At 38.6% G+C, this 121896-nt stretch overlaps 3 protein-coding genes and 1 long non-coding RNA gene across 4 annotated transcripts; 2 read left to right on the plus strand and 2 right to left on the minus strand.

Annotated features, from left to right (window-relative positions):
- Nucleotides 1-28825: 28825 nt before the first annotated feature.
- On the plus strand, nt 28826-80715 carry LOC134657010 (calcium release-activated calcium channel protein 1-like). The gene is made up of 7 exons (XM_063512577.1): nt 28826-29006; nt 69584-69828; nt 71465-71660; nt 72923-73076; nt 77862-78128; nt 80001-80102; nt 80564-80715. The coding sequence occupies exons 1-7, from the start codon at nt 28959-28961 to the stop codon at nt 80707-80709; spliced, it is 1158 nt and encodes a 385-aa protein (XP_063368647.1). The 5' UTR covers nt 28826-28958; the 3' UTR covers nt 80710-80715.
- Nucleotides 80716-87580: 6865 nt separating this feature from the next.
- LOC134657208 (uncharacterized) lies at nt 87581-89520 on the minus strand. The gene is made up of 3 exons (XM_063512763.1): nt 89183-89520; nt 88653-88904; nt 87581-87841 (listed from the first exon to the last, which is right to left on the minus strand). The coding sequence occupies exons 1-3, from the start codon at nt 89410-89412 to the stop codon at nt 87673-87675; spliced, it is 651 nt and encodes a 216-aa protein (XP_063368833.1). The 5' UTR covers nt 89413-89520; the 3' UTR covers nt 87581-87672.
- A 567-nt stretch (nt 89521-90087) lies between these two features.
- LOC134656984 (bromodomain-containing protein 1) lies at nt 90088-117760 on the plus strand. The gene is made up of 22 exons (XM_063512549.1): nt 90088-90639; nt 90948-91187; nt 91688-91831; nt 92208-92301; nt 92676-92777; nt 93663-93801; nt 94990-95185; nt 96480-96699; nt 97665-97761; nt 97978-98155; nt 99349-99512; nt 100872-101095; nt 102045-102145; nt 103839-103971; nt 105551-105730; nt 106443-106532; nt 107259-107382; nt 108920-109030; nt 112490-112576; nt 113631-113760; nt 115946-116046; nt 117276-117760. The coding sequence occupies exons 1-22, from the start codon at nt 90187-90189 to the stop codon at nt 117604-117606; spliced, it is 3639 nt and encodes a 1212-aa protein (XP_063368619.1). The 5' UTR covers nt 90088-90186; the 3' UTR covers nt 117607-117760.
- LOC134657017 (uncharacterized) lies at nt 109583-112063 on the minus strand. Its single transcript, XR_010097572.1, has 2 exons — nt 111277-112063; nt 109583-110218 (listed from the first exon to the last, which is right to left on the minus strand). It is a non-coding gene; the product is annotated as an uncharacterized LOC134657017 (long non-coding RNA).
- Nucleotides 117761-121896: the final 4136 nt, after the last annotated feature.

The raw sequence follows: 121896 nt of genomic DNA on the forward strand, positions 1-121896 counted from the left end.
TCAATTCAAGATTTCAGATTTACACTACCAAACGGGGTACCTATAACGTGACAACCTGTTAGCGATATTTCACAGAGTAGTTAAACAGAACATGACGGCAAGTACCTAAGTTTAATTTAATGGGTGACCGTTGACGGTCGGTTAAAAAATTCAAGGCCACCACAAACTCGTTTAACATAGGTCATAGACTAAAATGAAACTATTAGGTAAGTGTTATGGTATTATGTATCGATGAGTCACTAATTTGCTAGTCTTTTTTTCCGTAAGAATAAACTATTTTATTTGCTATCCACGCCTTCGTTGTAAGCGGGGTTATCCGGAGCATAATACTTATTGAATAAATGTATCCTTGGATTAGTAAACACACGTTGTTATCATCAACAAATCAAATTTTAATAGAAATAATTAAGCCTATATTACGGCTAACTCTGCAGTTAATGAATGGATAAGTAAACAAATGGACGATCTATATGCCATAGACCATAGACCATGTTTGACCGGCACGTCGGCAGTTAAATTAAATTGAAACCAAATATACAATTAGTAAATGACGGTACGATAAGATAAGATAAGATTTCTTTATTGTCAAAGCTGGTACATAGGTCTTATAAATATCACAAAAGTCCATCAGCTTGCCCATTTCGGGCGTACAATAATTATAAACTAACCTAGTGCATGCAAAAAACAATAACAATAACATAACATCATAACGATGCATTGTCTATGTACGTAAAATATTCATTTAAATTATAGAAACTTTTTGTTAACAGCCATTTCTTGAGCTTGTTTTTAAATCTAATCCCCTACTCTTACATAACATTAAGATCTCTACTTATTTTGATTATCAATCTATCTATCGTCACCAAGAAGTTTTACAATAATCTTCACAATTAAGAACCCACCTCACTACTCAAAAGCATGATTGCATGATGCATATGCCTTTGTTTAGCAAGGAATGATAAGTTCTACGCACAGCATAGCTGACACTTTTGGCCAATTCGTAGAATGTGTCAATACCTACCTTTGATTCCTTGGATCGGCCAATCAATGTATTATCCACTTGAGGCAGACGGTTCAATGAAATCATAACACTTAATTGTGGTAAATAAACAGTATGTTGTCTCAACTAGACACAGGTGCCAGACTATTTGCTCAGCTAGCCAGGTTTGTTAAGTAGCTAAGTAGCTCAAGTTCATAAAGGTTTCATACTCATCTAAGAGCTTGAGAGCTACACAACTTGTAAATCAATGTTAATAAGATTTTTATCATAAATTTAATTTTTGATTCAATAGTTCTCATTAAACGTCGAGGTCATTCTAGCAAGGTTGCATTGTTTTATCACAGAGTTCCTTCGGTCTCCATCATCAGATCAGCTCAATGGTGCCAAATCATTGCATGCATTGAAATATCGCAATGAAATAAGTGATAATGCTAAATTTCAGGTCAATCGGACATCGAGAACTAGTTCAAAATTAGCTTACAAAAGTTGCAAATGCTAAATTGCTTTAAAATGCTTAATTATAAATCAATAATAATCAATATGAAAGCCGCTAGGCTAGGGATCTCATAATATTGTCTGGGACAAGGTACTAAGTGGCATAGAAATCAAAAGCCTTGACGGTACTGAGAGTACCTAGTGTGTATTCAATGTCAATTAAGTTATCATAGCAATTGTGAGTATGACGAAGTCACGTTTTGTTATTAATGTGTGGGAGTCAATTATATGGGTACTGTTAATTTTTGGCCAAAATCTGTTTATTAACCTGAACCTGAACAAATATGTGTTCAAAAACATCTTCGTTAAAATAGAGAAATTACCTTTACCGATATTTAATTTACCTTTATCTAATGTTGACAACTTTTGTTTGGTTGGAGATATTGTTTTATCAACAAAAAAGATGTTAACAAATTAAAGATATTTGACCATCCATTCACGTTTAGAGGTGCTCTGATACATAACAGCTATTTTCGTTTCTAATTTAATTAGGTACCACTTATACACTAAAGTTGATCATGGGTGGAAATCATTCTTCGGAATCAGACTTAGCAAAATGGGTCACTTTAGTTTCATACAACCAGATTGATTATAATCAAGAATTAAAAGTGCTTAGAGCTAAAATCCGCCCAAAACTTCCCTGTCTAAGAAACGGAATAAGCAAATTGTTATCTCATTACCTCACCTGTTAGCTACAGCCAGGCGTGGCTCACTCCGGGATTTCGTCGCTTTGCTACAGGTAGCTAAAAGTACATCCGTTCCACACCAATTTTGGTGGCTTGCCATAAGCCGCGCGTGGCGCTGTCGGCACCTACCATATCTGTCCCGATCGTAACAGACGCGTTTTGTTAGAGAGTGAATCTTCTGTACCAGGGATGTTGCGAATATCCGCATCCGCAACCGCGGAACTTCCGCATTATTTTCAACATCCGCATCTGCATCCGCATCCGCATAAAATCGATGCGGAGTTTAATGCGGATACGGATGTGGAACAGTGGGCCGATTTTTGAAATTCGACCACTCGATTTCGTGTATTTCGTTCAGTAATATCTCCGCTACTAAGCATTTTAATTCTACTAATAGAATTGAAAACGAGTGGTCAATACCACTAGATTCCCAATTTGCATCGCTCGTATTTAAAAAGCGGCCAAGTGCGAGTCGGACTCGCCCATGAAGGGTTCCGTATTTAGGCGATTTATGACGTATTAAAAAAAAACTACTTACTAGATCTCGTTCAAACCAATTTTCGGTGGAAGTTTACATGGTAAGTAATGTACATCGTATATTTTTTTTAGTTTTATCATTCTCTTATTCTAGAAGTTACAGGGGGGACACACATTTTACCACTTTGGAAGTGTCTCTCGCGCAAACTATTCAGTTTAGAAAAAAATGATATTAGAAACCTCAATATCATTTTTGAAGACCTATCCATAGATACCCCACACGTATGGGTTTGATGAAAAAAAAATTTTTGAGTTTCAGTTCGAAGTATGGGGAACCCCAAAAAATAATTGTTTTTTTTTCTATTTTTGTGTGAAAATCTTAATGCGGTTCACAGAATACATCTACTTACCAAGTTTCAACAGTATAGGTCTTATAGTTTCGGAGAAAAGTGGCTGTGACATACGGACGGACAGACAGACGGACAGACAGACAGACAGACAGACATGACGAATCTATAAGGGTTCCGTTTTTTGCCATTTGGCTACGGAACCCTAAAAATTGCATTTCGCAGTTTTCCACCGATTTTCGAGTGATGAAATCGAGCGACCGAAATTCAAAAATCGGCCCCCAGGCACAGATTATATAATAGTTCTTACGAACAGATACTTATCTCTCAAAGAAAACGCAAATACCTACCGTTGTAATACCTACACTAAAATACAATGGAATGACCTTCAACGCGCCGCCGCGCACCGGCGCAACGCTAGGGTTGCCGACGCTTAGAAATGATTTACTAATATAAGATACCTACCTACTTAGGTAGGTACAAATATAAGTTTTAATTGTCAAACTAACATTAGAACTGGTCATATAAAAGCATAGCGTAAAATAACCATGAGCAAAATAAGTTGCAATAAGTAATTACAATCATGAACCTATAATATTACGGACAGAGTTTCGCTTACAACACAACTGTGATTCCAACATCCACCAGTTTCTAAGTATTTACGCGTGACACACACATATTGACAGCCCACATCCACCAGTTTGCCGTCAGACGGATCGAAACGTCATTGAAGTAAACATGTCGAAGAAAAATATAAAATATGCCGGCATGCGTAGTTAAATCCTGCTAGAATTGTACCGATCGTAAGAAAAAAAGTCACGGAATAACTTTTCATACTTAAGTTTATCAATTAGTACGTAAAATCACGATAATTTGTTGTTTATAAATTATCAAATTGCAAAACAGGAGTGTGACCAGTAACATGAATAGGGTAATTTCCCGAAAGTAGGGTAATTGATACCCTTCTTATTAAATCATTATGTATTAAGAGATCATTTAGGTAAATGGTTAAATTATTGATTGTGCACTTCAAACTAGGTCGGTATGGTAATTTCCCGATACTAAGGAACGTTTGTTTGTTATGTATTATAATTTTTTTGTTGAAAACCAGATATGTTTCAAGTTAAATGTATAAATTAAAAAAAACATGACGAACTCATTTCGTTACGATGCTAAATATCATTAGGTATTGAAAATAATGTTTGCACAAAGTAATTGTGCAATATTGCGCATTTTCAAGAACTATAAAATCAGATACGTACACACCTTTTTTATTGTCTAACGTAAAACTGTCCTAATTTTTTTATTTGAAAACAAGGAGGATATTAAAAATAATTGTTTCACTATTAGGGGAGAATTTGTGTTACATGGTAACACTCGTCTACACGCACACATTTAAACCGTCCGCCATTACAGTGTCACAGTTTGTCTTAGGTGACAGTCCGTCCGTAATATTCTAGGTCCATGATTACAATATTCCGTTTATGCGTTTCATTCCGACGAGTGACTGCGAGACATTTTAAAAGGTCATATCTCCCTGCAGTAAACGCAGTGTTTACGCCGTTTTATAAACCGCGCAATGAATCAATAATTCAATACCACCTAAGTAGCCTGTAGCTTGCAACCACAATTGAAACTATTGTACGGATGGATGTTTTAATAAATAAAATAGAATATTGATTACATGTGTTTATTGGTCAAACACAACTTACAGACTAACTCGATTACATGATTGATACATAGCTTATATAATAAGTGCATAAGTACACATATCATGGCTGTCCTTAAACACCGTCGTCTGTTGATCGCTTGTCTCTCCTTAAAGACCGCCGGAACATGACATGGTGGTTCACTTCTCGCTGAATCATCTTCTTATGACATTTTCGGTAAATTTTGTAAATTCCGTATAGCATCACCACCAATGCAATTAACAATATGATGGCTAGTATAATGTTGGTGCTGGAGGCGTGAAATTTTAACTGTTCCAAATCGGCATTATTGCTGCCCCCTGCTGCGTTTTGCGCTATAATTACTTCCTCTTTTTTTATCCGTCGAAGTCGAGGAGCCCATCTTCAATAGTACGCTGAACAGTTTGTATTTGCGACGATAACCTTGAACACTGTCTATAAAGTGACGCTTTACACTAAATATAATGTTACACTAAATATCGCCCAAAATATAAATTGTTCTAATGATGCTGCAAATCGTCTCAATATCTGATCACTCGTGGTGCACATATTTAGTCCGATCACTGACTTTTAAGGGAAACACGCGCGGCACTCATATATGGTCCGATCACGGCTTTCTAAGGAAACACGCGCGGCGCGTGGCGACTGGCTAAGGGTCGCCATGTACGGATGGATGTTTTAATAAATAAAATAGAATATTGATTACATGTGTTTATTGGTCAAACACAACTTACAGACTAACTCGATTACATGATTGATACATAGCTTATATAATAAGTGCATAAGTACACATATACCACACTATCGTAAAAATAAAACCAATAGTACTTGTATTGAGAATGTCTACATACTTTTCCTATCTATCGGAAGAGCAAAAACGGTATTGTTTATTAGTTTTGTTGTTTCTGCATTAATCCACACTACAAGTAGTGTTATTTGTTCATTGGTTCAAGACATTTCTTTCGCATACATTTTAGCATATTCGAGCGCGCGGCGACGCGACGTGCGTGCGTGAGCGCGCGTGGCAACCAACTGGCTTGCTTTTCTACCGTGAACGGGAACGGATTCGTAGGTATAAAACCGAGCTCGCGCGGAGAGTTCCATAGGCCTGCCCCAGGTCGGTACAGGAACGTCAGGAACGTCTTAGCATCGGCGTAACTGGCGTAAGTGACGACTGCTAGGTAATATTTAGTCATTAGCCAAAAAAAACCTATTAGAAATGAGCAGTCAAGCAAGCGTGAGTGGGACTTAATGTACGGAACCCTTGGAACGCGAGTCCGACTCGCACTTGGCCGGTTTTTTGAAATAAAAATTACTAAAATGTGATATTTGACGTTTTTTATGTATTTATCTTGAGCCTTTAAAAATCCGAATCCGCATCCGCGTCCGCGGATGTCAAAAAATCGGCATCCGCAACATCCCTGTTCTGTACTTAGTACTATTATTTATTCTATGACTGTACGCAAACTTATCATTCATCAAACCTCCGGCCCCCATCACTTTTTGTAGACGCTTCGCTTTATGTCATTGTCGGGCGTCGGGCACAAAAAGCCGTTCCGGCGAGTTATGGCTTTGACCACATTAGGGTTTGCAATCCGGATCCGAAATGTATGAAATTATCCGGATCCGGATCCGCGGATCTTCCCATACATTTCAGATCCGTCGTGCAAACCCTAGGCCACGTCATTAACTTCTCCAAATGAGTAAATTAGCGAATCCTAACGGGCTTATTCGTAGGTAAAATTGGATACTTAGAATATTCGTAAACGTCTGTCAAATCTAAAATCGAGTTGATATCCGTTTAACCTTTTATCTAAGTATGATAAGGATATATCTTGACTCTTTTTTTTGTCATCTGTTTGCATTTTTATCGACACGCATTTTGCCATACAGCACAGCCAAGTATTTAAACAACGATTTTTACAATACACATATGTTAACCCGTGAATGATGCCGGCCGTGCATACCCGTTGGCTAAGTAATGCATTGAAATTGCAATTCGATACGTTGATGCTCGAAACACAGTTCGCTGTGGTATGTGTGCATTAGTGTGCAAATACTTAGAGCGGTATTCATATGATTATTAAGGTTTTCTCGAGGTTCTTAAAAAACAGTTTACAGGTTGTTGAAGAGTTGGGCACGTGCATGGATACCTATGGAGTTGCAGGCGTCAGGCGGTGATTGCCTAATACCATCGTGGTCACCGCCGTGGTCTTTATAAAAATATATAACTTAATAGGCTGCGTCACTTATGCTTGCATGGAAAGAGATGCCACGCGAAAATTTCCGAAAAGTTAGACCAGTTTGAACTCCTGATTTACTTAGCTACAAAAAAATCCTGATATTAAAACGATTCACGTAATAATAAATGCGAGTATGGCCAGGCCTATGGAACTCTCCGCGCAAGCTCGGTTTGATACCTCCGAATCCGTTCCCGTTCACGGTAGAAAAGCAAGCCAGTTGGTTGTCACGCGCGCTCAAGCACGCACGTCGCGTCGCCGCGCGCTCGAATATTATACTAAAATGTATGCACAAGAAATGTCTTCGTCACGAACAAATAACACAACTTGTAGTGTGGATGAATGCAGAAACTACAAAACTAATAAAAAATACAGTTTTTGCTCTTCCGATAGATAGGAAAAGTAGGTAGACATTCTCAATTATTTTTACGATAGCAAGCTACGTAGGTGGTATTGAATTATTGATTCATTGCGCGGTTTATAAAATGGCGTAAATACTGCGTTTACTGCAGGGAGATATGACCTTTTAAAATGTCTCGCAGTCACTCGTCGGAATGAAACGCATATAAACGGAATATTGTAATTACTTATTGCAACTTATCTTGCTCATCTCATGGTTATTTTACGCTATGCTTTTATATGTCCAGTTCTAATGGTAGTTTGACAGTTAAAACTTATATTTGTACCTACCTAAGTAGGTAGGTATCTTCTATAGAATCTATAGTTTAAGCTTCGGCAACCCTAGCGTTGCGTCGGTGCGCGCGGTGCGGGGAGCGACGCGTTGAAGGTCATTCCATTGTATTTTAGTGTAGGTATAAAAACGGTAGGTTTTTGCGCTTTCTTTGAGAGATAAGTATCTGTTCGTAAGAACTATTATATAATCTGTGGTATGGCGCAATTATGAATTACTGCCGTTTTTATTTAGGCTGGATCACGAGGCAAACTCAACTCACGTGTTAACGTTTTCATTTAGCTTGGCTTGTCAATGTAGACAGATGGGGCCGATTCGAACTGATGTTCATTTTATATGATTTTGATATCATTTGCCAGTGCATCTTGCTCTTACTCTACCTCTGTCTATCAATCTACTCTGTGATAAGATTACCATCGTCTCCAAAATACTAGAAATAGCTGAAAACCATGGGGGTTCAATCGATAGTTGATAAGGCGCCATTACACATGTAATAGGTAGCTACTCGTATTATCGTTGGTTTACAGAATAATGATTAAAGTTATGTTTCTAGAAGTATTTACCTATCTAATAATCGTTTGTCCCTATCTGTCATTTTGACTTATCTATTTATAAGAAAGGGATAAAACATAATTTAACTAAATCAGGCCCGTAAAGTTTTATTTGGCCCGGAATGCAGTTATTTTTTAGCCACCCCATAGGAGAGCCATACTTGACGTAACACTTGGCGCGCAAGCTTATTTATGGTTAAATGTAAATTGCGATCACTTTATTGATACTTCCTTACACATATTTTATGCAAATAAATATTTCCTTTTCCTTAGAGTGAGCCAGAAACGGTACATGCCGCAATTGCCGCATTTAAGCCTAGAAACCCAGAATACACTAGTGAAGGGGCTGCATTTTAATAAAAGTTTGTGGGAACGAAGAAAAAATACAAACATTGAATTGGTCCGTTTTAAACTCTAGTGGCCCACCGTCTTTGAATCAATGGTATTAGACACTTAGTCTAGTTTAGACAAAACAAAAGCAACTTTGTTCTATTTAATAGATAATAATGAGTAATCATTTAAATTTGATTGGAGGTAATTTGTACCGTATTAGGACCGTGGAACGTTAGACTTTATTAAGACGGGATACCACCAGTATGCGAAACTGTGCAGCACACGCACTTGTACCGAATGCATATGTGCCGCACAGGCGCACACTGTAGCATCCCGCCTTTAGATGCTTACGATTTGTTTTAAAACAGTTACGTCCAGAAATAAACGTCACTTTCACATACTTGAATTGAAACGAGTATGTAGGTGAAAGTGAGTGTACTTCTACGGTGGCCTACCCGTATATTTCCAGCCTTAACCCATACATGCCCATATATGAATAGGTCGTTGGCGACCCACTGGAAAACTGATTAAAATGAGTAGGAGAGAGAGCCTATAACGTCAATGCAGTTTTGGGCATAGGGCATATACCTAATATGGGTTGACACTGCACTCATACGGACCGTCCGCAATCCGCATATTCCAGGCCTTACTGGGCTATAACCGCAAAAATCGAAGTTCGCAAATTGCGGGCATTTTTCTCTGTCACTCCAATTACGCCTTCATTGGAGTAAATAAGAAAGATCCCCGCAATTTGCGATTTTCGGTTTTCGCGGTAGCCTCTCTGCACTCACATTATGTATAGGTACCTAATAGTTACCTAGTCTAACAGCAGTTGCTTTTAAATCAATGTCTCACACTTTATTGCTTTCACACTTCCGTACCCAGTGCCTTTACCTTGACACACGTAACCACAGACCACTTTGAATTAAACCTTAAATTCTTTAAAATAGAGTAGTTATTGCAATGTAGACGTAGTTGCGATTCAATCCGCCACAAGAGATTTATGCAAAGCGTTAACTTTATTTAACATGGGTTCGATTGCATGTATACTAGTGGGGAAGGTGGATTAAATAGTGGTGCTTTTTTGCCAATTATACTTAAATTTTCCCGGTGCAGATTGGAATAAAACGATTTATAAATGTGTATTATTTTGCCTTCGTGATAGCACCAAAAGTATAGACTTTCAGTACCTACACTTACAGACTTGGAGAAGATGACTGATTATTTATGTATCTAGTAGGAGAAATACTACACCTAAGTTTAGGTGGATGAGGGAATATTCAACGAAAAGATAAGTAGAATATGTTACACTTTATGGTCCTTATATTTTTCCATGCATACTATAGTTTCGCCTATTCATGCCTCACGCTGCGTCTAGAGATGGGTAGGGGTGAGTAAATACTGAGTGAGTAAAAACTCGGTATTACCAATTAGAACAATTTAACCACAATTTTAAGTGTGGTCAAATCGATAACACTGTCGATTGATGACATTCAATAATGTGTTACCAGTCCAGCTCATTGGCACGGAAAAACAAATAACACGCGTGCACAATGGGTCTAATCAGCCTCGAAACCAAAAGTGCTCGTGCCGCATCGCCCGCAGCGTATTAATATTCCACATGTATCATATCATATACGGCTACATTCCCGATACCTGGCACGTTGCTGAAGAACTAATGGTAACCAGGAGAAAGTGACATATGAATGTACGAACTATGATGCTCTAGCTAGCAAATGCCTGGCTCCCGGGACCCGTTTCTCAAAAACTTGTAACTTGTAATACAAGCGGATGTCACTTTTTGACAGCTTTTGTTAGAAAGGGACTTCCACTTGTATTACAAGTTACACCCTTTTGAGAAACGGGACCCCGCTCTTGTGAGATTGCAAACATAGAGCCTACCGCAAACATCGAACGAAATGTATCTGTCTCTCTATCGCTCTTGCAATTCGAGCAATGGCGTCTTGGACTTTTGGTAGTTCAAAGTACCTAGTAAATCAGATCTTATTTTTAACACAAACTTATATCTTGACGAGGCGACTAGCACAGTACGCGATAGGAATACGATATAGACCCATGCGATTATTCTCATATGTTGTTTGGCATGTGACTTCCGTTCAGTGTTTGCAAATGCATAGTGGCGATCAAAACTATGCATACTGTTGTAAACTCTATGCCGTTGCATTAAAGTGGAAAATGTATACATATCATTGACTTTGGCCCTGCATTTAGCTGTGAATTCATAAGAATCATATTCCCCGGATTATACGCAGCTTGATATTACATAACGTAACAAGTTCTCGTATAACTAATGCCATTGGATAACATTACTCTGAAAAAATAATAATTGGCCTAACTGGTTGAATAATTAGAAAAAATAACTGAACTTATGAAATAAAGAAATACATTTGGATCAAATTAAGGTAACCAGAAGGTATTAATCAGAAAGAGTATCAAAAGACCGAAGTTTTATAGAAGTTATAGATAGCTATTATGTATCACATGGATAGCATAACGCTAGGTTCTGACGTGTTTCTTACTAACATACGTCAGAAAAAGACTCATGTCATGTCATGTTAAACCAAAGCGCGGCTATAAAAATTTACTTTCGTATTTTTGAATCACGAGTTGTTGTGTATTATCCAATTACTTACCTATACTTATAGGCCACTGTCACGTACATATACCTTGACAAAAATTATCGTAATACATAATATAATACATACACAATAGAACATAATTATAAAAGAGGAAGCACTTTAATTCACAAACTGAATAGAGTCATCGTTATCTGACAATCGGCGTTATTTTGTAGCATTATACCGGCCGGGAATTACATACAATTTTCTCAAATGTAGTTTCAGTTACCGTATGTTGGAGGCCTTATTCTCGTTGATGTATCGAAACTCAATCGTATTGAAATGAAATAAAATATACGTTATTAAAAATGATCAATAAATCATTATAGTCTATTCCACTAGGAATGTATGGGGCCCAATACAATAAAATAAAGTCTCGTCACAGTGTATGTAGGTACATTTTGTACGTATTGGGCCCCATACATTCCACGACTCTTCTCTTTCCGCAGAGACTCTAATTGTATAAATGTACAACGTCTATGACAAATCCGTGATTCCAATTTGCCAATAGAACGAGTAGAAATGTTGTATGTAAAACTTCTACTGGCTCTAATTTCTTTGTTTACAGTTTCTAAACGACACCTGGTACCAAACAGATAGAGTTTAAACAGAAAGAGAAGAGTCGTGGAATGTATGGAGCCCAATACGTACAAAATGTACCTACATACACTGTGACGAGACTTTATTTTATTTTATTCGGGATGCTTACTGCCTAATATACATAGGTCACCTACACAACATTTACCTGAAAGCACTCGTTCGCTCTAAAACAAAACCGTATGTGTGCGTACGGAACATACTGATGTTTTCATTGAATTGGTATTATATTGGCGTTGAATATTTAGTTTCTGGACATAGCATATCTAAAGCAAAAACTGCAAGCCTGCAATTATACATGTGTAGGTAGTTAGATGATACATCCTCATTCATTACTATAGTAAGTTACTTTTAGTCATGATAAAATATGTGGAAATGGGAAACCATAAGTTTTCCTTTTTTTAATTCAAATATGATGCTGGAGACAAGTTATTTTAGTATTTGATTAAAATCTTTATGGGTGGCTCACGATATATGTGTTTTACATATGTGTGTTTAAAATCTTGCAACTTAAATTTGAACCACTTCCTGTATCTGATTTAGTTGAAATTTGGAGTACATGACAATGACAATATGCTATCATGGAGCTGATCTGATGATGCAGTCGGAAGGTAACCAAAGAAAGCCCTCAATGGAAAAAACACAAACACTTCTAGTTTAGGCTCATAATGCTCATATCATGAGACCTTAGGTCTCGAGAAGTAGATAAAGATGCAAATGAAAAGAAGTATAGTCAGCAATAAAAGTGTGTCACAAAAAATTGGCAATATATCACCTGGACTTATAATACCTATATTTATCATAATAGAAAAGGTCATTAACCTGCTGCAAGATTTTAACCACATTGTATTGTCATAACATGTCATGTCATACATCATGGTGTCATACTTACATCATTTTTTGCAGCATCTTAAGTCAGTTTTAATCATTTATATGCGTAGCAAAAGCAGATATTGTGCTTTAAGAATTTCTCGTAAGACTTATTTTTGAATGAATGAGGGTTTTTATAAATCAATGACCTTGTCCTCGTCGTATCGAATCATCTGGGACCGTTACGAAGGTTCTTTTGAATTATTATAAGACTGAATGGTTGCAGATATACAAGATAGGTACCGTTATACATAGGTTCTTGTTATAGCTGGTCAACCAAATCTTGTCAGTAAAAAAAGGCGCGAAATTCAAATTTTCTATGGGACGATATCCCTTCGCGCCTACATTTTTCAAATTTGCCGCCTTTTTCTACTGACAAGATCTGGTTAACCAAGTACATATATCTAATATTGTATTTTATCAACTTTCTAACTATGTACAATAAGTACCAACTTACTCAGTGTGGTTTAACCCTTATATTTAATGCATAGTGTAGGTATTGCTGTTAATTTTCTATTGGCTACGGAACCCTAAAAATGGCCGTGCCATCAGGTTTCGCGAGATCTATTATAGCTCATAAACCACTAAGTGCCACTTGCACCATTCCACTAGCCCTGGGTTACCGTGGTTACCAGTACAATTTGACACCGAGTTAACGGTTTAACCGCTTAACCTTGGGTTAGTGAGATGGTGCAAGTGGCCCTAATATGAATATACATAGTGTTCGTTAAGACGAAACAGGAGCTGAGAGTTAAATATTTTAGGTAAATATACCCGTCTCGCTAACGGAAGCGGCTCCTAAAACTAGTGCGATAAGGAAATGCGAAAAATCCTGCGTAAAAATCTCAAAAATCGAGGTTTCGTACTCGACTGTTTCCTCCTCCAAAACTTAACCAATCGTAACCAAATTTGGAAATCTAAATGATTATTAAATTATCTGTGTCGGACCGTTTTGCTTTTTTGGCTAATTGATATCAGTTTTGAATAGCATGCCTCTCATTGCGGCATAGTCAATTAGTTCATTTTGGCCATTTTTGAAGGGCTCTAGCAGCGACTTAAAAACAAAAATATCAAAAAAAAGCAAAACGGTCCGACACAGATATTGACAATATTAATCTGTGTTAAAAAAAAATCATTGCTCTAGCTTCAAAACCCACGGAGGAAACAGTCGAGTACGTTTGTATGGAGAAATGACCACTCCTGTTGGCTCTTAAGGCATTTTTGACTGATTTTCAAAGTCGTTTTATGCAACAGGTTTATGGTAATCACATCACGTAGTTAGCCTAGGTCGGCCGATCGTATGCTAATTGATCAATCCGTCGTTCATCTTGTGACGTCACGGTCATACCGTTACCTAATTATAGGTACTTTACATGTCCGCGAACTGCAATCGTACATTCATTAATTTGCTTACTTCATTTATCATAATACTCGTATTCTGGTAAAAAGGTAAACTTTCATACAATTTTGAAATGCTCCTAACTCTTATAATAATTAAAAATTCGATAGAAAATCAAACGTAGGGGCATAGCTGTGGTTGATATACAACAAAATAGTGTCAAAATATTTTCAATAATATTAGTATCTAGAGAGGAAAATGAGGACTATCGTTTGTAATTTGTATGAAAGGGCCATTTCGCGCAAGTCCTTCACTTTCGTCTTAAATATTACATTTCTAAATAAAAACATACCAAACTTCCAATAAACATCTACAAACAATTTTCATATGTGATGGCTACTCTATATTGAAATAAACGGATAATACCACCATAATTCGACGCGAGACGAGAGGCAGTCTCTCGGGAAAAGCTCAGCACCTCGGCAGTTCCTACGTACTCGTACGTGCATAGTGAAGAAGAAAGAAGAAGAAAGAAAGAAAATACATTTATTTAACGCCACAACATATTACATATAGAAATGAAGACATACATGCATAAAAAAACATTGGACGCTAAAATAGGACTCCACTCACCATAATGCCGCGGCAATCCGTGGCGCTGGTTTTCAGTGTAGTGCATACATATGAATATGTAAAACAGTCAGGAAGAAAGCAAATTCATCGAGGACAAAATAATTAACACTAACACTCTTAGCTGATCATTTGTAGGTCTTATATCTTTATAATAAGGTTTATGAGTAGTCCGTTTACTAACAGTCTCGACCATACCGTCAACGCTCACATAAAGCTTGAAACTTCTCAGCCACATGATCGTAAAGTTAGATAGCTATGAGGTAATTTATGATATGTCCTGGTACATTAGATGTGCATACTCATTAATAACCAATAACACGGTGATATTTGCATTTCCTTGACATTATAAAATTTATTATTTTATTTTATCGAACACGAAATTAGGAGAGACTGGAGGGAGCTCAAATATGTTATTTATGAGTGCAGAATCTATCTAAAACAGTAGAGTTAGTACCTATTTTAGCTGTTCAATGTTCATACCTAGGAAGGCTACCGCAGAATCGTCTAAATATTTCTCTATCGCTTCGGGCGATAGAAGAATATTTTATTTGCAAAAAATGGGCATATATTTTCGCTGAATACAACTGTGTTCTCTCTCTAAACATCAAATAATTTGATTAAATATTGTATTTATATTTGTATTTTTGTTATGGTTTTTAGGACATACAGCGAAATTGCGCTTAGGTATACTGATTGTAAGCAATAGGGAACTTTATCTTTCCCTATCTTTACCTATTCCCCGATCTATTCTGAAGAAAAAAAAATACAAAAATAACATCGGCTTTAAGCTTAACATGTAACCCTTTCTCAACATACATTAATAAATTTCATTTCATTTCATTTCATCGGCCCCGTATTTATCCTATATGTATAACTATTTATTATAATATTATTTACTTACAAAGCTTATACATATGTATAGGTATAAAAAACATGCACATACCTACACCTTAAAGGTTAAAGTTATTTCCTTATTCCTCCACTTATTTACCTACATGCATGTATATTGTGTGCTGTAATTTCTATTCAACACACTATTGATTGCTACATAATAAAGCGATTTAAAGTCTATTGAAATGTATTAGTGTCATTACTTTTGTTTCCACATGTATCAATAGGCAATGTAGCCGTGAATTGTATAAAACTGGCCAAGTGCGAGTCGGACTCGCGCACGGAGGGTTCCGCACCATCAACAAAAAATAGAGCAACACAAGCAAAAAAACGGTCACCCATCCAAGTACTGACCCCGCCCGACGTTGCTTAACTTCGGTCAAAAATCACGTTTGTTGTATGGGAGCCCCACTTAAATCTTTATTTTATTCTGTTTTTAGTATTTGTTGTTATAGCGGCAACAGAAATACATCATCTGTGAAAATTTCAACTGTCTAGCTATAGTAGCTATCACGGTTCGTGAGATACAGCCTGGTGACAGACGGACGGACGGACGGACAGCGGAGTCTTAGTAGACGAGGTTGTCATATAAAATCGAAACGTAGTAAATACGAATGCAACGATTTTGTGTTATAAAATCCAAAACCAGTCACCATTTTGTAACAGATGTAGGTTATCTATCTATTTTAAATGAATACATACATCAAATAGTAGTTTATGCAACAGTGATATAATAAGGGTTCTTAAAATTCAAGGGTCGAAGTTACAAAACGAGACGTAGTCGAGTTTTGTAAAAAAAGACCCGAGAATTTTAAGAACCAATTATGAGCTGTTGCATACATTACTTTTTCTATGACAGATGCAGCAAAAAAAAAAAAAAAAGTTATTATTAAAAAAAAAGAGTTATTATTAAAAAAAAAAGAGTTATTATTTAAAAAAAATTAAGTTATTATTTTAAAAAAAAAAGAGTTATTATTGTAAATGAAAACATACCTCTTTCAATCAAGATGATCGGAACTTGTATCATAAGATGACTGCTAGCAGTCATCTTATGAGCCTATAGACAAATCATTCAAATGACATTGCTTTAGATATCACTGTCAGTCATTTAATTGACACATTTAAGTGCTGGAGTAGAAAAAAGTCATTAGTTAAATAGTTAGATCAATGCTTACTTTGATAATAAAACTGTGTAATTAAGTCAGAATAAAACGATGTAATTTAAACAACATATTAATGCATTAAGTCAATAAGTTTTTGGCAAAAATTTCATTTTTGGTACAAGTTTTTATCGCTGACTATATTTTTCTTACGACAGACAACTAATACTCATCGAGACAATTCTAAAAACCCCTAACACAATTAGGTTGCGTTGTTTCATCACAGAGTTCCTATTGCCACCTCCTGTCCCATCATCAGATCAGCTCGATGGTACCATAATATTGCATTGTCACCCGGCTTACATGTGTATGCACTAGTGGCTCTGTGAGCTGTAGACCTCGCGAGCATAGCTTATTGGGACCGTGCACGATGACAGCGCCACACAGCGGTTTGATCAATCAACAATACAAAGATTTTAATTTATTAAAAAAAAAAGTAGTTTAAGTGAAAAAAAAAATACAAAAAGTTATGTCTTACTGGGGATCGAACCCAGACTTTCTGTGTGCAAACAAAAAAGCGGCCAAGTGCGAGTCGGACTCGCCCATGAAGGGTTCCGTATTTAGGCGATTTATGACGAATAAAAAAAAACTACTTACTAGATCTCGTTCAAACCAATTTTCGGTGGAAGTTTACATGGTAATGTACATCATATATTTTTTTTAGTTTTATCATTCTCTTATTTTAGAAGTTACGGGGGGGGGGGGACACACATTTTACCACTTTGGAAGTGTCTCTCGCGCAAACTATTCAGTTTAGAAAAAAATGATATTAGAAACCTCAATATCATTTTTGAAGACCTATCCATAGATACCCCACACGTATGGGTTTGATGAAAAAAAAATTTTTGAGTTTCAGTTCGAAGTATGGGAACCCCAAAAATTTATTGTTTTTTTTCTATTTTTGTGTGAAAATCTTAATGCGGTTCACAGAATACATCTACTTACCAAGTTTCAACAGTATAGTTCTTATAGTTTCCGAGAAAAGTGGCTGTGACATACGGACGGATGGACGGACGGACGGACGGACGGACGGACGGACGGACGGACGGACGGACGGACGGACGGACGGACGGACGGACGGACGGACGGACGGACGGACGGACGGACGGACGGACGGACGGACGGACGGACGGACGGACGGACGGACGGACGGACGGACGGACGGACGGACGGACGGACGGACGGACGGACGGACGGACGGACGGACGGACGGACGGACGGACGGACGGACGGACGGACGGACGGACGGACGGACGGACGGACGGACGGACGGACGGACGGACGGACGGACGGACGGACGGACGGACGGACGGACGGACGGACGGACGGACGGACGGACGGACGGACGGACGGACGGACGGACGGACAGACAGACAGACAGACAGACAGACAGACAGACAGACAGACAGACAGACAGACAGACAGACAGACAGACAGACAGACAGACAGACAGACAGACAGACAGACAGACAGACAGACAGACAGACAGACAGACAGACAGACAGACAGACAGACAGACAGACAGACAGACAGACAGACAGACAGACAGACAGACAGACAGACAGACAGACAGACAGACAGACAGACAGACAGACAGACAGACAGACAGACAGACAGACAGACAGACAGACAGACAGACAGACAGACAGACAGACAGACAGACAGACAGACAGACAGACAGACAGACAGACAGACAGACAGACAGACAGACAGACAGACAGACAGACAGACAGACGAATCTATAAGGGTTCCGTTTTTTGCCATTTGGCTACGGAACCCTAAAAAGCGATTGTTTACAAAATGCGCCATGATAGTTCTTAACTAAGCTGACGAAATTCGGCTACTTATTCTCGAGTACAAACTAAATATTTAAATACCGCCTACCAGCAACCAGCAATACAATTTTTCTGCATTTTTTGCCATTTGCTATGTAAATATGTCTCAAAAAGAAAATACTCTTATGATATCGATACGACTATTTGTTTAAGCGCGAGGTATCACAACTCCTCCATTTTTGAAAATATCCAAAAACGGGATCGACAAAAAAAAATTATTTACTCCTCTGGTCACAAAATTTCACAAGAATCGGTTGAGAATTGTGACCTGTAGAGGAGAACATCCGGACATACAAGAGCAAAATGCCCGAGTCAAAACGTAGACCTTCGCTACGCTTCGCTCAAAAATTTCAGCTCAATCGGAAACCGGGAAGTGGATCAAATTTAACTTGCAAGATTACATTACATACAGGTCGACCTAATAAAAGCGTGTCAAAAAGAAAAAAAGTTTCTTAAAATAAACATTTTCAGAAACTCTAATCCACTACTTACCTACTGTATTATGATATGATTATGAAGATTTTAACAAGCCCTAACCCAATAACTGCATTATTTTATTGAAAGGGTCTAGCCGCAATCCTATAGTGAAACTGCCCCTGGCTAAAGTGTATACCTTTCTTAGGTGCGTTTATTTGTCTTATTATAAGATATCGTTTTACCAAATTTCAAGGCTAGAATCCCCTTGGTTTGGCTAAAAAAAAATTTTTTTTAAATCGTTTTTATTTTTTTGTAGCTAAACTAGTGGTTCGATTGTTTTGAAATTTGGATGTTAATTGCATCTAATATTAGTATATTTCCAAAAAAAAATCAAGGTTGTAACTTGTTTATAAAGGCTTAAAAAAATATTTTTAATTTTTTAAACTTTTTTTTTAATACTTGTGAGATAGCGACAACCTCAATTTTTTGTTATTTAATGCAGAATATACTATTGCATAAAATATATTTTTTGTAAAAAAATCCATTTGGAGCAGCAAGGTAAAAATGTCTTACTAATGCATACAGGCCGTCCTTCTTACGTACTTTAGGGTGGTTCACGTTTGTATGGGAAAAATTCAAACTCTAGCTAGAAGAAGCGGCACCCCCTTATTTGGTTACACTTATTATGCTGATAATGTACTCACAAGTATTAAAAAAAAAAGTTTAAAAAATTAAAAATATTTTTTAAGCCTTTATAAACAAGTTACAACCTTGATTTTTTTTTTGGAAATATACTAATATTAGATGCAATTAACATCCAAATTTCAAAACAATCGAACCACTAGTTTAGCTACAAAAAAATAAAAACGATTTAAAAAAAAATTTTTTTTTAGCCAAACCAAGGGGATTCTAGCCTTGAAATTTGGTAAAACGATATCTTATAATAAGACAAATAAACGCACCTAAGACACACTTTAGCTAGGGGCAGTTTCACTATAGGATTGCGGCTAGACCCTTTTTCAATTAAGTAAGTATATAGGTTATCAACGGCTTGTTAAATTAAAACGAAAAAATTACATCAATGATGATATTGCCGTACTTTGTCATTGCAAATGCCACGCATAGTTATCTTGGTCCGACATATCGTCAACATCTCACAACATCAGAGACGAGCTCACAGTCGAAAATATCTCTTGGAAAAAGCGGCTAAGTGCGAGTCGGACTCGCCCATGAAGGGTTCCTTATTTAAGGGATTTATGACGTATTAAAAAAAAACTACTTACTAGATCTCGTTCAAACCAATTTTCGGTGGAAGTTTGCATGGTAATGTACATCATATATTTTTTTTAGTTTTATCATTCTCTTACACACACACACACACACATTTTACCACTTTGGAAGTGTCTCTCGCGCAAACTATTCAGTTTAGAAAAAAATGATATTAGAAACCTCAATATCATTTTTGAAGACCTATCCATATATCTATGGGGTATCCCCCACACGTATGGGTTTGATGAAAAAAAGGGTTCCGTTTTTTGCCATTTGGCTACGGAACCCTAATAAAAAGCAGCGTCAGCCAGGAGCATGATTCATATTTAACCTTTTGGACGTCAATTACCGATATATCCGCACCATAGGTTCAACGCCAAAGACCGATTAATCAGTCACAGACCACAGAGCAACATAGACCTACGTGCATATGCATAAAGTTCAATTTCAGTTTTGACACTTCGGTGACGTGGCGTCAGCGTGACAGCTTTTGTGTTTGACACGGCGTCGAAAAGGTTAACTATGTACTTGTTACGGTTTTGATCTTATATTGATATAAATTTGAAGATCGCTCACGTTGGTGCAGTGAGCTGCGAAATCGCATGGAGAAATTATGAATGAATTCATTGATAAAGTCGCCATCCACTTCGCTGCACTGCTGATGGTATGTATGTACATACAAAATTAAGTTAATGTCGTGCGTGAGATGCGCGCCAATCACCAAGACGATCGTCATGGTCATGTCAAAACCAGTTCAAAACCATACCAAGTTGTGAAATCTTAACCTGGCTCTCGATAATAGGATCCGTTCGACCGGTTCGCGGCTGGCGACAGTTGACGAGATTATTATTTAATACGAGAATTTGTTAGTGTGTCGAGCAAGACTCGGACTTGCGACTTTTTGAAACATAGATCTTACCAGTTTTTAGGATTTTTAGAATTGCAGGAATTTATACACATTATTATGCACTAAAACGGGATTTAGTCGCTTATATATTAGTCTGAAATTTGACGTTACGACTTGTCTTCGTGGTCTCGAACTCAACAATTTTTTTGGTAGTAATCAGTGATCTATATCTATTATTGGTACCTACGTCTACTAAAGACATAAACTGTCATTAGTCTTAGCCAATTTTTATTATAGCCATTCAAAAACAAGGGTCTTGGTTTGTTAATATGCTATAATAAATATCATTTCTATTTCGATGTAATCCGTTTTCTGTTTTAATCATATTACGCGTTATGTTAGAATTTATATTATGTCATTGCCAAAAGGACTTTGACTCGGGCCAATTTCCACTGTGGTCCATTTGATACTTGCCGATATCAAGGCTACAAACTCGCCATAAAACAACAATATTATACGGTTTTTTATAAAGGGTAACGACCGAACGAACGCACGTTTTTTATCACGCGCTAAAACTTTAACCGGCTTTAACAATATTGATTCTCGTCAAGTGACTGTAACCGCGAATATCGATGTTCGCAAATTGCGGGCATCTTTCTCTGTCACTCTACTACAACTTACGCTTTCATTGGAGTAAGAGAGAAAGATCCCCTCAATTTGCGAGTTTTTGATTTTCGCGGTAGGCCCCCTGATTCTCGTCGGTTGGACGATACCTATTTGAAAGAACGTGGGACTCTTCTGGATGAGACTAACTTAGAACTGAGATAAGTGGTTACACAGTGGGGAAAATATGTTACAGTGTACGCTCTTATGGCTCTACAAATAAGATCATGTCAGATAGTTTTGCGGCCTTCGCTGTGTAACATATTATTGCAGGTGACTGTGTACATACAGAGAGACTTACGCTCAGCAGTGGACGACTAGAGGCTGAACATGATGATGATGAAGATTCTACTAATAAGTATAAAAATTGCTCCCACACAGATTTAGATTCCCCCTTGTTGCCCTTGAAAACTATTATTTATTTGCCTTGTAGGTGCTGTATTTATAATAGGTAGGTACTCTAATGTTTCTCACATATCATTACCGTGGTACACGTGCGAACGACAATATGGACACGAGACCAGCATTCCTATTGAATAACTATGTATGATCATTACGTTATTACATCTCTATACAAAATATACGGATAAGACTCATCATCATCATCATATCAGCCTTTTATCGCCCACTGCTGAGCATAGGCCTCTCTTCGAGTACGTCACTTATCCCGGTCCTGAGCCAATCTCATCCAGAAGTGACCCGCATTCGAATATTGTCCACCCAACGAGCCAACGGACGCCAGGCACTCCTTTCGTCTGTAAGCGGCCACCACTCCGCCTGGCATCACTCAGCCTGGCAACGTGTCCCGCCCAGCTCCATTTAAGTTTGGTAATGACGTATCCTCCGACTTATCCGACGGATAAGACTGTCAACCACAATGTAACAAGAAAAGTGTTGTAAACAGATAGCAATTCGCACATCGATAATTAGCCTGCGGTAACACAAGGAAGACTAATTATCGACAAGGCACTAAGTAACACGGATTAAGCATTTCTTGAGAAGTGCAACCGCATTGCGTGATGTTTGTTGTCAGTTCTATTGTTACTTACAATTCACAATGTATATTTTCGTTCATAATATTTTAACCTTTTAACCGCCATCAATTTTTGATCGAGCGTGCTCGTGTCGCCACCGACAGTAATTTTACCACGCAGAGTAAGGTTGGCATAGTTATGGGAGTTATAAATGTGCTGTAAAAACCAAATCAGATCTTTGTCTTATTTATCAGACTGGCGAAATGAGCTGGATATGTAATGTCTTATATATCAGACTCTGGCGGTTAAAGGGTTAATACGGTCATTTCTTATGAATTTATGTTCAATGTTTATATTTTCACGCGTAGCCAGATTAAGATTTAAGATAGCCACGGTAGCCTTCACATATTAGCTCCGCGTAGAGGACGATCCACAATGAAAAGGTTCATTAAATTTATTTTAAACGAAATTCAATCACGCTTTTCAATTTCAAATGCGTCGTCTCACCATAACTGGCCAAGTCAAGTCTACATTACATCCAACTTATGTCAAAGGAAAAAGGTTGAGAATCGTATAGATATTTTTAAATCACACCGGTGTGAAAACGGTTCCCATAGGAAGTTATGCGTCCGCGTTTCTCTACATGGGTGTGACTCAACCACTTTTCCACCAAGAATAACAGTCGTAACAGGCATTGGAAATATCATTCAACTGTCAACCTTATTCTCGTGTAATAAGTTCCAAATTTAAACTGGTTTCCCAATGGATGTTATGTGAGCTGTGGCAGACCATTGCTGGGCGCTGGTGAGTCGAGTTTTTTTTTAATAGAACTTAACACTATGATATCAAACAAGCGTACGGCGGGTCTGATAGTAAGTGGAAACAGCAGTCTATTCCAGTATTGGCTAAGTGGCATATGTTCAAAGTGCGTGGGGGGGAAGCAAAGAAGCGACATGACGAGAAATGTGAATTTTCGTGGGCCCAAAATTGACATATTTGACCAATAACAGAACCTCGCTCATACGGACGGGGAAAAATCCGGCTGGCAAAATTTTACTCTAAGAGTAAGTCTTATTATTTGAAAGTCCACGCATTTTTACGGAAGGATCGAGAATAATTCCATTAATTATAGCATATTACAGTGATTAACATAATCACGCAAAAAACCGTATCGATTATTTCTCAATACGCGTGATGCAGTCACGTTACTTGATGTGTTGCAACAAGAACAATAGACGCGGTCATTTTAGTTTGCACTTGCAGTTAGCCAGGTTAGCTTACGAAACTTAAGATTCTGTATTTAAGTCTCGTAAGTCCTTGTCCTTGCTGCTCAGTCCTTGGTAAAGGGCCAGTAGGTATCGTGTGTAGCTGGCTAAACATATATCGGTGAATTTAAATACCACACGGAATAATTTCGAAAAATCCTCACATATTTGTATGGGGATTTAAAAAATTCCATTTCCAAAATGAAGGTTTCCTTTATTTCTTGAAATTATTGAGAACATTTCCAAATTTTTGGGAACTTGATGATTGATGACATGATTCCCTTTGTTTATGCTCGACTCGGGCCGGCAGCACTTGCTTTCCGATATGCGCCTAGATCTTTGCGATAACATCGTTTTTCCGTGAGTAAATGCTAATAATAAGCGTAGGAGTTAGGTACCTACCTGAAGTTTTAGCCATATTTTTTATTTAACTTATTTTAGTGATTGACTCAGGTATAGAATTGCCGAAACAGATTTAAAAAAACCAAAACTTTATTAAGATCCTAATAGTATAAAAATACTTGCACCATTCTTGGATTTATATTCAAATTAAAATCTTTAAGTAAGTAAACTAATCTTTTGTAATCCAAAAGGCCTATTATTCCATAGGTGAATTCTTGGACAAATAGTTTGACAGTTTATTATTTCTATTGTTTAATTGCATTGTTATTGTCGTATTTTTCTTTTTATTAATGTACCTACTTATGTTTGTAATCTAATTAGACATTCATCTTGTACCTACACTAACTTTTATTTACCTGATTTTAACACTCACAATATATGACTAGGTAGGTAATACAAATAAATGAATATAAATATGTTGTATTAGTATTGGAGCGCCGTTCTTAACAGTGTATGCGCCGACCACCATAAGGTACCTTTACCTGTGGAACTTCACATATGTATTAACTCTAAACTCATGACTCTAAAGTCAAATAACATTTACTGTATTTAATGTAATTTCTATATAAGTACTTATATCAGAAGCTTCTTTATGACCATGAAAAGTTTCTGACTCCTCTGTTGAAGACACACAAAGATGCCTAATGCCTAAGGATACAGAAGAGCTACCTAGCTGGTAGCTTTCCTCGCACAAAATATCCAAACAAACCAGTGAGGTTTGCTGTATAAATGAATGCTGCCAGGACCTTCAGTATCATCAGTTTCAGTTTAGTTGTTAGATTTAATTAATAATATTTCTTTAACTTAATAAAATCAGTTTCAAAGCTCAGTCCATATTAAACATAAAATCTAAATGTAAAGTATTCAATTTAATGGTATGAACGGATAAACCGCAGATTGACTAGAATAGCGAGGTAAGTTATGACACTATCTGATAACATTCACATATTTTAATAAAAAAAACATTGCTATTCAGATTAGGTTACGAAATAAAATAAAAACTGAAAAACCAGAGGTCACTTACCAGTAACGCTGTAGTATCTCCGTCAATTTATTCCACTTATACACACAACAGAATAAAGTATATGAGATATAAAACAATACACAAATAGACGCGTTAAAATTTTAAATAGCTTTTATCAAAGGCTTTGTTATTGTTTTTATCAATGACGTATAAAAGAGTGGACTCGGCATATTGTTCTATACATGCAATCAGTTATACAAATACCAAGCATTTCGATGCAGAATAAGTAAACATTATGTTGTCACTTTCTAACCAATATATTTTCTCTTATGTGGAAAAGGATAACAATACTTCAGTGCGTTCTCTATGGCAACATTTTTCATTTGATGGTCACGTGACATGCCTACTGTGGCCGGTCCGCCATATTCAGTTCACGTTTTCCATGGTACATGAAGCGTCAAAGTGTTCTGTTATTAAAATAAAATATTGGATATTTGGAAATTTTGCGAATATTTCTGTTTAATAATGTGGTGTAGTGGTTAAGGACAAGAAAGGACATAATGCCTAAGTGCAGTTTTGTTGGATGTGGCTCAAGAAAAAAGGAAAACCGGAAAAGTTTGTCGTTGCACCGGTATGTTTACATTTTAACTGAAATATTTGTTATTTCATAGATGACTGCCTTCTTATGGTGTGTATTTAGTTAATAACTAGCCAATAAATACTATTTGCGATATACTGGAATAAATTAAGGATTTATTTTCGATATTTTCGTACTATAGAAATTAGTACATTTGACAGCTAGTGATGTGCTTTTATATCGAATTTAAGAAAAGTTTGGGGAAGAATCTTAACATGTATTTGAAAGATTTTGTATGTACATTTATATTTTCAATTAATTAGCAAAAATTGGACCAATCTCATTTTACGACGGACGATATCCCTTCGCGCCTACATTTTTCAAATTTGCCGCCTTTTTCTACTGAAAAGATCTGGTTGACCAAGTATATATGTATGTATATACTTAAAACCTGTATCCTGAAAGCGGTTGTACTGAGGGAAAGTAAGTAATCATATATTATATAATATTTTTGTTTTTTCAGGTTACCGAAATCTGAACTGAATGTACGAGAAAAAAATGGTTAGAAACCATTGGAACAGAAAATATAAGGCAAAACACAAACTCTTGCTGATGAAAAGTGTAAGTAATTCAAACTTACCTTCATGTACGTTTCCAATATTATAGAAAAAACAAACGGAAAAAGAATCTTTCTGGAACTACCTGAACAAAGTTGTATTATTCCGAATCAGAAATGAATAAAGAATATTTTTGTGTATGAATGTTGTTTTATTCTACATAGGAAGAATAATCTTCTTATGTTATATTTAACTAATAACGGTACCCTAGTTCACAATACCGCTAATTATAAATGGTCAAGCAGATCTTGTCAGTAAAAAAAGGCGACAAATTTCAAAAATGTAGGCGCGAAGGGATATCGTCCCATAGAAAATTTGAATTTTGCGCCTTTTTCTACCGACAAGACTTGCCTGACCATCTATGCATTTATATTAATAATTAAATTGCAACTTTGTGATATCTGCACTATCGTCTTAATTAATCGTAATTAGTACGATTATGAACTAGAGTAGGTATCGATAATGCAAACGGCCGTCATAAAGACTCATAAGCCAACAAATAGCGTTCTCTCAATTATATGTTATCTTAAGTTACAGGCCAACATCAACATTTTTTCTGCTTTGCGTTAAGGTGGACTGGTAGAGAATATCATAAGACGTATAAACTCCGCCTTTTGTACACTATGTTTTTCTTGTCTTTAAGTGGATCTAATAGGTTTATGTGTTTAAAATGATGACAACTTAGTTTATCGATATCCTTGTCAAATATCAACTTGTCTTCCCAGCACTACAGACCGCCATGTTCAGTTCTCGGCAATATGGCGTCGGCCACACTTTTTTTGTAGGTATGTCGCTTCCATATGATTCTTTTTTCATTGGTTTTTATTCAGCACATTTTCTTGAGCTTGACAGTTGTGTGACATTGACGTTTACATTGAGGAACGTTCATAAATGGTAAATCTGGTATTGGCACGTAAGGCGCCGATCGATAGAATAAGCGAAACGATATACGACAATTTCAAGTATGCATAATATTGTATCGGCAACCATTAGATATAATGTTAGATCATACGTCTGTAACATTTCAAACTAAAAAACTATACTATACTCTTTGCATTTTAATTGCTGTCACTAAACACAGTCGGAACGTTTGGAACGTGTCGCTATTTTAAACGTCAAAACAAAAAGATTGTAACAGATTTCAAAAATGTTTCAAAAGTATTTTAATTTACCTATATTAAAAAACACTGTCGATAATGACGAATTGTAATTTAGTACCTACTTTTATTCGATTTCTATGACCGCCAGTTCATGATCTTACCTACTTCTCCGAATGTGTGGTACCTACCTAAAATATATTGGTACCTACCTACGTACTATCATGTACTATGTAGGTACAGTGTTCTTATTCTTATTAGGTAGGTACCCATATACAATTAACAAAAAATTAAAAGGACCTCCATTTTACCTAAATAGCGAATCATTTAAGGTAGGTAAGTAAGATACCTAATGTATCTGGTTCTAGTTAAATGTATTTTCTTTCTTTTCTAAAAAGAGTTGACAACGCGCATGTGTTACCATTCAAGTTAGACTTCGGCCACAAGGCGTGAATTCTACACAGTCCGCGTAAGGCAAAGGCACGGCGCAGCGTAGGCGCACTGCCCCATGCCTCAAGCGGCATTGCCTGCGCCGCGCCTGCTCCTCGCCTTCACCACGCCTTCTCTGTATAATTTGCGCCTTAGGTACCTACGTATTTTCTATCGAAAACTTGTGTGATAGGTAGTATAAAATTGTAAGTAATCAACTACCTACGAAATTCCGAGTTCTGTGATAAAATCATGAAATGCTATTTTTCTTTTTCAGGTTTACGATTCCAACTTTCCAAGACATTGAAGCGATGATGCGACGGTAGCATTTTGTAAAACACTCAAAATGCTGGACGTATCAGACACAGTAAGTACTTAATCAAACGGCATTGGCTATTAGTGGCACATATGTACCTATACTTATTTGTTTCACTGAAAAATAGGTAAGTACTCCTTATATATCTACAATCCATCTACTTTTTAATCCCTAACCAAACTCATTTCAATACCGTCCTCAGATCATATTACGACGTGTCATTGTCATCTTGGCTAAGCTCCCTAGAATTGTAGGTACACTTAATCAAATGCCCTTAGGTAAGTGTATCTAGTTAGGTTAGGTTTCCTAAACCCACAACCCTCACAAGGTGTTATTTTCTTGCCAATAACGATGACTCACAAGTTGTCGATGACGCTTCATTTGGGGAGTACCCAAAGAAGATATCGATCTACTATTCTATTCCCGACATTCGGACTAGGCCTTGTTCGAGTTGTTCGCGACTTCATGAGTTGGATGTCAGCCAAGCTAGACTGTTTGTACATTTAATCAAATGATCTAAATAACATGTCTGTTTAACATCTAAACCACGTGAAACAAATAGCTTTATCAGTAGACGATTCTTAATGGATACAGTGGAAAGGCGCGAGACGCATGAGTGTGTTTTTGATTGACTGTGTCTAAAGTCGTTATGTCGAACGCGAGGAAGAAGATTAGTCGGCGACAATTGTTGTGCAAGGTTAGTGAACTAATTTTTGCGTGAAATAATAAAGCCCACTTTTGAGGGAAGTTAGGCCTTATTTCAATATTGTTCCTACAGCTTCAAGAAGGTAAGAAGCCTAAACTACCTACATATACATATAATGGCACTGTGGCAGGCGTGTCTCACTCCGCGATTTCGTCGCTTTGCTACAGGTAGCTAAAAGTACATCCGTTCGGCCCCAATTTTGGGGAAAGCCATAAGCCGCGCGTGGCGCTGCCGCCACCTAGCGGCCATATCTGTGCTGATCGTAACAGACGCGTTTTGTTAGAGAGTGAGTCTTCTGTACTTAGTACTATTATTTATTCTGTGACTGTGGACTGTAGACCTCGCGAGCATAACTTAAAACTGAATAAAGGTAAGGCTGCGCCAATTTCGATAAAAAAAAACGATTTAATCATCGAACCTGCTTACAAAATTTCACCAGTCTGTTGAGAATTGCGGCTTTTAGAAGAAAACATCCGGACATACGATAGCATTAATTCCCATGCTGAAATGGAGACCTTAGCTAACGCTCGATAAACTGATTTCGTGTGTTTGAAAACAACCAATAAAACCTTCATCCTCCTTTTGAAAACATTACTGTTTTGTATAAAATTCCATAATTTCTAGAAAGTCGTGATATTTCTAGCTCCTACATCCGTAATTAGTTTAAAAAATAAATTACCGCGGCACTGCACTTAGTTTTCTAATTAACATAATTAGGTACCTATGTATAATATTATGCAAGACATTTACTTTAAGGTGCCGGTGTGTGATCTTGTATAGCAAGTTTTTCTGCCGCAACCAATTTGAAATACAAAACAATACTACAAGTAACTGAACGAATCCAAAAATCCCTAACGGATTCCATGTGGGATGTTTCACATCACATGTTACAATACATACATCTAGATACCATGAATTAATTATTTATTTGGAGCATCGGTAACGACCATCATCACCACGGATTGATTAATCAGATTCTCGCATTTGAATCCGAGAGCCTACCCTCTTTTTTGAACAATAAGTAATCAATTTACCTTCATCAATTTCTGTAACAAGGCGACATATTATTTCCGTCATCTCCTTAATTCATCGCTACCTCAGTCTAAGTGGAGCGTTCGTACAGTAAACATTTCGCGAGGTTTTTTAAACGTTCACGTATGCATGGTATGTGTGAATAGTGATAACGTATTTACTCGGCTTCTATTAGGTACTTGGTGTCTAGTGTTATTGTGGTTTGGACGGAAGAGGAACTCTTACGGTCTAAAGAGGTTAGATAATTTGTATAATTATAATTAGCAGAGAACGCTACGTAATCTTGTAGCAATTTATTTAAGTTAGTATACGTAATACCTATACAAGCAGGATCGAGGATCGACGGCACGGTAAGAAACTTTGTTTATATTTAAATTTTAATTATTAGCTCTAGGTACACAACGGGAATCTGCGTAGCATTTTAATGGTAGCGAATTTAAAATTATAGGTATTGGTTTTCAAATTCTAATAAACTCACAACTGAGGGAATAGGTACATATTAAATATTTGTATTTGATCTTTTAAAGTAGTGACACTTCCATGTAGATACCTATATGTATAAAAATTATATACTCTTGTCAATCATTTCAACTGAAATTGGCATACTGATTCCTTTAACTAAAACAGGGCGGTACTGCGGTAACCAGTAAGCGATGTGCAAAATTATGTACGTTATTAGATACGTTACCGACAAATACATTCATTTCGGAAGGAGTCGCTAAGTGCTACATTTTCCATGAATCCTTATCCTTAGGTACCTTGACTTTTTTTTTTAATAAATGAAATGCTCAGGGTAATTTATTTTTCACCTCAGCAGCTCGAACAAGGGTACTTTGCTACTTAAAAACAGTGAGCAAAATCGCATTTTGCTCACTGAGTGAGACAAAATGAGCAAAATGCGATTTTGCTCACTGTTTTTAAGTAGCAAAGTACCCTTGTTCGAGCTGCTGAGGTGAAAACTTAATTGTTGGTATATCTTAAGAAAACATGAGTGAATAGGTAAGTGATGAAGAAGGAATACATTTTTCGGGTTCTCTAATATGTTCTCACTGCTGAGGCGAAAAGTTTTGTGAACTACACGAGATCAAAGTTATTTACATCTCGTGCGCTTTTGAGTCTCTTACTACGCTCAAGATTCTAAATTAGATTCACTCGCTACGCTTGTGAATCTAGTATAGAATCTTTCGCTTGCACGGGACTCAAAATAAGCACTCGAAGAAATATCAAACTTTGATCTCTTGTTGTACAAATAACTATTTCAATTTTAAGGATCATTGCGTTGCTTTTTCCTCTCCACACACTTCGCATTAATCCTACAGAGGTATTTTAATACTTATGTTAGAAATTGCAGGAAGTAGGAAATATTTTCCAGTGCATTCCATACTTTCCTTTGTATTAATAATTATCGATCGTTTCAATGCCTACTCATTTTCGCTGCTTTCTGCGGGTCTTATCGTAGGAATTGTACCGTGTTTAATACCTAGCAGTGCTTGTAAATACTAGTATGTTTATTTAAAATCGTAAAACGTAATAGTTATTACCTGGAAAATGTTTAAACACAAACAACGGTTTGAACAAATAGGTAGTAAGTAAATAAGTAGATACATAAAATAAATATAGGTACCTACCGTATAACTTGTCATAAACACAAATATATTTAAGTGAACGATCTAGTAGACTGAAATTGATTAAGTATATCCGTTTACATTTTTTTTTTCTTAAATTTTATTTCTTAACCTTTTGAACGCCACATACGGCAATTGACGTCAACGCAAAATCGTGACAACGACGCCAAAGACGGCATTTGCCGTCGATCGTTTTTTGATGAAAATCTACTGAAAAACACCCCACTTTTAGGTTGGCATTATTTACTCACAAAACTAAATTTTACCCCCGCGGCGTCAGTGGCAAGGGAAATGGATGCGCCGTTTGGCGTTCAAAAGGTTAAAAAATACTTCTGGTATTTTCCTAGAATAAGTAAGTAGACGATAGATAACAAAAAACACTTCTATGAAATCAATTACTACACTTATCATAATCATTTGGAGTCTAATTGCCAATGGGTATTTTTAACCACGTAACTATATCGTAAGACTCTGTATAATAGACCTGCAGAATGAATATTAACACTATTTTTTAACCCCGAAAATTCACTATATACACCTCGATTTATACTTAGTTAATTTATCACATCGGTGGCTCGTGTACAGTCGCCATCATATATATCGGAGCGGCCAAGGTGCTCAAAAATATCTGAACACGAACCCTAACGCCTTGACAATAGAGGCATGTTCAGATATTTCTGAGCACCGTGGCCGCTTCGATATATCTGATGGCGACTGTACGTTCTGTAACTGATATAAAGGTATTACGAGCTTCACATATCTTGCTTAATTCAGAATCCTTATACGACGAGTAAGAGTCTCACTGCACTAACTAGAAAAAAAAATTAAGATCCTACGAGGGGTATTCAAAATATTCTCGGTATGAGAATGAAAACAAACAAGTACGAAAAGTTTGATATTTTTATTTTTCAATATACTCCCCCCCTATGTTCATACACTTAAAAGATCGATCAATTATTTTTTTTAATCCCTCGTAAAAATATTTTTTATCTTTCGTGTAAAAATGCTCCTCCACTGCCGCCTTCAATGCTTCATCGTCAGAAAATTTATTTCCACGCAGATCCTTTTTAAGATTGGGGAGCAAAAAGAAGTCGCTGAGGGCTAAGTCCGGACTATACGGTGGGTGAGTAACAGTTTTAAACCCACATTCAACAATAGCTGCCTTGGCAATATGAGCAGTATGGACGGGGGCGTTGTCATGCAGAAGCAGAATACCTTTGGTTAACTTTCCTCGCCTCTTTTCTTTAATTACATCCTTTAATTGACGTAGAATGTTAGCGTAGTACTGTCCTGTGATATTTACACCTTTTTCTTTATAATCGATTAGTAATACTCCTTCACAATCCCAAAATATCGTGGCCATGACCTTGCCAGCTGAAGGGATGACCTTGAACTTCTTGGGATGAGCTGAACCCTTAATGTGCCACTGCATGGACTCTTGTTTACCCTCTGGGTCATAATGATGAACCCAGGTTTCATCTCCAGTAACTATTCTTTGCAGCACCTCATCAGGATTTTCACCGCACAGGTCAATAAAATCGGAACAACAAGCTACACGCATGTCTTTTTGAAGCCGAGTCAGCATTCGCGGAACCCATCTTGCACTTACTTTTGACATATTAAGATGGTCATGTATAATATCACTAGCTGTTGCCCGCGACTTCGTACGCGTGGATTTGTATATTGGTGGTTATAAATTCTACTTTAGCTTAGAACATTATGCAGCAAAAGATAACAGTAGGGACGGTTAATCATTTGATAATTATTATACAACGCATGAGATTTGTCTTTCACAACCTGGCTACGAAATTTCAAGCCCCTAACTGAATAAAATTGTTCTCAATATAATCTCTCTCCACCCCCAGAAGATTTTCAAGTCCACTATTTAATAAAACCTACTACCTAACTACCTATTTACGAAGTTTGAAGTTCATAGCTTTAAACAAAATTTGAACCCTCTACCAACTCTCAACGGTCAGACTGTACCAAAGGGGGGCCGTTTCTGGGACTTAGAATTTTGTTTTGAGAAAATGAAAAAAACATAGGGGGTTTCAAAACACTTAGAATAATTTACAAGATTTTGATGAAATAATCACTTTTTTCTTAATAAACTTTTCTCTAAAATTAAAAATGGCCGAGTTAGACGTGACCAAAGATTGATGTTTTTAAAGGGAGCTGGGACTTGTAAAATTTTATTATTATAAAATAGTCGGTTCTGGCGCTTCGCCGGCCGCTGCCGCGGCACGCTCGCTTCGCTCGCTCGGCTCGCGCGCTGTAAGGTCGCAGTTCTACCTAACACTCCTCCTCGCTTCGCTCGTCGTCGTACCTACACCGACCTGCCTTAAAAGCTGTAATGTAAAACGCTCTATCTCCTCCATTTTCAATTTTAGAAAAAAGTTTTGCAAGTAAAAGTTGCTTATTTTGACGTGTTCTATACGTTACAATAATTTAAAATATATGTCATAATGACACCACTCTCGATGAAAATTTTCCAAATCCCAGCTCCCTTTAAAGACATCAATCTTTGGAGGCGTCTAACTCGGCCATTTTTTGTTTTAGAGAAAAGTTTTTCCAATGAAAGATGCTTATTTTGACGTGGTCTACACATTACAATCATTTAAAAATAGTGTCATAATGACACCACTTTGTCAAAAAAAAATTTAAGTCCCAGCCCCCCCTTTGCTACAGTCCAACCCTCTCAACCCCTGTTTAAACTTTTAGGGGATGAATTTTTAAAAAAGCTGAAATTACTTTTCTTGTATTGTAATAATAGTCATAGTCATAGTCATAGTCATTTATTCATAATATTTTAAATATTACATGTCAATTTATTTAGGTATTAGGTTTCGTTGTTATATAATATTCAAATTAATTAATTAATCAGCTTAATTAAGATATCAAGATAGGTACAATTACAATGTCAGTTATTCAATGAAATTATAAAAAATATGCCTTTATACAACGATTCAAGTCCCGCACTCAAATAAATATTTGGGTTCCATACAAATTTTCGACCCCCTTTTCACCACCTTGGGGGATGAGTTATCAAAGACTCTGAAATTAGTTTTCTTTTCTCTTAATAAATTACCTTTATAAATTTAATTTAGTTTAAATCCCGCACTCTCAAAAATATTTGATCTCCATACAAACTTTAAACCCCTTTTTCACCTCCTCGAGGGATGAATTTTTAAAAACGCTGAATAGGTTTTCTTGTTTTTTAATAAAATACCTTTTTTTCGAAGTTTCAAGTTCCTAGCTAAAATTTGAACCCTATACAAACTTTCAACCCCTTTTGGACCCTTATAGGGGATGAATTTTTAAAAACGCTGCAATTACTTTTCTCGTATTCTAATAATATGTCATTATACAAAGATTCAAGTCCTGCACTTACAAAAAATTTTGACCTCTATACAAGTTTTCAACCCCTTTTTCACCACTTTAAATGTTGAATTTTGAAAAACGCTGTCATTAGTTTTCTTCTCTTTTAATGAAATAACTTTTTACAAAGTTACAAATTCGTAGCTTAAAATAAAATTTAAACCCTATACAATCTTTCAACCCCTTTTTAACCCTTTTAAGGGATGAATTTTAAAAACGCTGAAATTACTTTTTTGAGTTCTAATAATATGGCTTTATACAAAGATTCAAGTCCCGCACTCTAAAAAATATTTGATCTCCGTACAAACTTTCAACCCCTTTTTCACCACCTTGGAGATGAATTTTAAAAAACGCTGAAATTAGTTTTATTGTTTTTTAATTTAATAGCTTTTTGCGAAGTTTCAAGGTCCTAGCTTAAAATAAAATTTGCACCCCAAGACAAAGTTCATCCCCTTTTTTACCCCCTTATGGGTTGAATTTCCTAAAACGTCGCAATTCCTTTTTTTTGCAATCGGCTATTATGCCTTTCTAAAAAGTTTCAAAGCATTTGTAATGGATTCAATCTTTCATTTCAAGCCCTTTTTAACCCTGTTAGGGGATCAATTTTTAAAAACGCTGAAATTACTTTTCCTGTCTTATAATAATATACCCATATACAAAGTTTAAAGTCCCACACTCACAAAAATATTTGATCTCCATACAAACTTACAACCCCTTTTTCACCACCTTGGGGGATGAATTTTCGAAAACGCTGAAATTAGTTTTCTTATTTTTTAATATAATACATTTTTACAAAGTTTCAAATTCCTAGCTTGAAATAAATCTTGAACCCCATACAACCTTTCATCCCCTTTTTAACCCTTTTAAGGGATGAATTTTTAAAAACGCTGAAATTACTTTTCTTGAATTCTAATAATATGGCTTTATACAAAGACTCAAGTCCCGAACTCTCAAAAATATTTTATCTCCGTACAAACTTTCAACCCCTTTTTCACCACCTCGGGGGATGAATTTTTAAAAACTCTGAAATTAGTTTTCTAGTTTTTTAATTTAATACCTTTTTGCAAAGTTTCAAGGTCCTAGCTTAAAATAAAATTTGCACCCCAAGACAAAGTTTCATCTCCTTTTTTACCCCCTTAGGGGTTGAATTTCCTAAAACGTCGCAATGACTTTTTTTTATAATCGGCTATTATGCCTTTCTAAGAAGTTTCAAAGCATTTGTAATTGATTCAAACTTTCAACCCCTTTTTAACCCTGTTAGGGGATGAATTTTCAAAAACGCTGAAATTACTTTTCCTGTCTTATAATAATATACCCATATACAAAGTTTCAAGTCCCACACTCACAAAAATATTTGATCTCCATACAAACTTTCAACCCCTTTTTCACCACCTTGGGGGATGAGTTTTCGAAAACGCTGAAATTAGTTTTCTTGTTTTTTAATATAATACATTTTTACAGAGTTTCAAATTCCTAGCTTAAAATAAAACTTGAACCCCATACAACATTTCATCCCCTTTTTAACCCCCTTAGGGGTTGAATTTTTCAAAATCGCTTCTTATCTCTTGTACACTTTATAAATGCAACCTAGTGTGCAAATTTCAACTTTCTAGCTTTTGTAGTTTCGGCTCTGCGTTGATGAATCAGTCAGTCAGTCAGTCAGTCAGTCAGTCAGTCAGTCAGGACACTTGCATTTATATATATAGATGTACGGTACCAATAGAGAGATTGGTTACTTGTGCTATAGATTTTACCTTCACTCGACCATCTTCCAATATAAGTTTTTCCACTTTATCAATATTTTCTTGTGAAGTAGCTACTACAGGCCGGCCAGGTCTAGGGTCATCTTCAATACTCTCCCTTCCGCGTTTAAACTCGCTTGACCACTTTTGAATGGTAGATAAAGAAGGAGCAGACTCACGGTAAACACAATCCATTTCCTCTTTTATGGTTTTTTGATTTTTACCCTGTTTTGTCAAGAATTTTATCACGCATCGATGTTCTAATTTAGTTAACATTGTCAATTCGCACATGATGTTCATGTTTGTTCAGCAATTGCAGAAAAACAAAAGACCATCTCGGTTCGAATTATACTTTTTTTTAATGTCAATGAATAAACCTTAGCGGCCAGTAACGAAAGAAATTTTAGAAGAGGTCGTAAGATATCAATACCGAGAATATTTTGAACGCCCCTCGTAGTTAGGATAACAGTTATAGGAAGACTGAATTAAACATGTGAAGCGTTTACTAAATAACAATTTCTTAAACGTCTGGCTTTGCCAACGAATTGAAATCCTTCTTAATTTTAAATTGAGATAAAAATTATTAGAACAATGTTATAATTACGATTTATTTTACTGCCTGCTAGGGTTCGCTCAGTTACGAGTTTCGTGTAATATTACCTAAGTCCATATATATAATTACATAACATAAATTAATTTTGTTTGTTTGTCTTTGCGTCTAATAAGATAATTATTATTGTGAACAATCGTCCTATTACGCAATTATGACATAAAAATGTCACCAGTCTTCCGTAAGTTGCCATTGTTATTGTTAATTTACTTATCTACTTACTTAGTCATTGAATTCCTTCCACATGCTGTAAATTTAAAATTTTGAATGAATATTAATATCTAATCCGTATATTAAGTACCTACCTACGTATGTAAGTAGGTATAACAATTATGATCTGTAAATGAAAATTAAGTTAAATCTTTAATATTTAATAAAAGTTAAAGATCAATTTTATAATTAATTATAATTTATCAATAAATGTTATATGAAACACACATTGCTGACACAACATCTGTATACCATCAATACAATATATCCTTAAAAGGGGGGTTTCAACACTTTCAACACACTAAACTGTACTATAAATGCGAGCTAGTAACGTGTCCCTTTAACAAGTAGGTACCTAAGTACGATTAACATTTGACTGTTATCACCTATTTTTTTCTTGTAAATCCGAATGAATAATGAAGTGAAGTAATCATAATAAAATTTATTTTTATTATTGAAGGAAAACATACAACAATACGTGGACACTTCAACACATCTTCAACGATCTATTGTTCCAAGATTTGTGGTTTCTTGTTCTTATATTAAGCTATACCTAAGTGCCTCTTAACCTTTGTGGTTATCTAGAACTATGAAGTTATTATTAATAGGTACTTTTTTTTCTCTAAGAACTTGACGTTCGATGGGTTCGATATATTTTTACTTCTTTTCGTTTTTTTTTATGATATAGGAGGCAAACGAGCAGATGGATCACCTAATGGTAAGCGATTACACCACCAACCCCAGAACGGTTGTTAGTGCGTTGCCGGCCTTTAAGATGGGAGTAGGGCTCTTTTCGTGACTGTCATGAGTCTTGGGCTTACGAGTATTACATCCATACGGACACGGCCAACGGATCCGACGTCGGATCCGAGCAAAGGCCGTTTTCCGTTTCACGAAATATTTGTAAGAACATCGTTAACAATATTTGTCAATGACAACACACATGAAAAAAAATTCCTGAATTTGAACAAACGTTCATCATATTTTTTGCTCCTTATCCTCAGGAATGCGTGGTTAAAATCTGTCTGCTTACTCGAGCGTCTCAAGCCTATTATTAGAGTATTAGATTAGTGTGGATTTAATCATTAGATCCACACTTGCCTGACCTGTCAACGGGCCCGGCATCGGGCTTGAACAAGAGTCGTTTTCCGTTTCACCAAATATCAGCATATCGTTAACAATATTTGAAATGTAAAAAAAATATCAAACAATGAACATTTTTGGCAATTAGAGAAAATATTTATTTGTACAACAAGAGATCAAAGTTTGATATTTCTTCGAGTGCTTATTTTGAGTCCCGTGCAAGCGAAAGATTCTATACTAGAATCTAATTTAGAATCTTGAGCGTAGTAAGGGACTCAAAAGCGCACGAGATGTAAATCCTTATCCTCAGGAATGCGTGGTTAAAATCTGTCTGCTTACTTGAGCGTCTCAAGCCTATTATTAGAGTATTAGATTAGTGTGGATTTAATCATTAGATCCACACTTACCTGACCTGTCAACGGGCCCGGCATCGGGCTTGAACAAGAGTCGTTTTCCGTTTCACCAAATATCAGCATATCGTTAACAATATTTGAAATGTAAAAAAAATATCAAACAATGAACATTTTTGGTAATTAGAGAAAATATTTATTTGTACAACAAGAGATCGAAGTTTGATATTTCTTCGAGTGCTTATTTTGAGTCCCGTGCAAGCGAAAGATTCTATACTAGAATCTAATTTAGAATCTTGAGCGTAGTAAGGGACTCAAAAGCGCACGAGATGTAAATAACTTTGATCTCGTGTAGTTCACAAAACTTTTCACCTCAGCAGTGAGAACATATTAGAGAACCCGAAAAATGTATTCCTTCTTCATCACTTACCTCTATTCACTCACGTTTTCTTAAGATATACCAACAATTAAGTTTTCACCTCAGCAGCTCGAACAAGGGTACTTTGCTACTTAAAAACAGTGAGCAAAATCGCATTCTGCGGGCTTAGCACGGGCGTATCATATTGCACGTGGTATGATACGTTGTCTTCTAACGTTATTGGTAAATTTGTCATATCGCTGAGCATGGCCCCGAGCTACGATAAGCCTACCACGTCGATATTGAATAAAGTTATCGACTATCATACGATAGTGACCACGACTGTCTATGCGTAGAGCTTATGAAAAATCTATTCAATGGCTGCCCTTATTCATATGTCGGACGTGTGTCGGACATAGTTTGAACATGAATAGTCAATTTTATTACTACACTTCCAAATTGAAAAGTGTTTAAATGAGTGACAGCTTTATACAAATTGACCTACATTATAACATGCACGGATAATCGTGTTTGACAATTGAGTCAATTGACAATAATTTGACATTGACAAGCATCGCGTACGCGCGTGATCAGTGAAAATATCAGAATACAAACCAAGTTGAAGAAAAATACTGATTTGCTGTGAAATCTAAAGAAAATGCCACGCATAATGTAAGTTTCTCTAAAAACCAATAATTTATTTACAGAAAAAGTTATAATTCGTTTGATCATAACTGATTTTGTCATGAATATGTTTTTCAGTCGATTCTTTGACGCAGAAGAAAATGCTAGCAAAATATATAACTCAGCATCCCCTGTTCGCCTACAGGGAGTACAGGGAGGACCATGAGCCTCTCGGAAGCCAGAGATAAGTGCAGTGCTGCATACAAGTTCTATGAGAGCACGATCCGTACAGATCAGTGGCATCAGTGGCAGCAGGCATGGAAGTCGGTAAGTACTATGCTAATAATTAATACAGATCAACCTCATCTCAAACTAAGCAAAGTTTGTAGTATGGACACAAGAAACATCCATAACTTAGCATTACTTAAAACATTCAGTGCCAGCGCGAGCTACGCGCTACGAGTGTAGCCGATAACACGGGAAAAACCGTATGTAGCAAAAAGCGCCTACGAACAGTGAACTCCCCTAGTGAGTCGCTGGCAGTTAATGTGTTAATGTTTGTTGTTTATCTTGTTGATATTAGCCCAAATCCAGTTTCTAACTACCGTTGCAGGTAGGGTCATCAAGTCATCACTGAATACAATTTAGCTGTTAAATGTGTCAATTATCTATAAATTCTATTTTTATTGTCAGACTTGTCGTTAATTGAGCTGCAAAGTTAGAAAAATCAATGTGGCAGCAACCCAGGCTCCGCTAGCAGTGAGCGGTAACTCAACCAATTACCGGGAGAACTGGCTTGTCTAAAATGGATCCAGAAGAATCAAGGATTGGAGATGTAAGTACACCTTTCTTAAACTAAAATCATGAAGAGTTTATTGTGCCATTTAAAACTATTGACACTGATCTTCTACTATGACTATGTTCTACTAAGTGACAAAAGTTTGTTAAAAACTGTTCTATGACTACTATAATTGCATGAAGTTGTCATGGCAACAATGGATGTTGTAAAAGTTGATCCAACTGTAGATTAATTACCTAACTAGAAAGTTCTAGTTTGTTATACTTGTTTTTGGTAAACTAGAGTTAACAACATTGAAAGATACACTACTAAACTACCAATTGACATTTTTTTCACACTGCAGAAAAAGGTCATAATGATTGTAACAACAATTAAAAACTTTGGAACCCGTAGACCTCACTTTCAAAATTGTTTTTTTACCCTATCTGAATATTGTAGAAGCTGGTTTTGTATGTAAGAATTCAAGTGTATTGACAAAAGAAAAACACCACCACACTTTGTGCCATGAATCTAAGACATAAGGATAAAATATTATTAATATTTAATTTTTATGTACAGTCTAACTGCACAGGTAAAAAGGCATTCGACTGCAGTTTCCAAACCGGCTTTACCTGTGCAGTTGAACTGTACAGTGTACATGCTAAACTGCGCAGGCATAGCCTAGTGTGTATTGCCAGCAGTTTAATTGAAAGATTTAAGTAGGTACTCTTATTTTAAATGTTTTCATTTGCAATACCCTAAGTGGTTTGATTGTATACGTGACAATGGGAAGAATTATGATTTTAGCAGCCTATGTATGTAGGTATGTATGTATGTGTGTGGGTATGTTTGTGTCGTGTATTACCCTAGCATAAAAGCTTAACTACTGAGACAAATATTGTTGAATAAGATGTTCATTGGTATGTTTTTATGCCGCAGGTGGCATAGACTACACTTTAATACATAATAGGTACTCTTTAATAAAATAATAATAACAAAAATGCTTTAAATAACGGATTAATAGTTACTGGAACAAAATTTAATTTATTTTCAGTCGAAACGAAATCGGACCAATGAAACTATAAAATCCCCCTGACTTAAAAACGACAGCTTTCTAAAAATGACATTAATTTCTTATAATTTGCAAATGAACCTCTGTACTAGCCTGCGCCACTATAGAATCATGACCTCATCTAATCTATTTGTTTCTGTTTCAGTCATAACATATTGGAGGACACTCAAGTTATCGAGGACACGATAGAAATTAACTAAAATCTGCAGCCTCAATTATTTAATGACTTATTTAGAAAAGGGATAGTCATAATATTTAGCTATAGAACGAGAGAGTGCGCCAAAAAAAAGTTCTGACTTTCTGCCTGGAACACACTTCTCAGCAGGCACGTCCATGCATTTCGAAGTCAATAGTAAAAGTGTTTATTTGTTAAGCATATGTAGGTGAAACTATTACAGTGGTATTTAAAAGGTTTTTTCTAACAAACCTTTAAGTTGCAATGTATGTATCAAGTACATATTACAAGATAAATTAGACCCCACGTCTCTTTATTCGATTGAGCTAAAACTTAATATACATTATTTAAGTTGGGTGATAACTGATAACGCAATATTATGGTACCACCGAATATCTGATGATGGACGCAGGATGTGGGCAAAGAAACTCTTTGATATATATAAAGCAACCTAATTTGTGTTTGGGTTTCTTAGAAATTGTTTTTATGAGTAGGTATTAATTGCCTGTTAAGGCCCCAGTACACAATGCGCCATTCTGGGGGACGCATTTATGCGTTAGAGGGAGCAAGTGATATTGCTATCTCATTCTACCGCATGGCTGCGTCCCTTGGTTTGGCCGGCGATGGCCCATTGTGTACAGGGGCCTTTATAGTCGGCAATAAAAACTTTTATCAAAAATATCATTTTTATTTGACAAGATATGTACTTACCACCTTATTCATAAAACTTTACGGATCTGATTTAGTTAAATAATTTTTTATCCCTTTCTTTCAAATACATAAGGGAGCCGGTCTACCTAGCTTTATTTGACGTTCATAAGCGCATTGTAATTATGCCTACTTGAATAAACTATCTTTTATCTTATCTTTATCTAAGTCAAAATGACAGATAAAGACAAACGATTCATAGCTAATTCAGGGCAGTAACACTTTTATGAATAATGCCACTAGGCTAAGCGTATTATGAGACGCAGGCGACGCAGTTCATGCAGCGCAGCACAGAGCAGATTTTGTAAAGTATGGAACGTCCTTACTCTGGAGTGTGCGTACCTAAAGGACGTTCTATACTTTACAAAAATCGCTCTGTGCTGCGCTGCGTGACCTACGTCGCCTGCGTCTCAGCATACGCTTAAGTTTCCGTCACACAGGCGCGTTTCCCGGGCGGGGCGTGAGCGTTTTATATGTAAAAGCGGCGCGCCCCGCTAACGCCCCGCCCGGAAAACGCGCCTGTGTGACGAAGCCTTTAGCCTTACGGCTTGGCCATGACATTGCTCGACTGGCTTCGGCTAAGGCGACAACCATAGGTTGTAGCGAGACACAGCGATCGGACCTTTCGTTCCCATCTAGCCTTCCCTGCCTTAGCCGGAGCCAGTCGCGCAATGTGGCCAACGCGTTAGTATTTTTATAGTTTACCCCGCGACATCATTAGTAGTTTGTTTCAGTTCTTATAAATTGAAATATATGTCATACACTAAAGATAAAGTGATCAAGTCCACCGGTGGCCAAGGCTGGAAACGAGGCAGGGTACGCGGCTAACGTCCCAAATTCTCTTATGTAAGTACATATATATGTTTTGACGACCGGTCTGGTCTAATGGGTAGTCACCCTGCCTGTGAAGCCGCGGTCCTGGTTCGAATCCCGGTAAGGGCATTAATTTGTGTGATGAGCACAGATATTTGTTCCCGAGTCATGGATGTTTTCTATGTATTTAAGTATTTGTATATTATACTAGCTGTAGCCCGCGACTTCGTACGCGTGGATATGTATATTGGTGGTTATATATTCTACATTAGCTTAGAACATTATGCAGCAAAAGATAGCAGTAGGGGCTGTTAATCATTTGTTAATTATTATAAATACACAACCTGGCTACGAAGTTTCAAGCCCCTAACTGAATAAAATTGTTCTCGATATAATCCCTCTCAACCCCCAGCATATTTTCATGTCCACTATTTAGTAAAACCTACTACCTAACAACCTATTTACGAAGTTTGAAGTTCCTAGCTTTTAATAAAATTTGAACTCTCTACCAACTTTCAACCCCTTTTTAAACCTTTTAGGGGATGAATTAAAAAAAATCTGAAATTACTTTTCATGTATTCTAATAATATGCCTTTATACAACGATTCAAGTCCCGCTCTCAAATAAATGTTTGACCTCCATACAAATTTTCAACTCCTATTTTACCAACTTGAGGGATGAATTTTCAAAAATGCCGAAATTACTTTTCTTGTATAATATGCCTTTATACAAAGATTCAAGTCCCGCACACAAAAATATGTTTGATATCCATACAAACTTTCAACCCCTATTTAACCCTTTTAAGGGTTGAATTTTTAAAAACGCTGAAATCACTTTTCTTGTATTCTTATAATATGCCCTTATACACAGATTCGAGCCCCGCACTCAAGAAAATATTTGATGTGCGTACAAACTTTCAACTCCTTCTTCACCACCTTGGGGGATGAATTTTCAAAAACGCTGAAATTACTTTTCTTGTATTCCAATAATATGCCTTTATGCAAAGATTCAAGTCCCGCACTCAAAAAATTTTTTGGTCTCCATACAAATTTTCAACCCCTATTTAACCCTTTTAAGGGATGAATTTTTAAAAACGCTGAAATTACTTTTCTTGTATTCTTATAATATGCCCTTATACAAAGATTCAAGTCCCGCACTCAAAAAAATATTTGATGTGCATACAGACTTTCAACCCCTTTTTCACCACCTTGGGGGATGAATTTTCAAAAACGCTGAAATAAGTTTTCTTTTCTTTTATTATAATACCTTTTTACGAAGTTTCAAGTTTCTAGCTTATAATAAAATTTGAACCCTAAGACAAACTTTCATCCCCTTTTTAACCCCCTTAGGGGTTGAATTTTTAATAATGTTTAATTAATGTCATTTTTTATTTTATGTTACGCGTTTATAAGAAGTTTCAAAGAATTTGTAATGGATTCCATCTTTCAACCCCTTTTTAAACCTGTTAGGGGATGAATTTTTAAAAACGCTGAAATACTTTTCTTGTATTTTAATTTAATATATTTTTGCAAAGTGTCAAGTTCCTAGCTTAAAATAAAATTTGAGCCCTATACGAACTTTCAACCCCTTTTTAACCCTGTTAGGGGATGAATTTTACAAAACGCTGAAATTACTTTTCCTGTCTTCTAATAATATCCCCAAATACAAAGATTCAAGTCCCGCGCTCGAAAAAAATGTTTGATATCCATACAAACTTTCAACCCCTTTTTCACCACCTTAGGGGATGAATTTTCAAAAACGCAAAAAAGATTGTTTTCTTGTATTTTAATTTAATACCTTTTTGCAAAGTTTCAAGTTCCTAGATTAAAATAAAATTTGCACCCCAAGACGAACTTTCTTCCCCTTTTTAACACCCTTAGGGATTGAATTTCCAAAAACGTTGCAATTACTTTTTTTTGTAATCGGCTATTATGCCTTTCTAAGAAGTTTCAAAGTATTTGTAATGGATTCAAACTTTCTACCCCTTTTTAACACTGTTAGGGGATGAATTTTCAAAAACGCTGAAATTACTTTTTCTGTCTTATAATAATATCCCTATATACAAAGTTTCAAGTCCCACACTCACAAAAATATTTGATATCCATACAAACTTTCAACCCCTTTTTCACCACCTTGGGGGATGAATTTTCAAAAACGCTGAAATTAGTTTTCTTGTATTTTAATTTAATACCTTTTTGCAAAGTTTCAAGTTCCTAGATTAAAATAAAATTTGCACTCAAAGACGAACTTTCATCCCCTTTTTAACCCCCTTAGGGGTGGAATTTCCAAAAACGTTGCAATTACTTTTTTTTTGTAATCGGCTATTATGCCTTTCTAAGAAGTTTCAAAGCATTTGTAATGGATTCAAACTTTCTACCCCTTTTTAACCGTGTTAGGGGATGAATTTTCAAAAACGCTGAAATTACTTTTTCTGTCTTATAATAATATCTCCATATACAAAGTTTCAAGTCCAACACTCACAAAAATATTTGATCTCCATACAAACTTTCAACCCCTTTTTCACCACCTTGGGGGATGAATTTTCAAAAACGCTGAAATTAGTTTTCTTGTTTTTTAATATAATACATTTTTACAAAGTTTCAAATTCCTAGCTTAAAATAAAACTTGTACCCCATACAACCTTTCATCCCCTTTTTAACCCCCTTAGGGGTTGAATTTTTCAAAATCGCTTCTTATCTCTTGTACACTTTATAAATGAAACCTAGTGTGCAAATTTCAACTTTCTAGCTTTTGTAGTTTCGGCTCTGCGTTGATGAATCAGTCAGTCAGTCAGTCAGTCAGTCAGTCAGTCAGGACACTTGCATTTATATATATAGATATATTAGTCTAAGAGCTAGCCACGGAAATAGGTACTTATGCAATTTATAGAGCAACGAAATCCCTCTAGTTAGTGGGCCATACTATCATTATTAATTAATCCAGCATGGCAGCAGTTCAGCGGTGGGTGTGTGAGTGGATGGGCAACAAAGGGGTTGTAAAATGATATCATAGCTAATTATATATTTAATTCAAATATAACAATGCCAGGCGTTTTATTTGGGGGAATAGTAGTGTCAGGTGATGAAAGTACACAAACCACTTGAGCGCCTGCAGGAAGACCATGAGCAAATTCCACCTGACTCACAATTGCTTCACGCATAGTTGTATATGTCTTCTACTTTTTCTTAACACATACCTAGGCGTAATCGAACAGAGTAGTACTATTATTTATTCTGTGACAGAGTACAAAAAGTACGATTGCGAAAAGTACGAGTGGATTATATACGTAAAGCAAAAACGCCTGGCATTGTTATATTTGAATTAAATACATAATTAGCTATAATATCACACCAAACACAGAGCTCTATAAATTGCACACCTTCAATTGATTTTACAACTCCGTTGTTGCCCAACCACTCTCACACCCACCGCTGAACTGCTGCCAGGCGACCGGATTAATTAATAATGATAGTATGGCACACTAACTAGAGGGATTACGTTGCTCTATAAATTGCATAAGTACCTATTTCCGTGGCTAACTCTCCGGTTATATCGTTGTCTGAGTACTCTGAGTGTGTCTGAGACCAAAACACTTTTTCCCTTTTCAGGTCATTACTATGTATACCTATACATTACGGCCCTCGCTCCGAGCCGTTCCTGGTGCAAAAGCTGCCCATAGTAATCCAGCGTTGAAAAGTTGCTAGCATCATGGGCACTTTCGCACCGGGGACGACAATTAATGATTTGTTTGTATACCATAATTTAATGTGAAAATAAACTTGGTTTATCTTTTTGGCAATAGTTGTGTTATTTACCCATTTATAATATTCTCTCCAGCAGCACAGAGCCGATATTGTTAAGAGCCCATCAACGTGCACACTAGCGCCACTGCTAAATAATCGTGATTATTTCAAATTAACGTCAGGTATTTAAAAAAGGGGGCCGCTACGTACTGTATTTTGTATTTGGGGCATTATCTATGAAAAGGGACCTTATTGTCGATGGCGCTTACATCGCGCGGCATTATATTTATATCGGAGCATCTTTAATAATGACGTAAGCGCCATCGACAATAAGGTCCCTTTTCATAGATTCCGTCACATTTAAGTACCTCTTGAATACATCAAACTAGTTTTTATGTTGCTGGATTCTTCAATCTATGCGTCCAAAGTTAAAACGGCCGTTTTTGTTTTAAGTTCATAGATCGGCGAATCCAGCAACATAAAACTAGTTTGATGTATTCAAAAGTTACTTTAATACTATGTAGATACAATACGTAGCGGCCCCCTTTAAAAAAATCTTTCGTTAAATTTAAATTATCACGATTATTTAGCAGTGGCGCTAGTGTGCATGTTGACGGGCTCTTAACTTACCTAGTAAACATAGAAGACTGACAACAGTGCCAACGCCGCGAGAATATTGACATTGTTGTTAATGGATTTAACATAGTTTTTTAAAATTTAACATTAATTATTAGAGTATTAAACTCTGTCTGACCGTAGTTATAGTTACTAAAGTAGGTAGACTTATAGCATAATAGAGCATTTAGGAATATTCTTATTTAACCTTTTGACCGCCACAGACTAACTAGATGCGTCTTTAAATAAGAACGTGCTTAAAATGCTTTAATTATACTATAGTGTATATATATATGAAAGTCGGATTAAATACGTTTAGAAGCTATAAGTAGTAACAGTGACAGATTTTGTACGCTAAAATGAAAAATAAGAATAAGCGACACCTACATGCGGGGAATGCTGTTTTGTATGAAGATTGACCATAGAAAAATAGGTAAATAGATTAGGTAGGTATTTGTGTGATAGTAAAACATAGTTGGTTATAGGCGAAATAAGTATTTATTAAGCTGGCTCGCACGCGCACATTCTCAAGAGCCCATCAACGTGCACACTAGCGCCACTGCTAAATAATCATGATTATTTCAATTTAACGAAAGATATTTAAAAAAGGGGGGCCGCTACGTACTGTATCTTGTATTAAAGTACCTTGTGAATATATCAAACTAGTTTCTATGTTGCTGAATTCGTCAATCTATAAACTCAAAACAAAAACGGCCGTTTTAACTTGGACGCATAGATTGACGAATCCAGCAACATAGAAACTAGTTTGATGTACGAGTATTCAAAAGGTACTTTAATACAAGATACAATGCGTAGCGGCCCCCTTTTTTAAATATATTTCGTTAAATTGAAATAATCACGATTACTTAGCAGTGGCGCTAGTGTGCAGGTTGATGGGCTGTTAACAACAGCCGGTTTTGTGCATGATGCTTAGGAAGTCCTCGGGGAGCGCCTTCCTTAATTTCCCCCTGTATCCACGAGAAGTTTTCTGGAAGAAAAATAAGGAAATAAGTAACAGCAGGTTCATGTGGCAGCTATGAATGAAATATTTTCACATGAGTGCAGGCTATTTGCACCCAAAATATAGCTACTAGTAACTAATCGACGGGAACGACCATTTCGGGGAATAATATCCATTGGTTTTTATATATATTATCCGCTAGTTTTTATATATATGTATTATCCATTGGAGTCTCGTGAAGAGCAATATGAACGCTTACTGATGCACACCAAAAATATGAAAGTTAAGTTTTGTCCTAGACTCGAGGTTGCTGCTTGCTGCGCATTCCGCTAGTCATCAAGCAATAGGCCTGTATTATTTTTTTTTAATAAAAATATGACTAAGTATGTTTGTCAACAATGCAGCACATTAGAACTAGAACTGGATGCCTTAGTTAAACCTTAAATGCATTCCCAGATTATGATATGATATGATATGATTTATTTATCTCACAATATACAATTTCACTTAAAATTACACATGGTAGATTTTCAGGAATTTATATTGTGATTGTCAGTTTTTTTCACATAATGAATAATTGAATATGAAGAATAACAGTATGTATCCTAGACCCAGTAACTACTTAACATAACTATCAAACAATAGTTACCTATCTCATTGCACAATACAGCCACACTCATACTTATTCAAAAAAGTTACTAAGACACGCCTAGTGGAACGTCACAGTTTTTTATGTCTAGTAAGTACTTAATTCAGTGCTCAAGAGAACTTACCTTCTGTGTGCAAGTTGCTCGAGAAAGGTATTGACTTACAGTAGTCTGGCCAATGGACAAGCCATCATCTTGACTAGTCCCGCGTTGGTAGTTGCCATCAGCTACCAGTATTACAGCTAATACTGTTAAAACCTAAAACAAATAAGAACATAGATGTAATATTTGTACCTAGGTAAGTAGACTTTCCCCTTTAGGTTAGGATATGAATGTTGAGGTAAAAAGTGGCTTAAATAAGTAACCTCTGTTAGTAAGTATAAGATTGTGCAACAGAATATCTTAACATACTCATTTTTACAATTATAATATGAGATAGTATTTAAGAGTTTAGTAGCATTGTCATTGAGACGCCTGTCTTACATGGAATACATTTAACTTTAAAGAAACACTACAATTTTATTAAGCTTTACCTTTAAGGTGTTTTGGTAATCCATCACCGTTTTGAGACTCTGCGTTAAGTTCGGCACATAAATGCACTGCACACTCCTTACACTCTGTAAATATGCCGAAACTCTTCGTCTGGCATATCAAACGGGTTGCAAGCGTTTCTTAAAGCTATGCACGAGATTTTTCGACGCTTTGTTTCTTCAACAGCAGCCGCGAGTAGGAATAATAAAATTTGACTTCCCTGCAAATAAAATATTGACTATATTATATAAAGCGGAACATTGTAACTAATAACTCTCAATATAATCATAGAAAAACGGATATTTACCTGTAATTTGTATTTGTAATAGGTTTATTCACTAGTTTTGCTTTCACGACAAGGCTTATCGTCACCTAAGAAGCACTTAGATAAAATTAACTAAGTTGAACTGTCAAAATGGGATAATATGTCAAATTATCCAACCCCCATGTTATGCAAATTGTCTTCTGTCATCTACCGCTGTCAAATGTGGATAACTCCATATATCGTCTGCTACCATAGTATGCATGATAAAATCGTCGGTAACTAACGTTTTATTCACATATTTTATACCATATTGCGTGATAACTGCTACCGTGCTAAGCCCACTGCTCACTGAGTGAGCAAAATCGTATTTTGCTCATTTTGTCTCACTCAGTGAGCAAAATGCGATTTTGCTCACTGTTTTTAAGTAGCAAAGTACCCTTGTTCGAGCTGCTGAGGTGAAAAAGTATTTAAACATGACAAATATTGTTAAAGATGTTCTGGTATTTCGTGAAACGGAAAACGACTCTTGCTCAAGCCCGATGTCGTCGGGCTCGACATCGGGCCCATTAGCCACGATGGTATGACCTATGTTAAAGAACATGTTTGTCTTCCTACCTTGTGGACATATTATTATTGGACCTATTGGTCTATGTTGTGGACACACGTGAGCTGAAGTGTAACCAAAAGTTTTTGTTGCTAGACTTTTGCACCTTGCAAATTATAGCATGATGCAGTTTACGAGACAAAAAATTGTTAAGCATTAATACAATTAACAGACGTGGACTTTAACCAACGTTTTTATTGCTATTAGACTTTGCAAATAGTAAGTAGGTTCGTTTTATGCACACCAGAAATCGAACAGGCCCGAACTTTGACCAAAGTTTTTGTTGCCGAATAGATTTTGTACTTTGGTAAGTATAGATGGAATCGGGTATTCCTGATGAGTGATGACGTATCGACGCTGCTAACAAAGCTAGCTCTAGCTAGTCTCAAACGTACGAGTTGTTTATAATGGCTAAAGCGCGCCGTAGCCGCAGTCTCGCGGCAGTCGCCATGTTACTTCCGTAGCGCAAGCTTGTCCGAAATGTCAGATTTTCCGCGAAAACCGCGGAAAAGCGTAATTGTGTTCTGTGGTGTGTGGATGAAAAGTGAAAACAATTAACAAACATTAGTGAAAATCAACTGGAAAAGGTGGTGGTCACGAAATGAATTTGGTGTGTATTTTTTTATCGGATTACATCGGATATACTTAGTTTATGTAAATAATCGCTAGAATATGATATAAAATTATTTATAAAATATTTTTTTTACGGAATTCAATGCTAAATTGTTTTTACTATAGAGAATATTATTTACTGTTATTTAGTTCTTGATGTAGGGTAGCGGAACCGAATTATTGGTCGGTTTAAAATAAAAATACTATAATTTCTATTTAAACAAGTAGAGTAGGTAAGTAAAAGTAAGCAAATAAAAAAGAGCTTTTAGAGAGCCATTATTTATTTAAATAAACTTTATTGCACAGTAAAAATTGTACAAAGGGCGAACTTAATGCCAGAAGGCATTCTCTGCCAGTCAACTCTGGGGCCAAAGCCAATATAACATGTATATAAAAACTTTTACAAAAAAAAAGAAAACCGACTTCAAAAAGGATAAAATAAAATATTATCCGGTTTTCAGTATACCTATGCGTTACCAACTGATACGTTTGAAGTCGGTGCCAAGACAAATAGTAACAATACCGGTCAAAAATAATCAGCTTTAGGAGTTCCCTCAGTTCTTCATTCATCCCATCATCAGAACAGCACCAGATTAATGTGGGACGCCCGCCCTTGGAGGCAGTTCCCTTCAAACAAAAAAAGAATTGCTCAAATCGGACCACGGGTCTCGGAGTAATCGCTGAACATACTACATTAAAAAAAAATCATCATCATTATCATCAAAACAATCATCATCATCAGGTCTACTTCATCAAATTGGTGGTTTTCGGGAGAAAATGCTCGAGTTGCTTAAGAAAATACCCAAGTCACCATGCATGTGCCTTTAAAAATTGAGGAGTTCCCTCAATTCATCATCAGAACAAAACCAAATTAATATGGGACCAACTCGGAGGTAGCTCCTTTCAAACAAAAAAAGAATTAGGTACTCAAATCGGACTACGGATGTCGGAGTAATCGGTACGTACATAAAAAAAAACCACAACCGAACACAGAACCTCCTCCTTCTATGAAATTGAAGTCGGTTAAAAAATATCAAACAATCATTAATATCATTATATTTAAACGCTTAACTACAGTTTAGGTTTTCAAAGTCATACCTACCAAAACTATTAGATTGTAGTCTGTGTATAGGTACCCCGTACACGATTCTACTTTGAACAAAAAACCTTCTTGCCGTGGGTTTTCACGTCCTTATTTTGTGATTAAAAGTAGTAGTCCGTTCATTAATCATTATAGACAGGTTCTTTTTTGCGTAGTACTTAACCACAAAATCATCTGAATTAATACTAGAATACTGATCAATATCAATGTTTCTCGAGAATGTTTTTAGGGTTCCGTACCCGAAGAGTGAAAACGGGACCCTATTACTAAGACTTCGCTGTCCGTCCGTCCGTCTGTGACCAGGCTCTATCTCATGAACCGTGATAGCTAGACAGTTGAAATTTTCACAGATGATGTATTTTTGTTGCCGCTATAACCACAAATCCTAAAAAACAGAATAAAATAAATATTTAAGGGGGCTCCCATACAACAAACGTGATTTTTTTGCCGTTTTTATAGATAATGGTACGGAACCCTTCGTACGCGAGTCCGACTCGCACTTGGCCGGTTTTTTATTGATATTTCTATAACGAAACGACAGAGAAGAAGTTGAAGCTCGTTCTGTACATCATTATTGATTTACCAGGTGTAACATAAAACAAGGCGGTAAATCAGATTGTTTGCTTATTGATTTAATAGAACAAATATTTTCACAAGCTACCATTTTAACGGTCGGCGTGAAGCTAACAAGAGCAACGTGATTCCAATTACAAACAGGCAATTATTTTAAATCTCGGCACCTTGTGATTCTGTGATACAATTTTTCTCTTGTTCGAGAATAAAAATCGGCACTCGCAACGAAAACAACTTCAACTGTCATAAATTATACGAATAAGTGTCCTATGGCCCGATTCGGATTTTGAAACAGACATCTGTTAGATATCTTTTAGACATCGCCAAGATACGATAACGATATGTTTAATATCTAACCTGTCAAATTTGACATTTGCGCGATTCTGGAGATACTCTTGAACGATTTCCACAAGATATGGCTTAGAGATCCAATTCACATCTAATAGATATCTAACTCGTAACGATAGATATCTAACGTAAAAGTGACATTGGTTGCTCGAATTGTGCTGCAAAAGAGAACTAGTTGAAATCTAAACTATAACGTATCTAGAATCGATCTAGTACGTGTCGTCTCTTGTGAATGTCTTGAAGTTCGAATACGGCAGTAAGTCCTTCAGTACCCACTTGCCCAGGCCTGGATTGGTTCGATTCCGGCCCCAGCCTTCCTGCTTATTTTGTAAGTAATGGTATTTAAGACCATATTATACCTAATTAAGGTTGATTTCCTTAAAGACACGTCTAGTTATGAAAATCAGCTGTCAAAATCTGAAATTTTGTAACATTTTGTAGCGCAACTATCCCATTTCGTGTTTTTTTGTGTGTTAAATTAATACTTACAATTGGTACGTCTGAAATCAAAATTGTTTCATCTTTTTCCCTTAATTTTCACATTCTTATAATGCCTAAATTAGTTGATTTTCTATCCATTGATTTTGATTGGTTTACAAAAGTCACCATATATAGGTATCAGCAGCAGAAGTTGCTAAACGGGCGAGGTGTTCAAAATTACCTTGACTCTTATGGTCTTAACAATAACGTCGCGTCAAGATCATTTTGACCACCCAGCCCGCTTAGCAACATCTGCTGCTGACTGTACTCCCAATCTAATACCTATCAACTCTCATGCTCAAACATCTGTTTATACTACGGGTTTATGAAAATTATGAAGTATTTACATTCATATTGCATTTAGAGTTTAATTTGTACCCATGTCTATCTATCTACATAATAGAATAGAATAGAAATAATTTTTTCACCTCAGCAGCTCGAACAAGGGTACTTTGCTACTTAAAAACAGTGAGCAAAATCACATTTTGCTCACTGTTTTTAAGTAGCAAAGTACCCTTGTTCGAGCTGCTGAGGTGAAAACTTAATTGTTGGTATATCTTAAGAAAACATGAGTAAATAAGTAAGTGATGAAGAAGGAATACATTTTTCAGGTTTTCTAATATGTTCTCACTGCTGAGGTGAAAAGTTTTGTGAACTACACGAGCTCAAAGTTATTTACATCTCGTGTGCTTTTGAGTCCCTTACTACGCTCAAGATTCTAAATTAGATTCACTCGCTACGCTCGTGAATCTAGTATAGAATCTTTCGCTTGCACGGGACTCAAAATAAGCACTCGAAGAAATATCAAACTTTGATCTCTTGTTGTACAAATAACTATATTCGTTGAGCACAAACACAAAATAGAAAATTATACTTAACATAATCAATCAATCAATTTTCTATGCCATCGTATTGGTGTGTTGTTTGTAAACCACACAAGACGGAGAAATGCGATTAAAATACCTACTTAGTCACGCAATACATGTTACAAACTGCTTTACCGCTAATATATAAGTCGGTATAAGTACTCGTTGCTATACCAACTGGCTACTAAGCTCATAATGCTAACTCTTTCACTCTTGCGTGGTCTTAACACGTGTAAAGGTGATAGATCGTGACCTCAGTAGCCAGTTTGTATTAAGACTACTATAATAGTAACGTTGGCTGAGGCCGGTCATTTGATAGATAAAGGTGGTCATTAAGTGGCCAACAAAGGTATGTAGTGGCAGTGGCTAGGCTACTAAACTGCTACCAAAAAAATCGAAATTCGAAAACTGTCCATCTCCATCGCTCGTAACGCTTTACTCTATTTGAGTAACATGAACGCAAAAAGGCATGTTTTTTTTTATTTCTATGTCAGCGATTAAGCAGCCATGCTGGAGTGGGACTGGGCTGGTCATGTGTGTCATGTCTGCCGAATACATGTGTGGCGGCATAGCTGTGGGTCAAGATTGCCAGAGTGGCAGCCTCGTACAAAACTTAGATTCGGCAGACAAAACCGAAGGAAGGCAAAGGCTTCGTAGCAGTGGGACACAGCAAGCTCTCGATAATAATCGAACGAGCGAGCGAAGCGAAGTGAAGTTCTTACATTCAACTTGGAACACACGGCTGGCTAGTGGCACGTCCCGGCATTTCCATGTTTTTAAGCTGAACTATCAGAGGATAGTTTGATACACAATAACTTAACCAAATTTGGTCTAATTTAAATGAAATTCGGCAAACGTGTAGATGAAGGCATTATATTTTAGTTATTAAATTATGAGCAGGCTCGATCAAGGGGTTATGGAGCTAGAAGGGCCTAGAATGCCAAAAAGCTATTCGTGGGGGGTCTTGCTATTCTGGTCAACTTATTTGCAAGAAAGCATGGTCGATCTTGGTATCAAATGAAAGTGCTCGATTTACACATTTAAAAAAGATTTAGAATTGATTTTTTAATTTACGATATTCAAATAATTGGCTAGATTTATAATAAAAACAAAATAAAATAAATATATATCATCATATGGGTAGGCATTTGACATTTGACAAGAAAGATTACGGCTTACCTACCACAGATACTGTTTTAAAATCTATGGTGACTTAAATCTATCAGTTAAGGGCTCCACAGACCTTGCAATAAATCACAAGCGGTTTTCGATCCTTTGCTGACTAGATTCAATTGATCTAACTTTTTGGCGAACCGCGAGTTCTCAGTTCGAGGCGAACTACTAGTAATAATACATATATGATTATGATGATAGTATCTATGCAATATGCATCGCATGTCACAACTGCTAAACAAGCCTGCATCACAGCAGATATGTCATTGTATCAATTGCAGCAATTATAAATGATGCTCGTGTATTAATCGCTTGTTGGACCACCCACTTTCTTTGTTTGTGTGCAATTAAAACGTTAAAAACACGTGTGAGGTTACTGTGATATTGTTCTTGAAAGCGCTAAATAGGGTACAGTACAATACATCTCTTGCGCGGTAAAATACATCTCTTGTTCTAGAACTAAGTAGATATACCTAGATATTGTATAACCGTCATACCGTGATATTATCTACCTACCTACGTGACTAGGTATATCCAGCCTCCGTCCCTATTCCAATGACATTATATAACCATAGATATGTTATACTCATACTTGAGGAGCACAAAAAATACTTCCATATTTATTTCTGTGCCTACGAAGAAATCTGTTATTTTTGATTAATTTTCTCATTCCATCCGTCTTTGTCACACTGGTTGTTAAACATAAGGTCGTCTCTTTCTCTTTCGGTGTGCGGGAGCTCGTTAGCACGTGCACATTTCTCGCTTGTCCAGCCGCGACTAAAGGCAACTTGTCCAATTTGTCACAAGGTAAGTAAGCGCTTCAATTTTGGAACGCCTAGGTATAACCAACCTATCTTGAGTTATAAATCATTGCCCTAGTCCCGGTATTCGGGGGCCCTATGTCAAGGATATTTATCTACTTATTCCTTTTTCGCTACCTTAGGCCTTAGGAGCTGAGCTCATGATAGTCACGATTCAATGTAATTTTAAACCATTTTCAATTGAAATTGAAGTACCTGTACCTATCTATATAAAATTTCGCGAAAATGAGTATTTTGTCATAGCGAAAAGACATAAGACTAATGTCCCGATTCGGATTATGAAATAGACATCTGTGAGATATCTTTTAGACATCGCCAATTAAGATACGATAACGATATGTTTAAGATCTAACCTGTCAAATGTGACATTTGCGCGATTCTGGAGATACCTACTCTTGAACGATTTCCACAAGATATGGCTTAGAGATCCAATTCACATCTAATAGATATCTAACTCTATCTAACGTAAAATTGACATTGGTTGCTCGAATTGCGCTGCAAAAGAGAACTATATACATAGTTGAAATCTAAACTATAACGTATCTAGAATGGATCTAGTACGTGTCGTCTCTTGTGAATATCTTGAAGTTCGAATACGACAGTAAGTAAACTGTGTCGTCAATCGTCATGTCACATGATAACTATTAACTACTATCCTAAAAACGATACGACATTGTACCAGTGCTAAGTCACCATTAGATTTCAACTTCAGTTCAGAGTGGGTTTATCACAAAGAACTCCCGTAACGAAATTCCGATTTATCACGATTGCTAAATTCGCTTGCCTGTTTGATTTTACATGCGTGAATAATTTGTATAGTATGCGTATGGGCTAAGTTCACCACCATCAAGCCCAGGGGCAAGAGCTCTGCTTATGTATACGGAAACGGCACTTTATAAGTTAAAGATAAGATAAAGATAAAATATAGTTTATTCAAGTAGGCATATTACAATGCGCTTATGAAGGTCAAATAAATCTACACCGGCTCCAACCCTACACCTCTACCTCGAGAACATTTAAATCTCCCCTCCCCTCAATTGGATTTTTAAAACATAACATCTTATAATTAACATGCATTACGAGTAAATAAGAAAACTACAATTTAAACTGCTATAGCAATTTAAATATAGAAATTCTATTACAAAAAATATGTACATGAAATCATACAAATACTAGTACGCGACGAATTCTAACCCTATAGGTATATGACTGTGGGGAAGTACTAAAACTGTCATGCCTCAAATAAAAGATGAAGTGCATTTACCTAACCATAATTATTTGCCTCTATCCAAAATCTATTCAGAATTCAGATATATCGGTGCGGCCAAGGTGCTCACAGATACATATCTGAGCACGCCTCTATGGTCAAGGCGTAGAGTGCGTGTTCACTCGTTCAGCAATTCTTAAGCACTTCAGCCGCTCCGATATATCTGATGCGAGGGCATGGCATGAGTGGTGGGGATAACTGACAGAACGGGATAGTCTTATGTATCTTTCACTAGGAGTAGCAGAGAAAGCGCTATTATTGTTTGTCTTTGTCACAGTCTCATATTTTTTTATTCCCCACCGTAGCTTATGGTGGGATACAAACAATGCGTAAACGTCAAATTGGTGTGAAACATATGAACAGTGCAAAGATTATCAGGAAAAATATTGAAATCAGTGTTTCGTGTGCATGTAGTAGTACTTAACAATTCAACAAATATGGTGAATTGCTCAGTTTTGCGCTGTACAAGTGACTGCCGGCAAAAACAGGACAACGTATATAACATTTCACAGGTAAATACAGTATTTTATACTTCGGTCACATTATCATGCTTAGTAACAGCATCCTACAATCTATATCAATTAAAATCTGAGTAGAAAAAGCATTTACAGTCAATAATAACTCGGGTAAAAAAATTAACCTATAAATATTTCCTGATAAATTAACCGACCAAATTACGTACGCATATTGACAGTAAGCCGTCACCCTTTTAATAACGTGTATTCAATTTAGTCGCATTGCTATTATTCGAGGGATACCAGCCCGCGATGCATACAATTACCCCAAAATTCGGGAATTTCGTATTTTAATAACATTTTTATAAATAAATTTGCTGTAGAACTGGACATATACGAACAATAAAATAAGCATTACGGATTCTTTCTAACGTTATAGGGGGTTTTGCCACGACTCAGAGAATCTAATTCTATGATATGCTGCAGGCACTAATTCTTAATGTTGCAATAAGAGTGACAGATTACAAAATGAATATTTCGTTTATTACCTCCAGATTTCCACAAGATGCAGGCATGCATGCTAAATGGATTTTAGCAACCGGAAGGAGAAACTGGGCACCGACGCAAAACTGCCGGATATGCTCAAAGCATATTACGAAAACCTACCTTTTCTATTTCTTCCTGTGGCACACAGTATGCTAAAAATTCTTTCTTTAGGCGTACTTGTAATATGTATAATGAATCGCTTAATGATATAGACATTTTTGTTCATAGTTTGTCCGTTTTCAAGAACAAAGTTCGGCATATTTTGTTTCAAGTAAATATTTTGCATTGTTTTCTTACTTTATTTGCGTGTTGTACAGTCGACGTCAAAGAGAAATTTACAGCCAAAGTAACAAAAAAATGTTTACACGACCTAAATGCTATGACAATAAAGTCGTGTAAATAATTTTTTGTAACGTTAGTCGTAAAGATCTCTTTGACGTCGACTGTACTCACAACTATACCTACGGGTAATTTATAATTAAGTAACCTATTTACTTTTCATTGTAATAGTCAACTTAGTAACGTATGAAACTTTAGGCCTATTTTTAGTCATTTTTGTAAGACTTATTTGTAAAAGGCTGTTTGTTTTCTAAATAAATTAAAAAAAAAATTGGCCCATTGATATTTTATTTATCGCTGCGTCTTACGTAGGCGAACAACTCGCGAACGTGATTAAAATTACCCCAATATTTGATAATATTGGGGTAATTTTTACCTATATGGTATCCCCGGGTTTGTGACGTCATTTACGTCTATCCCTTACGGGGGCACGCAGTAGGCCACATCTATAGAAATACTACCATCTATGATCTGATGGCTATACAAAACAACGTTGTGTGAACATAGAGTTGTCATGAGTAATGCAGACGATGACAGGTTGTCATGCAGATAATCTCGCGCACGTGTGTTGCTATTAGATGCAATAATGGCCGCACATGGCTGTTTAAATACAACTTAAATTGTAAGACTGTTTCATGTATGTTTTTCAAGAGAATCAATAACATAGGTACTTACCTACTTCTTTAAGCTTAAATAATATGACTATATTAGCGACTTTGCTTATCGCATACTCGCTTAAATCTTCAATACAATTAAAATTGCCGTGTGACAACATTAAAGAGCGAAATATGTAGCAATTTTCTTACTGATCGAATTTAATTTTAATTTAGCGGTTAGAGACGATATACTTAGGTAATTAATCTGTTTAGATTGTTTTGGTTCAACTTGCCATAGAAATAAGAAAATAATGACCATGACTTTGGACGTGCAATAGCAAAAGCAAACCTATTTTGTGTAACAATAACAATTGACCACGGGCATTAAAAGATCATTAACATTTGCGTTTTGCGAATATCGTTAACCACTAAGATGACAATTCTATTCGTAAGCACATGTTACCGAACATAAAATAGTTAATAACTTAATAATACAGAGATGGTGGGAAAGAGATGGGCTAATAACATATCAATAACAAATGATTTATACAATTCGAATGACTCTCTAATACTAAGTTATACTAGGTAATTTTGGTTTTGGTGGTGATCGTACTCTGAGAGGTAAATTTATTGCTCATAACGAAAAATCTGCTGTTTCATTATCATTAATTTCGACATTAAGATTTGCCGAAATTAATGATAATGAAACAGCATAATATTCATCAGTTTTTATTTATACTTATTTTGCTGTCAGAGTATGCAGGTCGGACATAAAACACCTTGTAAGACCCGCCTTTCAGTCCACGCACGAGCAAGAGCGTTTATGGACAGTTTTCCCTACGTAGCGGGAAAATATGCGCGCTACGGCGTAGCACCCGTAGCACGCATGCGCACCGAAATAGTGGGGTTGGCAACCTGTCAAAGGATTTTACAGATGACTCCAGCATAGGTTTTACCTGTACCCTAGATTTGTTCTATGAGATCTGGCTTAAAGGAAGTATTTTTTACAGATGGCGCCAGCATAGAGGTTTTACCTGTGAATCCTCTACGATGGACGGATGCCAGCATCCAGGCCATAAAATAAAAAAAACAACTAGGATTCACAGGTAAAACCTCTATGCTGGCGCCATCTGTAAAATACTTCGACCGGCCAACCCCATGCAGAAGGTACAATAACATTTTATAAGTAGTGCAGGTTAAAGCAATCGTAGCTCCTGTCACCCGCGTTAATGGGTCAAACAGAAAACTGTGTTCACGTCTTTCCTGTAGACATACACAAGAGTTAAGGGCTATAAAGGTTAATTTTCTTATTTAACCCTTATCCACGTGAAAAGGTCCTCCTTTTATTTAGAGAACTATGATAAAATCATTACTTACATGCCCACAAGCTGTTAACTATTGCCCACAGGAGAGAAAACTAGTGTGTTATCGCTAACTGTACATTTTTCCATCCTGTGGGCAATAGTTAACAGCTTGTGGGCATGTAAGTAATGATTTTATCATAGTTCTCTAAATAAAATGAGGACATTTTCACGTGGATAAGGGTTAAATAAGAAAATTAACCTTTATAGCCCCTAAACTCTTGTGTTTGTCTACAGGAAAGACGTGAACACAGTTTTCTGTTTGACCCTAAATATCGTTGACACGGAAGACTAGTGACGCTCCCATTCCATTGATGGTTAAATCTCTAATCTATTTAATCTATTCTCTAAAATACAGTCTAAGGAGACTGCTTAGCCTTGCGTTGTCACGCGCGAGACTTCACGTGGTAACGCAAGTCATGCTAAGCGATGTAACTGAATAAAGCCGTAGGCATGAATAACTCGTCACCACGAGTTCGCGCGCTTCGCGACCAAAGTCAATGTCATCGCTAATCGCCGCTAAAGCCTGCAATCACTGAAATGACAGTTTAGGGACGGTTTCCCACACTGCGACGCGCATCGCTGGACACGCGACATTTGATTCGCGCGCGTGACGTCATTTAACGACGACTATTGATGTTTGATGGGTGACAGGATGTTTGTAACGCAAATTACGTAGCAATAGGTAGATATAGTCTGTCAAGCCGGATATGTCAGTAGCAATGTAAAGAAAACTAAAGTATGGTATCCCTAGGAAACGAACAAAAAGCAGCAATGTACATTGAACCACGATGAAATGTATAGCTGGTCAACCAAATCTTGTCAGTAAAAAAAGGCGCGAAATTCAAATTTTCTATGGGACGATATCCCTTCGCGCCTACATTTTTCAAATTTGCCGCCTTTTTCTACTGTCAAGATCTGGTTGACCAAGTATAAACAAAACAGCTCCACAGATAAGATATAAATGACACACGATTTTTGAATAATTCAAACGTAGTGTTGCTAATCCGCGATTTTTAAAATTTGTCGCCTTTTTCTACTGACAAGCTTTGGTTGACCCAGTATAGTTTCTACAAGACTCTTCTAGACTACAATACGAATACGATTAATTAAGAATAAGAATAAGAATAAGAATAAGAATAATTTATTTATAATAAAATAGGTAGGCAATCACAAAGGTGTCCGGTAAGCACCAAACTAGGCTGAGCCTGTATCTTGGGGCTTACAAAAGAGTAGGTAACATACGGTAACTAAACCTAATTAAAATGATGTGTGAAAGAGGGTGATAAGGTGTAAGCTTTTAGGGTGTGTATGTGTGTGTGTGTGTGTGTGTGTGTGTGTGTGTGTGTGTGTGTGTGTGTGTGTGTGTGTGTGTGTGTGTGTGTGTGTGTGAAAGGTGTAGGAGAGCGAGTAAGGACTAGATGATGACAGACCTAAACATAAGAACGTATTATATTTTCCGTATCATTGTAGGATAGGGTCACAAACCATTTTTTGAGTTTAGATTTAACATTTGATAAAGTACACGTTTTTAGATCGATAATTTTGCAAACAGAGTTATATATAAATGGGTGCATATGGGAAGCAAACCTCTTGGCGTATAGGTAATTTAATTAATATTTAATTAATTGTAATTAATTATATAGGTATGGCTTATAATTAATTGTATTTATGTAGAACGATATTACTTAAGTACATTTGCTAACATTTTTATTGCAACGCGGTTACTACAACGGTGGCTAATACCTATTTCCCTAAAATGCCGAAAATTAAAAATTTCAAAGATTAACTGAATTTAAAGATACTTTGACCAAACACTATATTGCAATAAAGTGCGAGTCTGTATTATTTAGTAGTAAAACGCAATTTATTATTAATGTTCATAAATATTTTGGTAATTGGTTATTTTCCTAAGTTCCGCTACTCGAAGGTTGTCTAGAAAATATACATAGCACTTAAGCGATAACAATGCTAGTTGTTTATGACTGATGATGATGATCTGATGATATTATACTGTCCCAAATTTGCCACCTTCAATCTGAATTCCAAGTCAACAGAAATGACAAATGTTCAGTCAACTATTGAAATGAAGTGTTTTCAAACACTTGATGTAGATTTACGAAACTACTATGTATATTTTTAACCGACGAAAAAACGGAGGAGGTTCTCAAGTCGACGCGTATATTTTTAATGTATGACCACGCATAACTTTTTACAGAGTAGTTCGATTTTGATAATAATTTTTTTATTAGAAAGGGTATACCCCGAAGTTGGTCCCATATACATTTGGAAAAAAATCCAACCTTAAGGGTAGGAAAATAGGGGATGATTGATTTTTCACTCACCGATTGAAACTAAAAATGGAAAAATAAAATCTTTTTACAAAAAATAATAAAACCGACTTCAAAAAGGATGAAATAAAATATTATCCTTTTAGAAGTCGGTGCCAAGCCAAGTACTAACAATACCAAGTCAAAAATAATCAGCTTTATGGCTATAACTCCCATTTTTTATTCGTATTTATTAGGATTAGGGCTCCAAGCAGGAAAGAAAAGCTTGTTATAACACCAAATGAATGTTTATTAAATCTCAAGCAAAACTACAGTAATGGCGTCTCATACAAAGAAGAACACTCTCATTTTGTTTTATATTGACCATAGATATTGACAATCAAATATCATAGACTATACTCTATATTTGTTTTTTTTTTTTGTTGACATTAACACCCTTCCTCAACAAAAACAAGCTAGGTACCGACAGCATAAAAACTATAAACTGAAGGAATATTTTACAAGTCCTTCAAACAAAAAACGTCAGCAAAATATATAAACTAAAATAACACTTTACGGGTCTTTAAATAATATACATTTTACTTGTCTGTCAGATACCATCTACATAATTTAAAGTTTAAGTTAAAAATTACCGCTCAAACCTATTTGGGAACACAGGTCTCGAAAAATCACTTTCCCTAACGCTTTTGTAAACAGGTCAGCCAATTGTTGACTTGTTGGAATGTGTTCTAATAACAATAGACCTTCAGTCACCTTCTGTTTAACAAAATGATATTTTAGATCTATATGTTTAAGTCTCTTGTTGTCTACATTATTTGCAACATGAATAGCTGACTGATTATCAATGTATATTTTAAAATTTTGAAAATGCAGCCCTAACTCCAGAAGAAGGTTACGTATCCAGCACGCCTCCGTGACCCCCTTCCCCAAAGCTACGTATTCCGATTCGGTTGAAGAAAGGGAGATGCATTGTTGTTTTGAACAACCCCACGAAGCTGTGCATCCGAAAACCTTCATAACATATCCGGATGTCGACTTTCTGTCCGCCTTATCTCCCGCCCAGTCAGCATCCGTGTAACCCAACAACGGTGCTTCTTCAGTAGCCTTGTAAATAAGTTTAGCATCCATGGTTCCTTTCAAGTACCTAAGAATTCTTTTAAGTGCTTTCCATAATCCAGAAGATCCCATCGACTGAAATCTTGAAAGGTAGTTGAGAGCGAAACATATATCCGGTCTCGTGCCCAGCATTACATACATGAGGCTTCCTATGAGTCCTCTGCATTTCCTAGTCATCTCGGCGTCATTTGACGGTTCCGAATTTAGTTCAAGACCCACTTCAATAGGTGTCGCTATGGTGTTGCATTCTTCCATTTTGTACTTCTTTAAGATGTCTTCTATGTATCGCTTTTGGTTTAACTCTATGGTGTCATTCTCTTTAATTATGTTTATTCCAAGATATTTTAGATTATTTTCACCGAGACTTTTCATTTCAAAACGTGTTTCCAGTGCCATTTTTAAATGATTTATCTGTTCTGCATTTTCTCCTAAAATAAGTATGTCATCCACATATATCAGTACATAAATTTTGTCTTTGCTCTTGTAGTACAGACAACAATCCGCTTCGCTTCTTGAAAACCCTTCCTTAATCATAAAATCATTAAACTTGTTATTCCACATCTTCGGTGATCTCTTTAATCCGTATATCGATCGTTGCAGTTTAAGGACTTTACTGCCTTCCGTCATTCCCTCAGGTCTTTCCAAATATACGTCCTCTTGTATGTCTCCGTACAAGAAGGCACTCTTTACGTCCATCTGTAACATCTTCAGTTTATATTTGCACGCAACTGCAAGTAGGATTCTCAAAGTTGGCAGTCTAGCCACTGGTGCATAAATCTCTGTGTGATCAAATCTATCTTCCTGCTTAAAACCTCTAACCACCAGTCTTGCTTTATATTGTTGCTTCCCATTCTCACCTTTCTTGATTTTGAAGACCCATTTGGTGTCAATAGCCTTCTTTCCCGCTGGTAAATCAGTCTCTATCCAAGTGTCATTCCGTTCTAGAGCATCAAATTCTGCTTGTATGGCTTCTTTCCACTTATTTTTGTCACTTCCTTCTATTGCATTTTTATAAGTGAGTTGACTTTCGTCATTAACTGCTGTAAATCCCAAAACATAGTCATCCAAACGCTTAGGCTTGGTTATCTGTCTAGTCCTGGTTCCTCGACGTGTTGCATTATTTTCATGCCTTGTATCAGGTCCAATTTCTGTATTTTCATCTTCCACAATTTGGTTTTCATCTTCCACAATTTGATTTTCATCTTCCACAATTCTGTTTTCATTTTCCACAGATTCATCTGGGGTTTCATATCCAGGTATCTCATGCAACTCTTCAGATGATGACTCCTTTTCTTCGTCTTCACTTATGCATGCCTGGAAAATACAATCACTCTTTGTTCCTTCTTCTATTGTCTTGCTCTTCTTCTTTCCGTCAGACTTCTCTGTAACATCTTTTATAAATGTAACATCTCTGTATGTATCAACGATAGTTGTATTAGATTCCCAAATCCTGTACCCCTTACTGTACTCTCCATATCCCACAAAAATACCGCGCTTACTTTTTGCATCCCATTTAAGACGTTTCTGTTTTGGTATATGGATGTACACCTCTGAACCAAATTTGTGCAATGTATTTATGTCAAATTCTTTGTTATACATCAGCTCGTATGGTGTCTTATTAGGTACCTTACTTGGTCCGGTCCGGTTGATCACATATGCAGCTGTACTCACTGCCTCTGCCCAAAGTTGTTTTCCTAGTACAGCTTCCTGTAACATTGTCCTTCCTGCTTCTACTAAAGTTCGCATCTCTCTTTCGGCCCGCGAATTTTGCTCTGGTGTGTAGCTGACAGATGTTTGATGAGTGATGCCTTTCCTGTTAAACAAATCCATAACATCTTTATTCATAAACTCTGTTCCACGGTCACTCCTAACAGTTTTGATTTTATGTCCCGTCTCATTTTCAAACTTGTTAACTAGTGTTTCGATCCTCTCTTTTGTCTCTGACTTCTGTTTCAAAAAATATACAAAGCGATAACTACTATAGTCATCCTTACACAGCAAAAAATATAGAGACCCACCTATGGACCTCTCCTCCATTGGCCCACACAAATCCATATGAATCAACTCCCCAGGGGCACTTGCCCGATTTGTGCTATTGCTGAATGGTAACCTATGCTGCTTTCCTTTAATACAAGGTACACATTGCTCAGTCAGCCCTTCATGTTTTACATTATTTTTACTCAATACTTCTTTTACCTGGTTATGATTCTGGTGAGCCAAGATACTATGCCATTCATTGACGCTTCTAGTAGTTGCCAAAGCAACTGCTTCATTAAACTCGAAATCCATTAAAAACAGATTTTCCTTGCGATATGAAGTGCATGTTACTTGGCCCCATCTAACAAACTTACATATCTTACTACCTGAAATCAACTTATACCCATTGTCAAAGGCACAAATTAATGAGAATAAATTGACTTTAAGTTCTGGCACATACAACACATCTAACAATACTGAGTCTATATATTCACAGCCATTGTTTACCTTCAATTCTATAGAGCCAACACCACATACCTTTAGTTGGTTGCCGTTACCAACAGTAACCCATCTATTTTCTACCTCTGTGAATTTGGAGAAGAGCTCCCTGGATTTGCACATGTGCTCGCTGGCTCCCGAGTCCATCACAAATGCACGTCCAGTCCAAGAGCTCTCCATGATGTAAGCATTAGGAGCCCTCGACACTCTTGGGTGTTGTGGCTGTTGTCTTGCCCTGCAATCTTTAAAAAGGTGACCTACCTTTCCACAATAATTACATTTCCTATTTCTACAGTCTTTCTTAAAATGCCCTGCCTTTCCACACTCAAAACATTTCAAACTTTCATTTTTATCACCCTTCTTGATGAATCTTGCGTTGTTATGTTTGCTCAGCAGCGCAGCGGACGTGGCTTCGACTTCCACTTTACTAGCTCCGCTGCGTTCCTCCTCCACCAGTAAACGCGCTTGAAGATTCTTCAAAGTCCGCTCACTTGCTGCAACTGACTCCCATGCAGAAATAAAGTGCTTGTAGCACTCTGGTAGGCTCATGAGAATCTTCGTGATAACCATCTTCTCTGAAATGTCTTCCTTCATCATCTTTAGTTTGTTAACGATTTCATCAACCGTTGTCAGATATTTCGCCATGGGCGCTTCATATTTAAGGTTGTAGAACTTCTGCTGTACTAAATGAATGCCCACCTTCGACTTAGAATCGTAAACAGTCTCCAACTTGTCCCACATCTCTTTTGCGGTCTCGCATGTCGCTAAATAGTTTAAAACTGCCTCTTCCACTCTTAAAACAATAACTTCCTGGGCTTTTCTGTCTAAATCATCCCATTTTTCTTTCTCTGCTGTTGTAATTGTCTCCGCACACACCTCTGTTACTACTTTATATAATTTTCTCGCTTTCAACACAATAGTAGTTTGTAGCTTCCATGCTGGCCAATTATTTTCGCCGAGTATAACGGCCCTGCTGCTGTCCAGTTTCTCCATTATTACGACTTACGTCCTCTTGTTCGGCTTGTTAGAACCGACGACACCAATGTGCGTAAAAATTTGTCGTAATTACTTCTTTACCACTTTCCGTGCCTGGGCCCGTAACCTATTAGGATTAGGGCTCCAAGCAGGAAAGAAAAGCTTGTTATAACACCAAATGAATGTTTATTAAATCTCAAGCAAAACTACAGTAATGGCGTCTCATACAAAGAAGAACACTCTCATTTTGTTTTATATTGACCATAGATATTGACAATCAAATATCATAGACTATACTCTATATTTGTTTTTTTTTTTTGTTGACATTAACAGTATTGTTACTACATGGCTTGGCACCGACTCAAACATATCAGTTGGTAACGCATAGACTTCAAAAAGGATAATATTTTATTTCATCCTTTTTGAAGTCGGTTTTATTTTTTATTGAATAGACAGGCCAAAGTCAAGTGTTATGAGCATGAATTATGAGTAATGGCGTGAACTCATCGCTCATCGTTTTCACACACTAGCTAACGTAAATGTTCATATGTAAAACACTTAAGGACTTAAGTATATATATCCGCCCACATACGTTCACAAGCAAAACATACACACACAATTACATGTTACTACGCAATTAACATTAGGTACCTATATTTCATGGAATTTGGTATTGATATTATTCTACCTACACCATATTCTCTTGGAATTTTTCTCCTAAAATGAAACCTAGACGACTCTAAGTTTTTAAATGATTTATATCCACTATTTTTAAATATTACCTCTGTTCAGGGGCGCGATTCAGATTTAACAAATTGTTACGGTTTTGATTTTATTTTGATTCGACCTGTAAAACCGCTCACGCTGATGGTACATGCGAAATGAAGTGAAAGTCGTGCGTGAGATTTGCGCCAATCATCAAGACGATTGTCAAGGTCGTATTAAAACCATTTCAAAGCCATTACAAGTTGTTGAATCTAAATCGGGCTCTGGATCTCAATGATGGCAATAAAACTAATAAATCGATCAATTGAGCTCGATTCATCCCACAAAAATGATAGCTTTAATTTAGTCGAACAATCCACAATGACAATTTAACGTTCCACAAATTTATGGAGGCCTTTACGCAGAACCGATTCCGATCGATATAAATGAAAAACATTTTGGAGAGCTTGACATTGTCTCACGAACACGAGGTACAATTGTGGTTTAGCTTATCATTTCTGACGCAAACTTTCATCTTTCCAGATATCAGAAGCCAGCTTCGTGACAAGCTTGGAAGAAGCGCCGTGTCGCACCGACCAATGCACACAGACCCCACCTAGCGGGAAGGCGAGGCCCCGCACCCTGCAAAGGTACCACACCTCAGACCATCTCTACGAGAGGGCCCACCGGACGAGACACAAGCACGAGTTCAGACCTAAGAGCTTGTTCAGCGACTCCTGCCCGTTCATAGGCAAGCCGCCGAGCTATGATAGTGGATACAGTTCAAAGTAAGAGGTTCAATAGTAAATGCACGGACAGAGGTAGCGACGCGGGTGTCACATATTTTAACCGATTGCAAAAGGAGGGTCTCAATTTGTCGGGATCTTTTATAGCTATTTTTATGAATGCTACCCTATTTCTCGGAGACTTGGAATACTATGTAATTAAAGGATATGCCTCAAAGTTGATCCTAATGTCATCAGGCAAGGTTCTGATGATAGGATCGTCTAGAGGGAATCGATGGAACTTTTCAAATATAAAGAGATTTTGGGTATTTTTATAACTCGTGCATTTGCTCTTTGAAATCACCATTAGATGATGAGAAACTGCTTAAGACCATAAAATGATGTAATTTTAACTGTTTTGTGAAGTCGGTTCTTTTCTTGTTAAATTTTTACAAGGTAATACTATAATATCTACTAAATGGGAAAGTTAGTAACTCGACGCCACATAGTCTCCCAACTCGCTGCTGCTATCTGTGCGTTTGTCTGTGTTAGGTTAGGTTGAGGATTTGTGACTAATTTCTTACTGGTTCGGGACTTCATCTCTATCTATGTCCCAAGCCCGATGGGCTGCCACTGTGGCTGCCACCAACCTGCCAGTTGCGCAATGCACCATTTTTTGTGTTATTGGAACATCAACACGTTATTATCGAGTAATTTATTAATATTATTTACCATTTATATGTAGATCGATCGAACTCAGCCTCCAGCATTACCAACATCTAACTACTTAATTACTGCCAATCGCGTTATTTTATAAAGTTTTGCCTTCAAACAATGGGTGTTAATCAAGGGCTGAAATCTAGAGCAATCGCCATCTTCCTTATTGATCTCTGCTAATTACCTACAACTACATTAATTATTCAATTAATTATCTTCGTAATGCCGCCATCAATATTCTTTTATTGTTTCTTTACCACGCAATGGGGACAATTACTCATGGGTTTGGTGTTAATATTGCTGATCGGAATGTTGCAAATCGTGTGGCATTACTGGCATAGCGTGTTGTTTTTATAGATATAGAAGGATTCCTTTATATGCAAAAGTATTTATGGTGGGATTTGGAGTTATGCTACTAATTTGTGCTTTATGATCCCGTAGATCGTATTAGAAAACTAACAATGAACTTGTGATAAATGCCGTAACATAGATACCCAATTCAATTGCTAAGCATGACTTGCGTTGTCGCACGCGACTCCATATTTGACGCTCTAAAAAGCGCTATATATTATATGCTACGAATGGTCCATATAGGTATCTGTATATCTGTCTCGCGATTTTTGTCAACTTCATTCTTGTCTTAACTCTTCCTCGATCCTTCATGACTGAGCGTCGCGACCACATGAGGTCGTTATTTTACCTTTCTTGTACCTACCGTTCCTTTACCGTTCTTGTACCGACTAGGGTAGATTCTGGCTTTAGCGTTTATGACACGTGTGGAGTATAAAACCCTCCACCTAGTTGCTGCAGCTTTGGCATAGGAACGGGAGTGATGCAATTGGTACTAAAAGCCTCCAGATTGTAAACTCGCGACATTAATCTGTCAGCTCCCACGGCTCATATACTTATGAGCCAGAATGCTTATGGTGACGTCATATCGTGGGATTCGACAGGTTAACTACAATGAACCGATTTCCCCCAGATTCAAAGTGACGGTGACAGACAGCCCAACGATATCGATCACTCCGCCTCACAGCCTGGACTACGTGTGCGCTAAAGGAGGAGCGAGCCCCAACGGAAGCGCGACGCCGAACGGTATGGTGCCGAGCCGGTCGCCCGCGACAGTGCTGCTGAATCCGGGGTACCTGTCGCCTTGCCAGTGCAACCAGTCTATGAAGGTTAGTCACAGGAGTTTTAGTCCTTTACTAGCAATATGCGATAGACGAAAACACGACGGCAAAATGTTAGTATTAGTACCGAAGCTAGCCCAGTCGCCACAGATACTTACTTATAAACACAGGGTATATGGCTTAGTTGAAATGAAAAAACGCTGCCAAACTGATCGCTACTAATACTAACCCAGGGTATCTGCCGTCTATCTTGTGGAATCAGTCTGAAGCTTAGACAATACCTAAATCAATCTAGAAAGTAAACAGTTTCAGATTGCCCTGTTTTATATATTACATGACGATGTCTATTTTTGTTTTACAACACTTTTTTTAATCAAGTTTAAATCAAGTATTAGAGGATACCCCAAAAGCTTATGTTTTTAGTAATTCTGTAGAGCGGTCACCGCGACCAGGCCTAGCCTAGTGTGGGATCACTGAGCTAGTTATGTTATTTTATCTTTTTTCTTTTAATAAACGATTCTTTTTTAAGTATCCATCTAATTGCGACCGTTAAGTATTTATCTAGAATGATATCATTGATATCTTAACGATTTTGTCCCAAATTCGAGACCGATCTTAATGAAAACATAACGACGTGTTAATGTTATACCATATTGTTGGTAGGTAACCTAAGTACTTCCTCCTAACCTAAAATTCCACTTGTTTGCCGACGTTTGTTCAATATTCATTCGTTAGTGCGATCGTGTTGTGTCTGAACTGTTAGAAAGAAACAGTGGCAGTGGCAGTGTTGACTGTATTTTTTTAGTCAAACGTGAGATTTTTCTTAAGTTACTAAAAAGTTAAATAAGTTTAACTTTTTTTTTATGTTTACAACGCGTTTCCAGAATTTTAAGTGTTTAAAAATACCTACTTAATCAAACAGTTACAGATTTTATCAAAATCCTTCATCATTTTTCAAAATAGGTCTAACAAAAGCACCTAGGAATCCGTAATAGGTCCTAAATTGGATTGAAATAAGGAGATTGCCAATCATTCAATGTCTCATAGGACTCTGATGAAGCATTATTCAATTGCATCGGCATCGTTTCGTGCTCGCGTAAGTACATGGGTCATTTAGCGTCCGTAAGCTATATATAGTAAACGCTTATCATTAGGCAGCTTGTATGCTTTTTTGCGACCGACGCGAAATAGTTCACGTACCTGATTCAGAGTATTGGTGATAAAAGGTAAAAACCCGCTAGATGGTAGTTTCCCCTTCTAATTTCCGGTCTTTGCGCGCCCCACTTATTTAATCAAGTTTTCTTTTGCAGAGCGTAAGCGAAGTCGCTCTCGCCATGCCGGGATCCCCCGGCTGGACCGGCGAGGAGCCCGCGAACGGCTGGCCCGGCGGGCTGTCCTGGCGGCGACTGCACATGTCCCGGGCCAAGCTGAAAGCCACCGCCACCACCTCGGAGCTACTATCAGGTGAACTTGACAATGGAAGTCCTATCTTGGGTCTAGCTGGACTGGTGAGGAGCGAACGGCTGGCCTGGCGTGTCCTGGCGACGACTGCACATATATATCCCGAGCCACCACCTCGGAGCTGCTATCAGGTGAACTTGACGTGGAAGGCCTATCTTGGGTCTAGCTGGACTGGTGAGGAACGAACGGCTGGCTCGGCGGGCTGTCCTGGCGACGACTGCACGTATATGTCCCGAGCAATCACCTCGGAGCTGCTATCAGGTGAACTTGACAGTGGAATTCCTATCTTGGGTCTAGCTGGACTGCTGAGGAACGAACGGCTGGCCCGTGTCCTGGAGAAGACTGCACATCTCCCGGGCCAAGCTGAAAGCCACCGCCACCACCTCGGAGCTGCTATCAGGTAAAGTTGACAATGGAAGTCCTATCTTGGGTCTAGCTGGACTGGTGAGGAGCAAACGGCTGGCCCAGCGGGTCCTGGAGACGCCTGCACATGTCCTCGGCCAAGTAGTAAGACACCGCCACCATCTCGGAGCCACCACGGTCTTCCCTACATTGGCCTTTCTCTGTTTATTCTTAGTTTCCATGTTGATTATGGTTGCTCACTACTCGAGGTCGCAGTTGTTAAGTAAAGAAAATTATTAAAAGTTTTTTATAAGATCACAAGTTCGTGCAGCTAATGAAAATTACAGTTTCAAAATCACGTCATGTCATTTTTTTAAAATTAATACCTACGTGTAGCCTAGCCTAGAACTGTCAGGTAGAAGAGTTCACTTATCTTAATCAATATTAATCTATTGAAGAAGTTGTCATTAAGCAACGAGAGGAAGACTAGGCAATTTCGTAAGTATTGGCAAGGAAATGTACACAATAATTATACCTATACCTATAGTCGTCTTATGCCAACGCTTGCGATATGGCGTATACCATTGGTCTTCATTTGCTGCCGATAAGTAAGAAATTCAATTTTTTGGCTCACTATGAATAAACGATAACAATATTTATTTACGGATTTTACTAACACCTCTTTAACCCTTGAGGATTATTTATTATTGTTAGCTTACGTTTTGATAGGTATGTAGGTATAGTATGTACATATACATATGTTACGTTATCTATGAAAAGGGACCTTATTGTCGATGGCGCTTACGCCTTTGTTAACGATGCTCCGATATTAATACAATGCCGTGCGACGCTGAGCGGCGTAAGCGCCATCGACAATAAGGTCCCTTTTCATCGATAATGCCCCATATATGATGATGATGATATTAGTTATTTTTACTTTATACATTCACCGAGTTACTTACGTTACTTTAATTTATTAACCGCCTTCAAAAAAAAAAGGAGGTTCTCAGTTTGACCCGTATGTATGTATGTATGTATGTATGTATATTTGTTCGCGATTATCTCGCGTTTGGCTGAACCGATTTTGATGCGGTTTTCAGAAAAGTGTTTCTTACATTCTGGAGAAGGTTTTTAGTATACATAGATCTGAGCCGATGCTGAACCCTGGCTGTAGCTAGTGGAACTCAGGTTTGGTGCAACATAGGCTCACGCTGTTTTGGTCATCCGACACGCCTTGATGAGCACTTGGGAGAGCAGTACTCAAGATAGAGCTGATGCTGAACTCTGGATGTACCTAGTGGAACTCGGGATGTACCTAGTGGAACTCAGGTTTGGTGCAACATAGGCCCACGCTGTTTTGGTCATCCGTCTCATCTTGATGAGCACTTGGGAGAGCAGTGCCCAAGATAGAGCTGATGCTGAACCCTGGCTGTACCTAGTGGAACTCAGGTTTGGTGCAACATAGGCTAACGCTATTTTGGCCATCCGTCACATCTTGATGAGCACTTGGGAGAGCAGTACCCAAGATAGAACTGATGCACCAAACCACCCTGGCTGGCAGGGTTCACCCTGGCTGTACCTAGTGGAACTCAAGTTTGGTGCAACATAGGCCCACGCTATTTTGGTCATCCGTCACATCTTGATGAGCACTTGGGAGAGCAGTACCCAAGATAGAGCTGATGCTGAACACTGGCTGTACCTAGTGGAACTCAGGTTTGGTGCAACATAGGCCCACGCTATTTTAGTCATCCATCACATCATGATCAGCACTTGGGAGAGCAGTACCCAAGATAGAGCTGATGCTGAACCCTGGCTGTACCTAGTGGAACTCAGGTTTGGTGCAACATAGGCCCACGCTATTTTGGTCATCCGTCACATCTTGATGAGCACTTGGGAGAGCAGTACCCAAGATAGAGCTGATGCTGAACCCTTGCTGTACCTAGTGGAACTCAGGTTTGGTGCAACATAGGCCCACGCTATTTTGGTAATCTGTCACATCTTGATGAGCACTTGGGAGAGCAGTACCCAAGATAGAGCTGATGCTGAACCCTTGCTGTACCTAGTGGAACTTAGGTTTGGTGCAACATAGGCACACTTTGTTTTGGTTAACCGACTTGTCGTCGTGTGCCTATGTTGCGGAGTTCCACTAGGTGGGTCGATGAACTTTTTTCTAACTGCCTTTAAAAAAAGGACGTTCTCAGTTTGACCCGTATGTATGTACGTATGTATGTGTGTATGTTTCTTCGTGATTATCTCGCGTTTGGCTGAACCGATTTTTATGCGGTTTTCAGAAAAGTGTTTGTTACATTCTGGAGAAGGTTTTAGTGTACAGTTCATGGATGGTTTGAAAAACCAATTGGACCCGGTAGGTGGCCATGCTATCGGTATACCTACCAACTTTATGTTGCTAAAACCGATTTAGATAAAATAGTGGGAGTGGGAGTCGGACTCGGACTGGGACTGGGAATGGGAGTGGAAGTGGGAGCAATATACATACAAATCGTTTAGCACCAAAACGTCATATTATGTGGTGTCGCGATTATCATCGAGTTAGGCCATCACCAACATTAGTAGACTAAATGGAGAGCCTAACAAACTAGTATTTTAGCCCAAAACCTAAAATAAATAAAGTATCTACCTATCACTAAAAAGTAAAAAATAAAATAAAATTAATAAAAAATAATTAAAAAATTGAAAATAAACAAAAATAAAACCAAAATAAAATAACTTAATATAATATCTTTTTTAAAAAAAGGGAACCGCCTTCAAAAACCCAAACCCACTGAAAAGTACAAAATAATTTTTATATGGCACCCCTTTACGTGTCCAGTCCCTATTCCACAGCGTAAAGCAATTTTTTGCCAAAAAGTAATTAATACGTAATAATAAGAAAATTAATAATCATCCGGGTAATTACTTAGTTTTTGAAGGCGGTGCCAAACCAACAAAAACAGTCATTATTACCAATCAGAAAAACAATACGAGTACGTAGTACCTACAAGAACTAAATTAATGAGTAAACTAAGTATGTCTTTATAATGCAAGTAAGTACAGCGTTCTTCGTTGTCTAAAATATCGGTTCTCAAAAATTTTGGTTTGGTACCGACTTCAAAAACTAAGTAATTACCCGGATGATTATTAATTTTCTTATTATTACGTATTAATTACTTTTTGGCAAAAAATTGCTTTACGCCGTGGGATAGGGACTGGACACGTAAAGGGGTGCCATATAAAAATTATTTTGTACTTTTCAGTGGGTTTGGGTTTTTGAAGGCGGTTCCCTTTTTTTAAAAAAGATATTATATTAAGTTATTTTATTTTGGTTTTATTTTTGTTTATTTTCAATTTTTTAATTATTTTTTATTTACTTACATATTGGTTAATATTCGAAATTGCACAACACGGCCACGCCACCCTGACCGAATTATTTAACATAATCCAATTATTCTAATGAAGTACCTAGTTAGGTACCTATACGGTATACATTGTGACGTTTCACTCGAGAACTTTCAGCGTTTGTCAACGAAAAAGTGTTTGTAAATCCTATAGATGATACAGTAGGTACCTAACTTCAATGTCTACCTACTCAGTCCTATATTATCTAACTTAACGAAATAAGCCCCTTTATGTAAAATTTAAGAAATACCGAGCCCCGACTACTGCCTGCTTTAGTAGTCCTGTCACACGCGGGGATTCACTTTATTTTCTATATTCCCATGTACGAAAAATCTACATATTTTCCTCTTTTGTGGTACCTATGATAAGGATAAAGTTATTATAGGAGTAGTAACGTCATTGGGTATGTAATGAAGGTGCACTTGTACTTTTATAATACTTAATGTAAGTTAAGGAAACAATTGAAACAACTGAATGATGAATAGGGTAAAATGTTTGATCAATTACCCCACACCGCCATGATCAGGGCATTACCTATCATGAAGGTTGCATCAATAAGCAGTTAGCATAAAATTACTTGTGCTACTTATTTGGTTACGAACGGTCGAAAGGATTCATCATCATCATATCTTTTTAAGAGCTCGCCTTTTTTGTGCCAGTCTTTTAATTTCCTCGTACGACGCATAATTTTTTATTTGGCTGCGATAAGTAATTCTAGGTTTCCCTTCTTCTCTTGTCTTTTGCAATAAAATAAGACTTTGTCGTCGTCATAAATACTTCTTGTGGACTTCATTTAGATGAAGTACCTATAGGTAGCTATTAATATTTGCTTTCCCCCTTATACCTATTTCACATATTTGATAAAAACCAGCCACATCAAATAGGCATTAATTGCGTATAGCCTCTAGCCGCCCAGAGACCTATAAAAAGGTCTCCTGTTCCATTCTAATTTGAACTTTGCGTTGACAAAATAAAATTTCATTTTGCTTGGCAAGGTTTGGCGGCTAGATGATAGGGCTGATTATAACTAAACTAAAACTTTTCTTCCAGGCTTCGCAATGGTAGCGATGGTGGAACTCCAAATCAACGAACCCACCAACGTCCCAGAGTGGCTGTTCGTGATGTTCGCGGTGTGCACGACGGTGCTAGTCGCCGTCCACATCTTCGCGCTGATGATATCCACGTACTTGCTGCCGCACATCGACGCTGTCAGCAAGATGGAGATGCCGGGGGCCCCGGCGAGGGCCTTGAGAGAATCGCCGCATGAACGGATGAGGGGGTTCATTGAGCTCGCTTGGGCGTTTAGTACAGTATTAGGTGAGTTTCTGCCTAATTTATAGTATATACCAGCCGTATATTTATCGACAACGGCGCTCGTCGTTATCCACATCTTCATCCTAAAGATATTACTTATCCACGTACTTGCTGCCGCACATTGACGCCGTCAGCAAGATGGAGATGCCGGGGGCCCCGGCGAGGGCCTTGAGAGAATCGCCGCATGAACGAATGAGGGGGTTCATTGAGCTCGCTTGGGCGTTTAGTACAGTATTAGGTAAGATTGTCTAATTTATAGTATGTACCAGCCGTAAGTATATTTATCGACAACGGCGCTAGTCGCCGTCCACATCTTCGCGCTGATGATATCCACGTACCTGCTGCCGCACATCGACGCCGTCAGCAAGATGGAGATGCCGGGGGCCCCGGCGAGGGCTCTGAGAGAATCGCCGCATGAACGAATGAGGGGGTTCATTGAGCTCGCTTGGGCGTTTAGTACAGTATTAGGTGAGTTTTTGTCTAATTTATAGTATATACCAGCCGTAGGTATATTTAACGACAACGGCGCTAGTCGCCGTCCACATCTTCGCCCTGATGATATCCACGTACCTGCTGCCGCACATCGACGCCGTCAGCAAGATGGAGATGCCGGGGGCCCCGGCGAGGGCCTTGAGAGAATCGCCGCATGAACGGATGAGAGGTTCATTGAGCTCGCTTGGGCGTTTAGTACAGTATTAGGTGAGTTTTTGTCTAATTTATAGTATATACCAGCCGTAGGTATATTTAACGACAACGGTGCTAGTCGCCGTCCACATCTTCGCCCTGATGATATCCACGTACCTGCTGCCGCACATCGACGCCGTCAGCAAGATGTAGATGCCGGGGGCCCCGGCGAGGGCCTTGAGAGAATCGCCGCATGAACAAATGAGGGGGTTCATTGAGCTCGCTTGGGCATTTAGTACAGTATTAGGTGAGTTTCCGTTAGTGATCTATTTTTTTTAATCTAATTAATATTTTTTTTTAATGTTTGTTAGCAAAAGCATGCGCGTAAAGTTTGCCGACCAAAAGTTGTTTTGTATACCGTAATAGACTGCAATAAAATAACCACATAAAAATTACTTTCGCATACTTACGAATATCATATGTTTATAACATAAAAGTGATGGGAAAACGATGACTATTGTGTACTCATTTGAGTAATTTCAAACTAAAGAGCGGAAGTTGCAGCTAAGTGCCGCCTAATGGTTACAAAAACAGTTTCAGCTGTCGTGTCTCAATAATCACGCTGTATGACGTCAATCTTTTACCTTCCTGGTAGTGATTGTAGCGACGTGGGTTACTGGCAAAAACTCTGAAACAGGTTTAATTTTAAGCAGACTTTCGAGGGAAAATCGAAAATCGTTATCAGGCTCTCTATCGCTCGAATATTCGCTAGGTGCACGACTGGTGTTGCCCTCATTTTGGCAGACTTTCTACGTTAAATCTTATGGAGTAAAATTAGTTCAAGCGGCTGCCGCTAGTACTAATGTCAGACATTCCATAAGATTACCTGTGTTTGTGACGATCAGCGCCACTTCCCCCTCCACCGACTTCGCACCTTGCCAATACAAGAGCGGAGGCAGATAACGATTTTAGATTTTTCGATGTTGGTGGTAGGCACTCAGGAGGTACCTATCTTAGTTTTTAAGAACGATCAGACCGGTGTTCCGTCGCGATTTCGAGTCTCGCCCCAGCCAGTACCTAATTTTTTTCAATTTTTCCTCTAGTTACATTTTGTTTTGGCAAGTTTTGTGCTTTGGCTTCGCCTAAAAACATCGTCGGCGACGATCTTCGACTCAAATGAGATAGATTGGAGATATATGTAAAATCCGTAATTGATCCGTGAAAATTTTAAAAATGTATGTTTGTTCGTAGGTCTATTCCTGTTCCTCGTGGAGATCGCCATATTATGTTGGGTGAAGTTCTGGGACTACTCGTTCGCTGCGGCTACGGCAGCTACTGTGATAGTGATACCAGGTAATTTAAATTTATGAATCACTATCATGCCCAAAGAGAATATAACCACTACGTTTATCATGCCGTTTGTCGCTAATAGCCGCTATGGATAAACGGGATAAACCATCCCTAACTATTGTCTAGACTAGTTAGACTATTAATTTCAGTGTCTACATCTAACATCGAGTAGCGGAACTATTAGTACTGCTACTTGACAATAGATGTAGCACCGACCGGAAAGTCTTATCTCAACAGCATAAGACTTTCCGGTCGGTGCTACATCTATTGTCAAGTAGCAGTACTGATAGTTCCGCTACTCGATGCTAGATGCTAATAGTCTTTTTGGTACTAAAACTGATGTATGGAGTGAGCAATCTAAGTATGTATTTTTTTCTCTATGCCCACACTAACAAAAGACAGGCTTTACGAATAAAAAAAATAGCAACTATTACATATTAACATTATGAAATGTCTCTTTCCAGTGCTAATAGTGTTCGTGGCATTCGCTATCCACTTCTACCACTCGCTAGTGGTGCAGAAGTGCGAGTCATCGGTGCAGGACATCGAGCAGCTGGAGACGATGAAGAGGGAACTAGACACGGCCACTGTCAAGGTCAACATGTTTTAGAGTGGCCGGAAATTAGGTGGCCATTCAATTGTTTAATCCTTTGCACGCCGAGCCTATCGTGCGCGGTACGCCATCGTGAACCTTGTCGCAATTGACGAAGGTTGATATTGGGCTGTAGCAGAGCGCGTCAGTTGGCGACTTTGACGGTCAAAGATTTAAACCCAATACGAATAGAATGGTAGCGCTTTATCGTCACTCTCTCACTTTCGTACGTGTCAGCTTGTCACAGCGTGACAGGCGCGGCGACAAGCGATAAAGAGGCGGCCATCTTGGCGGCTAGCCGGCTACTGAAGGTTGCTAGGTATAACAATGGATAGGGCGGGATAATTGTTTCTTTTTTTTTGTAAACCTACAGGTCTTTCCAGTCCTAGATTAAGGTGCTCAATGGAAAGCCAGTAGGAATCGAATTCTGCGAATCTAGGGGTCAAATTACTTGTATGTAAGACTAATTTTAATCATTGAGTACAAGGGGCAGATTATGTACCTAGGTCTGATAATGTCACAATCACAATCGCATCATCCTTGTCGAAGTGTAAAGTGTCAGGGTGGTATTCCGCCTGTCCAATTTCTTTGTCCAATGTGCATTGCGTCTCACGTCTCACCTCTCATTAAGCAAAATGTGACATTGGACCAAGAAATTGGACAGGTTTTGCCAACCTAAAAGACATAGAAGCTCAAACAAAAGACAGTTTTTGTTTTTAACATGTGATCATTTAAATTCAACGAATATATTTTTGTATTTAAACTTATTACAGTTATTACCTAAGCTAAGAAAAAGACAAATATAAAAGACAAACAATTGTGCTGCAGGCAGCTAAATAGATTTTAAATGATATTACCTAAATTGCTTTCCACTCTTGAAATTGAAAAAATGTTATGCGGGTGAAGTAATAATTATGTCTACCTACATAATTTTTGTCTCATCCGCCACTGCTGCTGACTGTATCTACGAGTATATACTACAGTCAGCAGAATCCGACGACGTTGTTCGACATAAATTGAATTCAACTTTATTTTTAAGAGAATAAGATAAACTCTAACCTAACCTAACGTGATATTATGTACCAACCTAAGGTTGCAATCTCATTCTGTGATGTGCCTGTGACTGGATGTAATTAATTTACTTAATAGGAAAATAAAACGTTTTCAAACTATTCTTCTCTACGATTTCTCTGAAACGTTTCAACATTTGCTGGGCTACTTCCAATCTTCCATTTAGCTATTATTTACAAATCTACTTATAGGTATAGTTATCGTACAAACAACAAAGACTGTAAAATATGAATCTAAAAGCTGGAGGTCTTAAGAAACGGGCAGTTTCGCCATTTTACGCCAGTCATTTAATGACAAACTGAAATTTAATCTTATACGAATAGGCGAAGGTTCATATTGCTTTGGTAGGAATGCCTGACTGGTTTTATAGACTTAAAGTGTTGTTGTTTTTAGTAAATAAGCGTTAAAAGTGGTGTTATTCATATATTTATCCCTTTCTGTTTCCAATTTGAGAAAGAGACAAAATTTAAGACGTTGCGTGACATCAGTTTAATACGTATATTTATCATGCAATTTAACATGCAAAAAGGCGCTATTGGGCGCTATTGCCCAATAGCGCCCACTAGGTACTGTATCTATAGGTACTTATTACGATGTGTTGTGTAAAAGAGGGTGCTTACGCTTACTGAGCTAAGAGTTGTAAGGCCTGAGTGGACGCTCGAAGCGGAGCGTCCGGCGGGGCGTGCAGCGTGGCGTCGGACTCAGGAGTAATTTGAGCAGCGTGCACTAAGGCCGCTACTATACGCTTGCATTTGTTTAACATGCACGCCGCACGCCCCGCCCCGCTGCTCGCCAAACTCGAGCGTCAGGCCTTACACTTAGACAGCCGCGGAATAGGCGCAAGCTGTAGGTATGCCTACCATGGTAGAACATGATAGAACGCATGGTAGGCTAGAGGCTACCATGTTCTACCCAATGTACGAATGGCCTTGATTTGCCGCTTTGGTCCAGTCCGCGGCCTTATTAATTACACAATCAATAAATCTTTGTTACTGAGCGAATATGAGAGTTAAATGGCTATTTTACTTCGCGATACACCGGGTGGTGTACCGGAAATCCGGAACCCATTCCAAGGTCCTTTCCACAGAACATATTAAAGAGGTTAGAATGGCTATCGCGCGCAGTTAGTATAGGAACCGGTGTCGCCGCTCGTTCCTCTCCACATTTACTAACACTCGCGCAACGGTAGTAAAAACTTGTGTGCGTGGTGAATGGATACGCCTCCTTTAGACAGATTTGATGTCTGGCTTCTTAATCTGAACGTTATTGTGGCGCAAAAAGGCATGTTTACTTCGTTTTCCGTCAGCGCGGGCGAGTAGCATGCGAGCGTTTGCTCAAAACCAGGGCGACACGTACCCTGCTCGCATCGCCATTCTAACTTGTTCTGTTGTCCTTTCCTCTCCTATTTCCTTACACACTTTAGCAAATATTCCAGTCATCCGTACTCGGTGTATTGCATATAATACGCCTATAAATATTATGTAAGTAGATAATTTAGTAAAATCGCAATTCGAAGTATTTTAACTTTGTTTTTAAATGTTGATCTGTCAATCAGTATTCTACAATGTTTTTGATAAGATGTATTAAATTATAGTAAGCTAATGTACTCGAAGAGATATTGTGAAAAATAAAAGACATTTTAATAAAAAATCGTTTATTCTTATTTCATACATAAGATCACCACGGCGTCAAAACAGTAAGTATTGTATAAAGAGTTTCATCCGAACATAATTACAACATATTATAAACTCAAACTACATATATGACGCTCACACAGGACAGAGAAAATAACGATATTTAGAGTTGAACAACTTAAAATCAATTCGAGGTTTGATATATATTTATGATGTTTGATGAATTATGTACCCAGTACCAGAGTAAGGCCAACGTAACGAGATATAGGTAATAAAACTAATAAATGTATCAAACATTCAGTTTTGAACATTTTTATTTGTAGAAATTATTAACTTGTTCACAAAACCGTGGCTCAAATATGATTATCCTCTGTACTGATGGCTTGTACAGTCAGCAGCAGAAATTGCTAAGCGGGCGAGGCGTCCATAATTCGCATCAGAATTATTTTGAACACCTCGCCCGCTTAGCAACTATTGCTGCTGACTGTATCACGAAATAACAACCGTAACCGCCTTCGTCAACCAGCTGACGACATTCTTGCATACGAGAGATACGAAATTACGGACGAAGATATCTTAAGGCCCCTGTACACAATGGACCAGCGCCGGCCACTCCAAGGGACGCATTTATGAGCAGAAATACCTGTTATTTGCCGATGTAATAAAGTTTTTTAAATAATACAATGATGGTGGCAAGCAGGAATACGGCCCGCCCAATGGTAAGCGGTAACCGTAGCTCATGGATGCCTGTGACGTCGGCAACAGTGACAGTTGTCGAATTGTCGGTTTGTTCCTGGTTCGTCGTATTCCTGTTTCGTCATATTCCTGTTTCGTCGGATTCCTGATTCGTCGTATTCTTGTTTAGTCGGAATTATACACATATAATTAAATATGTCGTGCAGTAAACCAGTATTTACAACCTAAATATGAATATTTAATGTAATCACCAGTGATCGTACTTTTTCTAGCATTTTTAGCACATTTCGACGAATCAGGATTCCGACGAAACAGGAATACGACGAACCAGGAACAAACCGAATTGTCGCACCTGTCGCCATGGTGAAATAGGGGCCAGGATGTGCCTGTTTACATTCTTTATTTTGTTTCGTTGGTCTGACTTTGTTACCAATTCATCACATTTTTACTTGAGCATGTAAAGGATTCAATTTCAAACCAAGTTTAAAACTAATATCAACCTTATATTCATGGGGCATAAGATTCTAATTACAACTAGGTAGTCTAAAATGTTTAGCAACTATGCGATTATATACAAATCGATTAGGATAGGATAGTATGGATAAGTATTATATTTTACAAGTAGGTACAAAGGTAGAGAAGTTATTAATAAAGCTACATTTAATACATACATACATAGATTTACTATATGGTATATTGGCAGGTATTTTAAATAAGTCTCAGGCTTTGTTTCTGTTCAATTTAATATTATCATAGTTCGACAAAACAATAATTTTGGTAAAGAAAGGACGCTAACTATTCCTGTTAGTTTACTATTCCGCCTGTTCCTATTTCTATTGCACGCGCATAATTATATTGCTGTGCCGCTCGCACAGTGTCATTGACCGCCAGCGTCAAGGGCGGGACGGCAATAAAATTACGCGCGTGCGATAGAGAGGAAACATGCGAGTCGATATCCGAAATTCCTCGTGCTAAGCGTCCTTTACTAACAGTATTGTGTATTCTTAGATGTCAAAGTTATGTGATTGTTGTATTGTTGTTTGTTGTTGTACAGTCAGTAGCAAAAGTTGCTAAGCGGGCGAGGTGTTCAAAATTTTTTTAAGTTTCATAAGATCAGGAATGGCACTTTACGTGAACACAACTGCAATTCACAAATTTGGAGTTTAAAAATAAAGCACCATTGTTGGCTAATTAACACGCTTCACCTGACAAAACATGTGATCAATAAGGCATATACTTGGACAAGTTGGACATAAGACAATTTTTTTTTCACCTCAGCAGCTCGAACAAGGGTACTTTGATTCTTAAAAACAGTGAGCAAAATGCGATTTTGCTCACTGAGTGAGACAAAATGACATTCAAGTGACCTTTATAGTCAAATGTCATTTCAACATGCGGGGTCTAATAAAAGTTCGAAATACTTGGGTTCTATTATCTCTGTCCCATTCACACTGTTAGCAAAAAGAAACAGACAAAAAAAAGTTTAAACGACATTCAACAGTATATTCACGGTTTATAATAGACCCCCGAAAAACTTCAGACCGCATCGTTCCAAACCACGTTCGAGTATGAATTCTTAATAATTAATAAATAAAAATAAAGTTTAAGATTTAATAAAAACTGATAAAATACTATATTTTAGGTATTTTATTGTACAATTAAAATATCGAACTCAAAAAATACACAGATCATCACGCAAAATTAATTATTTTACTTTTAAGAATTTCTACCATAGTTGACAAATAGTACGTATCCGCAATTCGGACCGTATCTTACAAAGATTTTTTTTTTCAAAAATGTTGTCGATTGAAGTGTCAGTTAATGTTTGTTATTTCTATATTATTTTAATGGAATTTATTATTACGTTTTGTTTTTGTGTTCCATTGCGGTAATTAAACTTAATTGTTTGTATATCTTAAGAAAACATGAGTGCAGGTATTAAGTGATGAACAAGGATTACATTTTTCAAGTTGTCTAATAGGTATGTTCTCACTGCGCTGAGGTGAAAAATGTTGTGTACTACACGAGATCAAAGTTATTTACATCTCGTGCGCTTTTGAGTCCCTTACTACGCTCAAGATTCTAAATTAGATTCACTCGTTACGCTCGTGAATCTATTATAGAATCTTTCGCTTGCACGGGACTCAAAATAAGCACTCGAAGAAATATCAAACTTTGATCACTTGTTGTACAAATAACTATTTAACCTTTTCAACGCCAAGGGCCACTAAAGTGGTCGAGTACTGTCGTGCCCATGACGCCAACAGCCACTAAAAAGGCTATGACGGACGCTGTCAAAGCAATTTTCCTGCTGACAGATAAGGTTTATTTTCGCTCTTCATATTGCAACCATTTGGCGTATAAGCCACATTTTAGCATGGGACGAAAAGCGTTGAAAGGGTTAATAACACATTGGTGGCAAACAAGCATACGGGCCACCTGATGGTAAGCAGTCACCGTAGCCTATGGACGCCTGCAACTCCAGAGGTGTTAATGTTGAAGACTTTAGATTAAAATGAAAGGGTGGACATACATAGATACTGCTTATTGATTACCATGAGATTAAATGGTTCTTACTTCAAGTGCAAATACAGTATACAGTTAATACAGTAATGTTTACAAAGTAAACAAAAAAATAAATGCACATGGTGCCAGAATAGTTATTTACGATACAAGTGCGGAAAAGAGGAAATTCGAAACGAGTGGCGATAAATTAAAACACGACCGAAGGGAGTGTTTTAAATCGACATGAGTTGCAAATAACCTATTCGCACAATTCGCACATGTATCATACAACGTTTTACAGTACATATGGCTCTTTAAACTTTCGACATACGCACGGAAAGTGCCCTTTCACGCACTAGTTCGTAAAAGTAGAAGAAGTAAAGAAAGTAGCACCATACGAGTATGTAGGTACTGTAAATTTAATTTTCATATAAGTATTGTGCCTATTCAATATCAAAAACCTTTCAAAGTATCATTTACTCTTCAGTCTGCTAAGCCGCTGTTGGTACAGTCAGTTGGATCAATTTAATACAACAGTTGTCACATTACACAATTTATTAACTACAGGCATTTTTTTTATCATATTTGGGTATTAGACAATATCAAATAAATAATGTAAAATTAAAAAGAACAAATTCCGCGTTGCACTAGCCTTGCACAACCTCAACTGAAACTCCAAATGTAAAGCATGTACCAGACGGCAGACAACCACAGTTTCTGCAACATGACCTTGGTAGAAAAACAGTGGTTTTAAGCCATGTAGCAAGTGGTTGAAACCAAATTCTGCATGACCTTTAAACGCCCTTGGTAGACAGGCGTGCTCTGCCAACCATACAAATTTGGGCTTGTTGTAAACCATGTAGACAGCCACGCTTCTACCAAGGTCATGTTGCAGAAACTGTGGTTGTCTGCCGTCTGGCACATGCTTAAGAATGAGAATTTTGTAAATGATACTTGGTTTGTTTGGTATGTTTATTTATACATTTTACTCTATACGGATTGATCCAACTGTACTCACAAACATCTTTACAAATGTAACCTAAGATCTAAACTACATCTAAGACCAGAATTAAACTTACATCTCAACATCCATGCCTCCATCCATGCCCATGTCAGGAACGAGAACACCATTCCGTTTCTTTGGTTCCTCTTCTGTTCTATTCTCCGCGGTAGTGCCTTTTAGTTTGTCTACTACACTGTCCTTGGGCTGCCAGACAACCAGGGACATACAGGGCTTTTCTAATCTGTAATAAGGTAGGTTTTAGTAATTTAATAACTTGACTTTTAACCAATTCGTAAATAAATATCCATCCATAAAAATCTGGTTTTGATAAATTATTATAATCATGTTTTTTTATCAAGGACTTTTAACACAAGCTTGTCTTGTCTCTTGAAGGTGTCACATTTGTTTTGCATCTTTTTCTGTATAGTGATTCTTTTTAACACATTCACTACATAAGACCAGTATGTGGGTACTGTGTTTGTAGGCGCTTTACACTACATTTCAACACAATATTTTTCACCTCAGCAGCTCGAACAAGGGTACTTTGCTACTTAAAAACAGTGAGCAAAATCGCATTTTGCTCACTGAAAGGACAAAATGAGCAAAATGCGATTTTGCTCACTCAGTGAGCAAAATGCGATTTTGCTCACTGTTTTTAAGTAGCAAAGTACCCTTGTTCGAGCTGCTGAGGTGAAAATTTAATTGTTGGTATATCTTAAGAAAACACAAGTGAATAGAGGTAAGTGATGAAGAAGGAATACATTTTTCGGGTTCTCTAATATGTTCTCACTGCTGAGGTGAAAAATGTTGTGTACTACACGAGATCAAAGTTATTCACATCTCGTGCGCTTTTGAGTCCCTTACTACGCTCAAGATTCTAAATTAGATTCACTCGCTACGCTCGTGAATCTATTATAGAATCTTTCGCTTGCACGGGACTCAAAATAAGCACTCGAAGAAATATCAAACTTTGATCTCTTGTTGTACAAATAACTATTATTTCTTATAGGGTAAATAGTGTAATTTAAAAGAAAAAAGAAAACTGTTCTTACCTTTCAATAAGCGCAGGGGGTATCAGCGGCTCATCTTTAAGTTTCTTTAACTCCTCCGAGAGTACAATAGTGTGTCCTTTTAACTTGTCTCTCACATCAGTGTTGGCCGGAGTGTCCATGTCCATGAGACCAGCGTCCATACTCATAGAATTATTACTACTGGCTAGGTGGTGTGTTCTGTAGTCTGTAGACAGATGGAGACCATTGAGGTGATCTGCCATTTTGTCTTCGGTTATGTATATCTTTGCAGGGCTGAAATGTAAAAAGAGTACTGTAAGTAATTTTAGTGTCATTTTCTTGAAATGGACTGGCTAGATCAATAGCAAATTACACTTTTAAAACTCAAGGGCTTTCTAGGTAGCATCAATTTATAACTTTAAACAAGATAATTCTTTTGGCTGACACAATATCACACTGGCGGGCTTCAAAAGTTAAGGTTTAGCAAAATATATATGGTAGAATGAAACTGCGTGTAATCTTAGGAAAAAAGCATATAAAAGAAAATGAAAATTACGTATCTTGGTACTTACATTGGTGGCTCTGGATCTAAACTTTTCCGTTTGCAGTGCATTACAGTAGAAAACCGGGGTTGCTGAGGCACTTGAGCGTTAAACTGCACCAGCTGGGGCGGCGAGTGCGACCCCCAAGACAGTCCCTGCACATTCCATGGTCCTCCCGAAGGCACGGGCATTATGTGCGGTTCATGAGGGTAGTCGTCGTTGTCACCGTACGAATAGTTGGAAAACGATATGTAATCCATTGTGTTAACCCAATTATATACTTGATCACTTCGAAATCAACACACTTTACAAAAACTTGCACTTTCAAGGAAATTATCTACTTTCACACCTTTGCGAGCATTCCAAATTCACAACAGAGAATAACAAACAAGTGACATTTCGTAACCCATAGACTTTTTTTGCGTTATAGAATTTTCTTGAACTTTCTTTGAGCATCTGTGGCACAGATACATGACAGATACCATCATGATACCATAGACTTCGGATGCCATAAAATATAGTTGGTCAAACCAATTTGTCAGTCAGTAAGCACCAGGAAAACTATACCCATCCTTTTCTTTTGGGTGCTAGTACTAGTGTAAGACAAAGATAGTATGATTCTGTCTATGTTTGAAATGAGAAAGTCCTTTGACAAACTATACAAAGCACAATCGACGGACATTTTTTTTAATCGTTTTATTACAGTAAAATAAGGAATTTATTTTTATTAAAATAATATTATCTTTATTTATAATATTTTGCAGAATATTAAAATAAAGAGTTGCCGCATAAATATTTTATTCTAATTGCAACACGGCGCTAGTCAACAACTGTCAATCGGGCGCCGCTTGCCTTGCTTTGCTTTCGTGTTTGCTCGTTTTGCGCCTTTCACCAATACAAATCAAGTTTAGAAACTGCTTTCCCACGAATCCTACGTAGTACGTTTAATATTACTCGCGCGGCCTAGTATTTTTATTTATTACCCTCTAAAATGGTTTATATTAAATGAAGTGGGTCGCAACAACTGATCCAAAATGGGTTTAGACTTCGACGTTCTAGAGTTTTGCAAAAAACTCCGTCAAAACCGGCCTCCACCTTACCAATGTCCTTTGGAAAAGTGTGACAAAGTATACAAGAGTTTGTGTGGGCTGCAGTATCACCTGGTGAATTACGATCATGACAACCCGACGCCCGCTACCCCGGCCTCCGTTAGCCACCGTAAGAAGGGCAGATCGACGCGGGCGCCAGTACCGACCGGCGATATAGCCCTGCAAAGTCCACCGAAAGAAGCCCTAACTTTTGCTGAAGCTCAGAAAGTGGTCCAGTTCGAGATAGATGGCAAAATTAGCAGGATTCCTATAGATCAGCCCCTGCCGATAATGTCGCTTGAGGATTGGGAAAAGAAGAATGCAGAGCTTGAAAAACCAGTGCCGTTTGTTGAGCCACCGCCTGAACCGCATGTGAAACTGCCTGAAGCCAGCTTCAAGGTAAAATTTACTGATGTTATTGTTGTCCTATGGCAACCCAGAGGTGCAAAGGGCCTTCACAATCTCGCGCCATGCTTTCCTATCTTTAGCGACCCTCGCTGGCCTCGCTCCAGCTCAACCTGACCGCTTGTACCTCACTTTGCATGGTAAACTCCTTCCTTTTCCTCTTTCGTAATGTTTTAACCCAATCCCTAACTTTTGTCAACAATATTTAGCAAAGACAGCACAAAATTGTACTTACATTTTGTACAAATGCAAGTTTTTATTGAAAGAAAAAAAAAAGAACTTTATCCATTCATTCGTTTCAGCTCATTGAGGATTACAATGAAAGAGTGTGCGATGCCCCTCCCCGCCCAAATGCCTACATCCGCTTCATAGAGAAGTCTGCGGAGGAATTAGACGGTGAAGTGGAGTATGATGTGGACGAGGAAGATACAGCGTGGCTTGAAATTATCAACAAGACGAGGGTCAAGCAAGGTCTGCCGCCTGTTTCAGTTGATACCTTGGAGCTGTTGATGGATAGATTGGAGAAAGAATCCTACTTCCAGGTACAAACAAGATATGCTCTATATTCTCTAACTGCCATTCATTATTGCAAACCTGGCTGTAAACCAGAGGGTCAAAAATCTTAATGGTACAATATTTAGTGCTAGATGCTAGTCATCATACAATACTTTATAGGTACTTTTACTGCCTATAAAAATATCAGAACAGAATAAGGTAATGTATTTTTTTTAATTAATTTAAAAAAGTCAATTCTTCTATAATGGAGGACTCTATTCTTCCTCATTCTCAGCATACTGGGCTATCCTTCACCTGCTCATGTGTTTGATGTATTGTATCCATATATTCATAGTGGTATAGGTATGGCAAGCAGACCATATGGTTAATCATTCCACTTTGTCAAGGTTAATTTTTTAATTTTCCTCTCTTTTTTATACCACGTCAGTGGCAAACAAGCATATGGCGCATATGGTAAGCAGTCACCATAGCCTATGGATGCCTGCAACTACAGAGGTGTTACATGATTTCCCTTTCTTTGTTTCAGGCGTCTCAAACGGGCCAACAAACAGCGGCCCAGGTAGATGAAGACGCAGTGTGCTGCATCTGCATGGACGGTGAATGCCAGAACACCAACGTCATCCTATTCTGTGACATGTGTAACTTGGCTGTGCATCAGGACTGCTATGGGGTATGTCCCCCACCCTATCTCGCGCGTAAACTCGAATGGAAACCTAACCGAAAGTTGAAAGATTTGCGTGAGCAACAAGAGCGTATCTCTCTTCCACTGCTCCGGCTTCAGTCATTCAGAGGTAGTTTTCGCTATGCTGCGTCTAAATGCTGGAACAATTTGCCTGTCCCTGGCGGTTTTCAAACCACGTTGCAAGGCTTATTTACTGGACCTCCAAAAGATTAACATACACTTTTGGTTGAGTAACCTCTATAGATGTCCCAACAATTTTAGTTTTATTTTCAAAAGGCAAATAAAGATTCTACTTGTTGGATCTACTTATCTTTTAAATTACGAAAATTTCAACGCACATGAACTAACATTTTATTTTATCTAGGTGCCATATATACCCGAGGGCCAGTGGCTGTGCCGGCGATGTCTGCAGTCTCCATCTCGCCTTGTCAACTGTGTACTTTGCCCAAATACTGGAGGTAACATTTTCACAAAGTATATTAATAGTGATTCTAATAAAATATAATGATAAGCCAGGTTCATACGGAACAAGCTGCCTCACGAGGAAATTTCCGCGCGGTCTCACTCAGGCAAACACACCTCGGGCACTCCTTAGGCGAGGCACGTCTTCACGGTCCGAGTTACTTCGCGCGGCATATTTCTTGCGAGGCGGATTACGAGACCTGCCTATTCACACATTGCGATTACCCGCCACCGACCGGTCTGGTTTTCAGTGAGTTTTACCGCGCGTGTTTAACAATCTGATGTATATGATGACAGATCGCAGTATATGTACCGACTAACATTATTAGTCGTCTTTAATTTGCTAAATGAATATTTTTGCATGTCATAGGAGCCTTCAAGCAGACAGACCAAGGCACGTGGGCGCACGTGGTCTGCGCTCTCTGGATACCTGAAGTTCGTTTTGCGAACACCGTGTTTCTGGAGCCTATAGGTAAGTTGTTCATGATCTTGTTGTTATGGGAAGAGGGGGGAGCCAAAATGGAGGGTGCAAGCCGGTTCCCTTACAATTCCTTACAGCTTGTGTTCAGAATAGGGCTTCTAACATTCAAAAACCAAGCGAAACGTGCGATAAAAACCCTTTATATAAAAAAAAGCGGGCAAATGCGAGTCGGACTCGCCCATGAAGGGTTCCGTATTTAGGCGATTTATGACGTATAAAAAAAAACTACTTACTAGATCTCGTTCAAACCAATTTTCGGTGGAAGTTTACATGGTAATGTACATCATATATTTTTTTTAGTTTTATCATTCTGTTATTTTAGAGGTTACAGGGGGGGGGGACACATTTTACCACTTTGGAAGTGTCTCTCGCGCAAACTATTCAGTTTAGAAAAAAATGATATTAGAAACCTCAATATCATTTTTGAAGACCTATCCTTAGATACCCCACACGTATGGGTTTGATGAAAAAAATTTTTTGAGTTTCAGTTCTAAGTATGGGGAGCCCCAAAAATTTATTGTTTTTTTTTTCTATTTTTGTGTGAAAATCTTAATGCGGTTCACAGAATACATCTACTTACCAAGTTTCAACAGTGTAGTTCTTATAGTTTCGGAGAAAAGTGGCTGTGACATACGGACGGACAGACGGACAGACAGACAGACATGACGAATCTATAAGGGTTCCGTTTTTTGCCATTTGGCTACGGAACCCTAAAAACTGCAACACTAGTCCTGTCAGTGCTATTGATCTATAAAATTTGGTTTAAATTCTGACATCTTATGACTTTCCAAAGTACACCACTAATCTTGCCACCAAATTATTAATCTAATCAATTTGTCTTAAAAATCTTAAAATATATCTGTTTGTTTATGATAGATTCGATTGAGATGATCCCAGCAGCCCGCTGGAAACTGCAGTGCATGGTGTGCAAGCAGCGGGCCTCTGGCGCTTGCATCCAGTGCCACAAGAGCAACTGCTACTCTGCCTTCCATGTCACCTGTGCACAACAGGCTGGGTAAGTGGATATAGCTCTTCGACTAACAGCGAGAAGAATAGAATAGTTTATTCGTAGACACACAGAGAATAAACATAATTACACAAAAAGAACATAGTGAAAATAAAGGAATAAGACGATTAGCGATCGACTATTCTCTCGCGCAAGAATCGTAGATACCTACGTGTAACAAATAATGTGGTGATAAAAGTGATGCGTGCATTGATACTGACTGTTAACACTGCGGTATGAGTGGTATGACATATAGTGAAATCATTTAACATTAAACACTGATAGAAAACAAGTACAATTTAAACCAAAAAAAATATCCTAAGAACCTAACAAAGACTTATATCGACCGGGATATGAACCGTGATTACCTTTTGTATTGTTTTCGAGATCCCGATATTACCGTGATACTAATTAACCGTGAATCATTCAAAACTGTTAACCCAACAAAGGGCTAAATTTCCACTTTTATACTTGGTACCTAGGCAAAATGTAGATTAGGTACCTACAGTTTCAAAATGGGTCTTTTTCAGCCGTGATATGGGTGTCTTAAAATCGCATTCATTCTAAGTAGGGGTGGTATTTCATCTGTCCAATGTGTATTGCGTCACACATTTTGCTTAGTGAGAGAGTGAGACGCAATGACATTGGACAAGTGGAATACCACCCTATGCGGCTACATATACCACAACGGTCTTAAATAGGGATGATGACACATGTTGAATTTTATAACAAAATCTAGTAAAATAGATAACAAACGAGCAATTTATAGCAACGAGGATATTAAAATAAAATATTGAAAAATTACAAAAATACAGGACCTGAAAGTTTCAAAAATTTAAGTTTTTTTTTAACTTCCAAAAACGATAAAAGTAAGGGTACCATTCGATTCCTTACATTTCATGCAATAAAATATTGTATGGCAACTATATACATAAACGCAATATTTCACCGACAAAAACGCAATTTTCTTGTTTTGTCCATACTACAAGATGGGCGATGACGTCACGGCCCTTGGCCGTTTTGTATAGGGCGTTTCGCGAGTGAAGTGCGACTGTCGGCCTTTGACTACAATTTCTGACTTTTGTGTTACTTTAATGCAATGGGTCTCATATAGACATTTGATCCTAAAAACAAACCCGATCGATTGATACCATAAAAAAAAATTAGTCATGTAGCCTATTGTAATTTCCTTCCCAGATTATACATGAAAATGGAGGCGGCAGGCGCCGGGCGGGATCCCAGTCAGCCGGTCCAAGTGGCCAAGATGGCGTACTGCGACGCGCACACGCCGGCACACGTGCTGCAAGAACGTAGGGCTGCGGAGGCCGAGGGTGACGCCAAGCCGTCAGACTTGTCGGCTATCAGGCAGAAGGGACGGGACAAGATCAAACAGGTATGGGTTTAACTCGACAGAATTCAAGATGGCGTACTATATGATCACACGTGGTACAAGAACGGCGAGCCGGGGAGGCCGAGGGTGACGCCAAGCCGTCAGACTTGTCGGCTATCAGGCAGAAGGGGCGGGACAAGATCAAACAGGTATGGGTTTACCTTGACAGAATTCAAGATGGCGTGCCATATGATCACACGTGGTACAAGAACGTAGGGCTGCGGAGGCCGAGGGTGACGCCAAGCCGTCAGACTTGTCGGCTATCAGGCAGAAGGGGCGGGACAAGATCAAACAGGTACCTATGTCTGTCAGTAGTGGAAGCCAGTCCAAGATAGCGGACTGCAAGAACGCGGAGCCGCTATTGTCATTGGCAGTTGCCAAGCCTATAATACCTACAATATAACACCTATAATATAAGCATTACTCACACAAACAAGCAACGGAGCAAACTTTAATCAATTTTCATTTGGGTTTCTTTAAATAATATTATTCATTTTTTTAGGGTTCCGTAGCCAAATGGCAAAAAACGGAACCCTTATAGATTCGTCATGTCTGTCTGTCTGTCCGTCTGTCTGTCCGTCCGTATGTCACAGCCACTTTTCTCCGAAACTATAAGAACTATACTGTTGAAACTTGGTAAGTAGATGTATTCTGTGAACCGCATTAAGATTTTCACACAAAAATAGAAAAAAAAAACAATAAATTTTTGGGGTTCCCCATACTTCGAACTGAAACTCAAAAATTTTTTTTTCATCAAACCCATACGTGTGGGGTATCTATGGATAGGTCTTCAAAAATGATATTGAGGTTCCTAATATCATTTTTTTCTAAACTGAATAGTTTGCGCGAGAGACACTTCCAAAGTGGTAAAATGTGTGTCCCCCCCGTGTAACTTCTAAAATAAGAGAATGATAAAACTAAAAAAAATATATGATGTACATTACCATGTAAACTTCCACCGAAAATTGGTTTGAACGAGATCTAGTAAGTAGTTTTTTTTTTTATACGTCATAAATCGCCTAAATACGGAACCCTTCATGGGCGAGTCCGACTCGCACTTGGCCGCTTTTTTAAGTTGCCGCAGACAAAGGCATGCATATTACCCAAATACCGGGAATTCAAGTGCAGAAAACCTATATAATAAAAGAAAATGTGTCAAGAAAGTTGCATAAAATTCATACAAGCAGATCCACCATACATTACAAAGCGATAAATTGGCAAAGTAATTTGAAAAATAAAGTCAAATTCTTTTTTAATCCATATTAGACGGATTTAAATCACTTGTTTAATCCCACAGGCGCGTCGCGTCCTCGCAATGAAGCGCACCTGGGCGCCCGTAGTCCTAGTTCCCACCCTCCCCGCCGAGCGCGTGGCCGAGGTGGCAGCACTGGCGCACGGGCCGCCCGCGTCGCGCGCGCAGCTCATGAAGCGGCTGCTGGCGTATTGGACGCTGAAGCGGCGTAGCAGGAACGGCGTGCCCTTGCTGAGGAGACTGCAGAGCACCACCTCACACCATGGTTAGTTCAACTTTTGACCGCCAAAGATGTCAACTGACGCACTACAGCCCAAAGCCAACCTTCCGACAAAGTTCAGATGACGCGCCGGATAGGCGTCGTGGCATTCAAAGGGTTTTTTAGGGTTCCGTACCCCAAAAGGAACAAAGGGAACTCTTATGGCTATATAGCAGCGGTCGGGAACGCGCGGCCCGCGGGCCGCATGCGGCCCGTGGACCTGTCACTTGCGGCCCGCGAGCCTCCCTGGCTATTTTGTATGTAATATTGACAAACGACAATGTCTAGTCTAGTCATACCTAAATATTAACAAAGTGCGGCCCGCGTCAACTTCGTTACCTACCATGTGGCCCTTGGCTGCTAAAAGGTTGCCGACCGCTGCTATATAGGATCACTCGTGAGTCTGTCTGTCTGTCTGTCCGACTATCTCCGCCCCCTTTGTGTCCGAAATTTCTTGGTCTAAAATTAAAAAAAAAATACACAAAATAGTTCTTTACCTATAGAAACGTGCAGTTAAGCGTGAGTCGGACTTAATGTACGAATTTTTATATTAAAGGAAATAAGTGTACCGCGAACAAAGTTTGTGCGGTACACTAAAAATGGAAAAAGTTCCAAAGTTCGTTGGAAAAAGTTGCGGGTTCAAGTCCTGCCAGAAGCGTAACTTTTTCCATTTTTTTCCTTTAATATAAAATTTGGAATATCGCTCGCAGACGTATCTGCTTGTTAAAAATTGATTGTACGAAACCCTTGGAACGCGAGTCCGACTCGCACTTGGCCGGTTTTTTTCTTTCCTGGCTTTTACTCCCTGCAATTTTGCACATGGTGAATTTGAATGGTTAAAGTGTTATGATGAGGCAAACGTTCGACGCATGTCAAATGTCTGGCTCCGCCTGGCTATCTCATACTTTGCATTCGGTGACTGACGGTGAGCAGCCCAGTTACTTGTTTCCTTACAAGGTTTTTCTTTTCAGGTACCAGAGGCATTCCAGATGGCACGGTCAACGTGCGAGAGCTTTGCAACCAGCTGAAGTATTGGCAAAGGATACGCCAAGACTTAGAGAGAGCTAGGTATGTCCACAGTCACTTTGACAACCTGTCTAGCCCAGTTGATAGTGATCTTGCATGTGAAGCCGATGGTCCCGGATTCAAATCCGGGTAAGGGCATTTATTTGCAGGCATATACATTTTCCCCAAAAGGATGGCTTCATTGCGAGATGGCATTGTTATTCTTATACTTGGCAGCAGTGCCATGAAAGTATTATATTAATCAAAAAATCCCCACAGGCTCCTATGTGAACTCGTCCGCAAACGCGAACGCCTAAAGGCCGAACACACTCGCGCGTGGGAGCGACTCGTGCTACATCACCTCCGGCCCGAGCGGGCCGTCCTACACAAGCTACTGCGGCTGCTGCGACAGCGGGACCACAGCGACGTGTTCACCGAGCCCGTCGACCTGCTGGAGGTGACCACTACACACACACACACACGTCTAGCACACAAGCGACTCGTCCTACACCACCTGCGGCCCGAGCGGGCCGTCCTACACAAGCTACTGCGGCTGCTGCGACAGCGGGACCACAGCGACGTGTTCACCGAGCCCGTCGACCTGCTGGAGGTGACCACTACACACACACACACACACGACTAGCACACAAGCGACTCGTCCTGCACCACCTCCGGCCCAAGCGGGCCGTCCTACACAAGCTACTGCGGCTGCTGCGACAGCGGGACCACAGCGACGTGTTCACCGAGCCCGTCGACCTGCTGGAGGTGACCACTACACACACACACACACGTCTAGCACACAAGCGACTCGTCCTGCACCACCTCCGGCCCGAGCGGGCCGTCCTACACAAGCTACTGCGGCTGCTGCGACAGCGGGACCACAGCGACGTGTTCACCGAGCCCGTCGACCTGCTGGAGGTGACCACTACACACACACACACACGTCTAGCACACAAGCGACTCGTCCTGCACCACCTCCGGCCCGAGCGGGCCGTCCTACACAAGCTACTGCGGCTGCTGCGACAGCGGGACCACAGCGACGTGATCACCGAGCCCGTCGACCTGCTGGAGGTGACCACTACACACACACACACGTCTAGCACACAAGCGACTCGTCATGCACTACCTGCGATCCGAGCGGGCCGTCCTACACAAGCTACTGCGGCTGCTGCGACAGCGGGACCACAGCGACGTGTTCACCGAGCCCGTCGACCTGCTGGAGGTGACCACTACACACACACACACACACGACTAGCACACAAGCGACTCGTCCTGCACCACCTCCGGCCCAAGCGGGCCGTCCTACACAAGCTACTGCGGCTGCTGCGACAGCGGGACCACAGCGACGTGTTCACCGAGCCCGTCGACCTGCTGGAGGTGACCACTATACACTTAGCCGTTGGCTGTTACCTCCCCGGCACCACGACCCAGGCACGCTAAGTACTGTGACGTCATTTCGTAACGGCCAACTCGAAGTGAACGGATAGTACACACGACTAGCACACAATCGGCCCGTCCTTCAATCTGTCAAATATTTCAAATAACCAATGAGCCATTAGTAGGCCGCCATTTTTGTGACCACAAACTTACTTTCATGATAATATATTATTCATGCAATTCACGGTAATCTGTATTTTTCTAATTATCCAGGTGCCTGACTACAGTACGGTAGTGAAGCACCCTATGGACCTGAGCACCATGGGAAAGAAGTTGGACCGAGGCGCGTACAAAACCGTAGACGATGTGGAGGCCGACTTCACGCTCATGATAGACAACTGCCTCGCCTATAACAACAAGGACACTGTGTTCTACAAGTAAGAAACACTGCCTTATAACCATAGTGTTAGGGTTGGTAGTCGTACAAAACCGTAGACGATGTGGAGGCCGACTTCACGCTCATGATAGACAACTGCCTCGCCTATAACAACAAGGACACTGTGTTCTACAAGTAAGAAACACTGCCTTATAACCATAGTGTTAGGGTTGGTAGTCGTACAAAACCGTAGACGATGTGGAGGCCGACTTCACGCTCATGATAGACAACTGCCACGCTTATAACAAGGACACTGTGTTCTACAAGTAAGAAACACTGCCTTATAACCATAGTGTTAGGGTTGGTAGTCGTACAAAACCGTAGACGATGTGGAGGCCGACTTCACGCTCATGATAGACAACTGCCTCGCCTATAACAACAAGGACACTGTGTTCTACAAGTAAGTGTAACGGAAACACTGCCTTATAACCATAGTGTTAGGGTTGGTAGTCGTACAAAACCGTAGACGATGTGGAGGCCGACTTCACGCTCATGATAGACAACTGCCTCGCCTATAACAACAAGGACACTGTGTTCTACAAGTAAGAAACACTGCCTTATAACCATAGTGTTAGGGTTGGTAGTCGTACAAAACCGTAGACGATGTGGAGGCCAACTTCACGCTCATGATAGACAACTGCCACGCTTATAACAAGGACACTGTGTTCTACAAGTAAGTGTAACGGAAACACTGCCTTATAATCATAGTGTTAGGGTTGGTAGTCGTACAAAACCGTAGACGATGTGGAGGCCGACTTTACGCTCATGATAGACAACTGCCTCGCCTATAACAATAAGGACACTCTGTTCTATAAGTAAGTGTAATGTAAAAACTGCCTTATAACCATAGTGTTAACAATGAAAGTCGTACAAAACCGTAGACGATGTGGAAGCCGACTTCACGCTCATGATAGACAACTGCCACGCTTATAACAACAAGGACACTGTATTTTATAAGTAGGTAAGTAAAGCAAGCAAGCAGCAAGAGTGTTCGTGTGTACTTTACATACATCAGAAGCGCTACCGTGAAACAGGAAAATCTAATTTTATCGCACTAATATGCAAGAGCGTTAGAGGCAGATGACGAAATTTCGATTTTAGTTTTTTACGGTAATTTCAGTCCATTTGTTGGGTTGCGCAAAAACTTTTGGATCAAATGGCCGAAAGAGAAGAAGCCGAACTTCATTATAGGTAAAACAGCGTAGGCACATAAAAAAACAACTTGATGAATATTTGTAAGTTGATGTATAAGATGACTTTTTAATTAATTAATTAAATAAATAGACTTGATGAATAGTCTAAAAAAAAATAAAGCAGGAAAGAAAAACTTGCGTTATTTATTGTTTTTTTTTTTTACCAGGGCCGCAATAAAAATGCGATCCCAATGCCTCCCGGTGTTCCGGCAAGCGCGGCGCGACGTGCGCGCCGCCGGCATGCCGCAGCTCGCCGGCGCCGGCGACGCCCACTCCAGCCCCGAGCGAGAGGCGCCGCGCGAGCGGGACAGGGCGAGGTCCACCAGGAGGAGCGTCGACTCGAGGCGGAGCCGCAGCAGGGCCAGCAGCAGCGACAGCGGGAACACTGCCGGTGAGTCAACTGCGCTCCCAATGACTCCCGGTCTTCAGGCAAGCGCGGCGCGGCGTGCGCGCCGCCGACTCCAGCCCCGAGCGAGAGGCCCCGCGCGAGCGGGACAGGGTGAGGTCCACCAGGAGGAGCGTCGACTCGAGGCGGAGCCGGAGCAGGGCCAGCAACAGCGACAGCGGGAACACTGCCGGTGAGTCAACTGCGCTCCCAATGCCCCCCGGTCTTCAGGCAAGCGCGGACTCCAGCCCCGAGCGAGAGGCGCCGCGCGAGCGGGACAGGGCGAGGTCCACGAGGAGGAGCGTCGACTCGAGGCGGAGCCGGAGCGGGGCCAGCAGCAGCGACAGCGGGAACACTGCCGGTGAGACAACTGCGCTCCCAATGCCCCCCGGTCTTCAGGCAAGCGCGGACTCCAGCCCCGAGCGAGAGGCGCCGCGCGAGCGGGACAGGGCGAGGTCCACCAGGAGGAGCGTCGACTCGAGGCGGAGCCGGAGCGGGGCCAGCAGCAGCGACAGCGGGAACACTGCCGGTGAGACAACTGCGAAGTTATAGGGTAGGTGCGTTAGTTTTCGTCGACTTGACGAAATTTGAATATAAACCTATATTAGTGAACAAATTTGTACGTATTGCAATCCTTAATGTCAAAACAATATATCTGTCTACATAAAAATGATATTTCGCAAGTAGAAAATTAAAAATCTGATATATTCTTTGCGAATCTGTCAAGTGGACGAAAACTAAAGCAATGACTCTATGTCGTATCTTAAGACGAGCTGAAAGGTCAAGAACCGCGACGTATCATATTATTGTAGAGCTGACTGCTCTGAATGAAAACTGGAGTATAAGGAGGATGGCAGACGACCACTTGACTACTCGTTTCAGACTTTCTTCCGGTCGGAACCACTTTTACAGTTAAGAACTCGAACTATGACCCAAATCGAATGAATTGTTCCAGACACCCGTAGTTCGCGCGCCAGGTCGCGAGCGCGCAGCCGCGGCCGCCGCGCCTCGCCGCGCAGGAGCCTCCGCCGCGACTCGGACGATGACAACAATACCGTAAGTTTCGTGAGGCATTCTTGGGATCCACTAATGGCTTCCGTTTCCCGTTTTGGGGGTCGGCATCACGTTATTAGACCGGATTTCTTTGAAAACTGTTGAGATAACCCAGACCCAGAAAGTGTATTTAGCGAGGCCCGGCCGGGCGGCCTCTATGTTTGATTTTGTTTTAAATAGAGTCATCTCCTGATAGAAATATATTTTTTAAACTGTAGCGAAAACTCTGTGATACCCACCGGTCAATTTTCGATGAAGGCTCGGCAGCACAGTTGTGTTTAGAGAGAGGGGCCTGGTGTTCCAGATGGTTACTACTCTAGCGCGTTCATATATCACTCGAGACATTTTCTCATATTCATATTCATATATTTATTGCATCCATGGTAAGTAGGTACACAGGTGTTACATAGGTAATAGTTGTTTCACATGGGCCCTGGTAGGGCACGGCAGTATTCTTAAATCTATTGAGTTTGAGTACAGTACATGCAGGTTTCATTTTAAATAGGGATGTAGACATGAATCGCGAATATATAACATGTTATGTTTTTACCATAGCAGGGAATATTAGAACGCGGAAAATCATATTTTGCAAGTGTAAATATGCGTAATAAATTAATTGAAAATAATCAAAAGTATTTAAAATAATGCCCAGTATCACGTGACTGCAAACGCCAATTGGAGCGCGTGACGTAATCACAGTGGAATCACCAAAGACAAGTTATAAAACCTGCCTAAGTGTCTACAGATTATCGTACCGAAACGCGATCTTGGTGCGGTGCGGCGCACGAATCGATAGTGTGTAAGGTGGTGCGTTAAGGACGCAGCTATAAGTTAGAGCGAGAAAGAAGGTCGCTGTCCGATGCGGTAGTGTGTTAACGATTTAAAAAAAATTGTCAGTTGCCATATAAACATGAATCTAGTATAACTGGATTGGGCATGAGTGGTGGGGATAACTGACAGAACGGGATAGTCTTATGTATCTTTCAGTAGGAGTAGCAGCGAAAGCGCTATTATTGTTTGTCCTTGTCACAGTCTCACATCTTGTTTTATTCCCCACCATAAATTGACCACCGTGATTGGTCGAATTCATTTGTTGCCCACCATAACAAATAAATTCGACCAATCATAGCGGCGCAATGCGACGCTATGATTGGTCGAATTTATATGTTTTGTCCCTCACGGAGGCACGCGTAGACCACTTCTATAGGATGCTACCTTCTATGCATATAAAGAATTTAAAAAAATGACTGACAGCAGTTTGTTTAAAACGCCGTTACGTCATCAAGATCACGTGACAGTTTGGAGCGTTTAGGCGCGAAATTTAAACACGAAACTTATTATATATGTTTTTTTATTCAAACTGAATGAATATATTTTTTTAATATTCTTTTCTGTAATTATTACGTGTCTATCTACAAAATGAAACCAGTTCCAAAAAATTGTCAACATCCCTATTATTACAAATATTATATCATTATTACTATCGTCAAAACAATTTATCAAATTATATGTCACTAAATGTTCATGCTTAAAAAATTGTTACAGTTTATGTCAAAAATATCAATAGGTATATAATGTTAATTTAATCTAATTTCTAAATAAATATTAAATATACCTACTAAACTACATAATAATCAATCCTTTGTCCCTAAAGCGAGCAAGGTTTTAATCTCCGACTTTGTCTATATCCATACAGCGCGACAGCTCTCCGGTGGTGTCGAAGTCTAAAGTAAACGCGAACTGGTGGCGCGGGCGCGGGCGGGGGCGGGGCCGGCGCGGCCGGGGGCGGGGCCGCGGCCGCAGCGTGCCCAGGGGGCGGGGCGACCGAGGTGAGCCGCACACACACACACACTCGTACCCGAGCCGATAAACAACAGTTTGGTATACAAACAGCAACACTCTTAACTGTACATGTGTGGACCTTACAAAAGGCATAATGCCCGGTTCACATTATTCCAGTCCAGCAATCCAATCCAGTGCTGAAATGCTACTGGAATAATGTGAACCGACACTGGAATGCACTGGAATGTACCCATTCCAGTGAGCATTCCAGTCCAGTGACTGGAGAGACCGTCAACTTTTCATTCCAGCTCACCCAATCCAGCACCACTGGAATAGTGTGAACAGCCATTCCAGTATTGGATTGAACGTTGAACGGTGAAAAGACTGGAATATGCCCGGTTCACATTACTCCAGTCCAGTAATCCAGCGGGCTAATCCAGTCCAGTGCTGGAATAATGTAAACGATATGATCCAGTCCAGCACTGGACTGGATTAGCCCGCTGGATTACTGGACTGCAGTAATGTGAACCGGGCATAAGGTCCACCGATGGACAGTTAACAGTGTGGGCGACACTACAGGATTTCAGCGCGACGCGCAATGTGACACCACGAAGGGGAACACATATCTCTCTTTACGCTACCGTAGCACAGAATAAATAATAGTACTAGGTACAGAAGACTCACTCTCTAACAAAACGCGTCTGTTACGATCAGCACAGATATGGCCGCTAGGTGGCGACAGCGCCACGCGCGGCTTATGGCTTTCCCCAAAATTGGGGCCGAACGGATGGACTTTTAGCTACCTGTAGCAAAGCGACGAAATCGCGGAGTGAGACACGCCTGGTATGGTGTACAAACAGCAACACTCTTAACTGTACATGTACCTTATTACAAAAGGCATAAGGTCCTTCGATGGACAGTTAACAGTGTGGGCGATGGTACACTACAGGGTTTCAGCGTGACGCGCAGTGTGACACCACGATGTGGAACACATTATCTGTACGCTACCGTACCGGCTTGCGGTCATCGGGCGGTCCGTATACTTAAAATTGACATTGACATGATCTAAACCAATGATATTATATAACCATAGATAGGTTATACTCATAGTTGAGGAGTACAAAAAATACTTCCATATTTATTTACAAATGTGCCTACGAAGAAATCTGTTATTTTTGATTAATTTTCTCATTCCATCCATCTTTGTCACACTCGTTGTTAAACATAAGGTCGTCTCTTTCTCTTTCGGTGTGCGGGAGCTCGTTAGCACGTGCACGTTTCTCGCTTGTCCAGCCGCGTTTAAAGGCAACTTGTCCAATTTGTCACAAGTTTAGCGCATCAATTTTGGAACGCCTACAACCTATCTTGAGTTATAAATCATTAATCTAAACATACACTTAAACCTTTGTTTTTCTTTTCCAGATTCTAAAATGATAGCCTATATTTTGCTTACGCGACCGCTTTCAGTACAAAGAAATGTCCATCAGTATTACAAGTTAATAGCAACATTATTTGTTTTTTTGTACACATTTATGTGCAATAAAGTGACATACATACATACATATTTGTGACTTTCACTTATTGGCCTGTTATTTTTCTACCTCTAACATTTATAGTAAAACCCAGGTAACCCGGCGGTGACCGACACGCCTACGTCGGGCTCCGAGACGCCAGCGCCGTCTAAACCCGTCGAGCGCACGCAAAAGCTGTCCACGCCGGAGAAATCGCCGAACAAGTCGCCCAACAAGTCGCCCAACAAGTCGCCCGTCAAGTCCGCCAAGTCGCCCCTCAAGACGGCCAGCTCAGGTCAGTGCCATCGCTGATACCATAGTAACATAGTTATTAATTGTACAAAGTGTGCTATTTAAATGTTATACGAGCAATTATTTATACTCGTATATTTCGGGGATCATGGAAACGGCTCTAACGATTTCGATTAAATTTGCCATATCGGGTTTTACGGGGGCGAAAAATCGATCTAGCTCGGCTTATCTCTGGCAAAACGCGCTTTTTTGAGTTTTTGTATGTTATGTCTCTCAGATATTTAACAATTGAAGTAGATAGCGCTGTACGTTCCCGTACATTATGCGGTTTCTCTGATTGTCCAAAGTAGACGTTTGACAACTCAGTTCCCAGCACAAAACGAATTTCACAAATTCTAGTATTTTATTCGCAAAAAAACATTAAAACTTATTTATTGTAGACCCAGCTCAGGGTCCATGGGGGGGGGGGGCATGACCATTTTGTATGTTGTATAAAACGGAATGTAGGTACATAACGTAGGTGGTAATGCAGATGAGGGGGAGCTCAAATAGCATCCTGAGAATGATAGCAGACAGGTGGGACTTGGATATCCTCCGACATATCTTGCGACATAGAAAATAAGTATTTTTTTTTAGTTTTTATGTAATAGGTAGTTTTACTAATGTAGTTTTATAAGTGTCCTGTAACTAACAATCTATGGATCTGCGGAATCTGATTTTTTTTTTTTTATAAAATATTGTTTATTTTTGCATAGGTTTGGGTCTCATCGGAGGTTTGAGGAAGCCAACGCTGCTGCTTACTCCGACAACCGTCGCTACGCCGCCTAAGAGTTTCGGATCCGATGGTATGGATGTTATTTACAGCCTTATTACCTATTGCTAGTGTTACTTCAGTCCTAGGACTTTCTTGACACTTAGGTCCACATTTTAAAATATTTAATTATCAATAATATTTTTTTCTAATGTAAGGCTAACCGCCCAAGGTGCCTAGCCTAGGTGACAATCAAGGCTCGGAACTGGTTTTTTCTTCATACAAAAAATACCGGTATTATTATGTTCTTTTTCGTTCTTTGGGTTATTATTTCATTTTTAATGGGACAATCTAATAATACGAAGTTGTTACCTAAATACATGATTCAGTCCTACGTAAAGTGCATAAAATAATTCAAAATATTGGGCTATTTTAGGTTTTACAAAAAAAACAGTTCCGAGCCCTGGTGACAATCACTTGCTGTACGACAACGACACGCTTTGTGTCTTTCTGTCACTCTTCCATATTAGTGCGACAGTGACGGTGCGTTACCTTCGCTACGGAGCGTAAACGGATGGCATGTACGCTACGCACCCAGTCATTGTCACTACATAGTATAAAACAAAGTCGCTTCCGGCTGTCTGTCTGTCCCTATGTATGCTTATATCTTTAAAACTACGCAACGGATTTTGATGCGGTTTTTCTTAATAGATAGAGTGATTAAAGAGGAAGGTTTATGTATCATTTGTTAACCCGAGCGAGGCCGGGGCGGGTCGCTAGTTTAATATATTTGATTGTAAAACTGTGTATTTGTTGACAGCGTCACTCCCCACTTTATCAGCCAGCCTCGGCAGGCCGCTGGAGCCGTCACCCAAGAAGAAAGGCCGTGGACGACCGCGGAAGTGCGACAAGGACAAACAGACCTCTTCACCCGACTTATTTCGGTTAGTATACGAGTAGTGTGGCATGTCATAATCCATAGTAATATTATAAATGCGAAAGTGTGTCGGACTATCTGTTACCTCTTCACGCTTATACCGCTGAACCGATTTAGTTGAAATTTGGAATACAGACACTTTGAAATCTGGGAAAGGACATAGGATACTTTTTATCCCAGAACTCACACCTCAAAGGGGTGAAAAGGGTGGTGGACATTTGTATGGGGAATCAATAACCGTTGAACCGATTTAGATGAAACTTGGTATGCGGATAGTTTGAGCTGTTGGGGAGGATATAGAATAGTTTTTACTTCCGAAATCTTCCCTCAAGGGTGTAAAAAATGGGGTGGAAATTCGTAGAGTGGACCAATTTGGGGATGAAAAAGGTACCCAAATTACTTATTCCACGCAGACGAAGTCGCGAGCAAAAGCTAGTGTGTCCATATTTGGTGAATACTCTTTCGCCCGCCATTTGCGATCTGTTCTCCTACTTACCTTGGCGCTTTCCTGTAAATTCTTAAAAGGGTTCGGTATCCGTTTTGGCAATCTAGTCCTTGGTATTGAAACTGGCTTTTTTTTTCGAAAGGTAGACCACACCTTTAAGGCCTTTCTATCCAGAGAGGAAAGTAGACATGGTACCAAAACAGGTATTTGTTGAAAAATATGGAAAGTATTTATTTGTGAACGAAAATTTGTTTACTTATATCTGAGGCTGAGTCACAGAATAAATAATAGTACTAAGTACAGAAGACTCACTCTCTAACAAAACGCGTCTGTTACGATCAGCACAGATATGGCCCCTAGGTGGCGACAGCGCCACGCGCGGCTTATGGCTTTCCCCAAAATTGGGGCCGAACGGATGTACTTTTAGCAGTTTTAGCTACCTGTAGCAAAGCGACGAAATCGCGGAGTGAGCCACGCCTGCTTAGGTCGGTATTCCACCAGTCCAATTTCTTTGTCCATTGTGTATTTGCGTCTCACATTTTGTTTAATGAGTGAGACGCAATGCACATTGGACAACGACATTTGGAACAATTGGACAGGTGGAACACCAGAACACCACCTTTAGCGCTTTTCTTGTAAATTATTAAAATGGTTCGAGATCCGCTTTGGCAATCTCACTGACAATCCAACCTCTAGACTGAGCTTAGGCCAATTCTTTCATGAAACCGATGCTGCCAAAAATACGGGGGTGCGGGGGGACGAGGTGAGCGAATCCCGTGCCGTGATTGGTCCGTTCAAAGACACGAACCAATCACGGCACGGGATTGATTCGAAGATGGAGTAACGTTACCGTATGTGTGGCAGAGGGGGTAGCGCGACTATGCTATGTCTAGAGGTTGGATTGTCTAGTCCTTAGGATTGAAACTGACATATTTTTTTTCGAAAGGTGTGGTCTATAAGGCCTTTCTACCCAGAGAGGAAAGTAGACATGGTACCAAAACAGGTATTTGTTGAAAAATATGGAATGTTTATATTTATTTGTGAATGAAAATTTGTGTATTTCATATTTGAGGCCTAGTGAAAAGTTGTTTGTTTACAGGACGGGCCTCGGCGAAGGCAAGGCGCTGTCCACCCCCGTGCCGGCCTCGTTCCTGCAGTACCGCGGCACCACCGGCGAGGCCGGCTCCGACAGCGACCTCGCGCTCTCCAGGTGACGCTCTAACTTCTATAAGTATGCTGTAATTAATTATGGGTGTCATTCTGAAAACCTAACAACGTTTGTCCTAAAGTCACTTGCCCTAACTGGTTTGTCCTAATGGGCACATGCCCTAACGATCAATTGTCATAACGATTATTTTTCATAATGTAAGGTTCTGAAAAATGGTTAGGGTTAGAACTTGCTGCCACAAAAGTGGGTTAGGTTAGGGTTAGAACTGCGACCCTCGCAAAAAAGAAAATATGCTTAATAACATTAGGATAAGTAATCAATAATTAGGGAAACCAAAATTAGGGTTTTTGTGTTAGGACAACTGATCATTATGACAAACAATATTAGGGAATGCAAAGATAGGAGAAAAGACTTTAGGGATTCAGATATAGATCCGTAATTATAACATTACCAATAAAGGATGGCTATGTCTAATAAGCTATCACAAAACGTATGAAACAGAAGATTTTTTTTTTTCATTTTCTATATTCACCTTTCAGAGTACAAGATACAGACATTACATACAACAAAATCACTGGGTCATGAATGGATGGGATTTTTGTACAGTCAGCAACAGATATACCTGAGCGGGCAAGGTGTCCAAGAAAACATATACACTTCAATCGTCACAAAAATAAGGACATCTAAGTGGTCATTTTCACGTAGGCTTTCAGTTCGTCACATATATCTTAACTTCTGAGTTTTTCTTTAACACATACACCCTTATTTAATCACAATGACAATAACGGTTAGAAAGTCAGTAGTAACTAAGCACTCAAATTCAAGCTGCTGTCATTAATACCTACACGCACTGCCAATCACGTACGTCAGCAGCCAGGGTGCCACCAGTTGCTAAGCAGTTGTTATTTCAATGGTAACTAAGCATCAACATTTTTGCTGTTTAACTTTAAAAAAAATACTGTAGTAGCTACGAATTGACACCTCCTTTCTTAAAGAAGTATTTTATCGTCAAGTGTCAAACTTAGACAATAAATAAGTAGGTTCTACGAGAATGATCGGTTTTTATTTTAACAGTCATAGACGGTCGTTTTTCCAAACCGTAGAGCATATAATATATGTTAATATATTTATTTAGCCCGCTTATTGTACTAAAATATACTATATAGTACTAAAATACGATGCTCCGAATCGATCAAAGAACGAAGGAGAAAATAATTGAACTGAAAGAGGCTGATCTAGGTGTTACTGATAGTTCACTGTCCCAATCTGACATGTAAACCGTATGGCTTTGTAATAGAGGCTAGCCGTGGCCCCACGTGAGGAGCACGGGCAGTAATAGTATTTTATGCAACCGTTGTTTAAGAGGGGTCAAAAAAGGCGAGTGGCGTGAGTAACAATTTGAGGCGAAGCCGAAAATTGTTAATAAAGACGCCACGAGTATTTTTTGACTCAGTTAAACAACGTTGCATACAATACTTTTTCTACGACCAAACACTTACTTTGAAATAAAATTGTAAATTTAACAAATATTTTTCATGTCATCTAGTGGACTTCTACCTACGGTATCTACCTGTTTTTAGTGATTCTTGTGCTATTACTGATATTTCTTCAGGCGTAGACACTAAGTTTTTGTCTTCATCCATTTTAACTTGAAAGACACACTGTTTTTTAACACAAAAGTTAAGTTTTCATTTGACAGGCACAATAATAGTATTCATATTCAAGATTCACAATATTTAAGAAGTAGCAAAGAATGGAGGGTACGAGCGGGAAAAGAATGAATGAAATTAAAAAAAAAAACATGTCTATGGTTCCCTTATTTGTCAGATATGACATTCACAGTATTCACACCCATAAGCGAGAGCGAGAAAGATATATTTCTTTCTCGCTCTCACTTATGGGTGCGACGAACCAAGGTCGCGTTGCGGTGCGACAGTGTGTTATGACTATAAGTTTGGCAACAATGTATTTTTTAAGTGGCCATTACACGAAGTATTATAAAAGAGCCAAAAAGATACTGCGTGTATGCACAAATGCTTTTTTAGGGAATAGACTAAAGACTTGTCTTGACAATTTTAAGATAGGGTTTTAAAGATGTGTGCACGACCCTTTAAATGACAAATAAAAGTACGGGAGTAGAAAAAGGTGTTAAACATATCGAACTATCAAGAACGGTGCCTCCTCTTCTATAGATGTATGCGATAAAAACATCACTGACATGCATATAAGTAATATGCTAACTGTTGACCATAGGAATGATGAATTTTGTTTTTACAACTTAGTATAACCTAGCAGTAAACATCAAATGGCATTCCGCACAGGAGTAATCTAAGGAACGCCCACTGCGGGTTCAAACCTACAACGTCCTGTTAGAAGTCTTACATACGCTACATGTGACCTATCTTCAAAAAATATATAAACTGCGAAATTAACATAAAACCAGAAGATACAAATAAATGATGGAAATGAAATCCCAAAAAAAAAAAGCTGTAATCTCTAGGTGCGTGCGACTGAGATTTGAACCCGCGATCTCTGCTTTGAAAAGCAAACGCTTGTTACTGAGACCACAACGTGCCTTGACAATTGGCTCTAAATTCGGCTTCAGTTAGCTTTCGCTATGTGTCATTCGTTTTGACGATTCTGCTAAAAGAAATAAAATAGTTTGCTGTAAGTTGACCGAGAGGTCCCTGACAAATAGTTCAAGAGCAAAACGTGAGATAGATGTATGCGATGACAAGACTGTACTGCTTTCGATGATTGTCAAAACGCTTTACCTGAAATTAGCATGGCTATTTTTCATTCAATATTCGACCATACTTGTATGCTTTAAACGTCTATTTTTCCATATTGTTCAGATATATTTGACACGTTGACCGCTTAGATACCAGTGGTTTTTTGACAGCTAAGGTATCAATGACTTGTTGTAAGTGTAGAAATTAATGAATAGCGACTGTTAAGATATTGAGCGCTCACAAGTAAATACGACCATGACAGTCAACAACTTTTTGACAGTTTAAACGTTTACCTCTCTTTGAGCACCTGGAATGTATAGCGACTTCTGCTGCTGACTGTATGCTAATGCTACGAGCAGAGATGGGCAAAATGTATCCGTCTCTTTTTAGTTGGCAACCTGCGATAGAATCCCTTGGCCCTAAAATACGCTGGAGTTGCTCATTGATGGCAAACCTGAGCGTGTAATAAAATATCACTCGTGTTATTTGTTCGAATAAAATAATGAATAATTCATTCATTATGTGAAAATGTAAACGAATGATGACTAATCCCATGACGAATGATTCTTTATTCGAATAATTCTCCGAGTACTGCCCAACTCTAGCTACGAGTGTAATGTACTAATGTAGTAGTAGTAGTAATCACTTTATTGTACACAGCACAGATTTACATAACATTTACAGAAATAAATGTACAAAGGCGAACTTATCCATAGAAGGGATCTCTTCCAGCTAACCTGCGAGTAATGTAATGCGTCATCGTTCGCAGGTCGTCGTCAAACAGCTCCGTGTGGTCGTGCTCGTCGTGCACACACTACGCCTCCGACCGCTCACGCTCCGCCAGCTCCAGCGACGGGTCAGTACAAGCTTTCTCTATGCAGTCTCTCATTAACACGTTATTATAGGAAAATATTAATTATTATATTATTATTATTCAGAGCCCACTGTGTCCCACTGCTGGGCAAAGGCCTCCCCCCTCTTCCTCCACTCGTCTCTGTTTAGTGAAATATCTGGCCAGCCTCCCAAGGAGTATAAGTTATCCCGCCATCGCCGACGAGGCCTGCCGGCTCCCCGGTTAGACTCGTGGGGCTCCCACTCTGTGGTTAACTTGGCCCACAAGTCGTCCGGCATTCGGCAGACATGTGGTGTGTGGTGCCCAGTCCCATTTTAACTTAGCCGCTTTCCGCCGCTTTAGGAAAATATTAAAGTGTTCACATATAATACCTAGTACAATCTGAGTCTTAGAGCTCTTTCCCACTTACATCGAAGTTTTTGCGGCTACGGTTTTAGTAGTATCCGTGCTGGGGTCCCGTTGTTTCTCATAAAGTTTTAAGTCATAATGTATTGTTTGTCATATTATCACTAGTCATAAAACTGAAACCGTTAACATTACAGGATTTTCGTTAGGTTATCCTATAGATAGATAGGTTAGGTTTGTTTTATGGCAATCCTGAAACTTTACGCGTTACTGAGAAAAATCAAATCATGTCTAACGAAAATGCGGACAAACAATACATTATGACTTAAACTTTATGGGAAACAATAAAGACACTACCTAGACAATCTGAGTCTTAGAGCTCTTTCCCACTTACGTCCAAGTTTTTGCGGATACGGTTTTAGTAGTATCCGTGCTAATATAGTAACGCACACACGAGCATTCTGTTTGCGAGATACTGCACTCATACTACAGAAAACTGGATCTTGCAACAAACCGTACCCGTGATGATGATGATGAGCTCTTAGATGTGTAGAATCTGTAGAGATAGGCGAGCGAAACGAATGGATACCTGATAACACCCGCTAACGCGTGGAAAAATGGTAAGAAGGCCTATTTAAGGACGCTATAGACAGATATTTTAGAAATATAAGGATGGAAATAAGTGGTATTATAAATGGATTTGTTGTTCTAGGTCTAGCTACAACGACACAATGGACTCGACATTGGAAGGCAGCGGCGCGGACCGCCGCGACCGGCGGCGGCGCACCTCGCAGTCCGACCAGAGCCGCTCCGGCCAAGACTCGCCCACCACACCGATTAAGGTCAGCTAAGCCTATATGCTATGGAAATATATTTTGGTGTAATATTTAAAACTTTAGCGTTTTGAACACATAACTCACATTTGTAGACGGATCTATCGCGAAATATATTTTTAACCGACTTCCAAATCTAAAAGGAGGAGGTTATCAATTCGGTTGTAAGTTTTTTTTTTTTTTTTTTTTTTTATTTTTTTTTTTTTATGTTTGTTACTCCATATCTCCGTCATTACTGGACCGATTTTGAAAATTTTTTTTTGATTGTATGTATATGCATACAGATTGGTCCCGTTTTTGTCAAAACCCAGTTCTGATGATGGGATCCATGAGTAATCGAGGGAACTCCTCAAATCTTAAAGGCATACATATAGTGATTTTTGTGTTTTTATCAACAAATCAAGCATATACATTTAAAAAAGTGACATTTGATGAAGTGGAACTGCTGATGATGATCAGAACGGAACTCTTCAACGACGCATAGTACACGTTTGACGATTTGTCCTCTTCGTTATGTTTGTTAAGCAAGTTAAGTTTTTAAGCCACATTTTTGTCAAGCTCGAGTTCTGATGATGGGATCCATGAGGAATCGAGGGAACTCCTCAAATCTTAAAGGCATGCATATAGAGATTTTTGTATTTTCATCAAAAAATTAAGCATTTTCATTAAAAACTGTCGCATTTGATGCAGTGGAACTGCTGATGATGATCATAACGGAACTCTTCAACGACGCATAGCTCGCATTTAGCGATTTGTCCTTTTCGTTATGTTTGTTAAGCAAGTTAGGTTTTTAGGCACATTTATGTCAATCTCAAGTCCTGAACATGGGATCCATGAGGAATCGAGGGAACTCCTCAAATCTTAAAGGCATACGTATAGAATTTTATATATTTTCATCAGAAAATCAAGCATTTACATTATAAACTGTGGCATTTGATGAAGCGGAACTGCTGATGATGATCAGAACAGAACTCTTCAACGACGCATAGTACACGTTTTGTGATTCTGAATTTCGATTTTGACTTGGACTGGGCCCCGGACTCCGGACTCGGACCCGTACTCGGACTCGGACCCGTACTCGGACTCGGACCCGGATCCGGACACGGACCCGGACCTTGATCCGGAAAACCACTATGATACCTAAACTAAACAAACCACTATGATTACCATAAAATGTATACATATTACCAAATAAAGTATAAGCGCCGTTAAGTGGGTCCAGGCTAGTAGTTAGAGAAGTCGGTTTTTTTTCTATTAAAGATTATATTACCTTTATTTACCGACATTTCGACACAGATTTCACTGGTAGTCACTGGAGTTAGCTGCGACCACGACCAGTGAAACCTGTGTCGAAACGTCGGTAAATAAAGGTAATAAAATAAATTTCGCGATAGACTCGTCTATAAATGTAAGTTAATATATTGTGGTTATGAAAACGGATTCGGTTTAGTAAATAAACGTGACACCAAGCTAGTGGTGCCCTCACATGAACGACAAATCCGATTATCAAACACACACACAGTAAAATAAGTGCGGGTTGCGGCCCGAACAAGTGACATATTCAATAACGTAACTGCGCACTATGAAATTTCCCATTAAATAAATTTAAGAAAACATTTTTATGATGACAATGATGGTGCAACTACCCCTAATGCTATCCAAATACTTACCCCCTTATTCATAAACTTGACGGACCTGATTAGTTAATTTATCTTTTATCCCTTTGTTACAAATACATAAGTCAAAATGACATATAAAGACAAACAATTCATAGCTAATTCGGGCCAATAACAACGGCATTAGTATCATCATCTTCCTCGCGTTATCCCGGCATTTCGCCACGGCTCATGGGAGCCTGGGGTCCGCTTGACAACTAATCCTAAGAAAAGGCTGTACTAGTTTTTACGAAAGCGACTGCCATCTGACCTTCCAACCCAGAGGAAAAACTAGGCCTTATTAGGATTAGTCCGGTTTCCTCGCGATGTTTTCCTTCACCGAAAAGCGACTGGTAAATATCGAATAATATTTCGTACATAAGTTCCGAAAAACTCATTGGTATGAGCCGGGGTTTGAACTCGCGACCTCCGGAAAGTCACACGTTCTTACCGCTAGGCTACCAGCGCCCCATTAGTATGTATGTACTTATTAAAACTATACTTCTGAACTTAATTTCATAATGATGACGTAATCGCAGGGCCGCGGCACGCGCTCGTCCACGTCGAAGACGCCCGTGAAGAGTTCGCTCCAGCCAGACGTGATCCTCGAGCCGCTGCAACTCGTCTGGGCCAAGTGCAGGTAAGCACAGGTCCATTCACAAGACCTGGCACGAATGGAACGAATGAGTGAATGAAGATCTAATACGCGGATTACACTCTCGCGCGAGCCACGAGACGAGCCGCGAGCCGCGCCACGAGACGAGAGTGTAAGCGGTGGGCTCGCGGCTCGTCTCGTGGCTCGCAAGCTCGTCGAGCTAATATAATTTAAACACTAACGGCACGGCATAAGGTTTATAACCGAATGACAAGCCGAACGCGAGTGTAAACGGTGGACTCGCGTCTCGTGGCGCGGCTCGCGGCTCGTCTCGTGGCTCGCGCGAGAGTTTAAACCGGGGGTAAGAAGAAGAAAATCTATGCGTGTAGTGTGTATCACAAATCTATAAAATGGCGGCTCTGATTCTGACATGTGTCACTCATACAATGAAAGTATCGTTCATTCCATTCGTGCCAGCTTTCGTGGAATGACCAGTACCATGAGCTCTACAGAGGCTGTGTCATACATTTTTGGCTGGTCATCTTTTCTATGGGAGCCAATTTTTTTTGCGATTTCGTAGTTGGACCCAGAATAAAAGTTACTCCTCAGTATATCCTATATATTTATCTACATCGGTAATTTAAAAAAGACATACCTACACACGCGACATACGCGAATTCAATGCGATTTATAACTTTCCTAATTGATAATGATAATGGTCGAATTTAGTCAACCAAATAAGTTAAGTATACTTGGTCAACCAGATCTTGACAGTAGAAAAAGGCGGAAAATTTGAAAAATGTAGGCGCCAAGGGATATCGTCCCATAGAAAATTTGAATTTCGCGCCTTTTTTTACTGACAAGTTTTGGTTGACCAGCTATAGGTACCGTATTCGGAAAAAAAATCTAATTTACCTTACGTGTTCTTAAAAATTAACTTCTCGAAACAACTTTAATGGATCCAAAATTCGTATTTCAAGATTGGGTATCTTAAAGCGTGTTTTTAAATCGAATATTATACATAGCACGTCTCTCGCTCCATTTTCGCTGTCTTTCCTGCTTCATACATTTACGTTACGGTTGTGTAAAAGTTTCATCAAACTCATCATTTGTAAGTATTTCATTCACTCAAGCCTTACTCGAGAGCAATACAAAGGTTTTATATATAAAATGTATCTCTTTATATTGCTCTTAAACTCTTTCATTTAAATTTAATTATTATTTAAATAGTTCAATTGATTATTGAAAATTAGCCCTTATTCATTCCTCCACAGAGGCTACCCCTGGTACCCAGCTTTAATAATCGACCCAAAAATCCCAAAAGGCTTCATCTACAACGGCGTTCCGCTCCCAGTACCGCCACAAGACGTGCTAAACCTCAAGAAAAACCATTCACACGAGCCAGTCCTCTACTTAGTACTATTCTTCGATGTCAAACGCACATGGCAATGGCTGCCGCCTAACAAGCTAGAACTTCTAGGGGTAGAGAAAAGCATAGATCAGGCTAAGCTGGTGGAATCTAGGAAACCGGCTGATAGGAAGGCGGTGAAGAAAGCCTACGGGGACGCGATGCAGTTCAGGAAGCAGGTGGATTGTGACAAATGACACAGGTTTAGATACAGGTCGAGGAGACCGAATAGGAACAGGACGTTCAGCTTCGGGAACTTCTCCATGATGCATATTAGGACGCCAGAGGATACGAGCGATTCCAGCGATTAATGTAGTTTTGAAATTTCTATGTCTTGAGGGTGAGTTAACTGTAGCACGTGCTCCCTATTAATTGGCACGAAGTGTAAAATTTACACTGTAAATGTCAAGTTTAAGTTTTCGATTTAGGCCGCTAGATAGCAGCAAAGGGCAGCCTCAAACTGTAGTGAGCTGACCTGCTTATTGGCGTGACCATGTACTATAACACATTACAATCTAAATCTGTTAATATCTGTTTATACAGGTAGCTCTTTGGGTCAGAAATATTACTAAAGTACATCTCTGTATCATATAATATTTTGAGAAGATAATTAAATAGTAAATAATTGAATAACTCAAAGTGAGATTGACTGGATTGTAGAATAATTCAAAGGGGTCATCCATTAATTACGTCACACGAATTTCTAGGTTGTTTGACCCCAAGGAGACCCCTAGGAGGGGGGCCTCCTTGTCACATTTGGCAAACCCCTCCCACCTAGTGTGACGTCACATTTTTTCTACGAAATCGCCAAATCGAATTGAGTAAGTACCTAAGTATTATTAATATTTTATCAAAATATTTTTGACGATATAATTATTAGTAATTTTATAACCCAAAACTGCTTAGGAAAGAAAATTAAACGAATAAAAACGATTATCGTTTTAAAAACTTGTTATTTAAATGTACAGCGAATAAAATAATTTAAATAAATTTTCGGTTACTGATGAAGTTAAAGTGACGTCACAAAGTTTGTGTCTCCCCCCTTCCCCATGTCACAATATGGCACATTTTCTTGACCCCCTCCCTCCCCCTAAACGTGTGATGTAATTAATGGATGACCCCAAATGCTAAGGATAGGAATGAGAAAATAATACCATTTGTAAAGAAGTTAATGTAAGTATAGGTACAGTTAGCATCAGAAATGGCTTAGTGGGCAATGTGTTTAAAAATTACCTGTTTTCGAGTAAATGCCTATTCAGTTTTTTTTTATTAGCCAATTTAGCAACTTCTGTTGCTGACTGTGCTTTTTGGTGGGTAGTTGTATTATTATAACAACTGTTGTATCGACATGTTTACCTATTCAAGATAATAATGAAAACATTGCGAATAATAATATCTTCATAACATAATAACTATAATAACATTTAAATCAAATATACGAGCATATATCTTATTCGAAAAGTAATTGGTAATCTCATCATGAATTTATGTATTCTAAATATGATAAAGATAATATTTAAATGTAATTGTCCGGTTGCATAAATGGTTAACTTGTGTAAATATAAAATATTTATCACTTCAAGTTGTAAAATCAATTCAATGTATTCATGAATAACATCAGCCTAATGTGACGTCACTATGAATGCAGCTGTAGATATAAACGTGGCCAAATTCAATATGTATTTGGCGAAATATTTGTAAAGATTTCAATTTAATGAAGGTTAAAAATACAACTGATTAGGAATACAGACAAGGGAAGTGGCGTTGTGGTTTACGGGGGTTGGTATTTTGTCTATTCTATGATAAAGTAGATAAGGTAATAGATATACGAGTATTGTAACTGGACTGATGGATGGAATGTAGAATGTACAGATAACTGACCCTCCTGCAAACAAGTTTCTATGCAGAGGGGTCAGTTATCTCTGCAGCTTACTTTACCTAAAGATAGATTGCTAATTCATACGTACACAGTTCGAAAGGGAGAGATCAAGATACGTACTGTTTTTTAACTCAATTGGCCTGATGACGAATTTTGAAATCCCTTTTATTATTGTCGGTACACTTGTATTGGTTCCGAAAAGCACAATATTTCAGCTATACTCATAAGATTTAACATAAATAATAGCATTTTTTTTATAGCTAGTTTAAAGTAGTTTAAACCTCGCGCGAAAACGCCTTGCAAGCCATTTGTGACGTCATTATTTAGTTGTTGGAAGGGTGATAGACATTTTTTACATACTTACAGTTACGAATTTTCCCTTGAATCCGAATGATATTGTTAATTCAGCACCATATATTATGATTAGGGATGATAAATACATTACAAACATTAATCTCATTTTATACAAAAACTCTCACACGGTCCAATTTAAGATGAATTATTTAGATACATGCAAATTCTGAGTGAAAATCACCGAGCGCCGGTTTTACTTTTTCATTTTTAATTTTTTCTGGTTACGACAGCCACCATGGCAATGATAGTTCCATTCAGCCAAATAATTAAAAAAGTTTTCTGGTGAAATATCGTATTATTTAGCATTTTAATTATTTAATTATAAATTAATATTTACTTTACATCGTGTAATAATATTTTTTGGACGTAATAAATGTTTGGTGGCGAAATAATTTTTTTTTTGAACCTCCAAACTCTTTGGTGAGGATGTATGGATTACGGTCAATGAGGTTGTCTATGCTGCTCTAAGAAATACGTCATGGATTGATGACGTCACTCCTTAGCTCGCTTCTGATTGGCGTTTCAGTTAAAATGGCTGAATGGAGAATTTTGCACTTTTATTTTATTTAATATATTAATCATCCTAATGTTTATACTGAGATTGGGCCATTTTTTAGAACCATATTAACATATATGTTTCTTTGTAACCATTATTTCCATGATTCTTTGTTACTGTCATCAGGCCAATTGACAGGAAATAGTTTTTTTCTTTATTTTTAGGGTAAACTACACAATGATTTGCCCTTTACAGTCAATACCTATTTTTATGGGGAAATCGTCACTGTTGCGTTAAAATATGTATGAAAGGTTATTATTGACGAGGTGCTGACATTATTATGGTAGTTACCCTATATAGCTTCGCTTTTCTTATACAGGCATGGTATACCCATCAAATACATCCACAGACAAGACATCCTAGACTGAGCATAGTAGTGCTACCCGCTCTGCCACAAATATACGGTAGTTTTACTCCATTTTCGAGTCAGTGTTTTTGTGTGACGTCCGTGTCTTTGAACAGACCAATCACGGCACGGGGCTCGCTCACCTCGTCCCCCGCACCCCATCAGTATTTTTGGCAGCATCGGTTTCGTGAAATAATTGCTCTAAACTCCGTCTAGAGGATTCCTAGTCTATGAAAATTAGAATTTATATTCACACACATCTGAAAAGGCACTATTACTTAGTTTGAAGTTGTGAAAATATCTTATGTGACTTTCCAAAAAGTATCTTATTAGATGCCATAAGGTACCTTTTGTTATAGAAAACCATTGCCTGTTACGTTGTATTTAAGAATATAATATTTTTGCACATGTCTGAGTGTTTTATATCCACCGGTTTTAGTTTAAGTTTGCAATGTTTTTGTTTTTACGATGTCATAATATTGTCGCCATTTGTAAGGCGTTTATTGTAAGTTGTTGTGTTATCAGTGTTTTATACTGGCTTTGTTTGTCGAAATATATTAATTAAAAGGAAATTATGTTTTTTCTTCACCTTACTGAATTCACTATCAGGCCGGATTAACCATTCAGAGTACCGGCTATGCACAGGATAATAAAAGCTCCGAACGCGCACTAAAGAAAATGTTTCATAGAATGAAAATTTAAATACGATGTGCTAAAAAAGACAATCTGCATTGCCTAGGAGTACCGACATTGTTAATTTGGCCCTGTTCAGGTTCACTATGAACTCTTAAAGGAATTAATTACGAATGTTCATGTTCGGGCTTTACTATTTGTCAATTATTTACATCATACATAAGTAAAGACGGTTTTTTTACGAATGGAATCAATCATCGAACGAGCGAGCGAAGCGAAGCGAAGTTCTTACATTCAACTTTGAACACGCGGCTGGCTAGTGGCACGTCCTGGCATTTCGATGTTTTTAAGCTGAACTGTCAGAAGATAGTTTGATACACAATAACTTAAGTAAATTTGTTCTAATTTAAATGAAATTGGGTAAACGTGTAGTCGAGGGCATTATATTTTAGTCATTAAATTATGAGCAGGCTCGATCAAGGGGTTATTGAGCTAGAAGAGCTTAGAAGGCCAAAAAGCTGTTTGTGAGGTGTCTTGCTATTCTGGTCATTTTATTTGCAAGAAAGTATGGTCGAGTTTGGTATCAAATGAAAGTGCTCGGCTTACACTTTTATAATATCGTTTTTAAATTTACCATTTTAAAATAATTAGCAAGATAAAAATAAAATAAAATAAACATAATATAGGTATTTGACATTTGACAGGAAATATTTCGGCTT

This window comes from Cydia amplana, chromosome 19 (assembly GCF_948474715.1).
Source record: "Cydia amplana chromosome 19, ilCydAmpl1.1, whole genome shotgun sequence".
NCBI classification, from domain to species: domain Eukaryota; kingdom Metazoa; phylum Arthropoda; class Insecta; order Lepidoptera; family Tortricidae; genus Cydia; species Cydia amplana.

What these genes read in the sequence shown, in the direction of transcription:
- LOC134657010 (XM_063512577.1), top strand. Translation starts at nt 28,959, where the DNA reads ATGTCGAACGCGAGGAAGAAGATTAGTCGGCGACAATTGTTGTGCAAG. An exon ending in GGCGACAATTGTTGTGCAAG is followed by an intron (nt 29,007 to 69,583) that starts GTTAGTGAACTA and finishes TCATCTTTCCAG; the next exon opens with ATATCAGAAGCCAGCTTCGT. An exon ending in AGTGCAACCAGTCTATGAAG is followed by an intron (nt 71,661 to 72,922) that starts GTTAGTCACAGG and finishes TTTCTTTTGCAG; the next exon opens with AGCGTAAGCGAAGTCGCTCT.
- LOC134657208 (XM_063512763.1), bottom strand. Translation starts at nt 89,412, where the DNA reads ATGGATTACATATCGTTTTCCAACTATTCGTACGGTGACAACGACGAC. An exon ending in TTAGATCCAGAGCCACCAAT is followed by an intron (nt 88,905 to 89,182) that starts GTAAGTACCAAG and finishes TTTACATTTCAG; the next exon opens with CCCTGCAAAGATATACATAA. An exon ending in CCCCCTGCGCTTATTGAAAG is followed by an intron (nt 87,842 to 88,652) that starts GTAAGAACAGTT and finishes ACCTTATTACAG; the next exon opens with ATTAGAAAAGCCCTGTATGT.
- LOC134656984 (XM_063512549.1), top strand. Translation starts at nt 90,187, where the DNA reads ATGGGTTTAGACTTCGACGTTCTAGAGTTTTGCAAAAAACTCCGTCAA. An exon ending in ACCTGTGCACAACAGGCTGG is followed by an intron (nt 93,802 to 94,989) that starts GTAAGTGGATAT and finishes TTTCCTTCCCAG; the next exon opens with ATTATACATGAAAATGGAGG. An exon ending in AAGGACACTGTGTTCTACAA is followed by an intron (nt 99,513 to 100,871) that starts GTAAGAAACACT and finishes TTTTTTTACCAG; the next exon opens with GGCCGCAATAAAAATGCGAT.